The sequence below is a fragment of the Biomphalaria glabrata genome, chromosome 13 (assembly GCF_947242115.1).
Source record: "Biomphalaria glabrata chromosome 13, xgBioGlab47.1, whole genome shotgun sequence".
NCBI lineage: Eukaryota > Metazoa > Mollusca > Gastropoda > Planorbidae > Biomphalaria > Biomphalaria glabrata.
Genome location: NC_074723.1, coordinates 30,807,703 through 30,951,881, shown reverse-complemented (window position 1 = coordinate 30,951,881; position 144,179 = coordinate 30,807,703). Strand labels below are relative to the sequence as shown.

The window sequence follows — 144,179 nt, the reverse complement described above, 5'->3', positions numbered from 1 at the left end:
AGTTCAACATCTTCGTGTTCTTAAATCTCTAACTCTTTCTCGTTATAATGAGACAAATAGAGAGTTTGAAGATCTTTTTCTATTAAACACTTCGACACTGATTCTTAAGCAACAATCAAATCTAAGAGTTTCATAAATCAGTTACGGAAATACGCATATAACCTTAACTTTATATAATCCATCTCAGTTTGACGCTAAAGTCTATAGATGTAATGTCACCGGAGACACTGAAGAAGGGACGAATATTTCTTTGTATGCTAAGAAGGCAGTAGAATATGAAACAAACTCGACCGCTTTAATTGAAGAGATACGACGTTATAAGAAAAATGAGAACTTTCAATGTTCTTTGAAGAAAGATGAGAACTCTGATGTTAATCAAAGTAGGATGGAATAAATATGAAAACTGTATCTATCTATCTATCTATCTATCTATCTATCTATCTATCTATCTATCTATCTATCTATCTATCTATCTATCTATCTATCTATCTATCTATCTAACTATCTATCTATCTATCTATCTATCTATCTACTTTATAAAGTAGAAAGTATGTTTGTATGTATGTATGTATGTATGTATGTATGTATGTATGTATGTATGTGACAATTAGAAATCAAAACCGTTTGACCAATCTTGATAAAAATATACAGAAATGTTCCTTGGGTACTAACTTAGACCGTAGTGTATGTATTGTAGCCCTAAATCAGACTTAAGACACTCAAAAAAAAAAACTAAGTTGTCCGACTTTATTAATGCAATAGTATTATGGATCTAGGCTTTGTTTACAATGTTGACATGCGAAAAGATCGAAAGGATTTAGATCTAGATATAAATTTAAGAATTACACTATGCGCAGATAGTTTTTTACTTTGACACATGAAAATACAAAATATAGTCTATTGATTTCATTATATAATAAAATTAGGCTTCTAATTTGTGTTTCAAAAGCATTTTTACATAAATTCGTTTCTTATATCTACGAATTCAGAACGTCATGACTTTCTTATAATACCATTCATTAAACAAATCGGGTAAACCCGTTTTAATTGTACTTTATACCTATTCATCTATCGCTTCTTTCGTTTTTTAAACATATGAATGTATCGGCTTCGGGTAAACCCATTTTCGCATAACTACTTTTATTTTCGTAGCGAAAGAGAAAAAAAACTTGAAAGAATCATTAGCTAAGTTTAACATACATTTAAATCCGATTCAGTAAATTAGTAAACACAAACTTAGACCCGCATTGCGCGGGTAATGTCAGACTAGTATATATATATATATATATATATATATATATATATATATATATATATATATATATATATATATATATATATATTGTTATAAACCTGGTGGTGGCACAGATGGGGGTGGTGTGTGTGTGTGTAGTCAGCCAACGCCAATCGCCCCAGGCCAGCGCTAGATGAGCGGTCGAGCGTGACGAGTTACGACGGTCAGCCGAGACGAGTTTCAACATGACGGTTCGGGAAGGATCGGCGTCGTGAACACAGCTCAGGAGCGTCACGAGAATTGTAGTCATCTGACCACCCAGAATGGTTGAGCGACGTTCTGTCCGATTCGAGAAGGCCAGTAGGGACCCTATATAAAAGAGCGAAGGTATCAGAGACCAGTCAGTCACAACTTCCCGATCTACAATTCGTTACAACGGCTCAGTACAAGTCCGAGACGAGACAGAGAGACCAGTGCAAGAGTTGATACGGCGGAGAGATATTTGTACAGTCTTGTGTTACGTGCTGCCAATTGTACAGTGTTGGCTGTTATTTATTGACATTAAACTATTACGTTACTTTGAAGCCCAGAGTTGTCAAGTTCTTTAAGTTGGTGGTGTCGTTTGGTACCATTTGCAGCGAGAATGGATAGGGAGATTCGTAACAATATATATATATATAGTTATTCTTAAAAATATTTGGTATGTTATATTGTTAGGTAATCATGTTATTCTTTTTGCCAGAAGCATCTCAGTAGAGAGACATATCTATTAGTGAAACTAAATTTCTTGTTATTAAACTTTGTATATGCATTTGGTAATGTTGAGATTATAACATAAAGAAGGAATTAGAAAGTAAACTATTAAATACTTTATTTCCAGGATCAAGACTTCATTTTTACGGAAGTTCTGAAATTATTAAAGAACTAATTGAGCCTTTGACAGTAAAATGTTTATATAAGGTAATTTTTCAATATCATTATGTTTCATATTGACTTTTAAAAAGTAAACCCATTTCTGAAATTATGAATATCCTGTATTGAAACCAGCCTCCAGAAATGTTCACTTCAGTCAATTATTATCATTTTATAACATAGACACATATTCTTTTTTCATTAAATCGAAAGTAAAATGTATATATTCTATAAAAGTTAGTGGTAATGTCTGGCACTGCATCGCTACCCAGAGTTAAGTGATTACACGTATCCCCTACTACGTGTCTTCCAATGCCTTATCATATTATCTTCACCTTTTTAGAGGCCCCCGAAAGGGAAAAAGACGCTATTAGTTTTGTGTGAAATGTCTGTCCCTCTGTCCGTCCGTCCCGTTTAGATATCGTAAACTAGAAAATATATTGAAAATCCAACATCATAATATTTTAGTCCATTCAAAGTTCTGATGCAACGGCTACTTTTTTTTTTTTCTAAAAGCGAAAAATATTATTTAAAAAAATCATTAATGCAAGCAATTTTATCAAAAAAATAAACTACTTTTACAACTATTCACTATTAATAGTGATAAACACTGGAGGCTCTTTAGTAGAGAAACCATCCATTTGCTATATTTGTAACACATTTTATGATAACGGTTTTTGATGTATTTTTAAATTTGTATTGCTAAGTTAAGTCATACTAACTACAATAATTACACACAAAAATATTTACTTTTTTTGAAGGAGAAAAAAATCTATTTAGTATGCATATAAGTTGGACATAATTTAAAACAACAATTAATAAGTATTTTTTATATTATCGCGTGAACTGCAGTGCCAGTAGTGATGGGAACTAAACTAACTTTTAAAAGCTAAACTAAAACTAGTTTTCAACTTGAATAAAGTAGTTAAACTATTAGTTTATCATGAAGTTCAAAAGATAGTTAAACTAAACTAAAGAAAGTTAATTAAACTATAACAAACTTTTTTTTTTTGGGGGGGGGGGGTGGGCGGGGTTGAACTAGATCTATATAGATATAATTATCCGACTGTCGTATGCCTACGGTTCAATCTTATTCTTTTAACATCCGAGTAATATTTATCTATAATAAAATCAGTAATAAGGAATATGTTTCTTACATAAACGTCAATCCACAATACAATAAAATGTCTAAATAAATATGTGTGCTTGTATTTTTGCCTTGAATTAAAACCTTTAGAAAATAATAATACTCTTTTTTTTTTAAATATATTAACTTATTATATAAGGAAAAATCTTACTTATACCGGTAAAGTTTAAAATCTTATTTAAATAACACAGATTTAGAATTTCAAATTTAGATCTAGTAACCAAAGAAATAGGAACGGTATCGTTGGAGTTTTAAGAAACATTTGACCTGTATAACTATTTTATAGTGTAAAATACATGCTTGACTATAACCATGCCGATGTGCTATTTTCTTGTCTGACCACTAAAAATACAACTAAGACTATTGCATAACCGTTAAACGCGCAAGAGAAAAAAAACTGGGTGATCATGTTATTATGGACTGCACACTCAAAACACTATATTGACCTACACGTGTACGTCTATCTGGCCAGGTTGTTAAAATCATCGGGCACACTGTCTATTTACTTTCTGGGCAGGGAGAATGTATAACTACTTTAGTGTAAAGATATATCTACGAACATGCTTGACTTACCACGATAGTGTTATTTTCTTGTCTGATCTCTCCACATTAAACAAACATTATTGCATAACGCTTAATGCAGGGTAGTCTTACAGTATTATCGACTACACACGTACAGTCAACTAGGCCTACATGTGGTCATGTGTATGTCTAGCTGACCAGGTTGTTGAAATCAGTTGGACACAGTCTATTTACTTTATGGTCAGAGAGGGTGTGGATTAAGATTTTTTTTCTAGAGTTGGTTACCCTAATGCTTTTAGATCTATATAGGCCTAGCTGTTGATTTAGACTTAATAGATCTCAATAATAAGTTTTAAGACTATAAAAGGGTGTACTTGATGTTCCTGCAGTTACAAAAATTTTGTTTGCCGTAAATGAATTGATTAAAACCACTAAATATTGACCTAACTCACTAATCATATTCCCACTAGAAACAGAAATTAAACACCTCCACGTGGCTCACAAAACAATTCGGAACAACCTCATTCATAATACTGCATAGAAGCTTTTGGCAAAAAAATCTTTAACATTTTATAATACTGCTACTTTCAAGTGCAAATATTTACTCCCAAAACTTCTATCAGGATCTTACGTTACCCTCTTCAAATGCAGACTGTCTAAATAGACCCTCTTCAAATGCAGACTATCTAAATGCATCATTTTTTTGATAATCAAAGTTATTGATATCACATGACCAGAAAACAGGGAGTGCGTTTCAACCCTGACCACATGTCGAAAAGTTTTACAAATTTTAATTAAACTTTTTAGTTAGTAACAAAAAAAAATTAGTTAAACTACGATTTTAACTAAACTTTTTTTTCTAATTAAACAATGGCCTTAACAAATTTTTTTTAGTTAAACTAAAAGTTTCTAACTTTTTAGTTAACTTTTGCCCATCACTAAGTGCCAGTCGATAGTTATAAGACACTTAACTAAAGGAAACACATTTTTTTTTATATTTTTTTTTCTTTGGGGCATTAGAGATTGACCATTTACAAAGCAATTAGATCAATCAGATATTCATTATAAGACATCAGTTAGGCAAGGTTCAGATTTAACTTCACATTCACTTTCACCTATCCTTTGGTTTGCTGAACCACTTGGGTGCCACACTAGATCTGTCAACCTTCTTCTCCATTCTTCTCTGTCATTTGTCTTTGATAAAATTTAATTCTGATGTTCTTTCTGAAAATATTGATACCTGCCTTTTTATCTGCCTGGGTGGACCACTTCGAGGGCCGATTTTGAGTTTGTGTTTTCACACAAACTGTCTTTGTAACCTTGTTTCTATATTATATTTAGCTTTGTGCTACTTTAACAATGCTAAATGCAATAACCATGAATCATCAACCACGATAAAGAAAATATATGTTAACAACAAAGTAGGAAAACAATGTTTTATATTTTAACTATTTTTTCTCTTCATTATTAGTCAAATACATAGTTTTTTTTTTTTTGTTTTTTGTTGAAGTATTTAAAAGCAAAAGCACTCATAGAAATAATTTGTATTCTTCCACAGACTTTAATTCAAGGTCAAAATGAAATGTCTGCACTTCAATCTTTGTATATACTTCATGGTAATTTTACATTTTCAACTGTTTATGTATTTTTTGGGGCATTTACTTATTTTATCTGTGGCACTTTACGTCTCGAGAGACGATCTTTTCCCTTTGCAACTTCTTGTGTGACTAAAGAGGCCAATCCTTGATACACAGCTGCGATCGCAGATTGGGCAGATATAATTACCAGGCGCCGTTGCATTTTCATCCTTCTTTCTGTTTCTGTTGTGTATGACATCTGCAATCTGTGACCCTTTTTTTATGCTCTCTCTCCATGTGAATCTGTCCAGTGCCACCTCTTCCCAGTTGCCAGTGTCGATTTTGAAGAGCTTCATGTCGCGTTTGCATACATATAACGTAAAAGTGGGCGACCAGCGGCTCTCCTGCCTTCTATTAGATCGCCATACAGGATGTCCTGTGGAAGTCGACCTACGAACATTGCCAAGCCAGCCAAGGCGTCTGCTGGTGATAACAGAGCGGATGTCCTAGCACCCTGCTCTTTGTAGCACTTCCTCATTGATTATCTTATCTTGCCAACTTATTTTAAAGATCCGCCGTATGCATCGAAGGTGGAAGACATTCAGCTTTTTTTCCTGCCATGAGTAGGTTGACAATTTTTCACTTCCGTACAGCAAGGTGCCCAACACACAGGTCCGGTATACTAGGGCTTTAGTACTGCTAGTCAGCAATATGTTGTTCCAGACTCTTTTCTGCAACCGTGACATGGTGGCCATTGCCTTGGCTATCCTGTTGATTATGTCTTTATTGACTCTTTATCCAGTAGAGTGTTGTTGGATATGATGGAGCCAAGGTAACAAAAGTGATCAACAATTTCTAGTGGTTGGCCATTAATGCTTACTTGAAATGCAGTGTTTATGTTTTGGACAAGTATCTTAGTCTTGCTTTGACTGATGTTTAAGCCGAACTTCTGGCAAGCTGCATATAGTTTGTCAACCATGGACTTTAGCTGAATATCAGAATCAGCCACAATAGCTGCATCATCAGCATACAGGAGTTCCCTGACGAGTAGCTTCCTAACCTTGGTTTTTGCCCGTAGCCTTGATACATTAAATAGTTTTCCAGAGGATTTGGTATGGAGAAACACACCTTCGTTTCTGTCGCTGTACGCATAATGCAGTAGACAGGAGAAGAATATGCTAAACAGAGTAGGTGCGAGCACACACCCCTGCTTGACACCACTGCAAACCTCAAAAGGTGCTGATTGGGCTCCATTGAATTTGACAGTACATTTAGTTTCCTCGTGAAAACACTCAATAAACATTAGTAGTTTGGGAGGGCAACCTATTTTCCTCAGGAGTCTGGAAAGGCCATGTCAAAAGCTTTAGACAGATCAACAAAAATAATGTAAAGGGGTCTGTCTCTTTCTCTGAATTTCTCCTGCAGTAGGCGTAGAGAAGATATCATGTCTATAGTGGATCTACCACTCCTGATTTCACACTGAGACTCTGGGTAGACTCTAGAAGCTATCACTTGCAGCCTGGATAGTGCCACTCTTGCAAAGATTTTGCCCACTATACTGTGGAGAGAGATACCTCCGTAATTGTTGCAGTCACTCCGATCCCCTTTGTTCTTGTATATAGTGACTATAGTTGCGTCACGCATGTCCTGTGGGACATGACATGTTTTCCAACAAAAGTAGAGGAGAATATAGAGTTCAGGGAGCAGGAGTGATTCGTTGACCTTCACTACTTCCACTGGGATACCATCACTCCCAGGAGATTTTCTATTTTTTATGCAGTTAATTGCTTTTTTTAAGGTCACTAAGGCTCGGAAGCTCATCTAGGCATTCCAGTACTGGAAGATCTGGTAGAGATGACAGGGCGACATCGTCTACTGTATTCCGTGTGGCGTAGACTTCGAGGTAGTGTTCTGTCCAACATTCTAGCTGCTTGGTTTGAACTGTAATTTTTTCTCCTGATTTGGATAGAAGGGGATCAGGTTTAGATACTGTTGGACCCAGGGCTGCTTTAATGGCATCAGAGCTTTGCTATTTCGGTTCCCGGTCATTTCATCCCCGGTCACTTCATCCCCGGTCACTTCATACCCGGTCATTTCATCCCCGGTCACTTCATCCCCGGTCACTTCATCCCCGGTCATTTCATCCCCGGTCATTTCATCCCCGGTCACTTCATCCCCGGTCACTTCATCCCCTGGTCACTTCATCCCCTGGTCACTTCATTCCCCGGTCACTTCATCCCCGGTCATTTCATCCCCAATTAAATATTTTATATATAAATATGATTATGAAATGAAATGAAATGAAATGAAATGACCGGTCACCGCTATTTCCTGAGTAGAGACTGTCTTGGATTCTGTTGCATGTATCCCTTCAAAAAGTTGTTAACACATTGTCTGGCCATTTGTTTCGCCTCTTTATTAGCACTTTTGAAGGCCTCCAAAGATTTTGGACTAGGCTTTGTCTTGTGAGCGAGGTGTGCAGATCGCTTTTTCTCGATGCAAGGTTCCATATGTGCTAACGTATTTTATACAAATTAAATTATATGTTTAAAGTAGTAAAATTGTTTTTACTAACACCTTTTGTTTAAAAATAGAAATAATAGAAAATAATAAAGAAATTGTCTGTCCAATGGCTGTGTGAAGCGTCTAGTGTGGTAGCTTAACTTGTTGCCACCGCTGGCTAGCATCTGTGAAAGGGGAGCAATTTTGTAAGTCTCTCTTGCCAGTACATAGCCTCTCCACAGCAAGTCCTATGCAGTACCTCCTCGTGGTGGCAGATGGAAACTGAGGCTGCGAAGCTTTAGGCTAAACTGCAAGGGTCTCGGAGGAGGTTTGGCCCCAAGATGTGAGGCAGGCATGGCCCGTCGGCGTGCGGACACGCCCTGTTGCCCACAAACCAAACCCCTAGCTATAGGTCAATAGCCGCACTGCCTTGTGTGTGTGTCCCTGTAAGGTCTAAGGCTAAGGGAGTAAACCCTAACAGAAAATCCGGTCCTGGAGCCCCGTAGGCGGGGGGACAGTAGTAAGACTACTGCTCTCTGGCAAACTCCTGCAGCCACCTGTCCCCAAATTGTGATGGCTCGCCATCCCTTTGGACCCGGTCAGTATGGAAGAGAGGCGGTTTCTGACGTGTGGGCAGCCCAGCACTCGCAAATTTACCGCCCAGGCTTTCCCCCAGCAATGGAGAGGTCACTCCATCTCTGACAGTAATGTCTTTGAAAAAACACGGAGAGTGGTAGTTACCGGTGATAAGTTCCTAGCTGATTGGCGTAAGCTGGAACGCCAGGGACCACTCTTGACGGTAGGAGGGGCTTTTTAGCCTCACTGGATAGCTACTGCCTGCCTTAAGCCGAGCAGCCCTCGGACAATAAAGTGCTATCCCGCCACAGCTTGCCGCACCACTGGGTGCTTGGTGCTAAGACAAAATCAAAAAGCAAGCTGCTCACCCGCACCTGCAAATAAAATGAAAAGAAAACCCTCAACATTAATGCGTTTAGCAAGCTGGAACATACGGACAATGTGTCCTGGCTTCAATACTGACCCTGAACTCGTCACCGACATGCGACAAACAGCTATCATCGACAGAGAACTCAGCAGACTAAACATTGATGTGGCCTGCCTGCAAGAAACCAGACTGGCAGACAGTGGATCCCTTACAGAAAGCAACTATACATTCTACTGGCAAGGAAAACCAGAACAAAGCCCTAGAATACATGGCGTCGGCTTTGCAATAAGAAACAGTCTCGTCCCCTGCATTGCAATGTTTCCCATTGGCAATGAAAGAGTAGCACACATGAAATTTGCATCACCGCAAGGCAAAGTTAATATAATCTGTGCTTACTCACCAACCCTTGCTGCACCAGAAGAGGACAAAGACAGATTCTTTCAAGCTCTAGAGGACGTAATTAAAAGTATTCCAAAATCCGAGCACCTCTATATAAATGGAGACTTTAATGCCCGTGTTGGTGATGGAAATGACGCATGGCCAAAATGCCTGGGACCTCATGGTGTTGGCAAAATAAATGACAATGGCCAAAGGCTACTCGAGTTCTGTAGCTCTCATGAACTGTGTGTAACAAACACATTCTTCTCTGGCAAGGAACGCCATAAAGTCTCTTGGCAGCACCCACGCTCAAAAAGGTGGCACCAGCTTGACCTCTGCATCACCCGAAGGATGGATCTGAAAAGTGTCATCCACACCCGTTCATACCATTGTGCGGACTGCAACTCAGACCATTCACTAGTGCTAAGCAAAATCAAACTACTTCTCAAGAAGGCTTACACTTCCACTCAACCCAGAACTAGGCGAATTAACGTCAACCATGTAGGTGACCCAGAGAAGTGTGCACTCTTTGGCGAGCTCCTGAACAGTTCAATCCCCTCGTTAAGTGATGAAGAAGACATCTCTATCAGATGGGAGAAATTAAGAGACGTAATCTACAATTCGGCAATCACCGCCTTTGGGCCTCAAAAACACAAAAATGTAGACTGGTTTGAGGCGAATCTAGCACATATGGAACCTTGCATCGAGAAAAAACGATCTGCACACCTCGCTCACAAGACAAAGCCTAATCCAAAATCTTTGGAGGCCTTCAAAAGTGCTAATAAAGAGGCAAAACAAATGGCTAGAAAATGTGCTAACAATTTTTGGAGGGATACCTGCAACAGAATCCAAGACAGTCTCCACTCAGGAAATAGCAAAGCTCTATTTGATGTCATTAAAGCGGCCCTGGGTCCAGCAGTGTCTAAGCCTGCCCCCCTTCTGTCAAAATCAGGAGAAAAAATTACAGATCAAACCAAGCAGCTAGAACGATGGACAGAACACTACCTCGAAGTCTATGCCACACAGAATACAGTAGACGATGTCGCCCTGGCTTCTCTACCAGATCTTCCAGTACTGGAATGCCTAGATGAGCTTCCGAGCCTTAGTGACCTCAAAAAAGCCATTAACTGCTTAAAAAATAGAAAATCTCCTGGGAGTGATGGTATCCCAGTGGAAGTAGTGAAAGTCAACGAATCACTCCTGCTCCCTGAACTCTATATTCTCCTCTGCCGCTGTTGGGAAACAGGTCATGTCCCACAGGACATGCGTGACGCAACTATAGTCACAATATACAAGAACAAAGAAGATCGGAGTGATTGCAACAACTATAGGGGTATCTCTCTTCTCAGTATAGTGGGCAAAATCTTTGCTAGAGTGGCACTATCCAGGCTGCAAGTGATAGCTTCTAGAGTCTACCCAGAGTCTCAGTGTGGATTCAGGAGTGGTAGGTCCACTATAGACATGATATCTTCTCTACGACTACTGCAGGAGAAATTTAGAGAGAGAGACAGACCCCTTTACATTGTTTTTGTCGATCTGACTAAAGCTTTTGACATGGTCAGCAGAAGTGGCCTTTTCAAACTCCTGAGGAAAATAGGTTGCCCTCCAAAACTACTGAAGTTAATTGAGTGTTTTCACGAGGAAACTAAATGTACTGTCAAATTCAATGGAGCCCAATCAGCACCTTTTGAGGTTTGCAGTGGTGTCAAGCAGGGATGTGTGCTCGCACCTACTCTGTTTGGCATATTCTTCTCCTGTCTACTGCATTATGCGTACAGCGACAAAAACGAAGGTGTGTTTCTCCATACAAGATCCTCTGGAAAACTATTTAATGTATCAAGGCTGCGGGCAAAAACCAAGGTTAGGAAGCTACTCGTCAGGGAACTCCTGTATGCCGATGATGCAGCTATTGTGGCTGATTCTGATATTCAGCTACAGTCCATGGTTGACAAACTATCTTCTGCTTGCCAGAAGTTCGGCTTAAACATCAGTCAAAGCAAGACTAAGATACTTGTCCAAAACACAAACACTGCACCTCAAGTAAGCATTAATGGCCAACCACTAGAAATTGTTGATCACTTTTGTTACCTTGGCTCCATCATATCCAACAACACTCTACTGGATAAAGACATAAACAACAGGATAGCCAAGGCAATGGCCACCATGTCACGGTTGCAGAAAAGAGTCTGGGACAACATATTGCTGACTAGCAGGACTAAAGCCCTAGTCTACCGGACCTGTGTGTTGAGCCCCTTGCTGTACGGAAGTGAAACATGGTCAACCTACTCATGGCAGGAAAAAAAGCTGAATGTCTTCCACCTCCGATGCCTAAGGCGGATCTTTAAAATAAGGTGGCAAGATAAGATAACAAATGAGGAAGTGCTACATAGAGCAGGATGCCAGGACATCCGCTCTGTTATCAGCAGCAGACGCCTTGGCTGGCTTGGCCACGTTCGTAGAATGCCAGTAGGTCGACTTCCACAGGACATCCTGTATGGCGATCTAATTGAAGGCAGGAGAGCCGCTGGTCGCCCACTTTTACGTTATACGGATGTATGCAAACGCGACATGAAGCTCTTCAAAATCGACACTGGCAACTGGGAAGAGGTGGCACTGGACAGATCCACATGGAGAGAGAGCATAAAGGAAGGGTCACAGATTGCAGATGTCATACACAACAGAAGCAGAAAGAAGGGTGAAAATGCAATGGCGCCTGGTGATTGTATATGCCCAACCTGTGATCGCAGCTGTGTATCAAGGATTGGCCTCTTTAGTCACACAAGAAGTTGCAAAGGGAAAAGATCGTCTCGCGAGACGTAAAATGCCACATACATAATAGAAATAAGGATTTACATGTATTAAAAAAATATATGGATAGATAGATAGATGAATAGATAGATAGATAGATAGATAGATAGATAGATAGATAGATAGATAGGTGGATGGATAGATAGATAAATAGATAGATAGATAGCTAGATAGATAGATACATAGAGCTCTACAGTCACATAAACGAGAACAAGCATGACCTATATGACAAAAGGAGGGGAAAAAAAGAAATACATTTTTATATTAAAATTTGCTTTAGATACATATGTATAAATATAACAGACTCTATTTTGTGTTTGCTTTAATGATATACATTTAATTCATTTCCTTTTTTCAGAGACTAATGGTGTCATTGCATATATAAATAAACAACAACCCGCTATTACAACCATCCAAGAAAGTAATTTGAAAAATGTTGAAGGTGAAATCTTTGACAACGAATCAAAAGATTCCTATATTCAAGTCACATGGAACGATTTGAAACATTCAGAATCTGGAAAATATTTTTGTGAAGCTCATATCAATAATCCAGATGGAATATTTAAAAAGCTTAATGAAATTATTACAATAATAGTACAAAGTCCAACCCCTGATGATTTAATCAAAGTAATTAAAATACTACTAAGAAATTCTAGAGTAGACAAAGAAAGTCTCATAGGCAATAAACAGGAATTAAAGACTATTAAAGAAGATTTGGATATTAACATACGCAATATTACAAGCATTAAAAAGGATTTGAATGCTAAACAAGAAAATATTACAAGAATTAATGAAGATTTAAATACTAAGCAACAAAATATTACGTGTCTTAAAGATGATATAAAATCTACTAAACAAGATATTGTAAGCATTAAGAAAGTTTTGGATACTATGCAAGAAAATATGAAGAGCCTTAATGAGGACTTCAACACTAACATACAAAATATTGCAAGCATCAAAAAAGATATGAACACTTACAAAGAAAACATTTTAAGAATTGAAACAGATTTGGATAGTAATAAACAAAACATTTTAAGTATTAGGAGAGAAGCGGACACTAATAAACAAGACATTATAAGACTTAAAGAAGATCTGGACACTAAACAACAAAATATGTTAAGTATTAGAGAAAATGTTAATACAAATAAACACAACATGAGCATCTTTCAAGAGAATCTGACCATGATGGTAGCTAATTTATCAACAGAATTAAAAAAAGTACAAGACCAGATTCACAAAGGTACGACAATTACTCTTTAACATTGAACATTGATCGTCTTTGATAGTCTTTATAAGTCATATAGTTTAAAAAACATCATTTTATTTTGCTTTGCTGTATTTCTTTATTTATGTAAAATAGATACTAGAAAGATGGGAGAGTTGCAATAGGAAGGTGGGTGGCGGAAGATTTCGGCCAAAATATTAAGTGAGTGTTCAATGTGCAAGATGCAATAATAAACAAGCATCTTGCTGACAAACATCAAATAGACTTTGAAATATTTCGAAACGTCGATGAATGTATGTAGGACTATGTCCTAAGCCCTAAGGTGTAGCGTGAAAAGTCGGAGGAGAACCGGTTATCAAATTCACTGGTAAAATATATATTGTTGGAAGGGTCAGTATTTTAACGCGTGTCAATTCGATGCAATAGATAATAAAATTCTTAAGTTTTTTAAATAGGGCGTGAGAGCAACGAAAGTAGATAAAAAAAAACAACAAAAGTAATATCGAATCAAAAACACAGGCCAGAAATAAATGTAATTTGGAATATATATATATATATAATTACATATTGTTATGGCGCGATTGGGAAGTACTTAGTCAGAACGAAATATCAGTCGACGTAAACAGACTACTTCCAACTTCCAGGACAACGTAGAGATCACCATCATCAAACTTCATTTAAGTGAGTACTTGAGAGGCAAAAAGCCTCTCTTGCAAAATCCCTGGACAGAAACCCTGCTGTCTTGCATTGTGAATACATGCATACATAGAGATAGGTGGTATTTTTATTAATTAGACTTGTTCGACATTCAGTATCAGCGTCTAGTAACTTCTATTAATTGTTCGGCCTTTCGCCGGAGTTATGGAACTACTTTGAGTGTTACCTCCACATTTCCAAATCAGTTAGGTTGGAGACGGCGAAGTTAAGAGATTCCAAGAACGCAAAGCATTTCTTAGATCTCGTTCTATAAGAAATGCTGTGAAGGTGTAGCCATGTACTGGTTATCTAATGATGTTCTACAACGATTTTAGAGGGCGTCAGAACCGCTGCTGACAAACAGGTTAGAAGTTAGAAAAGTAGGTATAGCAACATTGGACTGAACAAACATGAGAAAAACATAATTTGTTTTTATTGCCATAACATGGGCATGTGGATAGAGATTTTTGGAGTAGGGCAGAACAGTCTGAACAAAAGATTGCGAGTTTGGAGATGATTGAGGAGATGACTGCTGTTGTTGTAATCACAAGTCAAGCATAGGTAGGTGGAAAAAGAAATGTAAACTTCATTTTGAGAGAACAAATGCATGGGTCGTGCAGATAGCCAGTCAACCATAACGCTTTACGAAGGTATCATTGACATACGTTATAAATAGACATTGGTTTAATTATTTAGATCGTTATAAATCGGCTGGTCTAGTGCGCCTGTCAGAACTGGGAACATGCTGTCTAGAGTTAGGTTTAGACAGTGGAAGCTACATGTACATGTAACTGTGGATGTAGTTAATTTTATACTTTGTTGTTTGGGGTTATAATTAGTTGGCTTAGTTGTTTATTTATTAAATTATTTATCATATATGTAACTGTATGACTGGAAAGAGCTAAATAAGGTTATGATGTATTTAAATCACGGAAAGATAGTTCCTGTAAGTAAAATTTCGCATATTTTTATGTGATCATGATCCTACATCAGTGAAGAGTTATGTCACTTTGGAACAAGTAAGTGGAAAGAGAAAATCAAATACACTTACTGATGTCCGAAAAACGATAGTGGGAGAACGATTAGTGATAAATTGTTAATTTATTGTGCTAGGTCAAATGTCTCCTCTGTCGAGTGATAGAAAACGGTGTAACATCTGGGACATAAATCGACAAAATTATAACTAGACATACCCTACTGTGTCAACGCGAAAAGACTCTGTGTACTGTTACCCGAACGCATAACATTAAACATTACAGCCTCATGACACTTGCTGTGAAAGATAAATGTGTACTGAAGAATTTGATTTTGGACACTGGAAGAGAAATTGAAGTTGAAATCCAGAAACAAAGACACAAGTTGTCTATCTTTGTTTTCCATATCTTTCGGCCCTTGCACAATGTAAGACGATAGGTAAACAATTGACTGACATTTTTTAAGTTGAAAAGGGGGGGGAGTAGTTGTTATGGAACGATTAGGAACTAATTATTTGTTTCGGAAATAGGGAAAGTTTTGACTTAGTGACAATAGCGTGGCTTGTAATAAAAATAATTGTTTTTACATACAAAACGAAAGATCAGTCGACTTAAGGAGACACTTCCAGAACTACGTAGAGATAGGTAGCATTGTATGAAAGTAGAGAGTTTCCTTATATTCGACTGTTCACCTCATTGTTATTAAACTTGATTGACATTCAGTATCAGCGTCGACTAACTTCTTTTGATTATTAGTCTTTCGTCGGTGTTATTGGATTACGTATTACGTTGAGAGAGTTACCTCCATTTGGTTTATTTGCATAAGACTGTGTATTCCTCAAGTATTTTATTATTTATTATTTAATCTACTATTTATGTCAATAAATGAAATTGCATTTCTCTTTCTTGTCTAACAGTCAACAAATTACTTCAGTTTTTACCTGAGCCACCCACGTCATGTCGTAACGTTAGCAGTCCTCAAGCCCGTGCCATTGTGACGTTATCTTCCGGGCTAGAAGTCATGTGTGATACCAAGACAGACGGTGGTAGATGGATCCTCATTCAGAGAAGAATCAACGGAAAAGTAGATTTCTATAGAGGCTGGAAGGAGTATCGTGACGGCTTTGGAGATTACAACATTGGGGAATTTTACCTGGGGAATGAACATATTTTTAATTTAACTTCTACTAGACAATATGATTTAAGAATAGATTTAGAATATAACAACAAGACATACTTTGCGCAGTACGAAAACTTTAAAGTATTGAGTGAGACAGAGAACTATAAACTACAGATAGGAAAATATTCAGGGAATGCTACTGATAGTTTATCAATTCATAACAACATGTTCTTTAGTACTTTTGATAGAGATAATGACAAGTACAGTGGGAACTGTGCAGTAATATATTTAGGTGCCTGGTGGTACAATAAGTGTCATGATTCCAATCTTAACGGGAAATGGGGTAGTACATCTTCTGGCGTTGGACTAAACTGGTATCGTCTAACTAAATATCATATTAGTGTTTCTTTTAGCGAGATGAAAATAAAAGAAAGAGAATAAAACTTATGCTTTGATAAATTCAAAGTCTTGACCTACACTCAAAAGAAAAAAAAAGTATTGCTTCATTTGTTGTGTTATTGTATTTTACTATTTATTTTTAATTAAATATTTTGATGATTTGTAACTCAACTGAGGGGCTTAGTTGTAATGATTATACTTATTTTACATTGAAAGTTTTTTGTTTTGTTTTGTTTTGTTTATTACTAAACGTAATAAATCTTTATTTGTTTAGGATGTTTGAAGTTGTACGAGTCCATTAAAGATACTTAAATAAATTATTTCATTTATTTATTTATCATTTTATAGAAGGGAAATAAATTCTAAATCTATTATTCTCTTTTCGTACGTGAGAAAAGTCACTAAATAACAAGAAACTTATTTTGTTATTCAGTCGTTGACTAGTAGCTTCAAAAAGCTAATTAAAATCGATAATATTTTTTTTTTACTTTTAAGGTTTAAAATATATTTGGAAAATTAAAACCTACAAAACCAATAAATAGTGAATGCCTTTTAAGTACAGCCAATTTTCTTCCCAACTAAGGAGTTGTGCATCGTGTTGTGTGATTTACATTATTTAACGGCCTACCAGATTCAAATTGGAAGTTAATTATCTTTAACTTTGAAGGAACATCCGAAACATGCAAAACAAGAAAATAAAACGGCAAAGGAATATTTGAAACATTATTACTTTTGACAATTAAAATAAAATCACATCTTGAAAATTCTTAGCGATTAAGCGGCTCCGACAGGGATCGGACGGGGATCGCCTCTGACTTTGTGTGATAACACAAACTTTTTTTGTAATCTGCTTCTTTATTTTCTTTATCTTACAATATTTAAATTTATTTTTAGTTTATTCGAGAATAAGTTTAAAGTTAAGGTTTTTATTTCCTACATATACCTCGTTTGGGAAATGCGGTGGCTGCGTGGCAAAGTGCTAGGCTTCCGACATGGGGGTCACGAGCTTGAATCCTAGTAAATAGTGTGTTTTTAGTTTCGGGATCTTTAGACGCCTCGTGGTAAACCCAGCTCTAATGGGTATCTGACATTTGTTGGAGAAATGTTGGATTGGTTGGTCTTTGTACTGGCCACATAATACCCTCGTTAAACGTGCGCAACAGAAACAGATGGTTTTTGCATCATCTGCCCTATAGATTGCAAGGTTAATATGGGGTAATATATACCTCGATCACGAAAATTGTAATAAAAGCTGTTTATATTGGACGTTATCACTAAAGCGTCTGACTAGGAAACAGCTGGGACTTACTGTGTGCAGTTTGCATAGCATAGTAGACTATATCTATTCCTATCATTAATTGGACTCTTTATGTTTTGCCAATTTTGATAGGATGTAATTATCGAGGTCCCACCTAAATGTTGCACCGTTCGCAAAAAAAATAAATCATTACATATAATAACATTTGTAACACTATAGAAAACATTGTCGTAGTCAAGATGAGCTGCTCGGGATAGCGATTTTATGTTGGTAAACAAATTATTTGAGTCAAAGCTTAGTTTTTTGTTTTCTATTCTATGCATTGAGCAGAACTATTTTTGGATCAAGAACACGTCGTTAAGTTGTACGTTCACTCCAACTGATTAAAATCTGTCGATTGTGTTTTACCGTGACGTAGTTCAAAATAGAATTAAACTTTCGAATGTAAAATAAACTATTTAATATGATTTTTGAAGTGAACTAAATTTCACATTTCACACCTGAGATCTATGGGACTGATGAAGTAAAGGTCTTTTGTTTCTGTGGCCCACGGTTAACACGGGTGTAATGTACCTTCACAATGACCAAACGCTTTCACTTTCTTCGACTAATGTCAGCTGGTTGGACTCAGAGGCGCACAAGGATCCCAAAATTAAAAATTCCACTTTTCACCAGGAATTGAGCCTGCACGTGTTGTTCAAAAGCCAAGCCTCAGGTAGACATATGTGCAGAAGACAAGCCTCCGGTAGACATATCTGCAGAAGACCAAGCCTCCGGTAGACATATCTGCAGAAGACCAAGCCTCCGGTAGACATATGTGCAGAAGACAAGCCTCCGGTAGACATATGTGCAGAAGACCAAGCCTCCGGTAGACATATGTGCAGAAAACCAAGCCTCCGGTAGACATATGTGCAGAAGACCAAGCCTCCGGTAGACATATGTGCAGAGGACCAAGCCTCAGGTAGACATATGTGCAGAAGACAAGCCTCCGGTAGACATATGTGCAGAAGACCAAGCCTTCGGTAGACATATGTGCAGAAGACAAGCCTCCGGTAGACATATGTGCAGAAGACCAAGCCTCCGGTAGACATATGTGCAGAAGACCAAGCCTCCGGTAGACATATGTGCAGAAGACAAGCCTCCGGTAGACATATGTGCAGAAGACCAAGCCTCCGGTAGACATATGTGCAGAAGACAAGCCTCCGGTAGACGAATATGCAGAAGACCAAGCCTCCGGTAGACATATGTGCAGAAGACCAAGCCTCCGGTAGACATATGTGCAGAAGACCAAGCCTCCGGTAGACATATGTGCAGAAGACCAAGCCTCCGGTAGACATATGTGCAGAAGACCAAGCCTCCGGTAGTTATATGTGCAGAAGACCAAGCCTCCGGTAGACATATGTGCAGAAGACCAAGCCTCCGGTAGTTATATGTGCAGAAGACCAAGCCTCCGGTAGACATATGTGCAGAAGACCAACCCTCCGGTAGACATATGTGCAGAAGACCAAGCCTCCGGTAGACATATGTGCAGAAGACCAAATAACACACACAAAACAATAGGATGTCAGATTTTCTTACATCTAGTTTTCCTTTTCAAAATAAGCCTGCATTTTCCATCATATCTCTATTTTCCTCCTCCTATTTTCAATGCTCGTGTGGAACAGTGTGCTAGTGCTCACCATGTATATCAGCGCGGGGACAGATCGTGACATTTAAAAGAGAGTAACGCCCACCTAAATACATAATCCCTATTTTCTTTCGTAAGTTCAAGTTGAGAAATGTCGTTCATATTGAGAATTGAGACTGACACATTTACTTTATTAACAGCAATATAACCCATTGACATATAATCTTAACAGTATGTCAATCCATAGCAGTTGATCTTTGTGCCAACTTTCCTTTATTACCGCCCATTAATAAAAATAATAATCTCATCTATAAAAAAGAAAAAGCTGCTACCAATATTGACATCGACGTACCACTATCTTATAATTTAAAAAAAACTGAGCTGGAAAAACAACGAAAATATGGGAACTTTGGCTTGGAGATAAAGCGTTTATGGAATTTTTCTAAAACAACAATATACCCCATTGTTATATCAACCGAGGGAATAATATCAACTAACCTCACAGATACCTTCAAGGCCCTTGGCATTTCTAGGAACATTCTCGTTGCCTGTCATCACCATAAAGTTCCTTGCTAGAAACTGATAAAGGGACTACGATGAATTTTGTTTCCCTTTAACGAAACTCGACCATTGCTTTGCCAGAGAATGAATACTCGTTCTTTTATAATAATAATAATAAGAGGAAGAATCTGTATTTACCGCAAGGAGATTTGTCTTACACTGTGTGCATTGCACCAAACAAATTGTTTCCAATTCTAGAGTGAAAGTCTCATTCTTTTCTCTAGAAAATTGTAATCTTTTGTGATTAATAGTGCACACAGATTATCATGTATCTCGTAAATTGCATAGTGTTACAAAACTTCCTTTTTCTCCGCCTCTGTATTAGAAGATTTGTAATTAGTTGGTTTAATTACTTTCACAAAGCGCAGCTTTCAATTGGTATAAATACATTAAATACTTATTTTTTTATGATGAGAGCTATCCATGGTTGAGGGCTATTATGAATATTTGAATAAAAATGCTTGTAAAAGCCTTATTATTACTCATACTTATTCATGGTCATTACTGTTTCGTTGTACAAGCTACATAATAATGTGATAAAAATGGAAAGTAGAATAGAATCACATAGAAACCCGTAGAGATTGTGTATGATTGTATTTAGGCTTCTTTTTTAAACTAAATACATTAAACAACAAGAAGAACATTAAAAAAATACTTTAAAACAGGGGCGGACTGGGTATCAAAACCGGCCCGGGCATTACCATATAAACCGGCCCACAATTGTCATGTCATATATTTTTGGTGTGTGTGTGTGGGGGGGATTTTAAACATCTCCGCAATTTATATATATATTAGTGTGTGTGTATATGTAATTAATCTTCATTACATTCTTATCTTTCATTCTTTCAAACGTTTTTTCTACCCTAGAATACTCCCTATAATTAGTGAAAGGCAGTATACACCGCCAAGGGACAGCTAGGGAGTCTGGGGGAGCGCTGTAAGCATTATTCACGTTATCTTAAGTTTTAAAAAATGCATATTTTGAGGTATCTACAGTGCAATTAGCCTGCTATTCTTCCGCTAAGAAAATCAAAAACTAAATATTCTATTTAGTGGAGTCCAGCGACTGGTAGAAAAAGGTAAAATGCTTTAGTTTTTGTATTGGAGGTGGGGGGGGGGGAACCACAAAACCCCTTTTGGCTACGCACATGAAATTTGGTGTCTGTAGTTTGCTTAAGTTGACTGCAATGGGGAAGTAAGTAAAGTTTCCCTTTCAGACAATGATATCTGAGGCCGGTGATGGTTTAAACTCCTCCCCCACTCGGCTACGCCCATGTGTTTTAACATAGGTGTAAGCCTAATTCTATTCAAAATATATAAAGTTTGATAACGCATCGAAAACTGGATGTATGCTTTCGTAGGCTTACATAATGTATTCTATTTATACATGTATGTAGTCTGAAAACTATAAACACTACAATAGCAGCCTTAATGAGTTTCAAACTTTTTGATATTAGGCCTACTTATAGATTACAGACGTTTCTTAACAAACATAAAAATGATTAGGTCCTACGCATTTCATTTGTCAATCTAGTCATGCACGTTGATCTGTGACTTAAAATATGATAAGTCATTGGTTTTCCTGGCTGACTCAGGCAACCCATTCCTTTAAAGTGGTATCATCACAAATACAATACTAGGGGTCTAGCGAGCCGTCGTCCTCCCTACATTGCTCTATGACTCAGAAACATAGATAGTGTACAGTTAACATGCAAAGAAACTGAATCACTACCACGACATGTCTGTGAAAAATACTGAATGTCAAATGGCAAGACAAAATACCAGACAATGAAGTCCTTCAAAGAGAGGGTCTGCAAAGCATCCACACAATCCTGATGCAGTCCCAGCTGCGATGGGCAGGACATGTATGCAGAATGGAAGACCACCGCATCCCTAAACGACTCTAGTATGGCCAACTAAGCGAAGAAAAGCGCTCGCAAGGTTGTCAAAGAAAGTGCTTCAGGGACACCCTCAAAGCTTCTCTGAAAGGGTTCAGCATAGACCCAGCCACCTGGGAGACAGAGGCACATGACAGAGCATCATGACGTCGCGCTGTGAAAACCGGCGCACAGGTTGCTGAGGAAAAGAAAACAAAGCTGGCAGAAGAAAAACGCCAGAGAAGAAAAGAAAGGCCAATGACACTAGCTCCAGCTGGAATAACCTGCCTAGAGTGCGGCCGAACATTCCGGGATCACATAGATCTTACCAGCCACACGAGGAGACATAAAACCCCAGTGCAAAGCCCTCAGCCCCCTGGATGACAATGTGGTCATAATCGAACTACGATGTACGAATTATATAAATTCCTTTACAAGATAAGAGAAAGCAGAACGGTTAGAGAGGTACTTCTAAATGTGAAAAGCTCTTGCTTCGTCCTAGTACATTCTCAAAAACGCGATTTGTATATGAATATATTATTTAAAATATAAATGATTCTAAATCTCCTTTCATTAAATATCGGATGTGACAGCGCTATATAAATTATTGTAATAATTTTCATCATCAATGACTTCATACTAAGCATAAGTTTGCCATTAATCATATAATTATAACGATGTAAAAATTAATTTCGATCTAGATTTATGTTTTAATTAAATAATTTTTTTTTGTAAGCCTTAAGTGTAGTATTTTTAGATCTGTGTTATTACAAATAAACAACAAGAAACTTACTTTTTTCTTTTCAAATGGCAGAAAGTAGAACTTTATACAGTTATACCCGTATTGAGCTATGAATAAGTTGAATGGTTTGCTATTTCGCGGCTGTGTGTATGTGTTTAAGTTAACTTCTATTAAGTTTTGTTAACGAGCTAATAGTCTCCCCTTTTGACGCATTATATCAATGTTTTCTAACTTAACCTCTCTCCTCTTTTTCGTTAACTTTCAATGGAACCATAAAAAAAAACGGGTGAGGGAAGGAGTAAAACAAAAATAGGAGTGCCATCAAAGGCCCATGCCGACCAGCAAAATGATCAGGCCAAACAGTCTTGAAGACATCAAAATAGTGCTGAAGGCCATGCCGCTCATGCATAGCAGAAAGTACGGTCTAACGTTTTACAAATGATAACACGTACAGTGTATAGTGTAATTCTTAAATTTTGTTCTTGTTGAATTTCAAACAAAATTAATTGTAATAATAATTAAAAACAAAAAAAAAACAAAAAACAAAAAACAAGAAGATAACGTGTTCGGGCCTTTGTGTCTTGCTGCTGTCACTTTTTTTTTAAGTTGTCTGCATTTAATTTTTTTTTCTTTGGTCGCGACCAGACCGGCCCATTTGGTACCGGCCCACCGGGCATTTGCACGTTTGCCCATATAGCCAGTCCGCCCCTGCTTTAAAACATTATTTCAAAAAAATTGTAATATGAAATTATCAATTAATTTAAATCAGGAATGTTATTACATTTGTAACAATAATGAATCTTTAAGATTAGAAATATTTTTACCAATTGTTTTGTTAAACGTAATTTTATGCTTTTAATTGTATTCATGCGCTATGATCCAATTACTTGTCTTACCAGTTAGAAGAAGGTAAGCTGGGGAGGGGGTGTTTGAAGAAAGAGATACCCCTGTGAATGTTACCGTGATCACTTTTTAAATGCATACAAATGTTGAACACATGATAGTAGAACTCAGGTCTCAAGCCTCCCCAAGGTTTCTATTTCAACTTATGCCACCACATCTGTCTAATATGATCTCTTTCCTCTATATTAGTCTATATGGTACCAAACAAAATAATTAATTACCAATAGTTGGTTAACTAATTAAAATTAAGCCTATAAGCTTAACAGGAAGCGCTAATTTGTTAATGTGATGTCTTTCAAAAATATATTGAGTTAAAATTGCGACTTAAGAATAGTATATAGTAAATTTAACCATTGCAGTTTGCATCTTGAAAATCTCCAACTATTCCTAGATCTATAAAAAGAGATGAAAGGCTAAATTTTCTTATTTTTTTGTGTACCGCATATGGAAAAATTAGTGATACGTGAGTCAGTTTAAGAATCATAACCTTTGTAAATATAATATAGATTTCTCCATAAGAATAATAAACATCAGCAAGCATCTTGTAAATAAACATATTTATACTAAACTAGATGAAACTGAGTCCTTAAAAGCAACATTACTCAATTACTTAAAAACATTAGGGGGAGGGGATGAAATGACAGGGGATAAAATAACCGGCGATAAAGTAACCAGAGATAAAATAACCGGCGATAAAGTAACCAGAAATAAAATAACCGGCGATAAAGTAACCAGAGATAAAATACCTGGCGATGAAGTGACAAGAGAAAAAATGACCGGCGATGAAGTGACTAGAGATAAAATGACCGGCAAAAAAGTAACCAGAGATAAAATAACTGGCGATGAAGTGACCAGAGAAAAACTGACCGGCGATGAAGTGACTAGAGATAAAATGACCGGCGAAAAAGAACCAGAGATAAAATGACCGGCGAAAAAGTAACCAGAGATAAAATAACTGGCGATGAAGTGACTAGAGATAAAATGACCGGCGAAAAAGTAACCAGAGATAAAATAACTGGCGATGAAGTGACAAGAGAAAAAATGACCGGCGATGAAGTGATCAGAGATAAAATGACCGGCGATGAGTTGACCAGAGATAGAATGACCGGCGATGAAGTGACCAGAGATAAAATGACCGGCGATGAAGTGACCAGAGATAAAATGACCGGCGATGAAGTGACCAGAGATAAAATGACCGGAGATGAATTGACCAGGGACGAAGTGAACGGTAATATGGGGTTCGTGTGCGTGTGTGTTTCCATGAAGATTATGAAGGAAGGAAGCGTTAATAATTATTAAAAAAAAAATAATGCAAGATAAACGTTTCTTTTATAATTTATGTTAAGAAAGAGAGATACCTCCAGTATGCAAAATGTAAGGACATGCTATTATATCGAGTTAGATTTTTTTAAAAGATATCATCTAAAGTTTATAACAAAAACTATTTTTAGTTTTGTTCACAAAATAGGTTTAATTTATTTCAAGTTCTATAATGTAAAATAACATACTCCTACACAGTGGTTTAGTAGTCTACCGACTACCGAATCAGAAACCCCATTTGTAACGAACAATGTTGAGATTATTCCCTTAGAGCACTGTGAAAGAAAGCGTGAGGTATAGGCTAAGGTCGATTCACCAGTAAAATTTCCAATCAAAGGCCCTTTAAAGAATGTTACGCAAGTGGCGGTGCCGCGCTGTCTATCGCTAAGGTCATCAGTTTATTATTACGTTAGTACCGGCTTGATTTTTAATTATTTTTTTTACTGTTTAGGGTGGGGTTACGGGACAGTGTTATCATACCCTTTTTAAGCGACTAACCCACATGACAAGATAGATAGATAGATAGATAGACATAGCTATATTTATATATAGATACATATATATAGATATAGATGTAGATAAGGAATCAGGGTGGGCACCATTTTTGTATCGAGGGAAGCATTAAAAAAAAGATTGGGGACTGGGGTAGCCGCATATATAAATATATATATATATATACATCTGTGGGTGTGTGCATATATATTTGAGGAATTACAACAAGAGCTAGCAATTTCTTGAAGTAATTTAACCAATGATTATTGTAAGTCATTTTACTACAAATGTACAGCCGTACTTAATATGAAGTATATCGGCCTAACTGTTTACTCTCGTGCATAATGTTCCAGAACCGCGAAACAAGCTTAACAGTTGTTGTTTTTTCCTGTGACTGCTGTCAAAATATTTTTAATCAGCTTCAGCCTTCATAGATTTCAAACAAAAGAAAAAAAAAGCTTGTTCACAGATAAGTATGGTTCCAAATAAGGCGAAAGTTTAGCAGCAACATTTTTAAAGTGCTAATAAACAGCTTATGGCACCCATGAAACTTACGCAAAATAACTGACTGGAACTTCTCTTTTAGATCATAAGTTGCTTGGAGTTATGTCCTCTGGAGGTATGTCCTCTGGAGCTGAATCAGCTTCTCCATTAAATGGTGACCTGAGAGTATTGAAAAGTGGTTTCAAGTTCTTGAGGTCTTAAAAATTTGTTTCAAAATCGACAATCAATGAATCCAAATAAGTCTGTACTTTTCAATTATTTCACTAGAAATAGTTTCACCTTTCAGATAAAAAAATGACAAAACATGATTTCACTTGCTGGCCTCAAGAAATGGAATAGCTTTGTTTGAAAAGATTTAAGATGCGTCAACAACACATTGCAATACTTTCGATGATAAACATGAAGTCTGTCTTTAAAAAACGCTTTAAGTCTTTCTTAGAAATATTTAAAAAAACATAACAGTCTATGTAATTCTAGGAACATAATTTCTTTCTTGAGATTTCATAATCTGCTTATGCTTGGCCAGTGGTAGTGGCATAGATAAGGTGGCATGGATAAGGTGGAGAATTTTAAAATCCCCCTGGGCCAACACTTGAAGGAAGCCCCCAAACTATGTTTTTTTACATTCAATATTAATTAAATATTACGCTAAATGCAGGGGACCCGAAAAAGGTAAAGCTTACCGGGCCACCAAATGATGGAAAATTCCTAGCTACGCCCCTGGCCAGTGGATAACCTACAACTGTTTTGCAAACATCGGAATAATTTGTTTCCAAATCGTCAAGAACTTTTCGAAACCGCCACTCGGGGCCAGTCTTAGACAATTGGAGGCCATAGGCGAAGTGAATTTGGAGGCCCAGAACAGATGGCAAAATCAGAAATTAATATAAAAGAATGAAAGTATGTAATTTATTAAAAAGCTAGTGTACTAGGTCGCTATTAGTTTGTCTACGCCTAAATCCAGTCCTATGCTTAAATGAGAACAATTACTTCATGTATTTTAATACCATATTTAATATTAAATGCAGCTCTGTGTAAACTTTCCTTTAACGTTATGAGTTTATGGTCGGAATATTTTTCTTTATTTTATTTCCTCAGTGAAATCACTGGTTCCATCAGTTGTTCCCCTTGCCATCTTGTACAAGCCAATCCAACACTTTCAACACAGTTCTCCTTAGTATTCTGGTCTGAGGTCTGAGCTTGTGTCTTTGACTCAATTTTTCCAAATATTGCCATTTAAAATAATCTTCGTTTACTATAAAGTTTTTAGAATGACGTTTAGAGACAATGTTTCTTTAGCCTCTTCATTATAAATGATAAGATTCAAAAGTCTCAATAATGTTTATAGATATTTACAAACACTTCGGCGGACGGTTTATGGCCAGCGGGCCGTTATTTGCCCACCCCTGATATAGTGTATTATACATTTTCTTTTTTCACACTCCCAATTGAGGAACAGGTTATTGTCTATAATGTACCTCTGTTCGTGTTGAAAGAATGATGTTTCTGACATTTGTTTCTCTTGGAATGTTTGAAGTGAACATGTTTCGTCGAGAAAAAGGGAAGGATGTTAATACTTAATATATGTAAGTTATTTCCCTTAGTTATTGTTGCGCCTTTTGTTGTGAACAAGTAGTTCTGCCCACGATGGCGACCAGTGATGAATGAATAAAGACTTAACTCAGCCGTCAATAGAAACTATAGTATGACTGATCGAAACTAATTGATACAATTGCTTTTAATTTAAGCTTTTTTTTTAAAGAATTGTCTATGTATTTCTTTTAAAAAATATTGTCACGCCATTTTACAAAATCATAATTAGGATCTGCTAAATATAGCCAAATGGAGATAGCTCAATTTACTTGAATTGGTTAAAGTACAGACAGAGTTATCTAAATTGCTGGGTTTTTTTTCGTATGAGCAAAGGTAAAAAGCTTGTTAGTGTACCAAGCATTTTCGTTTCATCTCACAGATTCGTTTCGTTTTCAGTTTGAGTATAATTAACAACTTCAGCGTAACTACTATACAATAACAATATAGATTTAAATATGAAAAACTTTCACACACGAAACATAAAGTTGATCACAGTACCTTATGAATTACATTTCTATGTATTTCACGATGACGACATATGACCTTGTAACACTCTGACCGAAGGTGGGATGAAGGAGTTTTTAAATCTTTCTGTTTTCGTCCTACTGGAAAGGAGATGAATACTTCGTTCAGATCTGATGTAACAGTGGTTTTATTGGTGCATGCTATCTTTAAGATTCGTGAGTGATTTGGAAAGGCATATTTAATGAAAAAGCTCTTCAAAAGATGATATCTGTGTTCGAGTGATTAACGTTGCTTTTTTAATTAGTCTATCTTGTTCATGTAATTTTGTCTCTAGCTTTATAAGTCCTACATTCACACAAAATAAAAAGATCACACAATATAAACCTAAACTTACAATGAATTTTATTCGATATAATTTTTTTTATTCAATTAAGTATAATTGTAATAGTTATAAATAATAATAATTATCCTCAGTGATATTATACTTGTATCACCCCTGCACCTTCATTGTAATAAGCTTTGTAGTTTGTATATAATTGATAATAATATATAATTGATATTTCTATAATAAATTCATAGTATTTGATTAGGCTTAGAGTTAATAATAATAAGGCTTGTCTTAGTTTTACAGATTAATGAGGAATGCAATAATTTCCATGGGCATATTATATAGTTTAATATTATGGTTAATTATATCTAATTATATACATAAATAATAGTTATTATAATAATAGTATTTATAATTTACTGCCAGTAAAATGTAATAATACCTCTGAAATGTACAAAAACAAATTTATATATATGTTTTGTAAACTTTTAAATGCCAGCAGAAATGCATAAGTTATCATTTAAACAACATTCTTAAAATGTTTAATTTACAAATCATTTTATAATTATTGACTTTAGATAGTAGAAAAACAGGCTACAATGTATTATCATACTTTAAAATTATCTTTCATCTTTGCCATTATCTGTAATACATAGAGACATGACTTTCTATCTTTAAAGAGTAAAGAAATAGCAATTGAAACATATGTCTTTCAAAACACTGTCAATATTTTTAAATTTCTAATTACTTCTTTGTTTATATCATTTTGCTCACTATTAAAATAGTTTTTTCTCACTTTCTCTTATTTTCATCTCGGTAAAAGAAACACTTTTAAACCATCCAGTTAATTGTTCCCAGTTCATTCCCTTGTAACTTGATGTACTTCCCCATTGACCATTTAGATTAGAACGATAACAATCTGCATACCACCAGGCACCTGAACTATGTTCTGCACAGTTGTAGCCACTGCTTACATCGTTATCTCTATCAAAAGTACTAAAGAACATGTTGTTATGAGGTGATAAACTATTAGTAGCATTTCCTGAATAGTTTCCTAGCTGTAGTTTATATTTCTCAGTCTCACTCAAAACTTTAAAGTCTTTGTACTGCGCAAAATATTTTTGTCGTTATATTCTAAATCTATTCTTAAATCATATTTTCCTGTAGAAGTTAACTTAAAAATATTTTCATTTCCCAGATAAAATTCTCCAATGTTGTAATCTCCAAAGCCGTCACGATACTCCTTCCATCCTCTATAGAAATCTACTTTTTCGTTGATTCTTCTCTGAAAGATGATCCATCCACCACCGTCTGTCTTGGTGTCACACATGACCTTTAACCCGGACCATAACTTTACTATTACGCGGTTGTGTGTACTGCTGATGTCACGACAAGATATTGGTGGTCCTGTTTAAAAACAATTAAATTGAACATAAAGTCTTTATAGAAATATCAATCTGCATTAAGTAAATATAAAGAGAATAAATGAAAAATGTAATTATCTTCGACCACAAAAGAGGAGCTATATAAATGTTTAGACTGCAAAAACTAGATTGGATTCTTGAACATTTTAGATCTTGAAAAGTCTGTGTTAGTTAGCTACTGTATCTCTGTTGAAAGTGAATACATTTTCTAATATACACAAATTTAAAAAAAATTCAATTAGTTAATCTCTTCACTCAAATAGTGTAATGTATTTCATAAACGTTTTTATCGAAAATAGGTTATTTAGTTTCATTTAAAGTGACAAATAATTAAAACAAAACTCCTTACACAAACAACAATATTACTACATAAATTTAAAACAAGACGATGGCTGGAAATTGAGTTGAATTCTCCATTGACTAATCCAGGTGAATGCCAACATTTCATTATTATAACAGGATGACGTGACATGATTTCTAGGAATAAATGATGTTGTGTCTTTTCATTCATAGACGCTGTCAGCATGAGATTTAACAACGGTTGTTGAATATCTTGTGCTTGCGGGGACACAGACTTATAATTTCACTTCATTCCTTTGACAAAGGAATCCATTACTATTTCCCTGCTCCCCTTTTTATTCTAATGATTATTGACTTTAAATAATTTTTGATGGCTTTGTTACACAACACAAGATAATAATTGTGTAACTGTAAAGTGTTCAAGATCTTAAAATAACCCAGCTATAACAAAAACATTTCGTATGTAATTGGACATTTCAACTATAAAACTGGAAGCGCAGTGATTGCACCATTTATAGATTCATTCGAATATATTCACACTAACGTTACCTTTTTTTAATTTATAAGAAATATAAGCCTTATGTTCCTTGTGAATCGCTAAGTGTGATGGATTAAAAAAACAACTGTATGCAGATATAGGCTATTACATTATTTCGGGAAATGCGTAACATTCAGTAGCACTAACTGGATTCTGTAAATCAAGACGTTCTGATTGCTGCTTTTATAAGAGAATATTAAACAATATTTTAAAATTTAATACTAGTTTAGTGGCATCCTTGTGGTTCTACCAGCCCATCTGACAATAGCACGAATGGCTCGTCCGTCCACATCTTTCTCGATACTCAACACTTTGTGCATCCCTAATGGACACGCTCACAATTTTAACAATCGGTAAATTTGAGAATCGGCTCAATGTGTTTTGAATATGTTTTAAAAAAAACAAATTATGTCAATTAACAAAAATATATAAAAAATCTTTACCTTTCTCAATCTTCTCATTTATTTGTGTCAAAGCCGTTGACAGATTTGTTAATTGTGTCTCTAGATTTGCTTCTAACTTGCTCAAACTTTGTTGACTGGTGTTCACATCTATATTTAAGTTTATTATGCTTTGTCTGTTAGTATTCACTTCTTGTGTAATGTTTTGTATATTCTGTTTATTTGATTTTAAGTCCTCTTTTAACTGATTTATATTTTGTTTATTAGTATTTACTTCATCTGTAATGCTTTGTAGACTTTGTTTGTTGGTTCCTAAGTCATCTTTTAGACTGTTTACAATTTGTTCGAAAGTATTCAATTCCTCATTATGGCTTGCGATGTTTTGTTTATTAGTATCTAAATCATTGGAAAAGCTATGAATACTTTCTTTGCAAATACTTAAGTCACTTTGTACATTGTTCACCATTTGTCTGAGGGTATTTATCTCATCATTATGACTTGCAATGCTTTCTTTGTTAGCATTCAAATTATCTGATATGCTTTTAATATTTTGATTGCTAGATTCTAGGTTGTCTTTAATGATGTTAATATTTTGTCTGTTAGTGTCCAATCCATCTTTTATGCTTATAATATTTTGTTGCTTAGTATTGATATCTTCTTTAATGTGATAAATATTCTGTTTATTTTCTAGTATATTTTCCTTCTCTTTGTCAACCTGTCTCAATAGTTTCGGTATTACATTGACCAAATCATCAAATGTTGGGTTGGAAACAATAATTGCTAACACCTCATTCAACCGTTCAGATCTTCCATCAGGTCCCATGACATGAGCTCCACAAAAATATTTCCCAGACTCTGAGGATTTTAAATAGCTCCAAGAAACTTCAATAAATGATGCTTTTGTTTTGGTGTCAGAAAGTACTCCTTTAGCCATGTTAAAATTACTCTCTTGTTTGGTTGTGACAACGGGCTGATCTTTATTGATGGTAGCAATGACACCATTTGTCTCTGTAAATCAATGATATTTCAAAATGTTATAAATTAATGTTGAAATTTACATAAACATAAGAATTATCTTTAAAAGTATATATTATACAAGGCTTGTCTTCGAGTCCGAAGATTAGTTAGGAATGCAGTATTTCCCAACGAATCTCATTTTTTTATGCCTCGGTAAAAAGCCACATCGAACAGATAAGTTTAACTAAGTCTTTTTTTGTGTGAGTTGTTTATTTTTTTCGTTTGTTTAGTAGTTAATGAAGGCCTCGTTACCGTATTGTTTTGTTGTTTTTAATTGGTCTGACAGGGTTACTGACATGCATGTTTATGTTTTTAGTTTATTGTGCAAGGGAAATTACAAAGAATTGATCAATTATTTAATGGATTGTCTGCCTTTAAGAATTTGATATTAATGTAGAATTTATGAATTGGATCCAAACCAATGCACTCATTTAAATTTCCAAATTAAGAAGTGGTGTTAGGAAATCAATACTAAGGACAATGTTTCAAAGTGATGTTAGGAAATCAATACTAAGGACAATGTTTCAAAGTGGTGTTAGGAAATCAATACTAAGGACAATGTTTCAAAGTTATGTTAGGAAATCAATACTAAGGACAATGTTTCAAAGTGATGTTAGGAAATCAATACTAAAGACAATGTTTCAAAGTGGTGTTAGGAAATCAATACTAAGGACAATGTTTCAAAGTGGTGTTAGGAAATCAATACTAAGGACAATGTTTCAAAGTGGTGTTAGGAAATCAATACTAAGGACAATGTTTCAAAGTCTGTTTTTCAAGAGTGTTCCGAAAAAAAAACGGGACTTATCAAACCAGTGAGGCGCAATGGCTGATTGATAAAGCGCTTTTCTCCTACGGGTTCGAATCATGGCAAAATTCGGGCGCGTCTGAGTTTACCCAACACTAACGTTGTGGAAAAGTAAAAACGTTTGGTCGTTGTGCTGGCCACATGACACCCTCGTAAACAGAGGGCCACAAAAATAGATGACCAGTACATTATCTGTCTTCCATACCACATGGTCTGAAAGGGGAACTTTTTACTTTAAAGTCAAAAAAGATAATTTTTTTAGAATCTAAATATGCTTAGCGTTGGCGTCTTGTTCAAATTTTGTGTCTTCTAAATAATTTATATTGTAGCTATAGTTTTGTCTCTAGTCAACTTGTATACTCTAAGATAGACTTTATAATGAAATTATATATAGTTATATGTTACATTACCATGAAGAATGTACATAAATTCAACTGTTGAATTACGATCCAGATCCTGTGGAAAGACATTTACATGCAAAAAAAAATATTCTTTAAATATTTTATGAAATATTTTTATGATGAAAATACAGATTAAAGTTGTGCATTTATTTAACGGAAATGAAATGATTGTTTCTAAATGTCTTTTAACAATACCTATGCTTTTATTATCATTATATTTATGAGAAACGCAAAACTGTTTTCTGCCAAAGCATCGTAGCTTCTGACTCTTATCCTACACCTTGCCACATCATGCTAACAGGCTTTAACACTGCATGTCTTCTTGTCGCTACTAAACATACGTAGGTATTGTACTACTGACCTTTTCACTATTAACATACTGTATTGTACTTTTTCTGTATGAAAATTGTCTCCTCATAAACTTGTGAGGTTATCAAACGTAACTAATGATCCAGAAAAAATGTACATAAACAATAAACAAACTAGATTATAGTAATTTCTGCTAAATAGGCTAAAGTAGGAAAGTAACTATTAATTACTGAGGTGAACCTGTACACATTTAATTTAAAAATAGTTGCTCTGATCGTCAAAGACGGATTCTGTCACGGAACTTTCTTGGCTTGTCGCTTTGAATAATAAAAATATTATCTATTGTTAGACACCCTATTTATATAGGTTAGTTATTTAGCGACGCACCATAGATGACGCATATTGAACGGGACTAGTGACGTTTGGGATATGTTGGGTTAGAGACCGGAAAATCAGTTAGCGATAGAACACTCCAGGGTAACGACGTGTTTAGTGACAGAGACTTCTACTGTGGCCTTTTATCAGAATAAATCCATGTACAATTGTTCATCAGAGTCGACTACATCTCTTCACTAGTTGAAACAGATGTTCCTGTTTTTGTCTGACTTGTTGGTCAACTACACGTAATACACCCGAACAATTACACCCAAACGATTGCAGAGTAATTGGTTGACTTCAAGACAGCCTGAACTAGCAACATCACAGTGGCGACCCCGAACCTCGAAGCCGGACCCCTGATGAAGCCGAACATCGAACCGGACCTCGAAGCAGAACGTTTACTCAGGTGAGGGTCGTGCACTCGAAGATATAAGATTTCATCGGAGTACGGCTGAACACAGCATTATCGCAGAGTGACTTTGTTCTGGATCTACAAGCAGTCGTCGCCTGTTTGATCGCACGTTCAACGAGCCGTTAACTCAGGGTGACCTTCGTCAGGACCGTAATCATCGCAACGCCTGATCTTCATATGCTGAATCGACCTACAACCAGAGAAACCGTTCATTCATAACGGGTGAGAGATCGTTAGTGAACCTGTTGGACATATTTTTTTTTCTTCGTCATAGGAGCCACATCGAGTATCAAGTTTTACCTCGTCAGTTTCGAGAAGGACAGTTTGCCCGCTGTCAGAAGTATTGTGAGTACTACAAGTTTGGTAGCTAACTAAATCGAAATCGCTCTGTCGTCTTACCCTTGGAGAGATTCTTGTGGAGCAGTTTGCTCATTGAACCGGTTGCTTGCCACTTTTATAACGGTCACTGTGTTTAACCTTTGGAAGGTTAGTAAAGTTGTATGTATCAAGTTTTACCTCGTCAGTTTCGAGAAGGACAGTTTGCCCGCTGTCAGAAGTATTGTGAGTACTACAAGTTTGGTAGCTAACTAAATCGAAATCGCTCTGTCGTCTTACCCTTGGAGAGATTCTTGTGGAGCAGTTTGCTCATTGAACCGGTTGCTTGCCACTTTTATAACGGTCACTGTGTTTAACCTTTGGAAGGTTAGTAAAGTTGTATGTATCATTACTGAACATTGATCTATTTAGTATACGTCGGTCTAGACCATACCTAGACTTGTTAGCAGTGAAGTTGTGGAAACAGCTACGTCCACTTAATTTCGTTGAAAACCGTTAATCGTCTAACGGAACGTCGTCGGAGGTGACCTTGGTTTTACCTAGTCTACATTGGACAGTTTGGTCTAGTGAAGCAGAGTACAACAGCAAACGTCGTCGTACTACCAGAGTAGCAGCAGAAGCAGTGAACTATTTTAGAGAACCGTTATTCGTCAGCCCAGATCAAGTCATCGTCAAGAAAGTCGTTATTCGTCAGCCCAGATCAAGTCATCGTCAAGAAAACCGTTATTCGTCAGCCCAGATCAAGTCATCGTCAAGAAATTCGTTATTCGTCAGTCGTCCAGATCAAGTTGCCGTCAAGAGACTGTTATTTGTCAGTAGTCGTCTACACAAGTCAAGTCGTCGCCAGAAGAACCGTTAACCTATTCGTCAGTAACTGTGTACACAAAGTCGTCGGAACTACACATACGATCATCAACAGTCGCCGAAGGAACTGAAACATTTTGCTGTGGCATATCAGGACATCTGTGGCATTACGTGGGATACTGGTAGCACCGGAGAACAGAGTCAGAACTGGAAGAGAGGCAGTGGAATTTGTTGTGATCTAGCATATTCGGGAGTCCGAACAAAGGGATCTTTCTTATCAAAAGCTAAGTGCCATTTTTCTTATTAGTATATGTTTAGATTGCCCTTAGAAATAGATTTTGTCTAAATTTGGTATGTTAGCCTGAGTAAAATTCAGGTGGTGCTGAAGCCTTAAACCCGTTCGGGGAAAAGACATAATTTAGATGAAAAGCTATATTATACGTTTAGAGTTGTAATTTGTTTTGTTTGTGTAAACGTCATATCCGTTGTTGCCTAGTTACTTCGTGACGTTATCATTGTGTGCCATATTGTGACATCCCAACCCATAGCGATAGTCTCATTTTAATTATTTCATTTGTTTATATTATTTTAAATTATTTATTTTTATTAATTTAATTAGATCTGTATTTTTTTTTCACTTAATGATAGAAAGTACGGGTAGGATTCTTTTATTGTGAATCAGACTAAAATAATTTTAGTTTGAGCGGTTAAAATCAAATACGATTTTGCCATGAGAATAATGCCGAAACTGGCTATGTAGTCAAACACTGTCGTCTGGCTAAATATAGATCTACAAATTTTGTACATCTCTTTGGTACAATTAAATCATCTAGACTCTAATTTGAGAATATTATTAATTAAAAGATGAATGAAGGTAGTACATTCTAGATATATATATCTTGTTGAAGATATATTTGACATTGTTACTGTATAAACATATTTGTTTCATATGGTTAAATAGAACCATAATCTACTCTAGATCTAGACTCTAGACAGTATTTGAATTTACTCTGGACACCTCAGTCACATCAAATTTTAAAATTGATCATAGTTATTCATACTAATAGTCATAGTGCTCTTGATAACTATAGATCTAAATAGTATTATTATATATACTATAATATACTAGATTTAAATTTGTGTGGTACTAGACCTAATATACAGATTTGAATATAACCATAATAACTCAGACTAGATTTACTCATTTACTAAATCTATAGACTATAGATAGAGACATAACATTTAAAACTTATATAAAAGTTTGTAAAAACTTAAATATAAAATAAGTTTAAAGTATAGCCATAACTAATATAGGCTAAGTAAAATATATATAAATTTGGGTGAAAATATAAAACACAATGGCTACATCATCATATGTGGACCTTAAGGAGGTTAAGGAAACAGCTATGCAGGATGGAAAGGCCATGGAGTTAAAAGGAAAGGACTTAGCAGCTTATGTACAGCAAGTTGTGAAGGAAGAAATGGAGAGACAGAAAGAAGAAAAAAGACAAGAGATAGAGAGACAGAAAGAAGAGATAGAAAGGCAAGACAAAGAGAGAGAAAAAATTAGAGAACATGAAGCTAAAATGGAGAAGATGAGATTGGATGCAGCACAAGCCAGAGCTCAAACTGAACAAGGAAATAACACAAATAACTCAAATAATTATACCACACAAAGAGACAACCCTAATTCGCAAACATGGCTAAAGAGAAAGATACAAAGTTTTGATGAACAGAAGGATGACATTGGTGATTTTCTGAAAAGATATGAGGCAAAAATGTCTACATTTAATATGCCTGAAGAGGAATGGTCTGAAATACTGATAGACTTTGTTCATGGTCAAGCTCTAACAATATGCCAAAATCATGACCATCATATTGATGATAGCTATCAGGTTTTAAAAAGAGAGTTATTGAATGCCTATGGTCATAATGCTACAACATTTAGAAAGAAATATTTTGACAATATACCATCATTAGGAATAGAACCCCAAACTACCATTAATATGGAAAAGGATTTCTTCAATAAGTGGGTAAAATTAGAAAAAGTGACAAACTCTTATGAGGGATTAAAAAATTTTATTTTAGTGGACAACTTTGTAAATAAATGTGATCCTCAATTACAATCTTTTATTAGAGAAAGAAACCCCAAAACTATAGATGAAATAACAGAGATAATGAGAGTATACAAAAATGCCTATCCAAATAAACCATTTTCTGATAGGGATAAGAGCAAAGTAGATTTAATAGGATACACCAAAGAAAATGTTGATAGAAGTAGAAATAGAAACAGATCAAATAGTGGAAATAGAAAATATAGTGAAATAACCTGTTTTAAATGTCAAGGAAAAGGTCATATAGCAGCTAACTGTAGAAGAGGGAATAGTAGGTCTGGAAGTAGAAATAGATACAATGAACAAAATAACAGTAGATATAGGAGTAGAGATAGGAATGAAAGGGGAAATTATAGAAATAGAAGTTACAGTAGGGAATACAAAAATAAAGGTACAGATAGGATATATTTCATGGAAGGAAATAGGAACAATTTTGCAGTGTACCCAGGGTTTGTAGATAGAATTCCGGTGGAATTAATCAGGGATTCAGGTTGTAACACTTTGGCAGTAAAAACTAAATTTGTCAAACCTCATTGGTATAAAGGGTTTACTAAGAAAGTAGAATTAGCAGATGGCACCGTAAAGGAATTTAAAGCTATAAGGGTGTACATTGAAACTCCATTTTTCACTGGTTATTGTGATGGCATTGCAATACCAGAAATGAGATATGATATGTTAGTAGGAAACATAAAAGGAGTTAAAGAATGTTCAAGAAAAGAATTAGAAGACTGGCAAAACAAATACAAAAACATAAGACAAAATCATGAAAACATAGAAACACAAAATATAACAAGTATGATAATAACAAGATCAATGGATAAACAAGATGAGAAACAGGAAAATACAATAAATGTAATAAGTAATGATGAAGAAAAAGAAACCAGTAATGTAATACAAATAGAAAATACAGATGTTAAGGAAAGAGAGATAGAAAATGAAACACAAAATAGTCTTGAAACACAAATATTTCAAAGTGAAAAAGAAACAACACCCACATTTGCATTAGAACAAATGAATGACAATATTATTGGGAAAATTTATTCAAGAATATCAGATAAAAACAATAATAATCCAATGGAGAAATTTTGTATAGAGAATAAAATATTATTTAGACAAACAAGTAATGATAACAAGAAAATAAAACAACTTGTCTTACCACAGAAATATTGGAAAGATGTTTTAATCATGACACATGATAATAATTTAGCAGCACATAGGGGAGTAAAGAAATGTTATAGGAATTTGTCAAAACAAGTATTTTGGCCCAAAATGAAAGCAACAATCAACAAATACATAAACTCATGTGACATATGTCAAAAGAGATCTAACAAAAGCCTAGTGAATAAAGCACCCATTCAAGAAATGGATGAACCTACAAAACCATTTCAGAAAGTATCTATTGATTTAATAGGTCCTTTAATTCAAACTGAAAATAATAACAAATACATTCTAACAGTAATAGACATGTTTAGTAGATATCCAGAGGCAATCCCATTATCAAATACAAGTGCAGAGAATATCATTAATGCCATAACTCAAAAAGTAATTACAAGACATGGTATACCTAAAATTATATTGAGTGATCAGGGATCTCAGTTTAAGTCAGAACAATTTAAGAAATGGACTAAACAATATAATATACAACACATATACTCTTCAGAGAGTAACGGGTTATGTGAACGATATGGTGGTTCATTAAAAAGATCACTAACAAAAATAATTCAGAACAATCAGAACAAGTGGGATCATTACATTAACTATGTACTATTTGCTCATAGAAACAATATCCATGAAGCAACACAATTTTCACCATATGAAATAATACATGCAAGAAAACCCAGAGATGAATTAGATGTTTTCAAAGAAAATCTAATAGAAAATGAGAATAAATTAAATAATGACAGTGAAACAACAATCACAACAGAATTGAAAGAAATATGGACTCAAGCATATAACAACAATAAGAAATACAAACAAAGTGCTCATGAGAATCTAAATAAGAAAAGACAATTGAAAACACTAGAAGTAGGAAACAATGTATTAATATTGATAATTGACCTGAAAAATAAAATTGGTAAACAATGGAAAGGTCCATTTAAGGTGATAAAACAAATTAGTGATGTGAATTATCAAATTGAAATAAATGGGAAAATTAAAACATATCACATAAATAATTTGAAACTGTATCATGATAGAGAAGATGAGTTGATACAAAACATTCAGGAGAAAATAGAAAATAAATTTTCAGAAAGAGAAGAATGCTTGATGATAATAACAAATGAAAATCATAATAAAAATGATATTAAGGAAATACCTGTAATAGAAACAAAAGAGAATCAAACTTGGCAAAAGATTAATCTTAATAATTTAACTAAGGAAAAGTCAAAAGATATAACTAAAATAATACAGGAATACAAAGAAATTTTTTCCAGCATACCAGGAAAGACTAATATTATTAAACATGACATTAAAGTAACAGACTCAAAACCTATCAAGCATAAGCCATATAGAATACCGCTACATTTACAAGACAAAGTAAAGAAAGAAATAGACAATTTACTAGAATCAGGTATAATTGAGCCATCAACATCTCCTTATGCTTCACCAATTGTGATAGCCAAAAAAAAAGAATGGAGATATAAGGTTATGTATTGATTATAGGAAACTTAACAACATCACAGAATTTGACCCATATCCAATGCCAAATATAGAGGATATTTTACATAAATTAAATGGAACAAAATTTTTTACTAAATTAGATTTAACTAAAGGTTATTGGCAAATACCTTTAACAGAAAATGCAAAACCTTACACAGCATTTGTAACACCATATGGTATTTTTCAATGGAATTATATGAGTTTTGGATTAGTAAATGCACCTGCCACAGTTAATAGAATGATGAACATGATAATTGGAAACAAAGAAAATGTTATTTGCTATTTGGATGACATATGTATTTTTAATAATAGTTGGGAGGAACATTTGGTAGATGTAAAAGAAGTGTTCAAAATAATAAAAGAAAGTGGACTTACAATTCAAGCAGAAAAAGTAGAAATAGGATTGGAGGAAATAATTTTCTTAGGACATAAAGTAAATAACAACATGATTAGCCCTATTGAAGATAACATAAAGAAAGTACTAAATATTGAAATACCTACAACAAAAAGACAAATTAAAAGCATATTAGGAATAGTAAATTATTACAGAAAGTTTATAAAGAACTTAGCAGAAATAGTGAATCCATTAAATGACTTACTTAAAAAAGGAAAACCTCAAAAAGTAGTTTGTAATGAGGAATGTGTGAAAGCTATTGACAGAATTAAAGATGTTTTTAGTCATGAATTAATATTAAGACTACCTGATAAAGACAAAATATTTTATGTCACAACTGATGCATCTGGTAATGCTATTGGTGGTTGTCTAATGCAGAACTATGATAACTTACATCCTATATTATATGTAAGTAGAAAATTGTCAGAGGCAGAAAAAAAAAATATGGTGTCATTGAAAGAGAAGCCTTAGCTGTAATATGGGTAATTACTAAGCTAGAGAGCTATTTAATAGGAAGGAAATTCATATTATTAACTGATCATAAACCTATTCAGTATATACAGCAAAAGAGCATGAAAAACAGTCGTGTTTATAGATGGTTCTTAGCACTACAGGAATATAAATTTGAAGTGAAAGCTATTAGTGGATCTGTGAATATTGTAGCTGATCTATTGTCTAGAATGACATTGAAGTGAAACAATTTTGTAAATAAACTATGATTATATTGAGTATGTAATATATATTAATATATTGACACCATTTATATGTTATGGAAAAGGGAGATAAGTAAATTTGATGTTAAGCATTTGAAAGTAAGTATGGATATTTTTTTTTGTGTGAATCATTTCATATATCATTGACGAAAGTTAGTTCTATGGAAAAGGGTGAGTATAAAAGAAAAATGGACAAAAGCGTATAAAAGGGTGGTAAGAAAAAATTTATTGAAAGTGGAAATAAAGTCTATAATTGTTTTTTGAAATATTGTATTTTATCAGATTACTGCCAGTGAAGAACATTTGTGATGTATGACGTGCCCATAAGATGCCACATTTTTCTCCATGATGAACTGTGTACTAATGAAGATGATTTTGAACTGTTATGAACATTGACATGAATATGAGGAACTGTCAAGATGAAGATGTCAAGATGAAGAGATCAAGATTTTATGTTCGTGGTCTTCCCCTTAAATTGAAAATGCCCTTGTAAGACTTGACAGTAGTGGAAAAATATTGACATATTTTTTTTTCAAGGGGGGGAGGAATCTGTTAGACACCTTATTTATATAGGTTAGTTATTTAGCGACGCACCATAGATGACGCATATTGAACGGGACTAGTGACGTTTGGGATATGTTGGGTTAGAGACCGGAAAATCAGTTAGCGATAGAACACTCCAGGGTAACGACGTGCTTAGTGACAGAGACTTCTACTGTGGCCTTTTATCAGAATAAATCCATGTACAATTGTTCATCAGAGTCGACTACATCTCTTCACTAGTTAAAACAGATGTTCCTGTTTTTGTCTGACTTGTTGGTCAACTACACGTAATACACCCGAACAATTACACCCAAACGATTGCAGAGTAATTGGTTGACTTCAAGACAGCCTGAACTAGCAACATCACACTATCTTCTCACCCGATGCGCGGCCCGAATGCCGAAGCCAAATTGATGTTCTTTAGGTTCGATAGGAAATCTAACTTTTTGCGAAAGGGTTGTCTTACGGGTTTTTTAAATAAATAATGTAAAAAAATACTCCTAACTTTTTTTTAACTTGAATTTTTCCACGGTCACCCGATGTCTATGTACAGTAGCCTATTGGAAAAAAAATACTTTTTCACTAAACTTTCTGGATTCTTATTGGCCGAAAAAACAGTAAAGCACATTAAATAAATTATTAGTAGCCAAGCGTTATAAAATGTTGTTTTTTGTTTGACATGTTTCGGATGTTTCTTCAGAGCTTAAGATAGTTTACTTCCTAGTCCAAATCTCCGGCAGGACGACGGGGGATGGTAGAGGGCAGGGTTTGAACCCGGGGCAATCGATATATTTAAAAGAAAGTCCAGCGCTCAAACCACACAAACAGACATCCATCCATTATTGTCTGCTTCAACACTGACCTGCCACATCGCAAACTGTGTAAACCAAAAGATCGTTTTCCCGTCACAGGTCGTGACGTCAGAAATTGTAGGCAAGTAAAGAATATTTTAAAAGGTGGGTAATATTTATGTAGGAGATTAAAGTGTTATGAGATGTATAGTAACTTATCTAAAAATAGTGTACGTATATAAAATTGAACACCGCGAACATTTTAATTTCGTGGGCAATCTCGGAACGTATTTTCTCGAAAGTCAAGTACACAATATATTTTTTTTATAATTATTAATAAAAAAAATCAAATTTTTCAAGTTTCATTTATGTTACAACACTATAAATGACCCATGACTCTTTCCTTTAGAAATAACTATAGCCTTGCAACTGGTTCAAGGTTGATTACTACGCGATTTCCTATTTAAATCCGATTGAATTTACGATATGTAATAGTGTTATCGGTCGGTTCCGGCTAATTCTTTTTATTGATGCCAAGTTAAACTGTTAAACAATGATAGCCTAATAGAATCGACAGGTCATAAAATGCTGTCTGAACAGTATTTGAAACCAAAAATTTTATGTGTAGAGTTTGCATGGTAATGTGTATGATGTAGCTTCCAAACTATCGATTAACAATTCCTAGTTAATAGAAAATGTTCTCGGTTACAACGCTGAAGGTGACAAGGAAAGCTACTATCAAGGCGCGCCCATTAAGAGCGGGTCTAAGTGCTTGCCCAATTTGACATCCCCTAGAGACACTACTCCAGGCTTAAAGTCTAATTGTCAGTGTAAAAAAAAAAAAGTAAAATTTTCCTTTTAAACCTTTTTATCTATGGGGCAGATGACGTTAAGGTCTTCTGTTTCTATGGCCAACGGTTAACGAGCACAGCGTTATGGGGCCAGCACAACGACCAACCCCCTTAACTTTCCCCAACTAAAGTCAGGTGCCAATTAGAGTTGGGCGGACTCATGGCGCCCTAAAAGTCGAGAAATTCAAAACCCCATTCTTCATCGAGGTTCGAACCGAGGAGACCAGGTTCGAAAACCGAGCGCTTAACCACTCAGCCATCACGCCACCTGCTTCTCTGTGTGTTTAAACCAAAATTAGCGAGACAATCTATACTGGATATACGATAGAATAATTGAATATTTAAATTCAATTCACACATATTAATTTTAGAGCATAAATAAAACTAACCTTTAAACTAAACTGTAAACAAAAATTACATTTTACCTGAAGTGAACATGTTAAGGTTAGAGGCTCAATCAGTTTTTTGATAACTTTAGAACTTCCCACAAAATGGAGTTTTGTTTCTGAAAGTGAAAAAAAGTTTTCTACTATGAAAAGCTGTTGACCCGGAAAAAGTGGTCAGATTTACTTACGTGTTACGTGAACAGTATTCTCATGTGGAAAGTTAATAGACAGATAATGATGATGATGATGATGATAAGTTTTTAAATCGAAGACTAAACAATTGTCTACTTTATACATTCTTAAACTAAATTGTGAATTGGCTTACTTTGATAGGACGCTGTCAGCTCTATTTTCTCTAAGGTACATTGATCGTTTTTCTCGACAACCTTCAAACGTCGTATCTCTTCTATTAAAGCGGTCGTATTTGTTCTATATTCTACCTCTTTCTTAGCCACTATATATGAGTTGGCTGCATTTGTTTTATCTCCTTCAACCTTACATCTGTAAACTTTGGCGTCAAACTGAGTTGGATTGTGTAAAGTTAAACTAATAGACAGATTTCCAAAACTGATTTGTGCATGATGTAGTTGGACTAGCTGTGAGAGATTTAAAGTTTTAGCTTCTAAAGTTAGAATATCAAAAAACTCTCTCAAAGTTTCATTATAACGAGAAATAGTTAGAGATCTGATAACATCCAGATGTTGAACTTGGTTGTTGGTTATAGAACAGTTGATCACAAGTTGTGCAGTTATCTCCGCTGATATGACGTTTGGTTGGACATCAATGATAAGTTCTGAAAAAAAGTGAAATTGTACCCATCAAAAGTCGTAACTGGGGCTGCATAGCAACCCTGGAAATTTGCATTCCTCATTTATCTTCAGACTCGAAGACAAGCCTTATTATTCATTAAAAATATATTTGGATTTAATACAAAAATACCAATACAAGAAAGAATGACAATAATTCGATCTCTATTGCTAAACATAAAGTGCTGTTCTAGTTATAAAACAAAGGTAAAAACCTAATTAGAAAATAAAAATCATGCACCTATTAATATTAAAACATAGATACTACTATAATACCAGGCAATAACTTTTAAAACCTAAATTATGAAGAAAATGTTGTCATTTTTTTTTTACCTTTACCTATCCCTTAGTCTGTTTGACCGTTGTGGCACCAGGCAAGATTTATCAACCGTCTTTCTCCATTCCTCCCTTTTTTTTGCCTTATTTAGAACCTTTCTCAAAGGCAGACCTGTCCATTCTTTAATGTTGTCCTCCCATCGCTTTTTCTGTCTGCTTCTTCTTTCCCTGGCACTGTTCCCTAAAGGAAGGTCTTTGCGAGACCCATAGATCTTGTAATGTGGCCAAAGGTTTTAAGCTTTCGTCTTTTCACAATAGTTAGCAGGTCATCATGGGCTCCGATCGCTACAGTAACCCTGTCTCTGATTTCTTGGTTTGTGATGCGGTCTTTGAATGTGATACCTAGGTACCTTCTGTAGTAGCTCAATTCCATTGCTAGGATCCTCCATTCAAGCTCTGCATTCAACGTCCACGACTCACAAGCATATAAAAATGTGGCCATGACCAGAGAGCGCATCAGTCTGATTTTGGTGCCGAGGGCTAAGCCCTTATCTTTCTATATTATTTTAAGTTTTGAAAGGGCTGCTGTAGACTGTGCTATTAGGGCCAATAATTCGGGTTTTGTTCTCTCATCTGAGACAATAGCTCCGAGGTATTTGAAGCTGTTAACACTAGTTAGCTTTTCACCTCCAATACTGATGCCTCTTTTAAAGCCCTGATGGCTATTGGTCATAATTTTAGTTTTTTTCTGCATTTATTTGCATGCCATATGCTGCGGAAATCTTGTCAATGCGCATCACCAGGTCAGCTAGTTCTTCTTCTGTCCCTGCTAGGCCGTCAATGTCATCTGCAAAGCGCAAGTTAGTAATTCTTCTTCCTCCAATGCTAACAGTACCTTAATAGCCCTCGAGGGCATCTTCCATCATCCTTTCAAAGAAGATATTGAAGAGTGTTGGTGACAGTAGGCAGCCTTGTCTTACTCCAACTGTGGTTTTGAACCAGTCTCCAATATTATTGTTGAAGTACACCGAACTGGTGGCATCCTTGTAGAAGTTCTGGATAACTTTGATTATGTTTTTATTAATGTTGTACTTTTCATACTGGTATTAACTTTGCACATAAATGTGAACCGTGTCATTTGATCAGAAGTCTTCGTGGACCAGAGAGAGTGTATGAGGCAGGGTATATCAGTTCAGAACAGAAAAAAAAACAAGTCTGTTAGTAAATCATGAAGACGCGAGCACGCTATTTTGCCTTAACGTGGCACTCGTGTGGAAACGATCATTAGAGAAGTTGTTAGGCTAAATGAATAGCAAAACAAAACTATCGTTGGGGTGTCCACGGGTAGGCGAGAAATTACCAATTGGGGGGGGGGGGTTGAAAGAGCGCCCTCACGGTCCTGTCGATAATCCATGCGTCGTTCCTCAAGGGACCGTTACACTAATGGCGAGTCCTCCACGGTTAGCCTGGTATAACATAGGAAAATGGCGGAGGTCCCCTGTGCACTCGACTTTCGGCCATGTAAAGCTCATGCGCCCTGTGTAACAGATGCATTGGAAATAGAAATGCTTTACAAAGACATTGACTTGGGTCTCTTCCAGAGAGAACTGTGGTTCACGCAATTTTTTTTTTATTGTTCAACGCTCAAACAGGTTGTTTTTTTTCAAGCTTAAAGCTCAAAGAGCCTTCGGATCAGCTCTTAGACGATCAAACGGTTATGAAAACTGTCCTGGTGGAGTCCTCAAGTAAAACGTACGAGTCCAGGAAGAGTTAGTGCAGTTTTGTACGGCAGTACGGCTATTTAAGGTGTACCAATTTTACTTAATTTATTGTGTTGCCAATTGTGACTTATTAGCAATTTTTTATTTACTCATTAGTAAAGAACCAGATTATTTTGATCTTTTGTTGTCAAGTTCTTGAGTTTGATGTTTTGTGTGATGAGCAGTTGTTTACAGAAAGCCTGATAAGGATCGAGATAATTTTAGCAGTATACATGTTTCAACATGTAAGCATTAGCCTTCTATCATATTAATTTATTGAGATCTCTTGCTGATTGCAAGTTAACCACAATAATTTAAGACTAAGACTAAGACTAAAACTATTTTATTGATTCATATGAGAATTTGTTGTGATCACAAGGACTCTTTTCTCATAGACAGACATCACAACAGAAACATTCACATAAATAAAACAGACACAACATAAAGAGTTCATAGAGCGATTACAAAGAGGTATATTTGTCCATTTCATGTTTCAACGACTGGCGTTGAAATAGTCTGACCGAGTAAGGTACAAACGAGTTTCTGTACCGCTGTGTTCTTGTCTTGATTGACAGTAGTCTATTAAGTCGCAACGACTTGACGTAGTTCTGATGGAGCGGGTGGCTGTTGTCTTCCAAGATGTTTCCCATTTTTGTTCTTCATTTAGACTTTTTAAAAATTCATATTTTTTTAAACATTAATACCATTAATGACAAGATTGTCCTATAGATACACTGAAGAGTTAATTATCTTTTCTTTTAAAGCAATGTCTGTAATGTATCATTTGGATGTTCAAAGACATGTGCAATGAAACATACAGTGTAAATTGAATGAAATAATTTTAAAAAGTTACACAAATGTGACGAAACAAATCTACTGACCTGAGGTGGAAAGTAAAATAGAAGAAACAAATAGAACGAAATGTTGAAGCAGAGTCATTTTGACTGTGTGAATAGCAATGAAGACAAAAGTTGTTTATATAGACAATATATTGACTCGTGGCACAAACTGCAGGGCACTTTCTTACCAGTTCAAGTTACAACAACATCTCTAAGTCAACATAACGTCCTGGTAGTTAATAGGACAAGCGTGACCAGAGAGAAATCCTTGACCAGTGTGACTTGAACAATTATCAAGAAATGGAATAGTCTGTAACGTAATGAGTTGAGATAAAGAGATAGACAGAGAAAGGATGAACTCGACTTTGAGCGCTCAAAAGATAAAAAACTAATTACTGAGCTCTCTGGTCTTTGAAACAAAACAACTCGCTAAATAATGCAACGAAACAAAAAAATGTTTTCTTTAGTTTTTTTCATGTATGTTCATTCATTTGTATTATATTGAAAGACTCTAATCCAATGTTAACAAAAAATAAAGTTTCCTTTTTAGACCTTGTGATCTATAACAAAAATAATAAAAAGGTGACCTGTATCTGTAACCAAAGGTTAATAAGGGTGTCATTGGGCCAGAACCACAACCACCCGCTTTTAATTTTCTGTAACTAATGTCAGGAACTAGAGATAGGTGGAATAAGATGCGGAAATTAAAAATTCAAATGTTTACCAGGATTTGAGCTCGGAAACTTTGGTTCAGACTTTTAACGCTTTATCAACCTGCCACTGCACCTACTTTACGTTAACTTTCTAAAAAAAAAGGAATTATTATAAAAAGGGTCAACCATCTGCCGTATAGATCACAAGGTCTGTAAGGGGCACTTTATTTTACTTTGTAATAGAGAATAATTTATTTTAGGAAATATTTAAAACAGCGGTTCTCAACCTCTTTAGTGTCGTGAACCCCAAAAGTAATTTTGTTTTCGTTCAAGGGTCTAGGTAATTGAGAAATTGCAAATGTTATAAAATCGTTATCGTAATGTCTTTGTTTATGATTTATGAACCTTTATATAATTTTAGTATTAAAACAAATTTGTTTAATAATTAAATTGCTAACAAGTTTATCTTTATGACTTACATTTATTAACTTTTCTATTGCGTATTCATTCTATTCATGTGTATATTTGTGTGACCATTTGAAAAGTATGGCAAAACATGGAAGATGATATTAAATAATTTAAACAACATAGCAACAAATTTGTAAATAAGCCAACGTTATTGGGAAGATTAGTTTCTTGTGGGAGTCTTTGAAAGAGCACAATGAATGTCATCTTCAGCATCAAGTCTACTTCTCTATTTAGACTTCATAACTAACAGGCTGGAAAACAACCAAAGGACATAAAACTACTGTTAGAAATTGATGACAATAATCAAATTAGAGAAATGTCCATTTTATTTTGTTATCATAAATTAAAAAAAATGATACTAACTAAGGTACAAGTATGCTTGTTAGAAACGATACAAAAATATTTCCTATGATAAATAGACTAAAAACCCAAAATTCAGATGGTCTTAGGCGACCCTTGGCAAATGGTCATTTGACCCCCAAAGGGATCGTGACCTAAAGGTTCAGAGCCCCTGATTTAAAACAAATAAACACAAATTGAAGATAGTTTACATTTAAGAAAATGTTTTCATAAAAAATAATGTAATGAACAGATCTTAACAAAGATTTCATTGATCTAATAGAGTGTTCCACAACCAGCATATTTAGATTTTAAGATGATCCAACATGAGATAAAGATCATATGGTTGTCCACATTGGATATTTTAACACGTATTGTTAGAAAAAAAAATACAACATTGTTTTTATAATACAGAGACTATATAAGGCAGGCTGAGAGGCCTGAAGTAAAATTTCTAAATCCGGCCTTTTTCTTTTGTTTGTTTGTATACTTTATTAATAGATATAGAAGACGTTAATGTCATCATCCACATAGATTGCAAGGTCTTAAAGGTGAACTTTACTTTTTTAAAAAATTACTTTATTAAATGCTAAAGTAAAAAGTAAAGTATCTTCTTCAGACCGTGCAATGTAAATGTAAAAATGATGATGTAAAGTTCATATGTTTTTCTAGCCCTCGCTCTACGAGGGTGTCATGTGTCCAGCACAAGGTCATACCGCATTTACATTTCACCTACTGTCACATAGATTCAGAGGCGACTTACAGATCCCGAAATTAAAAAGACCAGTCTTTAAAAGTACTCGAACCTGGGACCCTGAGTCGGAGGTCAAGTAATTTTTCACTTAGCCAACACGCCTCTATTGATATGCTAAATAATGATTTTTTCAGCCTAATTACTAGAAAAGTTACTAGTGTGAATTGCTTTAAATGTATTAGTCTTTCTTGCATTTGTGATTGTGACATGAGGAACAATAAGGGTACCTACTTTTTTAAAAATAAGAGTTAGTCCCCTTTAATACATTATTAACCTCATGTTAACTATATACAATTGCCACTTTATCTTAGAGATGGGAATCGAACCCAACTTTTAAAGTTCGGGTTCGGTTCGGTTCGGTCAGATTTAAGTTCGAGTTCGGTTCGGTTCGATGACGAGTATAGTTCGGGTTCGGTTCGGTTCGGTCAGGTCTTAAGTTCGGGTTCGGCTCGGTTCGATGTTATCAAATCATGTTATAGCAAATTAAGTTATAAAGTTTAATGCAATTTATTAGTTAAAATACTTTCATTTGAATTTTTACATAAAACAAATTAAACAAATACTTTGCAACATATAATAAGCCTATGGGCAATACTTTTTGCAAAATAATGTTGCCTACATACATTTAAAGCGTTATAAAAATTTCTTAATGGAGATAGAAATGAATATGCGGCAGGTTTTCGCTCAAGTCGGCAATTGGTTTAACTCCGGGCGTGACTCGGCGCTAAGCGTATTCTAACCTTTTTCTCTTAGTAGCCTACTTCTATAATGGGCGTGATCTTTTTCAAAAATATATTTTTACATGTAAGGACAGTATAGAGGGACTTCTTTTGGTCCGACAGTTATGCTGGGCAGGGCACATATACCGTATGGGAGACGAACGTATGCCAAAGGCAGTCTTTTTTTTTTTGGTGAGCTAAAAGGTGGTCGACGTAACAGAGGCACCCCACGGAAACGCTACAAAGACCAGCTTAGGCGTCAACTTTGCTTAGCTGACATAGAAGAGAGCACCTGATTACATGCGGCCTCAGAACGAGTCAGTTGGAGTTCACTCCCGAAGGCCGCGTGATACACATTTGAGACCAAAAGAAAATCCGCTGCCGAGGACAAACGCAGACGCGAAAAGAAAAACTAAATCGACCACCTGCGGACAGTGGTTATGCTTGTCCTGGCTGTGGCAAAATATGTAGGTCACAGCTGGGACTGCGCAGCCATGGGAAAAACTGCATTCCTCACTAATCTTCGGACTCAAAGACAAGCCTTATAATAATATTTAAACTTAATAAATTTTAAAATAAATTTCTTATGTGAACAACTCAATATAGCATGTTATTATAATATTCACATATTTAACTTGAGATAGAGATGTAATACTAATGAAATATATTGATATTTAAACAAAATCTAGGTCACCACAAAACAACGTCTTTACTCTTTCATGTCTCAAGATTGTCTGCCGTTTCACATTTGTATTACGCTAATTTCATTATCCTCAATGCATAAACACCAATTAATCACTTAACCTCTTCTTACCGCCATCAGGAAACACACACACACTCTATGACACCCCTTTTTGTCAGGAAGCTGCTTCTCCCCATCCCCCAATTCAAGGTACACGCCATCCCCACCCACGGGGGAAGACCCAAAGTTTGAGAAACGCTGCATTTAAAATACTGATGATCAATAATGCAAAACAGAATAATAGTAAAAATATTCAAGGGCGTAGCTAGGAATTTTTCATTTGGGAGCCCTTGCATTTTGCGTAATATTGAATATTTTTTGTAAAAAACACTCATTTGGGGCCCACCTCAAGTGAGGGCTCGGGGGGATTTTACATTCCCCCCCCCCCACCCTTGCTACGTCACTGATAACATTCCAATATGGAATACTCCACAATTTTGTAAAAATAAATCACTTAATAGAACATAATTAAAATTTATTTTAAACTAGAACACAAATGAATTTATTGTAGATTCATATCTACACTCTCTAATCTGCAAAAAATATTCTACTCTCAACTAACAGCCATCTCAAATAAAAGTGACTTTCTACTTACTAGGAACTAGAGTCTTGATCTAGATCTAGATCTAATTAGAGGGCGCCTATTCGACTCAAAACCAATATTGCAAACAGCCCGCGAAAATTCAAGGCCAGGAGGAAGTCGGCACGTACGGAAAAACCCGTGGGAATCGCAGCGCGCCGCTTTTTTTTTCTTTTTAAAGATTTCAAAATACACCCCCCCCCTTTTTCACAAGTTTTCAAAGTATAATGGAATCATTAGGATTTAAATAAAATATTAATTTTTTTTTTTTATTAAACCAAAAATATAAAAAAAAAGGGATGTACAAATTGCAAAACGAGTTCGGTTAAGAAAAGGAGGGTTCGTTCTGTTCGGTTCGTACCAAGCAGTTTCAAAGTTCGGGTTCGGTTCGGTTCGGTCATAAGTGAGGTTCGAGTTCGGTTCGTTCGGTTCGGGTTCGGTTCGTTTCCCATCTCTACTTTATCTTGAGTCTTTGAGCTTACCATTAGAAGCCATTCAAGAATACTGTTTTGTAAGCCATTGATTTGTTTTTGAGATGAGAAACTGTTGTGCCTCTATGGTGGCTGTTCTTTGATTATTTTGAACTGAACCTTTCCTACTATTTTGATGTTGTTTTTTTTTCATTATTTGACTTTCTTTTGTTGGCCTTTAGGTCCGTTTTCTTTGAATGATCTTTTTCTTTTGTTCCTAAACAAACTCTTTTTTATTTGTAACTGAAATCATATTACTATTACTTGTAGATCTCAGTAAATTGTATATCTAGAGGTTATAATTAATAGCCTAGGTAGTATAATTTTAAACCATTTAATACCACTCATACAGCAGAAGTCACTGGTCTTATGGCCTACTCATAATGCAAGGTCTCTTAACAACTCTTGGCCGATTGAAGCTCTTCTATACTTAAGAGAGTGGAAGAGAGAGAGAGAGAGAGAAAGAGAAAGAGAGAGAGAGGAAAAGAGAGATGGAGAGAGGAAGAGAGAGAGAGGAAGAGAGAGGAAGAGAGAGGAAGAGAGAGAAAGTGATAGAGATAGAGAGAGGAAGAGAGAGAGAGAGGAAGAGAGAGATGAAAGAGAGAGAGAGTGAGAGAGATGAAGAGAGAGGATTAAAGAAAGAGAGAGAGAGGAAGAAAGAGAGGAAGACAGAGGAATGGAGAGAAAGTGAGAGAGATAAAGAGAGGAAGAGAGAGAGATGAAGAGAGAGATGAAAGAAAGAGAGAGTAAGAGAGAGAGGGATGAAGAGAGAGAGTTAAAGAAAGAGAGAGAGAGGAATAGAGAGAGATTAAGAAAGAGAGGAAGAGAGAGATAGAAAAAGAGAGATATGAAGAGAAGAAGAGAGAGAAAGAGAGAGAGAGGAAGATAGAGATAGAGAGGAAGAGAGAGATAGAGAGGAATAGAGAGATAGAGAGGAAGAGAGAGAGGAAGAGAGAGAGAGAAAGAAAGAGAGCATAAGAAAGAAAGAGAGAAAGAGACAGAGCGAGAGAGAGGAAGAGAGAGAAAGAGAGAGAGAGGTGAAGAAAAAATAAACCTGTGTATGAAAGTGAACGACATTTCTTACACTTTTATAAGTTCATATAATAAAACTCTCTGGCTAAAGGTGATATCTCATAATTGCTTTTATGGATGTCCGCTGTTAAAAAGACATCTTGAGTAACGCTTGTCCACAAAGTAAATCAAACTAAGGCGCTCTGATAATGCTCCCTATGTACCAAAGAAATTATAATTAGGATCTTCATAATATTGTCAAAGGGAGATAGCTCAGTTAATTGGAGGTGGTTCAAGTTCAAACAGAGTTATTTATATTTTTATTTTATGTGAGCAAATGTAAAAATGTTTCATCTTACAGATTTCGTGTAATTTTCTGGCATATTGATTTAAAGAGTTTAACAAAGAAACTGGATAAATTAAAGTTTATATTGCGTATTGATTTTTGATTTTTGATTGGGCATTAATGCAATGTCACAACTCCTTTCTGCAGACCAGTAGCATCATCTTTTAATTGCGATCCTAATGAAACATAGGGCCTCAAAAGAACAACAACAAAAAATACTGCCACTCTCCACAATCTCGTCTTAGTTTTTTCAATGTTTCCAGGCTATTTCCTTCTTCCCATCTAGCGCACACGTGTCGTTACGTTGCTTTTGGTCTTCCTCTATGTCTTGTGCCATGGGAGTTCCACTCTAAGGTCTGTCTAGCTCTGTTGTTGGTATTTTTACTATAGGTGATGCCAATTTATCTCCACTTTCTCCAAAAAAAAAAACAACAACCTGCACCTCTATATATCTATCTCCAAACATCTCTCACAGTTTAGTGTTTTCTATTTTGTCATAACGTCGTTTCACTTCTGTAGTACTTTACTTCTGTTTTTGTTCTAGCACTTGCAATGTTGTTATCATTTTGTGAATCTTAAAACATACTCGGCACTAGACTAGCAGTACAGTTCTTTGACTTATACGACTGATGATGAATATAAGAGCTCTAAGCTAATTTTACCGAAAAAATATCAAAGAATGAATCAGCTGAAAGCAGTTGTGATTTTTGCAGAAGACGCCCATGTTCTTATCATGATTTTATTTTTCGGTAGCAGCATAAAGTTATTAACCAGTTCTTCTTTTGTTTGCAACCGTCACGTACGAATCACACACAAAAAAAAAACCATTCCTGCTTCATTTTCCGTCTGCTCATCACAAAAACACCGACATTTCATTTTTTCATTTCATAAAAAAAAAAATTATAAATCATCATAGTCAGAGGCGTATCCAGGTTGTTTGAAGGGCGGATAATTTGAAAACCCTTAATGGCCCCAATTTTTATATATATATATATATATTATATATTAATTAAATGCATGCCCCTCCCCCCTTAAAATGTAAAGTCCCTTAGTCCACAAATGATGACAAATGTATTGCTATGCTACTGCTCATAGTTTACTAACGTGAGTCGATATCTTGAAAACTAATATTTACTATTCAGCACGTACAATACAACAGCGAGAACCCAAATTTAATTTTATTGTTGGTGATTATCAAAAGCATTTATTATGCCACTATAGACGTTAAAAAAACTTAACACATTGTCTTGCACTGAAGCGTTGCATCTTTTCATCTTTGAATGTGCGATTGAAAATAAATTTACAAATTGTTTTTTAGAGATATTTAATGTTTTAGTTAGATTACATCTGTTTCAAAGTTTTCGTGATGACTTGTGTTCTTTCAGGTAGACGCCTAGTCTGAGTAAGCCGAGTGCTTATTAAATTATTTTTTTCCTAAAATATATATATATAAACTCACTGTATCTGTCTGTCCGTTTGATAAAAAAAAAAAAAATCTTACACGTTGTTTCTCACACTCCCATTCTTGAATCAAGTTGAAATTTGCAGAGACAACACAAAAATCAATTCAATCAAAGAAAAAACCGCTACCATTATCGACATCGCCGTACTACTGTCTCATAATTTAAGAAAAACTGAGATAAAAAAAACAAAGAAAAGGGGATCCGAACCAACCATCAAACTATCGCCCTATCACTTGTCTGTCAGTGGTGTATAAACTATTAACTTCACTTTTAAAAAGTAAAATGTATAAATTGTGTTCTGCCCATAAGCTACTAGCAGAGGAACAACAAGGTTGCATTGAAGAGTCGATGGGCTGTAAAGTAAAACTAACAATAGTTGGTATTAGATTAAGTTGAAATTTACAGATACAACACATAAGTTAATTCAATCTAAAGTCAATTAATTAAGTAATTATTTTATTCAATACCAACGCGGGAAATCAATCAGTATTTACAAATATGCCTAAATATATTGGGTTTAATACCCTTAGATAGTTAACATGTTATTTCATATGTTTACATATCAAGCTGAAACTGTGTACAACTAATACAATAATCTATCAAAACATGTATCAAATAAAAAAATATTCTACACATGCTTCTATCCTCTTAGCTGGTACTATCATATCAATTGAGAGTTGAATTCAACGATTTTTTTATTGTAGTAATATAACCTTTCTAATAATAATAATGAAAAAAATTACGAGAAGCATATCCTGAAACTCTATGTTGTGGAAATGTGGGCGAGTCGATTGAACGCTTTATGGCAGGATGTCCAGCTCTATCAGAATTAGCCTACCTAGGTCGCCATAACCAAGTTGCAATGTTAATACACCAACACTTGGCTTTAATGCACAATTTGATCGGTAAGGACACTCCTCCTAATTATAAATACTCCCCACAAGAGGTTCTCGAGTTTACTGAACATCTGCTGTATTGGGATACTCCTATTCTGACCGACAAAACGGTAGATTTCAATCGCTGGGATCTTCTGTTCTTTTATTTAAAAAAAAACGCTACCATTATCGATATCGCCGTACCACTGTCTCATAATTTAAGAAAAACTGAGATAGAAAAAAATAGAAAATATGGGAACCTTGGCTTGGAGATTAAGCGTCTATGGAAATTGTCCAAAATAACAATATACCCCATTGTTATATCAATTAACCTCACAGACACCTTCAAGGCCCTTAACATTCCTAGGAAAATACTTGTTGCCTGTCAGAGGGCGGTACTGCTGCAGACCTGCCACATCACCAGAAAATTCCTCAGTGGAAACTGTTAAAGGGACTACGATGTTTTTTTTCCCTTTAACGAAACTCGACCCTGGCAGTGCCAGAGAATAAATACTTGTTCTTTTTTAACATATTAATAATAATAATAATAATAATAATAATAATAATAATAAATTTCAATCGCCCGGATCTGCTGTTCATCGATAAAAAAGAAAAAACCGCTACCATTATCGATATCGCCGTACCACTGTCTCATAATTTAATAAAAACTGAGATAAAAAAACAAAGAAAATATGGGAACCTAGGCTTGGAGATTAAGCGTCTATGGAAATTGTCCAAAATAACAATATACCCCATTGTTATATCAACCGAGGGGATAATAACAACTGACCTCACAGACACCTTCAAGGCCCTTAACATTCCTGGAACATCTTCGTTGCCTGTCAGAGGGCGGTACTGCTGCAGACCTGACACATCATCAGAAAATTCCTCAGTGGAAACTGTTAAAGGGACTACGATGAATTTTGTTTCTCTTTAGCGAAACTCGACCCTGGCAGCGCCAGAGAATGACTACTCGTTCATTTCTAACATAATAATAATAATAAAAAAAATGATACTCGACCCTGACAGAGAATACTCTTTCTTTTTTAACTTAATAATAATAATAATTATCTTTTAAATAGTGCTTCTTTTATGCCTATAGAATGCTCACAGCTCACTTTTGGACCAGTGTACTTTAGGAGCTCAGTAAACACAACTTTGCTCGATTCGGGTGTCGGACCTCAAGCCCCCTTCATAGGTAGCCAACCCTAGCGACATTCAAGCCTACATAGCATCTCGACCACGCTTCCCACATTCATATTTTGAAAATAAAACAACTTCAGTTAATCCTATAGCTTTACTTTTTGTATAGAATGCAACAGTTCTAAAACCTTTGTCTTCAAACATTAAGGCTATAGTTACGTAATTACCTAACATATATAATTTCGTTTCCATTTAAATCAAGAATTGCGAAAGGAATTATAATTATATTAAGAGTCTAAAATTGTAAAATATCCATCTTAAAACACAGATTGTTAATTAGTTGATAGATTTAAATAATTGATTTCTTTCAATTTTTCACATAAAAAAAAAAAAATAAAAAAATCTAGCTACTAAGGGAATTAATCAATGTACAATAAGTGTAATGGCTCTTTTCCTCCACTCAAAAATGTTGGTTCCGCCCCTTAATCGAGCTAATTATTCTTGGCATAAAGAGAGTTTACCGCTCACATATTCCCAAAGTAGATCAAACTAAGTAGCACTGAGAACGTTTTTTTTAAAGGCATTGTCACGTCCTTTAAAGATTATAATTAAGATCTTTATAAAATAGTTAAAGGGAGATACCTCGGTATATTATTGGTGGTTAAAGCACAGACAGAGTTATCTATATTTTTATTTTTTTGTGTCAACAAATGTAAAAATGCTTTATCGTGCCATGCATCTTATTTTCATCTTACAGACTCCATCAACTTTTCTGAAAAAAAAAAATTAACACGTGAACAATCTATTTACTGTACGTTTTGGAAAGTTATCCGTGCGGCTCATACACCCCAACGGTTGATCAAACAAAAAGTGTAAACATTGCCAAAACTGCCAAAACTGTCAGTAACAAACTACTGAATTACTTCTCGTCGCGATGGACAAACAGGCGATGAATGCTTAACTGCAGTGTTGATATTCTTTATAATATTGCAGCTCTTGCATCATTTAGGATGTAGACAAAACAAGTTGAACAGAGCATTGGTATTGCTTGAAAAACAAAACTTTAATGAAGAAACTAACGAAAAAGTTACTCAATTTAATTTAACTCCCAAAATCCAAACATGTTTTTTTTCTCGGTGTGTCTTTCGACTACTAATTCTCGGTAGCACCAACTTAATAGCCTGTTTGCCTGCCAGCAGTCTCGCCTTCCTCAAAATGCCATCCTAGAAGTGTTCCTTAACTTGTCCAAGTTGGTATTTATGTCATTATGTAACTGCTGATGTGCTGTTAAGCGGCCACTTATGATAAGATGAACAGACTGCAACATCACAAAAATTGATTCATGAAAAGATAAATAACTGACAATTGAACGACATATCAGAAACACACGAGAAGTAGGCACAGATTACACATCTGCAGTTTGTCAGGTTTCACTTACAGCCGTTATTTTAAAATACGCCAAACAGTCAAAGATCTTCTCAAAGTTGTGACTTAAAGCGCGAATGAATTCGTATTTCACAGTCCATTGTGTCTCATTAAAAAGAGATAAATTTAGCATCAACGCTCTCTTTTGAAACTGTTATGGAAGAAATAGATAATCTTCTGGATAACACCAAAAGAATTGAGTATATCTGAAATGATATTCAGTTGAATAATAACAAATTTATGTCTGTGGGACTCGCAATGGAAAATGTTTGCTTTAGGATATTTTTCACGAATCTTTGCAAAAACACAGTTATAAATACTACCCATCACGTGACAGTCATCGCCCGAGTAGTTTGTCCATGTAAAAAATGTACGTAATGTATTCGCTGACAATGAAGTTGGTCACAGGCAGTGCGTCTCTCTAAACAACAGTGACAAAACCAATGAATTCTTATCGAGTTCAATCACCGTAGCAGACGCAGTGGCTGAGCGGTAAAGAGCTTGGCTTCCATACAGGAGACCGGGGTTCGAATCCTGGTAAAGACTGGTATTTTTAATTTCTGTATCTTCAGGGACCTCTGAGTCCACCCAGCTCTATTGTTTACCTGTGCATATTAGGTCAGATCCGACCATATTAAACAACGAAATAAACAAAAAAGCTAGCTGTGACATTTATACTCTCCTGCCTTAACTATTGTAACGCCGTGCTAGCAGGTATATCTGATGACAAAATAGACAAGCTGCAACGTATTCTGCTACTACGCTCTTGCGCACGCATCATTGGCTTCCCATGAAAGCAAAAATCTACTACAAGGTGGCCACACTTTTCATATCAGTGATTATATAACAATGAAAGGGCATTGTACCTTAGCGAACTGAGCAATCCATATGCTCTGAGAGCCATCCGCTCAACGCTTATTGTGGTGTCACGTTTCTCCATCTAAAATCTAAAGCTACGGTCTGCGGGCTTTTTCAGTGCATGCAGATTTTGGAACTCACTCCTCCTATTACAGCTACACTAGCTTCAAGAAGTACATTAATACCTCACTTTTTAAAACTTATTTACATTAGTTTGTCGTGTTAGCTCTCATGTTTCTGTGTGTAATGTTATCACAACGCCTTGAGCCCACATTTTGTTTATAACAGAGCTTTTAAAATTAAATTATTATTATAATTTTTACCTTGTACTTCCCTCCCCATTTCCGAACTAGTCAGGACAGACGATAGTATCCTAGCGCATTGAGAAAGCAAAAAGATAAACAAATCAATTGGTAGAAATATTTCTAATCAAAAAGATTTATTTTATCTAATCCGTCAATATAAATAAAAGTACGACTGGTCGGAACTAATTGATACTTTTGCACTTAATATAAGATTTTTTTTTTTTAAATAATTTTTTACGTTATTTATTTAATGTATTATCAGGTGAGCGAGCCTCGCTCGGATGAATAATTTGTTAAAGAAGGATATATACCCGAAGTCATTTTGGGAATATTGTTGTAATTACGAAAATGAACAATCGGGTAATGACTATCAATCCAAAGAGTAGCTTTTTCGTTCTGTCAGTTCTCAATGTAATTCTACATGCCGATTAGAATAGAACGTCCCCACAACAGTAGGCCTATAGAAAACCACAGCTCACGTCTTAACGTTTTACATTGCTTCTTTCGCGTAAAACTATTGGGCTATTATAGGCTTGGAAGAAAGTTTTTGCAGTGTAACTTCTAAAATGGTTACTTTCTGACATTTAATATTGCAATTAATATATTCATTATGGCTATGAGACATGGATACTTTACAGAAAACAACTAAGACTTCTTGAGTGCCAAAGATGCTTGCGCTCTATCATGGACATCCGATGGCAGGACCGCACTACAAATAGCGATGTCCTTGCCTACTCCGGTATGGACAGTATAGAAGGATTTCTTATGGTCCGACAGTTGCACTTTGTAGGGCACGTATCTCGTATGGGAGTCGAACGTATGCCAAAGGCAGTATTTTTTTTTTGTTGAGCTAAAAGGTGGTCGACATAACAGAGGCATCCCACGGAAAAGCTTCAAAGACCAGCTTAGGTGTCAACTTTACTTGGCTGACATAGAAGAGAGCACCTGGTTGCATGCGGCCTCAGAACGAGACAGCTGGAGGTCACTCACGAAGGCCGAGGGATACACATTTGAGACCAAAAGAAAATCTGCTGCCGAGGACAAACGCAGACGGCGAAAAGAAATCTAAATCGACCACCTGCGGACAATGGTTATGCTTTTCCTGGATGTGGCAAAATATGTAGATCACAGCTGGGGCTGCGCAGCCACGGGAAATACTGCATTCCTCACTAATCTTCGGTCTCGAAGACAAGCCTTATTATTATGGCTTTAGTAAGAATCATCAAGTGATGCAAAATCTCTACGTTATAGTGTACCCAGTAACAAAGTAAAATCGCGCATTTTTTTCTAAGAGACTTAAAACATCGCGTTAGTGTTCTAAAGAAGCGTTATTGTGAGGCATCTCTGTTACTCCGACAACCTTTCAGCTTACTAAAAAAAAAAGATTGCCGAAAATATGTTCGTCCCCCATACTGAATAAGTGTTCTGCAAAGCGTGACTGTCGGATTATAAGAAGTTCATACCGTTTTGCAAGAATATCGCTGTTTGTATTGCGGCCTTTGGTGAAGTCGTTCAAGAAGTCTTTCTATAAAGTACTCATGTCTCAGATTTACATAGGGGGGTTGAGAGAATCACTGGTTAACACTGATTTTTGTAGACAGGTGGAGCGATTTATTTCGACACACTCGCGCTTGGAGGCGTCCAAAAGCACGACTATCCCTGATCACATATCAACCTCTCTTCAATGCAATGCATCATTTGATACTATGCTTCCCAGATAATGTGAAGTTATTTACCACTTTAAGGGATGTCTATGTGCGGTGATCTTTGGGGTGAGTAGGTTTTATTGGGTGACTTCTGGAACATGACTTCTGTTTTACCGAGGTTTATAGGTTAACCAAAAAAAGCAGCAGCGTGATAAAAACTCGTTGACCGCGAGCTGGATATCATCAGGGTCAGCCTTAGGTCTATGCTGCCGCAGTGGACCCCGAAGGTTCAAAAAGCCCCGCGCTAATTCTAGGTGTAAATTACTAAATTAAACCATTATAATTTATAATAAGGTTTCCGTGGTCTCATTGTTTTCAAGAAGCTCCTGGAAAACTGAATCTCATTAAAAAAATGTCCTTAAAATTGTCATTTTGGGGTGTCAATCAATATGGTAAACGCCAGTCTTACGAGTGATATAAAAAAACGGCATCGTCAGCTTTCATTTAATAAAAATGTAATGCAAATACGAATTTATTTTCTAATACAAAATCTTTTTTTTTTACTTATTATCCTTATCCCTACCCTACTAGTCCGCGCGCAATCCATTTCACATAGAGCCCCGCTAATGTTAGGGCCGGCCCTGGTTGTGCAAGTAAGGCATATATAAGCTGTGTTATGACCATTTCCTATTCGAAACTTAAACACATTGCAATAATTCACCAGCAAAATAATAACAAAGTAAAAGGTACCTACGGATGTACGCAATTAAAGTGTAAACAATTTATAAAGCCTTTAAAACACAATAACTAATTATACATAAAGATATTTAATTCCAGTATTTTTCTTCCATAGTTTCATAATGGATCAATGTACAATAAGATGGTGCGCAAATGTTTAATTACGCCAATTGAATCATTAAAACTTTTATTGTTTTAGAAATGTCTTAGTGTACTGCCGTGAGCCTAGTGACGTAAGCGGTGTCAAGTTTTTTTCCCATTGACGTCATATAGAAAATTTCATTTATAAAACATTCTAGCCAAAATTAATTTTTCCATAATGAGCCATTTTCGAATCGATATAACGGCCGTACCTCGAGTTTTCGCGATGCGGCCAATGAGTTGAGAATTTTTTTTCTCACTATTATGCACATACCGTAAAATTAAAAAAAATCGTTAGAGCCGTTTTCGAAATAAAATTTATAAATATATACAAGAATTGCTCGCGTAAGAGTATAGGATACTCACGCATTAAAAAACAACAACTTATAATTAGGATCTTCAAAAATATATTGAAAGGGAGATAGTTCAATATATGAAGTAGTTTTGGTTTAGACAGAGTTATCTAATTTATTTTTTCATGTAAGCAAATGTACAAATGCTTTGGTGTACCACAAGCATGGGCGTAGCCAGGATTTTTTTTTCGGGGAGGGTTTGGGGGGGGATTCCCCTCGACCCCCCCCCCCCGCTGAATAAAATTTATATATATATATGTATGTGTGTGTGTGTGTGTGTGATTGTGTGTGTACATAATTAATCTTTATTACATTCTGACCCTTTCGGAAGACGTTTGTTGTTCATTGTAGACTCCCCGCCCTTGCTAGCAAGGGTGTCTGGGGGAGTTCGAAGCCCCGCCGCCGAACACTATTTCTGGTATTGAAAGCCAACAAAATGCATATTCTGAGGTATCTACAGTGCATTATCTTGCTATTAAAAAGTTTTATTTCAAAAACCTAATGTCCTATTCTTACTGACTTAGACCCTCTCGCGCCGTTCAGCGCATTTTCCGGCAAGCTGTTTCCGCAACTCTTATTTTGCGTAATTCATTTTGTGTGAGAACATGTCCCGCAAAACCTCTGTCACAACCTTACTAAGGATTCGACTCCCAGTTCGGCATATGATTTCTTTGATTTAGACCCGATCTCTATGACTGACTCCTAAAATCTGTCTTAGCCATCTTTGTTGAGACACATTTAATGATTTTCAATTTCGGCAGAAGACTATTCACACTTAATTAATGGAGCCCAAGCCACTGGTAGAAATTTGTAACCTTTCTTGACTACGCTCTTGGAATTACATGCCTGTATTTCGCTTTAGATTTTATATCGAAAAGGAAAGTTTTTTCGTCAAATCATCTGTTGAGGGGTTTTAAACTAAGAAATCTCTGGAGTTTTTTTGTTTTTAATTCAAAACCCCATTTAGCTACGGTCATAGAATTTGGTGACTGTAGACTGTAGTTTGCTTTAAAATAATATTGAAGACAGAGGTTTTCAACTCTAAACGCTCTGTAGGGGAATTTTAAACTCAAAACCATCTAGAGGGGTTTTAAACTTTAAAGAAAAAGCCATCTGGAGGAGGGGAATTTAAACTCAAAACCCCTTTGGCTATGCTCATAGATTTTATAGTGTGTAATTTGCTTTTTTTTACATTGAAGAGGTACTTTTTAGCTTCAAACCCCAACTGGATGGGGTGGGGGTTAAACTCAAAACCCCTTTGGCTATATACGCTCATAGAATTTGAGTGTGTAATTTGCTTTTTTATATTAAAGATGGGGTTTATCGTAAATTTTGGAGGGGGGGGGGGTTAAATCAAAATCTTCCTCAACTGTGCTGTTGGAATTTGGGAATTGTTGTTTGCATTTTTTTGTTTTGTTTTATAGAAGAGGGGGATTTAACTGCAAAAATCTGAAAATCCTCTGGTAGGGGGTTTAAAATTCAAAACCCCCTGTAGGGAGGTTTTAAACTCAAAGCCCCCTGGTAGAGGGATTTGTATCTCAAAACCCCCTGATAGGGTTTTTTTAAATCTCAAAACCCCCTTGTAGGGGGATTTAAACTCAAAACCCGCTGGTAGAGGGTTTTTAACTCAAAACTGCCTCGGCTGTGCTGTGGTAAGTGATGATTTAGTATTAAAATCTCACCTAAAATAAACAAAATGAAAGCAAAAATCAGTCTCTTAATTCCGTTCCCCCCCCAGGGGGGGATTTCATTTCGGGGGGGTTTGAACCCCAAGAACCCCCCCCCCTGGCTACGCCCATGACCACAAGTCTTTGTTTAATCTTACAGATGTCATCTAATTTTTTGGAAGATTTAAAAAGTTCAATAAAAAATATGATCACTTAAAGTTTATATTGGGTATTCATTTTTAAATGGGTATATTGCGTTAAGGCAATATCACAACTCCATTCTGCAAACAGTATCATTGTGGTGATTATGTTTTGTATATAATATTGTAAACGGTACGTCATAGAACCTTGGTTGTAAGACTGAAAGAATTCTATGTTTATTTATTAAATTTATTATTATTTCATTGGTCCATTTGTTGGGACAGAGTGACAGCGCTTGAAGCTTTGTTATTGTTGACAGAATACAGGAGTTTTGTGATAGAGTAGGAGCCATTATAAGGCAGTTCTGATAGTTAATGTATATTTAGGAAATCAGCTTTGTTGGCGTTGTCTACAGTTATAATTTATTCCTATTGCTTGATTAAATATTTCTTTTTTTCTAATGCATCCCTGGTGTTTCTTGAAGTATTGCATACGTAATGTATACATGTCAAAGTCATAGGCTAGGAGTTCACAACAATCACAACAATGGTGGAGCAGCAAGTGTGTCAACAAGTTGACAGGTGAACTCTTTCATCCTTATATTTGTTATCTATTATCGTCTGGTCAGCAGTAAGCTCTACTGACTTGAAATAAAGAGCTGGAAAATCAATAAACTCAGGGACTAAAAGGCTTCTCCTAAAGTATAAGAACAAACCTACGTCCATAAAATGGCCAAAAAAGTATACGGTGACCTACTGAAACTTTACGAAACGGGAAAGAGTCTTGGCTACCAGAGAGAAGAATAGGACGAGTGGGTTGCTAAAATCATAAGACATAATGAGGAGAGAGATGCTAGAATGGAAGAGAGGAAAGAAAAGGCGAAAGTAGAAGAGGAAGAAAGGAAACAAAGGACGATAGTAGAAGAACGAAAGATGTCGATGCAGGAAGAAGAGATGAGATTTAAATGGAAACACGCCCCAAACAAAAAGAGACAAAAATTCGTGGAAGGCACGGATAAGATGGATGCATCTATCAACAGATTTGAAATGCTGATAAAACTTGAAAAGGAACCACAACACGAATGGGCCATACAACTTCTCTGTTTGGTCGGAGGAAAGGCCCTCGACGCATTACAAGTCCTAAGCGATGACGAGGTAGCAAACTATGCCATCCTCAAGAAAACATTACTCGATTTCTATCAATACAGAGAGGACGACTACCGACAGAAGTTTCATGAGCTAAAACCACCATCAGACGGCAACATGAAGCAATTTGTTTCTGATGTGAAAATAACGTTCGAAAAATGGGTTCAAGAGAGAGAGGAAGAGAGAGGAAGAGAGAGAGAGGAAGAGAGAGAGAGAGAGGAAAAAAGAGAGAGAGGAAGAGGGAGAGAGGAAGAGAGAGAGACAAGAAAAGAGAGATGGAGAGAGTGAGAGATGATGAGATACAGAGAGGAAGAGATAGAGTGGAAGAGATAGAGAGAAAGAGAGCGAGAGGAAGAAAGAGAGAAATGAAACGAGGGAGAGAGCAAGGAAAAGAGAGAGAGAAGAAGAGAGAGAGGAAGAGAGAGGAAGAGAGAGAGAAAAAGAGAGAAAGAGAGGAAGAGAGAGACAAACTCCTTGCTCTGCTACTGCTAACGTGAGTCGAGATCTTGAAAAATAATATTTACTATTCAACACGTACAAGACAACAGTGAGAACCAAAATTTCATTGGTTGATTGTAGCTATCGTTGAGGTATGTCCTCTGGAGGTATGTCCTCTGGAGGTATGTCCTCTGGAGATGAATCAGCTTCTGCATTAAATGGTGAACTGAGATTATTGAAAACTAGTTTCAAGTTCTTATGGTCTTAAAAATTGTTTTCAAAATCCACAATCTAGGAAGTAAGTCTATACTTTTCAACCATTTCACTAGAAACAGTTTCACCTTTCAGCTAAGAAAAATTAGAAAAACCTGATTTCACTTGCTGGCCTCAAGAAATGGAATAGCTTTGTTTGAAAAGATTTAAGATGCACATACATTTCATGAGCAAACAACACATTGCAAGGCTTTCGATGATAAACATGAAGTCTGTCTTTAAAAGACGCTTTAACTAATCATTGGAAATTTTAAAAAAATCATAGTCTATATCCTTCTACTAACATAATTTCTTCCTTGTGATTTCATAATCTTCTAATGTTTGGCCAGTGGCAGTGGCATAGCTTTGGTGGGAAAGGAGGGGGGAGAATTTGAAAATCCCCATGGGCCCCCACTTAAAGAAAGCCCGCAAACTATGTTTTTTTTTTTACATTCAATATTAATTAAATATTACGCTAAATGTAGGGGCCCCGAAAGAGGTAAAGCCTACCGGGCTCCCAAATAATGGAAAAGTCCTAGCTACGTCCCTGGCCAGTGTATAACCTACAACAGTTTTGCAAACATCGGAATGTTTTGTTTCCAAATCGTCAAGTACTTTTCGAAACCGCCAGTCATGGAAAGCCTTAGATAATTGGAGGCCATAGACGAAGTGAATTTGGTGGCCCAAAATAAAAAATAGAAAAAGAAAAATTAATATAAAAAATGAAATTATGTAATTTATTAAAAACCTAGTGTACTTCAACAATAACATTGAGGACAAGTTTCACTATTTATTCTTTAAGATATTAAAACATGTATCCTGCGCGAGCCCCCAACAATCGTAGGCCCTAGGCAGCTATATAGTTTGTCTATACCTAAAGCCGGCCCTATGCTTAAATGAGAACAATTACTTAATGTATTCTAATACCATATTAAATATTAAATGCAGCTCTGTGTAAACTTTCCTTTACCGTTATGAGATTTAGGTCGAGATATTTTTCTTTATTTTATTTCCTCAGTCAAATCACTGGTTCCATCAGTTGTTCCCCTTGCCATCTTGTACAAGCCAACCCAACACTTTCAACACAGTTCTTCTTAGTATTCTGGCCTAAGCTTGTGTCTTTGACTAAAGTTTTCAAAATATTGCCTTTTAAAATAATCTTCTTTACTTTAAACTTTTTAGAATGACGTTTAGAGACAATGTTTCTTTAGCCTCTTCATTATAAGAAAGTAAAAATGTTTTTTATTGCACAAATTTATTTTATCTCAGACATCAATAGAAACTATAGTATGACTGATCGAAACTAATTGATACAATTGCTCATAATTTTAAGCATTTTTTTTTAAATAATTTTCTATGTTTTTCTTTTAAAAATATTGTCACGCCCTTTTACAAAATCATAATTAGGATCTTCTAAATATAGCCAAAGAATTGGTTAATGTACAGCCAGAGTTATCTAAATATTGTGTTTTTTTTTCGTGTGAGCAAAGGTAAAAACTATTTAGTGTTCCATGCATTTTCGTTTCATCTCACAGATTCGTTTCGTTTTTTTTTAGTATAATTGACAACTTCAGCGTAACTACTATACAATAACAATATAGATTCGAATATGCACAACATTCACTCACAAAACACATACACATCCATAAATAGAGAGTTATGAATTAGACTTCTGTGTATTTCGCGATGACGACAAATGACCTTCTAACACTCTGACCGAAAGTGGGATGAAGGTGTTTTTAAATCTTTCTGTTTTCGTCCTACTGAAAAGGAGATGAATACTTTGTTCAGATCTGATGTAACAGTGGTTTTATTGGTGCATGTTATCTTTAAGAATTGTGAGTTATTTGGAAAGGCATATTTAACAAAAAAGCATTTCAAAAGATGATATTTGTGTTCGAGTGATTAACGATCCTTTTTTTAATTAGTCTATTTAGTTTATTTAATTTAGTCTCTAACTTTATAAGTTCTACATTCACACAACATAAAAAGATCACACATATAAACTTCAACTTACAATGAATTTTATTCGATATAAAAAATAATATTCAAATACATACCTTTGTACAGTTATAAATAATAATAATAATCCTCAGTGATATTATACTTGTATCATCCCTGCATTTTAATTGTAATAAGCTTGGTAGTTTGTATATAATTGATAATATAATATAATTGATATTTCTATGATAAATTCATTGTATTTGATAAGGATAAGGGTTAATAATAATAAGGCTTTTCTTAGTTTTGAAGACTAAAATGAGGAATGCAATAATTTCCGTGGGAATATTATAAAGTTTAATATTATGGTTAATTATATCTAATTATATACATAAATAATATTTATTATTATAATAGTGTTTATAATTTACTGCCAGTAAAAGGTAATAATATCTGTGAAATGTACAAAATTAATTTATATATATATATGTTTTGTAGACTTTAAAATGGAGGCAGAAATGCATAATATAAACATTTAAACAGCATTCTTAATAGGTTTAATTTACAAATTACTTTATAATTAACCACTTTAGATAGTAGATAAACAGGCTACAATTTATTATCATACATTCTTTACATTGTTTTACCTTTTTGCCATTATATGTAATACATAGAGACGACTTTCTATCTTTAAAGAAGATAAAAAAAATTTTGTTTTTTAACAGTAAAAAATAGCAATTGAAACATATGTCTTTTAAAACACTGTCAATATTTTTAAATTTCTAATAACTTCTTTGTTTATACCTTTTTCATCTTTATTAAAATAGTTTATTCTCACTTTCTCTTATTTTCATCTCGGTAAAAGAAACACTGTTATAGAGTCCAGTTAACTCACCCCAGTTTATTCCATTATGTGATGTACGTCCCCATTGACCGTTTAGATTAGAATGATGACAACTTACATACCACCAGGCACCTGATCTTTCTTCTGCACAGTTTGTGTAACTGTGTATATCGTTATCTCTATCAAAAGTACTAAAGTACATGTTTTTATGATGTGATAAACTATCACCAGCATTTCCTGAATAGTTTCCTATCTTCAGTTTATATTTCTCAGTCTCATTCAAAACTTTAAAGTCTTTATACTGCGCAAAATATTTTTTGTTGTTATATTCTAAATCTATTCTTAAATCATATTTTCCAGTAGAAGTAAGATTAAAAATATTCTTATTTCCCAGATAAAATTCCCCAATGTTGTAATCTCCAAAGCCTTCACGATACTCCTGCCAGCCTCTATAGAAATTTACTATTCCATAGATTCTTCTCTGAAAGATGATCCATCCACCACCGTCTGTGTTGGTGTCACACATGACCTTTAACCCGGAACTTAGCCTTACAATATCGCGGTCTAGGGTGCTGTTGATGTCACGACAAGATTTTGGTTGAACTGTTTAAAAACAATCACATAAAACATAAAATCATTATGTAAAAATCTTTCAGCTTGAAATAAAAATATAGATGATTTTATGCTACCGCTAATTTCTTATATTCCTAATCTGCACAGAAAAAGACAAAACAAAATATTTTTAAAAAAATGTTTCTAGCGACCCAAAAAACAATTAAATACAATATAATCCTCATTTAAAAGGCGAAGTAACAAAATTGTAAAAAAAAATAAAACAAAAAAAAAAAAACTATAGTGACCACGAAATGAGATCTGCTATTATATTTGTATGGCCTGTATGACTATACATCAGCCCTTAAATTATAATAAGACTGCAAAAACTAGATGATTAGATTTTGTAATATTTTAGATATTTAAAAGTTAGTGTAAGTTAGATACTTCTAATCTGTTGAAATTGAATCGATTTTTAAATATACACAAATAAATTTAAAAAATCAATGATTTAATCTCTTCTCTAAAATATGTATTTCATAAACCTCTCCATCCACAATATGTTATTTAGTTTGACTAAAAATTGCACCCAAAAAACAACACCTTACACAAACATCGATATTACTTTAAGAAATCCAAAACAAGACAATGAATGAAAATTGATTTTGATTCTCCATTGGCTAGTCCGGTTAAAAGCTACCGTTAAATTTTTTAAACTGTATAACATGGCTTGAATTCTAGGAATACATGACGTTGTTCCTGTTCATTCATAGACTCTTTCAGCATGAGATTTAACAACGGTTGTTGAATATTATTTATTATTCCACTTCATTTCTCTGACAAAAGATTCCTGCACTATTTTTACTACTTTCTTAACTTTTTTTTTCTGCTCCTCTTTTTGCTTCTTTTCTTTAATCCAATGATAATTTTTTTTTGATGACTTTGTTACACAGTTGAAGATAATTTGTAACTTTGAAGATTACAAAATCATGCAATAACTCAGCCATACCAATATAATTCGTATGTAATTGGACATTACAAATATAACACTGGAAGAAATGCGATTTCTTCACATAGGGACTCATCCGAATATATTCACACCAACGTTATTTGTATACTTTTATAAAAAATATAATCCTTATGTTGCTTATTAATTGCTGTGCGTCTAAGCCTATAGAAAAAAATATAGTATATGTATGCTATTACATTTTTTCGTAAAATGCGTTAGGTTAGAAGAACTAATTAGATTCTGTAAAGACGCTCCGAGTGCTTTTTTTTATAAAAGGATATTATATCATATTTTACAATACAAGTTTAGCGGCATCAATGTGGCACTACCGGCCCACCGGGTAATAGCCTGAATTTCCATATGGCTCTTCCGTCCCTGTACCCATTTTGTTAGTCAACACATTGTGCCCATCTAATGGACACGCTCACCATTTAGGGAATCGGTTAATCAGTTTGTGACTCAATATGTTTTTATTCAATTAAGTCAATTTTTGAAAATAATAATAATAATAATAATAATAATAATAATAACCCTTTACCTTTCTCAATCGTTTCCTTTATTTGTATCAGAGCAGTTGACAGATTTGTTAATTGTCTCTCTAGATCCGCTTCTAACTTGTTTAAACTTTGTTGACTGGTGTTCACATCTTTATTTAAGTTTATTATGTTTTGTCTGTTAGTATTCACTTCTTGTGTAATGTTTTGTATATTCTGTTTGTTTGATTTCAAGTCCTCTTTTAACTGATTTATATTTTCATTATTAGTATTTACTTCATTTGTAATGCTCTGTAGACTTTGTTTGTTGGTTCTTAAGTCATCGTTTAGACTGTTTACTAATTGTCCGAAAGTATTCAATTCATCATTATGGTTTGCGATGCTTTGTTTGTTGGTATCTAAATCATTGGAAAAGTTATGAATACTTTCTTTGCAAATACTTAAGTCACTTTGTACATTGTTCACCATTTGTCTGAGGGTATTTATCTCATCATTATGGCTTGCAATGCTTTCTTTGTTAACATTCAGATCATCTGTAATGCTTGTAATTTTGTGTCTGTTGGTGTTCAATCCATCTTTTATGCTTATAATATTTTGTTGTTTAGTATTGATATCTTCTTTAATGTGATAAATATTCTGTTTATTTTCTAGTATATTTTTCTTCTCTTTGTCAGCCTGTCTCAATAGCTTCGGTATCACTTTGACCAAATCATCAAAAGTTGGATTGGAAACAATAATTGCTAACATCTTATTCAACCGTTCAGATCTTCCATCTGGTTCCATGACATGAGCTCCACAAAAATAGTTTCCAGACTCTGATGATTTTAAATAGCTCCAAGAAACTTCAATAAATGATGCTTTTGTTTTGGTGTCAGAAAGTGTTCCTTTAGCCATGTTAAAATTACTTTCTTGTTTGGTTGTGACAACTGGCTGATCTTTATTTATGGTAGCAATGACACCATTTGTCTCTGTAAATCAATGATATTTCAAAATGTTATAAATTAATGTTGAAATTTACATAAACATAAGAATTATCTTTAAAAGTATATATTATACAAGGCTTGTCTTCGAGTCCGAAGATTAGTTAGGAATGCAGTATTTCCCAACGAATCTCATTTTTGTCTGCCTCGGTAAAAAGCAACATCGAACAGATAAGTTTAACTTAGTCTTTTTTTGTGTGAGTTGCTTTTTTTTTTCGATTGTTTTGTAGCTAAAGAAGGTCTCGTGGCCAAGTTGTACATTGTTTTTAATTGGTCTGACATGCATGTTTATGTTTTTTTTAGGTTACTGTGTAAGGGAAATTACAAAGAGTTGATCAATTATTTAATGGATTGTCTGCCTTTAAGAATTTAATATTAATGTAGAATTTATGGATTGGATCCAAACCAATGCACTCATTTAAATTTCCAAATTAAGAAGTGGTGTTAGGAAATCAATACTAAGGACAATGTTTCAAAGTGGTGTTAGGAAATCAATACTAAGGACAATTTTTCAAAGTGGTGTTAGGAAATCAATACTAAGGACAATGTTTCAAAGTGGTGTTAGGAAATCAATACTAAGGACAATGTTTCAAAGTGGTGTTAGGAAATCAATACTAAGGACAATGTTTCAAAGTGGTGTTAGGAAATCAATACTAAGGACAATGTTTCAAAGTGGTGTTAGGAAATCAATACTAAGGACAATGTTTCAAAGTGGTGTTAGGAAATCAATACTAAGGACAATGTTTCAAAGTGGTGTTAGGAAATCAATACTAAGGACAATGTTTCAAAGTGGTGTTAGGAAATCAATACTTAGGACAATGTTTCAAAGTGGTGTTAGGAAATCAATACCAAGGACAATGTTTCAAAGTGGTGTTAGGAAATCAATACTAAGGACAATATTTCAAAGTCTGTTTTTCACGTGTGTTCCATAAAAATAAACGGGACTTATCAAACCAGTGAGGCGCGATGGCTGATCGATAAAGCGCTTTGCTCCTACGGGTTCGAATCATGGCGAAATTCGGGCGCGTCTGAGTTTACCCAACACTAACTTTGGGGAAAAGTAAAAGCGTTTGGTCGTTGTGCTGGCCACATGACACTTTTGTAAACCGAGGGCTACAAATATAGATGACCATTATATTATCTGCCTTACATACCACATGGTCTGAAAGGGGAACTTTTTATTTAATGTCAAACCAGAGAAATTTTTTAGAATCAACATATACTTAGCGTTGGCGTCTTGTTCAAATTTTGTGTCTTCTAAATGATTTCTATTGTAGATATAGTTTTGTCTCTAGTCAACTTGTATACTGTAAGATGGACTTTATAATGAAATTATATATAATTATATGCTATATTACCATGAAGAATGTACATAAATTGAACTGTTGAATTACGATCCAGATCCTGTGGAAAGATTACAAACAAAAAATATTCTTTAAATATTTTTAAAAATATTTTTAGAATGAAAATACAAATTAAAGTTGTACATTTTTTTAACGAAAAACAAAGTTCGTTTACAAAAGTGTATTTACAATTTATTTTATTTTATGATCATTATATTTATGAGCAACTCGATACTAACCACTTATAACGTTTAATAATGATTCGGAAATAATCTCTCTCGTATAATCGATAACATATATGTAAAAATGTATTTAAATATGAGACATAAAGAATAATTGTTTTTGAAAATTTTTATCAATTTCGGACTGAAACGTGATAACATGTTTGTTTTTCAACTTCTAATACATTATATAAAGTAGGCATAGTGGCTGAGTGATAAAGCGTTTGGCTTCAGAACCGGGTTCGAATCCTGGTAAACATTGAGATTATTACTTTATCTATAGGGCGCCTCTAAGTCCACCCAGCTCTTATTGGTCAATTTGGGGAAAAAATTAAGTCGGTTGGTCGTTGTGCAGGCCATATGAAATCCTCGTTAACTGTCGGCTACAGACTGGGGACTATCTTTATATCTATCAAAAGCTGGGGTGTGTAGGGTGTGAGATTGTGTGTATGTTTGTTAATTTTATTAGTTGCTTTGTGAATTGTTTTTATCACAGTATTTTCAAGAGGGGGGGGGGACAATAAGGTTTTCTAGCGGTCAGTCTAGCAGTTGTAGAGCTGACCTGGTCTGAGTAGGGTGCTTATGTTTATTTACCAGTATTATGCCTAGCGTAAGGAGATGTTATAACTTATATTATTATTCTTGCTATGTGTGTGAATGGACTATTTTGGGGTAGGTAATATTATGTGTGGCAATCATAGCCTTTTGAAAAAAAAAAACAAGTCTAAGCGCCTGTAGTATTAATTCGGGCACATTTATAATTTCAGTTATTGATTGTGATGCATTCAATATTATATGTGTAACTTGCAGTTGGCTGTAAACAAATATTAATTTTATACTCCTTCGTTGAGTGGTACTTTGTAATATTTATACATGTAAAGGTCTGCATGTGAGAATCATACTCTAGAATATCGAGCTATATGTCTGTAGTAAAGGTCTGCATGTGAGAATCATACCCTAGAATATCGAGCTATATGTCTGTAGTAAAGGTCTGCATGTGAGAATCATACCCTAGACTATCGAGCTATATGTCTGTAGTAAAGGTCTGCATGTGAGAATCATACCCTAGAATATCGAGCTATATGTCTGTAGTAAAGGTCTGCATGTGAGAATCATACCCTAGACTATCGAGCTATATGTCTGTAGTAAAGGTCTGCATGTGAGAATCATACCCTAGACTATCGAGCTATATGTCTGTAGTAAAGGTCTGCAGGTGAGAATCATACCCTAGACTATCGAGCTATATGTCTGTAGTAAAGAACTCATCCCCCAGTCCTTTACTTTTGGAGACTATGAATAATCCTGGAGTTCCTTACAACATCATCTGCCCCATAGATAAAAACGTCTGAAAGGGGAACTTATTTTTGTTTCTGCTTGTGAGAATGTATACATTACTAACATACTGTATTGTAATTGTTCTGCATGAAAGATACCGTATTTTAAAAGATTAATAAACGTAACTAATAATTCAGAAACATTCTACAAAAACGTAACTAATAATTCAGAAACATTCTACACAAAACAATAAGCTAACTAAAATGAATAATTTTGTGCTAAGTACGCTAAAGTTGGATGAGAACCAGAACACTTGCTAGAACCAAATCGTTGCTCAGATCTTCACAGTCGGATTCAGTCACGGAAATTTCCGGGCTTGTCGTTTTGCACTAATAATAATATTATGTATTATAATACTATTATTTTTTTTATTATTATTATAGCTTTTATATAGCTCTACTTTCATGCTTATAGTGGACCAGTGGAGGGGAGGGGAATCTTTATGTATCTTTTCTCCCGATTGTGACAAGTCAAAAACTCGCTGTCAGAGTCACTCTAAATTATCACAGCATTAATTATTATTTTTCATTATTTATTTATTTTATTTTAATTATTTGTCCATCCTACCCCTAAATCATTCACCCGCGCCACCTTTTCCTCTCCAGGCTAGACTTAGTTGACCACCTTGGAGATAGCTAAGGCGCGTCCTTTCATTTATCTGCCCTTGATCGGGGAAAGGTAGACACACAATCTCTTTTGTCTTGCCCGCCGGATGTCTGAAGGACGGTCGCGGTTGACCCCACCTTGGTTTGAATGCAAGCTAATCCTTCTCCCCCCCCCATCTCTCACGTCCCTCTTTGATCTAAGAGATTACCCTGGTCAACGCACCGCGTGATATTCCAAGGTGCGACTCCCACCCCGAGTCAAATCCACCCACGTGTAAGCTAATTCTTAGCCTAGGACATTTCCGGTGTCCGCCCACATTTCCCAGGCATATATAAGTAGATTCAAATCAAGCCAGACCCTTTTCACTCCTCTACCGCTGTCGATCGAGTCTGGACTATATCATTTATTCTCCCTCCTAGAGGAATACCTGGTGGTAAGCCGAACTTAATCACAAGTTCCATCTTAATTACTCTGTGTATATTTCCATTGGATTTTATCATGTGTATTTTGCCTAGTTCATTTATATTTAATTAGTGCATTGTGTATTTCTCACTGGCGTAAGTAGAAAACATAAACATGTCCTATGTATTTATTTATGTATTGCATTAATCTATTAATGCTACGTTGCTCAATTGATCGTTGATGCAACCATGTATATATTTGTACATCTTATTTTATTTCCTTTATCTCGGCTGGTCGCCTTGATAATTTTACTAGCGCACTGATACTGCGTCTAGTGAAGAGATATGAATTATCCCCCCCCCCCCTTTGTGTGTAAGGATTGGTCTCCCCTGTAGTCATTTCACTCTCACGAGAGTTGCGCCCTCTCCATTCAAGTGCGTTCCATTGTTCTCGATCGACGGTCATATGTAAACATACCGTCAGGATCGCTGACCACCGCCCAATTCAACCCCCCCCCTTCTTTCTCTATCCACCTGTGTTGTTTATTTGAGACTATTATTTCCCCTTCTATGTACATTCTTATATTATTATTTCCCCTTTTATGTACATGTCTATATTGCCACTATCTGCCATCTATTTTCCAAATCCCAATTGTCATCATCTCCCCTTTATGCTCTATAGCAATTTTACCAATCTGACGAATGCACCTCAGTCGAGGGCATCGATAAGATGCATGAGAGACATGTCCTAACTTGTCTTTATTTATCCGCAGCCTCCCTCAGGTGTCTGCCTATTTATTGGCTATTTGCTGTTCAGTGTCTATTCGACGCCACTCAACTATTGCCTATTTATGTGCTGAGTGCTATCCAGCACTGCACTGTCCTACTGAGACCTGCCTATTTGCCTACTGGCCTATCTATGTGCTTAGTGCTAATCAGCGCTGCACTTGCCTAGTTGCTATCAAGAATCACCTATTGCCTATTTAGGTGCTTAGTGCTATTCAGCGTTGCACTTGCCTATTTATTTATTGGATCAACGATCTATTTACCTGCATTTGTGCTTAGTGCTATTCAGCACTACACTTTCCTACTGAGATCTGCCTATTTGCTGTTGCTGTTCAGTGTCTACACGACACTACTCAACTCTACTACTTGGCGCTATCGGCATTGCCCGCCTATTCGACAGCCCACCTGTCATCTTATTAGGTGCGACGTCCCTATGGACTCAGGTCTGTGCGAGACGTCATAGCTACGCCAACCCTCTGCAACTCACTGGACATATCCTGTCAACTACGCTGCCCACGGCAGATCAGCTCTGCCCGCAGTAACCTTGTGCCCACGGTAGCCGGCCACCCGCCCTACTGTGCCCACTACAGATATTAGATTTTGGGGATTGAGACTCCACAAGAACTATATCACCGGCGTCCCTCTATCCGCTAGAGCGCCACCTCCAGCTGCAGAACCTCAAGCCAGGACACAGCCAGCTGCGACATCAACAGGAATACCAGCTAAGTCAGAGGACAAAGTGACATACTCTCTTATTAGGTGCAAGAGTGATGATTAAACATAGAATATACTAGAGATAGATGCGAACCCTCCCCCTTTTTATTCTTATATGTATATTTATGCAAATAAATATTCTTCATTTTAACTTTTGTATCTATCTTTCATTGCTTGTCTCGTTGCGTGTCTGCTCCCGATTCATATACTGATAAGTGGGGGTGTGATAGCTTTAAAAATAATCATCCCCTAGACATAAAACGCGCCAAACACACGTCACATTCCCCACCTGTCACACCGATGCGAGGTCCGAATGCGGAAGCCAAATTAAGGTTCTTTGAGAACAAGTAGTGCGATGGGAGCTACAGTTGTGCCTTCACGTTCGCAGATCCAGCTTTTCTGGAGTTGTTGCCCAGGTTTTTTTAAATAAATAATGAAAATAATATTCCCATGTTCTTTTATGTTGTTTCTTTTTAACAAGGTTTTCCATTGGCCATCCGATATGTATATATATACAGTAGCCTATTGGGAAACAAAAGAATACGACATCGCCAAAGTTTCTGCATGCTGAATGGCCGACATTTTAGTATAGTACACTAACTAATTTAGTCCATACCAATCGTTATAGGATGCATTAACACTGACCTGTTGCGTCGCAACCTGTGTAGAACAAAAGTTTGTTGCCCCAACATATGCCTTGACCTCATATGCAGTTGGCATGTAAAGGTTATTAATACAATTGGAAATAGCTATTACGGAGATTAATGTTTTAGGGGATGTCGTGTGATACTGTTCACAACCAAAAAATAGTCTACGTATATGACATTAAAGATCCACTAGAGCCGCTACTGGCCTCAAGGATTAAGACTTTTTCTACTTGCAGGTGTGTTTGAACCAAAACTAGATAGACAAACTATACTTAATATACTATATAATAAATAGAGTCAGGCTTATTCATTTTCATGCAAAAATTAAATTAATCTTTAAAAAATAGTACGCTTTACCTGAAGTGAACATGTTAAGGTTAAAGACTCAATCAGTTCTTTGATAACTTTTGAGCTTCCCACAAAATGGAGTTTTGTTCCTGAATAAAAATTGTTTCTCATTTTAAAGTATCATTAAAATTAAATATACTAAGCTATTATGCTATTACAACATATATCTAAACCTTAATTTAACCCAAAAAAATAACTTAGTACTTTAATAGTAAAGTTCTTTATTTCCCAAAACAAAATATTAAAAAAATGTCCCTTAAGCTAAGCCTAAGTTAAAATATGAACTTATGGGCCTACTAACTCTACTGAAGTTTGGTTAAAATATGAACTTATGGGCCTACTAACTCTACTGAAGTTTGGTTAAAATATGAACCTATGGACCTACTAACTCTACTGAAGTTTGGTTAAAATATGAACTTATGGGCCTACTAACTCTACTGAAGTTTGGTTAAAATATGAACCTATGGACCTACTAACTCTACTGAAGTTTGGTTAAAATATGAACTTATGGGCCTACTAACTCTACTGAAGTTTGGTTAAAATATGAACTTATGGGCCTACTAACTCTACTGAAGTTTGGTTAAAATATGAACTTATGGGCCTACTAACTCTACTGAAGTTTGGTTAAAATATGAACCTATGGACCTACTAACTCTACTGAAGTTTGGTTAAAATATGAACTTATGGGCCTACTAACTCTACTGAAGTTTGGTTAAAATATGAACTTATGGGCCTACTAACTCTACTGAAGTTTGGTTAAAATATGAACTTATGGGCCTACTAACTCTACTGAAGTTTGGTTAAAATATGAACCTATGGACCTACTAACTCTACTGAAGTTTGGTTAAAATATGAACTTATGGGCCTACTAACTCTACTGAAGTTTGGTTAAAATATGAACTTATGGGCCTACTAACTCTACTGAAGTTTGGTTAAAATATGAACTTATGGGCCTACTAACTCTACTGAAGTTTGGTTAAAATATGAACCTATGGACCTACTAACTCTACTGAAGTTTGGTTAAAATATGAACTTATGGGCCTACTAACTCTACTGAAGTTTGGTTAAAATATGAACTTATGGGCCTACTAACTCTACTGAAGTTTGGTTAAAATATGAACTTATGGGCCTACTAACTCTACTGAAGTTTGGTTAAAATATGAACCTATGGACCTACTAACTCTACTGAAGTTTGGTTAAAATATGAACTTATGGGCCTACTAACTCTACTGAAGTTTGGTATAACACACTGAAGAGCCCATATATGTTGAACATTGCAGGTATAACTCGCAGAAATCCCCCAGAGTCGTGCAACGAGAAAAGACACTATATAAGAGAAGCTTCTAAGTATTAAATTTAAACTGCTTAAGTAGACGATCAAAGCAACTCACTTTATTTTTTATATCTATTGTCAGTTAATAATCTGTTATAAAATAAAGTCATAGTCACTGTTAAGAATCACTACCAAAAAATTAAAAAAATCAACATTTACGTTCCAAATCTAAAATTATCTCTTTCATATAAAAGTCAGAAGCGAGTGTAGAAGTCCATAAAAAAGACTTATGAAGCCTTACGTGGAAAGTTGAGCGAATCCTGTATAGAACTAGCAAGATACCAAGGAGAGTGGCGTGTTTTTACTGAGATCCTATGTTCCACAAGGAACGCAAAGAAAAGTTGATGATGATAATGATAGAATTCAAACTACCTCTATGACCAGAACAACATTTAATAAACATTAAAGCTTTTCCCCACTAAGTTCTCTACTAAGAACAGCTGTTGACCGGACAAAAGTGGTGTATTGTGCTTACACGAACTGTCACCTCAAGTGTCAATGGACAGATAATAATGATAATAATAAATTATCAAATCCTCGAATTCTTTCTAAATAAAAATGTGAATTGACTTACTTTGTTGGGACGCTGTCAGCTCTTTTTTCTCTAAGCTACATTGATCGTTTTTTTCGACTATCTTTAAACGTCGTATCTCTTCTATTAAAGCGGTCGTATTTGTTCTATATTCTACCTCTTTCTTAGCCACTATAGATGAGTTGACAGCATTTGTTTTATCTCCTTCAACCTTACATCTGTAAACTTTGGCATCAAACTGAGTTGGATTGTGTAAAGTTAAACTAATAGACAGATTTCCAAAACTGATTTGTGCATGATGTAGTTGGACTAGCTGTGAGAGATTTAAAGTTTTAGCTTCTAAAGTTATAAGATCAAAAAACTCTTTCAAGGTTTCATTATAACGAGAAAGTGTTAGAGATCTGATAACATCCAGATGTTGAACTTGGTTGTTGGTTATAGAACAGTTGATCACAAGTTGTGCAGTTATCTCCGCTGATATGACGTTTGGTTGGACATCAATGACAAGTTCTGAAAAAAAGTGAAATTGTAATCATCAAAAGTTGCGGATGGAGCTGCATAGTTACCAGGGTAAACTTTATTCCTCATTAACTCTTAGACTTGAAGACAAACCTTATCATACATCAAAAAGGAATTTTGATTAAATAAAAATAAAGCTCATACAATAACCAATAAGGAATTGCTACGAAAACCGGGTGGCATGATATCCACTTTTTTATCAGCATCAGACAAATTGGTTGACTTGGCCACGTTCTTAGATTACAAGTTGGTCGACTTCCATGGGGGTGGCCGAGGGGGGTTGGGGTTGAAAAATAATCCTGGCACTTCCATGCGACTTTCACAAGACATTTTGTATGGCGATCTAACAGAAGGCAGGAAAGCCGTTGGTAGCCATTTTATTGTATACGGATTATGCAAACGCGAAATGAAGCTCTTCGGTAGCAGCTTGAAAAAAATAGCACTTGATAGATCCACTTGGAGATCGAGCATAAAAAAAAAGTGTCTCGGATTGAAGATTCCTGACATAACAAAAGCAGAAAAAAAGGGTTAAAATACAAGGCGTCTGTTGGTTTAATATCTATAACTGCAGCTGTTTTTGAAAAATTAACCTATTTTGTCAATGCAATAAGTTGCAAAAGTAAGATAAGCTCTTGAGAAGTAATATGTTAAAGAATCTTAATACAAGAAAGAATGACAATTATTCTATCTCTATTGCTTAACACAAAAATAAAGGCACATTCCTCGTCCCATTTCCTAGGACAAATTTGTACAAATACTTTTTCTTCACTAGTGCTATTAAAGCATGGAATGGGTTGCCTGAGCTAGCCAGGAAAACCAGTGACTTGGCAGAATTTAGGTCATTGGTTAATATGCATCACTAGGTGCATGACGAGAAGGACGTGATCATCTTCTTTGTTGAAGTAACGTCTGTATTATATAAGATAAGATAACAGGAATTAGTGTTCTTGTTATAATATAACATAATTTGATAAACAATTAAACGTATAATTATGTTAACCTATCTAAGCCAGGCACTTATTTTTTGAAACTATTCATAGCTGCCACCTTGCCTTCGCCAGAGAATGAATACTTTTTTGTTTCTAACTTAATAATAATAATAATAATAATAATAATAATAATAATAATGTGGGCGAATCAATTGAACAGATAATGACAGGATGTTCAGCCCTAAAGGAATCTGCCTACCAAGATCGCCATACCCAATATGCAAAGCTAATACACCAGCACTTGGCTTTGGCACATAATTGGATCGGTAAGAATACTCCTCCCTATTAAAAATACTCACCACAAGAGGTTCTCGAGTCTACTGATCATTTGCTATACAGGGATAGACCTATCTTGACCGACAAAACGGTAGATTTTTATTCTCCTTCTTATCGAAAAAAAAGAAAACGCCGATACTATTATTAATATCGCCTTTCCACTGTCTCATAATTTAAGGAAAACTGAGAAAGAAAAACAAAGAAAATATGGGAACCTAGGCTTGGAGATAAAGCGTCTATGGAAGTTAGTGAAAACAATAATATACCCCATTGCTATATCAACCGATGTGATAATAACAGCCGACCCCAAAGGTACTTTCAAGTCCCTAGGATCATTCTCGTTGTCTGTCAGAGGGCGGTACTACTGCAGACCTGCCACACCACCAGAAAATTCCTCGGTGGAAACTGATAAAGGGACCACAAAGAATTGTGTTTCCCTTTAACAAAACTCGACCCTGGCTGCGCCTGAGAATGAATATACATTCCATTCTAACATAATAACTATAAACACATTTTAATATATATATATATATATATATATATATATATATATATATTTATATATATATATATAATACATGTATATACATGGGCGTAGCCAGGGGGGGGTTTGGGGGAAAAGAGTTTAGTGACTGATTTTTTGCTTTGATTTTGTTTATTTTAGGTGAGATTTTAATACTAAACCATCACTTACCCCAACACAACCAAAGGGGCTTTGAGTTTAAAACCCCTCCCCATGGGGTTTTGAGTTTAAAACCCCCTACCAGGGGTTTTGAGTTTTTAACACCCTACCTGGGGATTTTGCTGTTAACTCCCCCTCTTCTATAAAACAAAACAAAAAATGCAAACGAAAATTCCAAAAGCATAGTTAAGGAAGATTTTGATTTTAAAACCCCCTCTAAAATTTACGATAAACCCCCTCTTCAATATAAAAAAAAGTTATAAGCGTATCTAAATGGGTTTTGACTCAGTTTTGAGTTTAAACCCCACTTCAGCGGGGTTTGAATCTAATAAGTACCTCTTCAATATAAATAAAAGCAAATTACTCACTCTAAAATCTATGAGCTTAGGGTCTGAAGGTAATAAATACCTCTTTAATAATAAAAACAAAGCAAATTATACACTCAAAATGTTATGAATGTAATCAAAGGTGTTTTGAGTTTAAACTCCCCTCCAGTGGAGTTTGAATATAATAAGTACCTCTTCAATATAAATAAAAGCAAATTACTCACTCTAAAATCTATGAGCTTAGGCAAAGGGGTTTTGAGTTTAAACCCCCATTCAGAAGAGTTTAATGCTAAAAATACCTCTTCAATATAAAAAAAAAAGCAAATTACACACTAAAATTATTTGAGCGTAGCCAATCCAATCGGGGGTTTTGAGTTTAAACCCCTCTTTTATAGATGGCTTTTTTTTAAGTTTAAAACCCCTCCAGATGGTTTTGAGTTTAAGATCCCCCTATAGAGCATTTTGAGGTGGAAAACTTCCAACATATGATTTTGACGATAAAACTTCTCTTTTCGATATAAATTCCAAAGCAAACTACAGTCACTTAATTCCAAGAGTGTATTCGAGAGAGTTTACACATTTTTACCAGTGGCAGGGCTCCATTAATAAGCTGCATTGAATAGTCATCTGCCGAAATTGAAAAACACTAAATGTGGCTCAACAAAGAGGGCTAAGACAGATTTTAGGAGTCAGTTATAGAGATCGGGTCTAAATCAAGGAAATCCTATGCCGAAATGGGAGTCGACCCCTTAGTAAGATTGTGAGAGAGCGACGCATGAGCTTAGCGTGACATGTTCTCCGACAAAATGAATTACGCATAAGAAGAGTTGTAATGATATCCTAGTACAAATTGACGCCACTCATTCATTGAGGTCCTCATGGCAGGTGGGAAGAGGCTTTAGACATTACCATTGACAGATTTTTATGGAAACAGCTTGACGTCAAATGCTCCGAACGGCGCGGTAGGGTCTAAGTCAGTAAGAATAGCACATTAGGTTTTTGAAATAAAACTTTTTAATAGCAGGAAAAGCAGAGTGGATAACTCAGAATATGCATTTTGTTGGCTTTCAATACCAGAAATAGTGCTTGACGGCGGGGCTTCGCCCCGTGCTTGGGGAGCGCTAGTAATGGCGGGAAATCTACAATTATTCCACAAACTCATGGAAAAACCTTTTCTAGGGCACAATAAAAGTCTTCCGAAAGAATAAAGGGTCAGAATGTAATAAAGATTATGTACACACACACATACACATAAATACATATAATTTTTTTTCGCGGTGGGGGGGGGGGGTTCCGGGGGGGGGGAGTTAAATATTCAACCCGTATAGCTCCTGACATTTTCATGTGGCTCAGATATTGAATCTGGCGGAATTGTTTTCACTTGCAGGAGAAGGGGTAAAGGCGAGTAACTGGCGCCTATAAAAGTATGTTTCGGGTAGGAAGGGCTTTTTAGCGCTAGCCATTACTGGCTACCCAACAAAGAGAAGGGAAACTCTGAATTCAAAAAATATTTTGCCAAGTTCAAGCGACCACATTTCAACATCATGCTAATTAAAATGTTACCATTACAGTTAATCACAATAATTAATTCTTTATTCTCACTAAAAAAAATAATATTCACATAGATGCATCTAAGACAAAATCTCTTTAAAAACAATGTCTGTAATTTATAATTTGGATGTTCAAAGACATGTGCAATAATGTAACATACAGAAATGAGAAAAAGTTACACAAATGTCAAGAACAAATCTACTGACCTGAGGTGGAAAATACAATTAAACAGGCAAATAGAACAAAGTGTTGAAGCAGAGTCATTTTGACTGCATGATCAGCAATAAAGACAAAAGTTGTTTATATAGACAATATATAGACTCGTGGCACAAACTACAGGGCACTTTCTTATCATTTCAAGTGACAACAACATCTCTAAGTCAACATAACGCCCTTGTATTTAATAGGACAAGCGTGACCAGAGAGACATCCTTGACCAGTTTGACTTGAACACTTATCAAGAAATGGAATAGTCTCTAACGTCATGAGTTGAGATAAAGAGATAGACAAAGAAAGGATGAACTCGGCTTTGAGCGCTGAAAAGATAAAAAAAACTAATTACTGAGCTCTCTGGTCTTTGAAACAAAACAACTCGCTAAATAATGCAACGAAACAAAACATGTTTTCTTTAGTTTTTTTTTCATTTAAGTACATTCATTCGTATTATATTGGAAGACTCTAATACAATGTTAACAAAAAATAAAGTTTCCCTTTCAGACTTTGTGATCTATAAGAAAAATAATAAAAAGGTGACCTGTATCTGTAACCAACGGTTAATAATGGTGTCATGTGGCCAGAGCCACAACCACACGCATTTAATTTTCCGTAACTAAAGTCAGGAACTAGAGATAGGTGGACTCAGATGCTGAAATTAAAAATGCAAATGTCTCACCAGGATTTGAGCTCGGAAACTTCGGTTCAGACGTTTAACGCTTTACCAACCTGCCACTGCACCTACTTCACGAAATTATTATAAAAAGGGTCAACCATCTGCTGTATAGATCACAAGGTCTGAAAAGGGGAACTTTATTTTACTTTGCAATAGAGAACAATTTATTTTAGGAAATATTAAAAACAGCGGTTCTCAACCTTTTTAGTGTCGCGAACCCCACAAGTAATTTTGTTTTCGTTCATGGGCCTAGGTAATTGAGAAATTGCAAATGTTAAAATCATTATCGTAATGTCTCTGTTTATGATTTATGAGCCTTTATGTAATTTTAATTTTAAAATAAATTTGTTTAATTATTAAATTGCTAACTAGTTTATGTTTATGACTTTTCTATTGCGTTTTCATTATATTCATGTGTATATTTGTGTGACCATTAAAAAAGTATGGCGAACTATGGAAGATGATATTAAATAAGGTAAACTATATTGCCAAATATTTGCAAATAAGCCAACGTTATTGAGAAGGTTAGATTCATTTGGGAGTCTTTGTAAGATCACAAGAAATGTCATCTTCAGCATCAAGTCTACTTCTTTATTTAGACTTGATAACTAACAGGCTGGAAAACCAACCAAATGACGTAAAACTACTATTAGAAATCGATGGCAATAATCAATCACAGTAATGTCTATTTGTTTTGTTATTATAAATGAAAAAGATGGTCTTAGGCGACCCTTGGCAAAAGGTCATTTGACACCGAAAAAGATCGTGACCTTCAGGTTGAGAACCCCTAATTTAAACAAATAAGCACAATTTGAAGATATTTTTACATAAAAAATAAAGTTTTCATGAGAATAATGTAATGAACAGATTCTGCCACAGATTTCATTGATCTAAAACAGCGGTTCTCAACCCCCTAATACAATTTTTTACTAGGAGGCGACCCACAACCATATTTATTTTGTCATAGGTCTAGGTAAATGTAGAGGCGCGGTGGCTGAGCGGTAAAGCGCTTGGCTTTTGAACAGGAAGTCCCGGGTTCAAAACCTGGTGAAGACTGGGATTTTCAGTTTCGGGATCTTTGGGCTCCTTTGAATCCACCCAGTTCTAATGGGTACCTGACATTGGTTTGGGAAAAGTAAAGTAAAGTGGTTCATCGTTTTGTTGCCTGGCCACATAACATCCTTGTAAAACCCTCAGAAACTGTTGACCTTTACATCATCTGCCCTATAGACCACATCAACATGTAGAAAACTAATATACATGATGTTAACTGAATTGTTAGAAACGTATCATATTTATTTAGTGTGAATAAATGCGTGCTTTAATTTTCTCTAAAAAGTAGACTTTATGATTTTTTATTTATTTACTTTTTCATTGCGTGTTTATAATACGGTAAATAAATATTTTACAACTTAGAAAGTATTACTTTTCATGGAAAACGTGGCGACAGTATTTTCAAACACGCCAAAGTTTGTGCCAAGGTCGAGATTGTTTTTATTTCACTAGATTATGAATTCACATCGAGTTTATTTCTGTGTTAAAACTTGATAACTGACAGGCAGAAACAAAAAACATGTTTTACAAAGATACGGTGTTGGAAATGGATGAGGACGTCTAGAAAATATTTCATAGAACAGAATTACTGCAAACAGTGGATCCAGATTTGTGTCACTAACATTGAAGAGAAATATTTAGATGCATTGCTATTGACGTTGCTAACATATATATATATATATCGATTAATCAATTCTACAATGACTTACAATGGACTTTAATGGTGACTTATTCTGTACCAAACATTGACATCGAGACCGACATTAAAGCATACTTAGAGCACCATCTGTGCAGACACTACAGATATTTTTTCCAAGAAGTCTTTTACTTTTCCAAATGTAACCAACTTTGTCAGTTACATTACTCACTGTAGAGGCAGTTTATAGATGTTTGCATAGGAACTAATCTTTAAAATCGCCTTTATGTATATATTGTAAGTATACCGGAACTAGTAATTGTGAACAATCTACAAAAACTGGGGATTCGTCAAGCTTGTAAAAGAAGCAAATATCATTCCCTTAGTATCAGGAGACATGTCAACTAATCTCTTGTGAATAGTGTCATTAGGTATGCAAATTGCACACAATTTATTTACAAAATTTGCTCAAATCGTAGCGAGCAATGTCTTTGGCCGCTGACAATAACTCTTTGGTAATGGTGTGAGGTTTCAGAACTCTGGCGATTCCGAGAACCACCGAAAAAGCCTCATAGGCTGATATATTTTAATTATGGTATTTTCCATCTGTGTCAAGTCTGAGTTTAATCAGGATTCAAAACTAAACTACTGGATGTCGTTATCCGCAAAGCTCGGACGTATGTTCGGCCTTAATACATACGGCAGTAAGAACTTCATTACAAATGTTGCATCAGGTTCTCTGAATTCCTGCTTGAACTATTGAAGTAAAACTGTACCGCAAGATGATCGTCATTCTCTTTTCTTTCATTAACTTTGTTTTGTTCAAAGTCCATGTTCAGGAGTTGTTCCATAATGAATTTATTTCCATTGACGATGGCGTATTATTGACGTTATTAGATCTTCATCAAAGAAATGTTTGATCCCGCAATAGTGTTTCGACACATTGATAGACAGTAAATTAATTTCTTGGAAAATTGTATCTGCAACAACAGAGATATGGTCTGCAGCAACTAGTTTTGAACAACCATTATTAAAACAAACAACAACAAAGAAGAATCAATTTAAAAAAACAAACAAAGAAGATACATTGACTCAAAGTGCCTCTCTCTCTGTATCCTCTGGCAGTAGGCCATTGTTTACAGTCGTCACCCACACATTAATTTTTTTTTTTCATTGAAGATTAAAATTGACGATCGTTTTCATAATTTCTTTGGTCATAATGTAATTTGAGTTGGCTGTACTTTGATTATTTTGAACTGAACCTGTCCAACTATTTAATTTTTTTCTCATTATTTGACTTTCTTTTATTGGCCTTTAGTTCCGTTTTCTTTAAATGATCTTTTTCTTTTGTTCCTAAATAAACCCTTCATTAGTTGTAACTTAAATCCCATTGTTATGACTTGTTTGTCTCAGTAAGTTATATATCTAGAGGTTCTAATTAATAGCCTAGGTATTGTAATTTGGGACCACTGATTACCACTGAACTAACTTCCCATACAGCAGAAGTCACAGTCTTATGGGCTAATCCTAATGCAAGGTCACAGTGATCGTCATTAGAGTTGTGGGTAGTTCTCTTTACAACTCTAGGCCGATTGAAGCTCTTCTATACTTAAGAGAGTGGAAGAGAGAGAGAGAGAGAGAGACAGAGAGGAAGAGAGAGACAAAGAGTAAGAGAAGAGAGACAGTGGAAGAGAAAGAGAGGAAGAGAGAGTGAGAGGAAGAGAGAGAGGAAAAGAAAGAAAGGGGAAGAGAGATAGAAAGAGAGTGAGAGGAAGAAAGAGAGAGGAAGAGAGAGAGAGGAAGAGAAGAGAGAGAGAAAGAGAGAGAAAGAGAGAGAGAAAGAGAGTGAGAGAGAGGAAGAGAGAGAGAAAAAGAGAGAGATGAAGAGAACGAGAGGAAGAGAGAGAGAGGAAGAGAGAGAGAGAGAGAGGAAGAGAAAGAGAGAGGAAAAAAAAGAGAGTGGAAGAGAGAGGGGAAGAGAGAAAATGGAAGAGAGAGAAAAAGGAAGAGAGAGAGAGAGGGGAAGAGAAAGAGGAAGAAAGAGAGAGAGAGAAAGAGAGAGAGAGGTAGAGAGAGAGGAAGAGAAATAATTAAAGAGAGAGAGAGAGGAAGAGAGACAGAGAGGAAGAGAGGGATAGAAAGAGAGAAAGAGAGGAGAAGAGAGAGAGGAAGAGAGAGAGAGGAAGAGAGACAGAGAGAGGAAGAGAGAGATAGAAAGAGAGAGAGAGGAGGAGAGAGAGGAAGAGAGACAGAGAGAGGAAGAGAGAGATAGAAAGAGAGAGAGAGGAGGATAGAGAGAGGAAGAGAGAGAGGAAGAGAGACAGAGAGAGGAAGAGAGAGATAGAAAGAGAGAGAGAGAGGAAGAGAAAGAGAGAGAAAAAGAGAGAGAGGAAGAGAGAGAGAGAGAGAGGAAGATAAAGAGGGGAGAAAAAATAGAGAGAGGAAGAGAGAGGGGAAGAAAGAAAGAGACAGAGAGGAAGATAGAGATAGAAAGAAAGATAGGAGAAGAGAGAAAGGGGAAGAGAGAGAGAAAGAGGAAGAGAGAGGAAGAGAGAGAGAGAGAGGAAGAGAGATAGAGAGGAAGAAAGAGAAAGAGGAAGAGAGTGAGAGTGGAAGAGAGAGATAGAGAAGGAGAGGTGAAGAAAAGATATACCTTTGTTTGAAAGTGAAAGATATTTTTTTTTTACAATTTTAAGGGGTTTAATATAATAAAACTCTCTGGCTAGAGGCGATATCTGCAGTCGAGACCCACGGTAAAACCATCTCATAATTACTTTTATGGATTCCCGCTGGTAAAGAAAAGAGTAACGCTATCAAACTAAGGCACTCTGAGAATGCTCCTTGTTTATCAAAGAAATTATAATTAGGATCTTCATAATATATTTAAAGGGAGATAGCTCAGTTAATTGGAGTTAGTTAAGACAGAGTTATCTTTCTTTTTTTTTTCATGTTAGCAAATGTAAAAATGTTTTGGTGTACAATACGTCTTTGTTTCATCTTACAGATTTCGAGTAATTTTCTAGCATATTGATTTTTAAAAGTTTAACAAAGAAATTGGATAAATTAAAGTTTATATCGGGTATTGATTTTTGATTGGGTATTGGGTATTAATGCAGTGTCACAACTCCATTCTTCAGACCAGTATCGTCATCATCATCTTTTAATTGCATTCCTCATGGAACATTGGGCCTCAAAAGAACAATCATGCCACTCCACAATCTCTTCTTAGGTTTTTAAATAGTACCTGGATGACCGATCCTAGCTCGGTTAAATAATTTCCTAAGTCATTTTGGGAATATTTTTGTAATTACGAAAATGAACGATCATATAAATAGTACTAATCTGAAGAGTTACATTTAGTGTTCTGTTAGTTCTAAATGTAATTATACATGGCGATTAAATATAAAGTCTCTTAAGTCATTCTATAGTCTAGACAAACCACAGCTCACATCCGTCTTATAGTTTTACAATCCATTTTTTGTGTAACACAATTGTAGGTCTACTATTACTGGCTTAGAAGAAAGTCTTTGCAGTGTTACTTCTTAGATGGTTGCGTTCAAACAGTTAATTATGGAATTAGTATACATTCATTATGTCTTTAGTACGAAACATCAAGTGACGCAAATCTCTACGTTATAGGGTAAAACAGGCACTTTGTGGCAAAGTAAAATGGCGCATTTTTTCTTAATAGACTTAAATCATTGCATTATTTTTCTAAAGAAACGTTTCCATGGGACACCTCTGTTACGCCAAACAATATGCTCGTTACCCATACGGGATATGTGCCCTGCCCAGCCTGACTGTTGGACTATAAGAAGTTCATACCATCCATCCATCCCAGTGGTGCTACAGCCCGTGGAGGGATATGGCCTGCTTATACACATCCCTCCATTCAGATCTCAACTGGGCCTTCCATCTCCAAGCCCTAACCCCAAGCTTTTTACCGAGGTTTATAGTTAAATAAAAAGAGGCTGCAGCGTACGCAAACTCGTTGGCCGCTGGCTAGATATCATGTTCAGTGTGAGCACGTAAGGCGTAGAGAAGCTTTGTTATGACCATTTCCTTTGTTTTGGTACGGAACAGTAGACACAAAGCACGAACTTATGGTAATAATTCAACAGCAAAAAAAAAATAATAATAAGGCTTGTCTTCGATTCCTAAGATTAATGAGGATTGCAGTATTTCCCGTGGCTACGCAGCCCCTGCTGTGACCTACAAATTTTGCCACATCCAGGGCAAGCATAACCATTGTCAAACAGTGGTCGATTAAGATTTTCTTTTCGCGTCTGCCTCTGTTCTCGGCAGCAGATTTTCTTTGGTCTCAAATGTGTATCCGGGGCTTTGAATAGAGGTAATTCTTTAAGTCCGTCAGTTACGCTGGACAGAGCGGTATCCTGTATGGAAGACGAATCTCAGACGAACGCATGCCAAAGGCAGTCTTTTTTTGGTGAGCTAAAAAAGTGGACGACGTAATACCGAAACGCTTAAAAGACCAGTTTAGGCGCCAACTTGCTTTAACTGAAATAGAACAGCTGAAGGTCACCAGCAAAATAAACAACAAAGTACAAGGTATCTACACCGCTCTAGGCAATTCAAGTGTTATCAATTTATAAAGCCTTCAAAACACAATAACTAATCGTACATTGGCACATTTAATTTCATTACTTCTCTTTCATAGTTCTATAATAAATCAATCTACAGTAAGATGGTGTGCAAATGTTTAATTAGGTCTATTGATCCTTGAGAACTCGTTCTTGTTTGCAAAGAAATATTTTAGTGTACTGCGGTAAGCCTAGTGACGTAGGCAGCGTTTTTCCCGTTCACGTCACGGAAAATTTTCATTCATAAAACATTCTAGCCAAAATTAATTTTTCGATAATGAGGCATTTTCAAACCGATATAACGGTCGACCTCGAGTTTTCCCGATGTGGCCAATGAGTTGAGAATTTTTTTCTCACTATTATGCACATACCGTGAACTTTTAAAGAAAATCGTTAGAGCCGTTTTCGAAATAAAATTTATATATATATAAATATATATACATACATACATACATACAAGAATTGCTCGCTTAAGAGTATAGGATTTCCAGGCTATTCCCTTCTTCCCATCCAGCACACTGTGTCGTTACGTTGCTTTTGGTCTTCCTCTACGTCTTGTGCCATGGGAGTTCCACTCTATGGTCTGTCTAGCTCTGTTGTTGGTAATGTTTCTAATGGTGAGACCAATTTATCTCCACTTTCTCTCCAAAAAAGCTGCACCTCTCGTCAGATCTCACACAGTTAGATGTTTTCTATTTTGTCATACTAGTGTATTTTAAAGATATTTCTCAGACATCTGTTGATAAAGGTTTGTACTTTCTTTGTTGCTTCAGTTGTCAATGTTTCAGAAACGTAAAGTAGGACCGCCTTGACATAGATGTCCAGTCTTGTTTAAGGTAAATGTCCTACGCACTAGATTTATACGACGTTTAATGTTTTTATCTATCCACCTGACACACTGACTTTAACCCCAAGGTATTAATAACTAACTTCTTGGTTTATGGTCTGTCTCCATTTTATTATTAGATTAATTGAAGTACTTTTAACTATTGTTTTATTTTGAGGCCTACTCTTTTTTCTACTTCACTTAAAACAGAACAGAATGAACTGCATGAAAAGTTCAAGCTCGGATATACCTTTACGCCTTTACTTATTGAGCGTAAAACAAACACATTTTAGAATATGTTTCTCTTAAGTTAAATACCTTCATACTTCATTCAATTACACATGTTATCCAGATATACACAATTCACATTAAGTACATACTGCTTGAAGAAATGTTTAACAAATGATATTATTGTAAAATAAACAATATTAAAAAGAGAGTTTGAGTTATTACACAAGCCTACACACGACCCTCCACTGACGATAAATAAGAAATATATCTTAGAAAAATAAGTTTTCTATTTTTTTCGATGTTTACTTTTTATTTGTTTATTTTGTTTGCCAACCAATTCACATCGCGTAGGGCTAGAGTCATTAGACACGTATACGCCCCAAAGAGGATAAATAGGAGGGCAACGCTAAATAATGGAGGACAAAAAGACTCGTAAAGCGGACATATTTAAATAACCATACATTGTGAGCTGTATTGCATCTACATTGCATATCACGTTTCTCAGAAGAAAAGACTTTTCACAGTAGTTCATTATTCGTGCTCTGTTGAACTCAATGCAGGGCATTTACTTTAATATCAACACACTAACAGAAATCTTTCAGAGCCGCCAAACTTATATAATAAATAGAAAAGTTTTGAACACATTAGCATCAAAGCTTCAGCCTCTACTGGCACAAGATTAGATATATGTTGCTTACAATAGGGAAGAATGTAAGCAGGACGCCAACAAACAACTTCTTAATCTCAGTTTTTATCTTTGAAAACACATACATTTTACTTATTTGCTGCTAATGCCTCCAAAGTTCACTTTCATTGTTTCCTCACTTAACTGCTAACACAAAAAAATTGGAAAACAAACTATTTCTCAATTGGTTTTTTAAGTTATGTCGATATGTTTTCATAAGTTTCATTTTCAGTATTTCCTACGCCAATAATCCTGTCTGTGTTAAACTAGTTTTACAATCAGAGCACTAAACTATGTCCTCGAGATAGTTTCTCTGCACCATGGTTACTGGCATCTGAAGCGACTCTCAAACATCTAATGTCACTTCTCTTCTGTAGTACTTTACTTCTGTTTTTGTTCTAGCACTTGCAATGTGGTTATCATTTTCTGAATCTTAAAACATACTCGGCACTAGACTAGCAGTACAGTTCTTTCTCTTATTAGACTGATGATATATAACAGGGCTATAAGCTAATGTCACAGAATAAATATCAAAGAGTGTATGAGTTGAAAACAGTTGTGACTGAGCCGACGTACTAAAACAGAGCCGGATGATTCATCCTTCTGAGTGTCAGTCCTACGACCACCAGAAGACAACCCACGGGCTAGCAGCTAAGAATATAAGTAATCAGGCATAGGAACAATCTTCCATTCACGCCTAAAGTAGCAATCCATGATGATCAATTAAGTTCGATATTGACACCTTTCATTCTTGATTATATTATTTTTATCATTTATCTATGTATCTATTGTAAATTTTAGACCATGAAATCATTCTATTTTATGCATTTCATCCACTGGTCTGTTTTTAATGTTAATTGCGGTGTGCCTGTTCAAAATCTTATATATGTGAGCGAGATAAATTAATAAAATATCCCCTAGACTTAAATAAACCAGCCAAAAATTAACTAATTAAACATCTCGTCAGACTCCCACATATTCGAAAAGTAGATCAAACTAAGTAGCTCTAAGAACTGTTTTTTTTTTTAAAGTCATTGTCTCGCACTTTAAAAAGCATAATTAGGAGATACCTCAGTATATTGCAGGTGGTTAAAGCACAGACAGAGTTATCTATATTTTTCTTTTTTTGTGTCAGCAAATGTAAAAATGCTTTATTGTGACATGCATCTTTTTTTTTTCATCTTACAGACTCCATCAACACAAAAATAAAAAAAAAAATATAAAAAAAAACACGTGAACAAGCTATTTACTGTACGTTTTGGAAAGTTATCCGTGCGGCTCATACACCCCAACGGTTGATCAAACTAAAGATGTAAACATTGCCAAAACTGCCAAAACTGTCAGTAAGGATTACCGAATTACTTCTCGTCGCGATGGACAAGCAGGCGATGAATGCTTAACTGCAGTGTTGATATTCTTCATAATATTAGAGCTCTTGCATCATTTTGGGATGTAGACAAAACAAGTTGAACTAAGCATTATTAGTACTTGAAAAGCGAAACTTTAATGAAGAACCTAACGAAAAAGTTACGTAATTTAATTTAACTCCCGAAATCCACACATGTTTTATTTTCTCGGTGTGTCTGTCGACTACAAATTATCGGTAGCACCAACTTAATAGCCCGTTTGCCCGCCAGAAGTCTCGCCTTCCTCAAAATGTCATCCTTGAAGTGTTCCTCAACATTGCCAAGTTGGTATTTATGTCATTATGTTACTGCTGATGTGCTGTTAAGCGTCACTTAGATAAGATGAACAGACTGCAACATCACGAAAATTGGTTCATGAAAAGATGGATAACTGACAATTAAACGACATATCAGAAACACACGAGAAGAAGGCACAGATTACACATATGCAGTTTGTCAGGTTTCACTTAAAGCCTTTATTTTAAAATACGCCAGTCAAAGATCTTCTGAAAGTTGTGACTTAAAGCGCGAATGAATATGTATTTCACAGTCCATTGTGTCTCATTCAAAAGAGATAAATTTAGCATCAACGCTTTCTTTTGAAACTGTTATGGAAGAAAAAGATAATCTTCTGGATAACACTAATAGAATTACATATATCTGAAATGACATTCAGGTCAATAATAACAAATGTATGTCTGTGAGACTCGCAATGGAAAATGTCTGCTTTAGCATATTTTTTAACGAATCTTTGCCTAAACACAGCTTTAAATACTACCCATCACGTGACAGTCATGGTAGCCTTGCCCGAGTAGTTTGTCCATGTAAAAAATGTACATAATGTATTCGCTGACAATGAAGTTGGTCACAGGCAGTGCGTCTCTCTAAACAACAGTGACAAAACCAAGGAATTCTTATCGAGTACAATCACAATAGGAGGGCGGTGGCTGAGCGGTAAAGCGCTTGGCTTCCGAACCGTAGACAGGGGTTCGAATCCTGGAGAAGACTGGGATTTTAATGTTGGTATCTTCGGACACCTATGAGTCAACCCAGCTCTAATGGGTACCTAACATTAGTTCGGGAAAAGTAAAGGCGGTTGGTTGTTGTGCTGGCCACATTACACACTTGTTAACCGTAGGCCACAGAAACAGATGGTCTTTACAACATCCGCCGTATAGACCAGAAGGTCTGAAAGGGGAACAACCACCATCAACAAATCCAACGCTCAAACACATATGTTGAATGCCTGAGATATCTGAAAACCAAGAAAACGCAGTTAATTCATACTCCTGCTGGTGTACATTTTGATTTCTTGCTGCTGGAATTGCTCGGTCGATAAAAATCAATGTTTTGACTCGGGTGATATGGGAAGAGCTTTTGTATATCTCTTCTATAGCAAACTGGTGTTAATCTGCTATTTTATTTCATTAAGCGCTAACACTGACCGCAACTCTGCAAAACGTAAATATATTTACAAAGATGATTACACTAACCAATATTGTTCAAAGAAACTTTCACATATATCTAATAAAAAAGACAGCTGGCAAGGTTTTTTACTCCAAGAAAAAACATACTTTTATAATATTCTAAGTCTTTACTAAATATAATGATAACTATTAATTATCTTTGTCTAAACACAGTTTTAAATACTACCCATCACGGGACAGCCATCGTAGCCTTGCACGAGTAGTTTGTCCATGTGAAAAATGTACTTAATGTATACAGATTAGCTTCTTACAGTTTACTACAGCAATATCTTATCCTTATTAACTTTCTTTTAATGGAAGCACCACATGTTAAGTTGTTTATTAGCAGCAGTTAATTGATGTGAAGGTTTAAAAAACTGGCTACAATTTGACTACCAGAATTCAGATTAGTGCTCTTAAATGGTCCGCCATATGCCTGATAAGCCTAGGCTAGTCTACTTTAACTGTACACCAGGCACCAGTGAAATCATTATTTTTTTTAATTAATCTGATAGTGCAAAAAAGTGGCTAGAATTTAGCTACTCAGAATCCAGAGGGGTGCAAGTGCACCCTTTGCACCTCCCCATGCGGCGACCATACCTAAAAATGTAAATTGTAAAATAATGATGTAAAGGTCATCTGTTTCTCTAGACCTTTGTTAGCGATGGTGTCATGTTGCCAGCACAATGACTAACCGCATTTACAATTCCACAACTAGTGTCAGGTAGACCTAAAGATCCCGAAATGAAAAAAATAACCTTTACCAGTATTCGAACCTAACGTTTCTTTGTCGGGAGGCAAGGACGTGACCTCTCAGCAAACGAGCCTCCTATTGAATCTTAAGTAATGATTTATTTTCAGCCTATATAGTAGAACAGTGGCCATTGTGGATGGCTTAAAATGTATGAGTATTTTATGAACATAAAGAGAGTTTACATCTTACACATACACAAACTAGTTAGGACTATTACACTCTGAAAACAATCTTTTTGTACAAAGCTTATATCAACTCCCTCTTTCTGTAAGATAAAAAGTTTACAAACATTATTTCTCCCACACCCACTCTCGGATCAAGCTGAAATTTTGCACAACTATTTCTTTCCTGACAATACACAAATAAAAACAAGGTTAGAAAGACAGTTTGTGTGGAAACACAAACTCAAAATCGGCCTCCGAAGTGGTCCACCCAGGCAGACTTCAATATTTTCAAAAAAAAAACACCGGAATGAAATTATATAAAAGACAAATGAGAGATAAGAATGTAGAAAGAAGGTTGACAGATCTTGTGTAGTGCCCCAACGGTCCAGCAGATAGGTGCAAATGAACTAGTTAAATGTGAACCTCACCTAACTAGTTCCCCTTTTAGACCTTGCGGTCTATAGGGCAGATGATGTAAAGTTCATCTGTTTGTGTGGCCTATGATTAACAAGGGTGTCATGTAGGCAACACAGTGACCAACCGCCTTACTTTTCCCCAACTAATGTCAGGTACCCTTTAGAGCTGGGTGGACTCAGAGGCGCCCAAGGATTCCGAAGTTTAAAATCCAAGTCTTCACCAGTATTCGAACCCGGGACCCCAGGTTCGTAAGCCTAGAGCTTTACCGCTCAGCTACCGCGCCTTTCCTGGCCTAATTGAAGTCTTTTAATTGATGTAATTGTTTTGAAAATGCTCAATCTTTTATTCTAATCCTCATAATGTGGAAAAATCTGTCGGCAGTATAAATGATAAATAAAATGCACTTTACAAGATTACTATTAATTTTAAATAAGGTCTAACTTATAATGCATACTAACAACCTTTTTCTTTTAAAAAAACTGCCTGCATTACAGATTTCAAAAATTAGATTTATCGCTTTCAGAAAAAAAAAAAAAAGTAGCCGTTGCATCAGAACTTTAAATAGTCTAAAATATTGTGTTGTCGGATTTTCACTATGTTTTCTAGTTTAAGAGAGCTAAAAAGGACGGACGGACGGACGGACATACATTTCACACAAAACTAATACCGTAATTTCCCCTTTCGGGGACCGCTAAAAATAAATTGGTATTTAATTATTTTGTTTGGTATTATGAACATGAGAAAGGAATCGTACTTGGCATATGCGGTTTGTAAAATTTAAAGTTGTCACCACCTCAAAGTTGGTGCCATAGAGTAGAAACCCTAATTCTGTATTGTGTATGTTAATTCCATATTGTGAATCTTATTCACAACCCATGTTGCACTAAGGTGAACACTTTTGACCTTAGGTGAACCAGGGAGTTAAAGGCAGTCAGTCCACATAGAGATCTTGTAGCAAGCACTTGTATTGAGTCACTTAAGATATAAGCAGTAGAGTTAGATGTTTAAAGTAGTTGGTTATAGAATAAGTACTAAGTTGTGATATTCGTATATTACTGTTGGATTAATACTGACCATTCCTGGGTCGAGTTGTATGGTGTATTCACTATGTGGTGTTATATTAAACTTATTGTGTCTGCTACACCCAGCGTCATTTCATTATTCTGTGATTTGTAACAAGAACCCAATGTCACCACCACGCCTACATTGATAACCACAGCCACATTCATAACATATAAAACAATACAGTGACATCTATGGTGTCAGAAGTGGTGTCAGAAAACGACATTTATGGTGTCAGAAGTGTCAGAAAATGACATCTTTGGTGTCAGAATAGTGTCAGAAGTGTCAGCAAACGATATTTTATGATATCAGATCTACTAACTTAAAGGATTTATGAGCACCAGAGGAACAAGTCAAGAATTTTTTTCTATTGCTGTCAGAAGTATTTTAATACTACAGTTACTTACAGTAACATTTATACGGATATTTTTGAAGTTGGCAAGTGAACTATTTAGTTAACACATGAAAAAGTAACTCTAAAAAAATATTTGTTTACACATGACGCCACTCAACGAGCAAGAAAGCTAAAACCTGATTATTATAGACTCTACTATTTTTCTCATTTGGTCGTTCAGCGACACATTCAACATTATAGAGATGACCTAGATCTACATTTATTGAGACCAGCACACAATTTTTCAAGTGAGATTCACGTGATCCAAGAGTGACATTATTATTTTCTTCAGCTAGTCTAACACTACTAACAAAAAACAGAGCTGAAATTGAAAGTTAACTGTGCCTACTATTTTAACTTGTACTTCAAGATTGAACTTTACATGAATTGCAACTAATCCAGAATTTATTAAATTTTTTGACTACACACTTGGTATCTAGATCTACTACTACATGTCATGTTGACCTGCCATGACACAGTTACCATTAGCAAGCTATTTTTTTCATCTGTGATGAAATGAACAATTTGAACTGTTCCTGTGTGAGCTGTATTTTCAACTTTTCCAGTTGACTACTGTCCTAAGTGTCATTTATCTGGAAGCCTGATTTATGTGGTTGTACTTTTACACCAGTTGAGATAGCTTTAGGAGCACAGCATTGTTCAAAGTTACTTTAACATCCTAAGCAAAAGAGATTAAACATGATATGCGGAGACAACCTGGATACTACAGCCTGTGTGGGTGAAACTAGACAACCGTGATACTACAACCGGTGTGGGTGAAAATCTAGTACTACAAGTCATTCAAGTCATCGTTCGAAGACAGCTGATATATGGTCAGTCGAAGTAGCTGACATATTCAAGAATCATCTACATCGAGTGCTCGTCATAATTCTAATGACACACTCATATTGTCGCTGTCTAACAGCACATTTAATAAGAGAGCGCCCTCACTCTTAGACCTCTCCTGTCGTCACTACTTATGGTCATTTTTAGTTATTTATATTTGTTTAAGCAACTGTACGAAACAGTGGATGACCTATCAAGCACATGAATTATTTATTGGATTACTATTGTTCAAGGACTTGAGTACCGTATCATTTAACATTGTACTGTGGATTTAACAAGTGGATTACTTATGAACTGTACCATTGTGCTGTGGATTACTTATGAACTGTACCGTTGTGCTGCGGATTTAGCAAGTGGATTACTTACGAACTGTACTGTGGACATATTTTATGTGGAGCATCACCGGAACTTTATGTACAATTCAAGCATCAAGTGAATATTTAAGGGAAGTAACTTTAATTACCCTTTAGTATTATCAGTATTGGTTAGTTCTCTTGAACTACACCACTATTTTTTTTCATTGTTTACATTTGTATTTATATATACATTTGACTTTAGGGACTAAATTTAATTATCTATTGAGTCTGAGCATTTATATTTTTTTTTCAAGTAAGCATCCAGGTATTGGTAGGGACTCTTTAGATAAAGTAAATACTTGATCGTATAGCTGTACTAGTCAAGTTTGTATTTCGTGAAGTATCTATCATATTGCTAAACTCTTGTATTGTCTTGTTTACATTTGTTGAATTTTCTTTTGTGTCATAATTATTTCTCATTGTAATTCTTTTGTCTACTATTTCTACTATCTTGTAATGTCTCTTTAAAGCAGACTGTTTAGTATCTATAGTGTATTTATGTTTGTCTAATTACTTATTAATATATATATTTATTTTACTTCTTATTTCAACCTATTTTTTATTATTATCAACACTACACTACACACTTGATACACTATGGGATATATTTTGATTTGAGATTGACAAGATTTATATTGTATATACTCTTCAAACACATTCAACTATTTTGATACTATTGATACATTGATCACTATTTATCAGACTAATAAGGCTCACATGATTGTGAAGTATATATTACAAGTGGAGATACTAAAAATACATAATCACATAATTGATCAGTAAAGTATTACATTACGAACTAGACAAAGTACCAAGAATAACTTAAGATACCTCATAACCTCAATTGTTTCGCACAAAATATATATCTACTATTACCTGCAATTACTATTTGAGCTATAATAATTATTTATCGTACAATATTCATTTACAACTACCTAGTGTACACATATCTATTAATTAACTATATTACTAATTTGAATCTTTGAAAATGGCTGAGTATGAAAAACTAATAGAGATAGTGGATAAACTAAAGTTAAAAGAAGATGATAGAGCTGCATTCATTAAAATTGAAATAGATAGAATTAGAGTAGAAAAAGACAAGCAACGGGAAGAAAGGCTACATGAAAGAAGACTGAGAGAGAAAGAACAAGAAAACTTAGAGAAAGAAAAAGAACGCCAACATGAAATAAAATTAAAAGAACATGAAGAAAAAATGGCCAAGCTAGCGAAGGAAAACAAAGACAATTCAGCAAGTCAAACTTCATCTCATCATCAGTATCATAGCAAATTTAGGAACTTTGACCCAAAAGAAGACACATTAGAAAATTTCATAATACAATTTGAATACATCTGTCAAACAGCAAATATGAATAGTGCACAAATGGCTCAACAACTTCTAGCTAACCTACGAGGTGAACCATTAAACATCATCGACACACTAACTATGGAGCAAAGAAAAGACTACAACACAGTAAAACAAAGACTTATTGAACATTTTGGCAAAACGGAGGAACACTATCGAAAACTTTTTAGGGAAATAAAACTAGCCAAGAATACAGATTTAGAAAGAACAATACATGACATGCGCCAGAACATGACAAAGTGGCTACAACTCGCAAACTGCAACTTAGATGACCCCAAACAGAACTTAGATTTCTTTCTCATTGAGAATGTGTTAATAAATGTTACGGATGCAGCATTCTCATTCCTGAAGGAGAGAAAAATAAAAAATGAAGCTGAATTGATATCAAACTTAACAACATACAAAGACTCACACCCAAACATCACCATTGACAAAAGGGAATTGTACAATGTAGCTGCAACAGTGACAGAAAACCATCCAAGAACTACAAATAAATTTAAATATGCCAAGAGCATACAATGTTTTTTCTGTGGCATATTGGGTCACACCAAAGCAGAGTGCAGAAAGAGAATGGCATCAGAAAAACAGCAATATGTAAATAGAAACCATAAATATGGAAGAGATAACAGAACTTTCCAGAGCTTCAGTCCTAACTATAATAGATCCTATCAACAACAATATAACAGAAGAACATGGCAAAGCTACAGTCCAACTAACAGTAGATCACATCAAACAAACAGAAGATGGCAAAACAACAGAATGTCTAGAAGAGATCAATTTCAAGATAGACAACATACTTACCACAATAACAATCATACCAGACAAAACATGGCAGCTGTAGCAACTAAAAGACCAATAGAATATGAAACAGTAGCATATATACAGACAAAGGTAGCCAAATTAAAAGTGTATCCTGCCTATGTGGATGGCATTAAGGTATATGCATTACGTGACAGCGGCTGCACCTCAATCATTGTAAAGAAATCACTAGTAAAACCTGAACAAATACTTGAAGAAAAGGTCACACTGACTTATGCGAATAAAGACTTATGGGAAGAATGTGAAACAGCATTAGTTTTCATTGAATCACCATGGTTCACTGGTCAATACAAAGCCATAGTAATGAACAACCCAGCTGAAGAACTAATTATAGGGAACATAGAGAATATAGTTGAACTGTCAGAAGAAGCCTTAGTAAAATGGGCTAATAGTGTAAATCAAGAAAATATAGAAGTAGCTGCAGTAACAACAATTAGATAAGGAAAGCAGACACTGACACAAGTGAAGTGACCAGTGAAAGAAATAAAGGCAAACAGTATATTTCAAACAAAGATACTGTACATATAGAGTGTCAAACGGAGAACACATCAAAAATAAAAAATGACAAGAAAGACAAATCTTTTATGGCCATAATTCCAAACATGAATGTCAACAAAGATGAATTAATTGAGATGCAGCAAAATGATCCAACAATTTCGAACATATGCAAGAATTTATGCAACAGAACTGAAGGACCATACAGCAAAATAAATGGAGTAGCTATAAAGCATAAGAAAATAAGAAATGGAAATGAAGTGCTACAAATAGTAATACCTCAGCAATTGAGAAAAAGCATCATTGAAACATGTCATGACAGTCCCTTGGCTGGACATATGGCTTACACAAGAACACTAGAAAAAATAAGACACAACTGTTTCTGGCCTAAGATGGAGCAAGAAGTGAAGGCATATACTAAGAGTTGTGTACAGTGCATAAGAAGAAATCCAATCACAGGGAAACACAAAGCACCTCTACAAGAAACAGATACAGTAGAGACACCATTCGAAAAACTAGCCATGGATATAGCTGAACTTCCAACTGTAACAGCTAAAGGAAATTGATACATATTATCATTCATGGATTTTGCCACACGCTGGCCTGAAGCTTTCCCATTAAAACACATTGATGCAAGTACGATATGTCAGACGTTATTACTATTATTTACCATGATAGGCTTTCCTAGAACCATTGTCAGTGATAACGGAACTCAGTTTAAAGCGGCCCTAACAGCTGCATTCACAAAGTTAACAGAAGTCAATCAAGTCTTTAGTACAGTTTACCATGCACAAGCGAACAGTATTGTAGAACGTTGGAATAAATCTATGAAGATTATGTTGGACAAAGTATGTATGGAAAACCCAAACAACTGGGATGAGATGCTACCATATATATTGTTTGCGTACCGTGAAGCCAAGAACGAATCAACAGGTTTCTCTCCATATGAATTAGTACATAACAGAAAAATGAGAGGACCATTACATTTATGGAAACAAAACATGCTTGAGATTAAAGAAGAAGATTTCCCACTTATAGTGAAGAACAAAAATCAGTTAACATATGCGGTCAAAACTGCACAAGAGAATATTAAAAGAAGCACAAAGAAACACAGAGACATTAAAAACAAAAATAGAGTGTTAAGAGAATTTGAAGAAGGAGATACAGTTTACGTAAAAATGCGAGATGAGGAAGAATTTTATGATGGTCCATATACTATTGAAAAGAAAGTAGGAAACGTAACATATGAAGTTGAGATGAATGGAATAGTGAGGAAATTGCATGTCAACAAACTGAAAGGTAGCCCCAGAAGAGAACATGCTATGGTAGTACAAGGCAATGATGCGGAAGAATGTGAGATATTTGAAGATGAGACAGATAGCGAACTAAATTTTTTTCTGCATGCCTGTGCTGTATCACAACATTTTGAAACACCAGCAGCAAATGAAGAGCAAGTAGAAAATGTATTGAGAGAGTACAAGGATGTGATTACAAATCAACTAGGGAGGACAAGCATAATTCAGCATAAAATCAGATTGAAAGACTATTCTGCAATAAAGAAAAAAAACTATACAATACCAACAGCATACTGTGACAAAGTTAAAGAAGAATTAAATAAGTTAATGAAGGATGGAACAATCAGAAGGGTAGATGAACAAAGTGAATATGTGTCCCCAATAGTAATAGTCAAAAAGAAAGATAACACTCTACGTGTGTGCTGTGATTTTAGAGAATTGAATAGCAAAACAGTGATTGATGCAGAACCACTACCTCTACCAGAACAGTTGATAGAAAAAATAGGAAGCTCAGAAATATTTACCACTTGTGATTTGAACCGTGGGTTCTGGCAAATAGAGATGGAGGAGAGATCCAAAAAGTTTGCCGCGTTCAGCTGCAATTTGCCAGGTCTAGTAGGAGTGTACCAATGGAATGTGATGCCATTTGGCTTAGTGAACAGTACAGCAACATTCCAAAAATGTATGGCCAAGTTGCTGCAGGGAATAGAAGATGTAGTTTTCTACGTGGATGATATCTGCATATTTTCAAAAACTTGGGAAAATCACATTAAAACTCTCAAACAAGTATTAAATAGGCTGAGGTAGAACAAGTTGACTATAGCCCCTGATAAACTACATATAGGGAAAACTAAAATAGAATTTTTAGGCTATGAAATAGGAAACAAACAAATAAGGCCTACTAGAAGCAACCTAAATAAAATAATGCAAGTTAAACCACCAGAGACTAAAAAAGACATTCAAGCCATTATAGGATTATTTAATTTTTACAAGAAATTTATTAGTAACTATACACAATTAATATCTCCTCTTTATGACTTATTAAAAGTAAAGAACAGCAACAAGGACACATATAAGAAAATAATTGCAGCTTCTAAAGAATGTAGAGAAGCAGTAGATAAACTCAAAGAAATATTTAATGATGATAAGAGATTACATATACCCAGTAAAGATAAAGTATTTGAATTATACACAGACGCATCTGACACTGCCATAGGAGCATGTCTTATGCAGAGAGATGATAATAATCTGGTCCCCATTGAATATCTTAGTAGAAGATTATCCAGGGCAGAAATAAGATACAGTACCATAGAAAAAGAATATTTAGCCATAGTGTAGTGTACACTGCGACTAAAAAGACATCTGTTAGGCAGATTTTTCCTAATATTTACAGATCATAAACCATTAACCACTCTAAATGTTAAAGCAAATACTAATAGTAGAATTACAAGATGGACCATGATCCTAGCTGATTTCCATTTTGAAATAAAACAAATAAAAGGGAAAGATAATGTTATTGCTGATTTTATGTCCAGATATATTCAAGATAATCAGAATGACTTAGATAATAATCTATGTCATGTTAGTCAAAACTTGTATTGCTAAATGTCAAAGATTTAAGATTCACACCTTAAAGTAAACACAATTATTTTTACAACCAACTATGAGCATTATTTTGTAAACATTGAGTACTATTTTTAAACATTAAACTAGAACTTATTTTTTCAAACTCTATTTGTAAACAAACTTTGGAATCTGATTACTACATTGTAACCAACATTTTTTTCACATTCTTTTGTCAACAAGAATAACATTTTTGTACTCAACAATGTAAACAAACATTGAATTTTTTCCCAACTTATTCAGTACCTAGCTTAATTTTTTCCATACAATGTAAACATTATTTTTTCTCATTGTATTGAGAACAACTTGGACAAAATTTTTTTCTACAGCTATTGTAAACAAGATTGGAATTTTTTTACTATGTCATTTATCACAATTATATAACTTAGTCACATTTTTCAATACTATTGAAAAAGGAGATTGATTCATAATGTAACTTATTTATTTAATGTCAATAAGTGTAATTAAATATTGACATACACTTCTATTTTTTTGAAAACATTTTTGTCAAACTATTCTTATGGACTATATTTTTTGTAACAATCATTGATGTAAACAAGAAGATTGTTGTACAAACTTTTTGATATTTCAAGTACTGAAAGAGACACTTGATATTATTCTTTTAAATTGGACTTACACATTTTTTCACAACAGATTAAAATGAATACAACTAAACTAGTAGGATGTTATGCTTGTATATATATGCTTGAACAAATTAATGTAAACTCAAAGATTGTATCACAACTGACACATTTTCTCAGTTGAAGTTTTTCGACAAAGATTTTTTTGAACTTTGTACACAATAATTATTTGATAAACAATGTAACATTAAACTTTTGCCATTACTAGCTACAAATTATTTGAACTGTCATATGGAGAAATACTTAATTGAAACATAAGGTGCATGCAACAAGCACTATGAAAGATATTTATTTTGATTTGATGTTCATACTTTTGAGCAAATATTTTGATACTTGAATTATACATATTTACTTGTGTACTATTAATGCACAACAATTTTTTATGGAGATATCAAACCTCATATTGAAGTAAACAGATACATTGAATTTGTAACAATGATCATTAAACAATTTGATGTTGAATTTTGACACATATTTAAAATTTTTCTATACTTATCACTTACATATTGAGACTTACTTGTAACATTTTCTACATGATTTGTAAATATTGTATTATTGGTGTCAAAAAACCAGACTTCTAACATGTCTATAGTGCAAAAGATTTTTTTTATAAATAGATATTGTGAATAAAAACTTGTATTAATTTTTCACATTGTGACATAGGAGATTGTCATTGAAATTTTCGTCACACTTTGCACATATTATTATGAAAAAGACTTGTAAATATTAAGCACATTTGAATATTGATGAATATATTAGAACTACATATAAAGAATTATTTGGGATGTTAAGTATTTGACTCAGAGAATTATTTGAATTGCCTTACAAGAATATGATGAATTAGAGAATTTTGCCCTTGTATGAATTTTTTTGATTCAGCAAATATTTTGTGTAACACTGTCATATTATATATTTTATTGCAAGTTTGTAGTTCTATTTGAACTCTGCAATTGTACATTTCATAGACCCCAAGAATTCCAATTGATCCTACTTATGATAATTATGTCGTCAAGCTAAAAAAAATTTCTTCAAATTTTTTTTCAAAAGGGGGGTGATAGGTAATGTCACCACCTCAAAGTTGGTGCCATAGAGTAGAAACCCTAATTCTGTATTGTGTATGTTAATTCCATATTGTGAATCTTATTCACAACCCATGTTGCACTAAGGTGAACACTTTTGACCTTAGGTGAACCAGGGAGTTAAAGGCAGTCAGTCCACATAGAGATCTTGTAGCAAGCACTTGTATTGAGTCACTTAAGATATAAGCAGTAGAGTTAGATGTTTAAAGTAGTTGGTTATAGAATAAGTACTAAGTTGTGATATTCGTATATTACTGTTGGATTAATACTGACCATTCCTGGGTCGAGTTGTATGGTGTATTCACTATGTGGTGTTATATTAAACTTATTGTGTCTGCTACACCCAGCGTCATTTCATTATTCTGTGATTTGTAACAAGAACCCAATGTCACCACCACGCCTACATTGATAACCACAGCCACATTCATAACATATAAAACAATAACAGTGACAAAAGTATTTCCCTTAAGGACTCTTGAACGATTAAATAATTGTTTATAGCATTAAAAAAAGAAAAGATCATGTAAATATTCACCAATATACAAAGATTATCTCTTTATCACTGCCAGGTTCCTTATGTCCTTGTAGTGTGGAATCTTGTAGTTTTCTTAGACTCAACACTATCTTTAGACCAAAAATATAATTCAGCTCTGCAAAAGTCTTTATCTGAAGCTGCACAGATTAGGTCAGATCCGACCTTATTAAACAACGGAGTAAACAAAAAAGCTAGCTGTGACATTTATACTCTCTCGCCTTAACTATTGTAACGCCGTGCTAGCAGGTATACCTGATGACAAAATAGCTCCATTCTTTTAAAAAAGCTCCATTCATCAGAACGACGCCGCACGAATAGTCCTTAGAAAAATAAGACGAGATTCTGCTACTACGCTCTTGCGCACGCTTTCCATGAAAGCAAAAATCTACTACAAGGTGGCCACACTTTTCTAATCCGTGTATATATAACAATGAAATGGCCGTGTACCTTAGCGAACTGAACACTCCATATGCTCTGAGAGCCATTCGCTCAATGGACTCAACGCTTCTAGTGGTGGCACGTTTCTCCATTAAAAGCTACGTCTGCATACTTTTCAGTGAATGGACTAAAGGTTTGGAACTTTTCGCCATTGACCTCACAAAACATGCTACACTTCCTACCTGCTTAAATATTTTTTAGATTAGTTTGTTATGTTAGCTCTCGTGTTTGTAATCTTATCACAACGCTTTGAGCCTACATTTCGTTTATAACAGAGCTTTTAAAATAAAAATTATTTTTATTTTTTTTACCTTCGTCTTCCCTCCCCATTTCCGAACTAGTCAGGACAAACGATAGTATCCTAGCGCATTGAGAAAGCAAAAAGATAAACAAATTAATTGGTAGAAATATTTCTAATCGAAAAGATTTATTTTATCTTAACCGTCAATATAAATAAAAATACGACTGGTCAGAACTAATTGATACTATTGCACTTAATATAAGCTTTTTTTTTTTAAAAAAGTATTTTTTAGATGATTTTATTTCAATGTATTGTCACGCGTTAAAAAAAACAACTTAAAATTAAAATCATTGAAATATTTTCAAAGGGAGATAGTTCAATTTATATGAAGTAGTTTTTTGTTCAGAAAGATTTATCTATATTTGTTTAATTTTTTCCTGTGAGCAAATGTACAAATGCTTTGGTGTACCACAAGTCTTTGTTTAATCTTACAGATTTCTTCTAATTTCTGGCAGATTGATTTTAAAAGTTTAATAAAAAACAATTAAATCACTTAAAGTTTATATTGGGTATTCATTGTTAATTGGGTATTATGTATCACAACTCTATTCTACAAAGCAGTATCATCATCATAATATTTCCATTGCGTTCCTCATTAAACATAGGGTCTCAAAATAAAAACAATCACACCACTCTCCACGATCTCTTCTAATTTTTTTAATGTTTTCCCAGCTCTTTTCTGACTTTTCATCTAGTACACTGAGTTGTAACGTTAATTTTCGTCTTCCTCATCGTCTGGCGCCGAGGTTGTTCCACTGTCTAGCTCTGTTGTTGGTATTTTATCTAATGGTGTGACTAGTTTATTTCTACATTCTTTCTAGTATCTGCACCTTTAAATTTCTCTGTCCACACATCTCCAACAGTTTGGTGTTTTCTAGTTTGTCTACCAGTGTAGTTTTAAGATATTTTTCAGACATCTCTTAATGAAGGTTTGTATTTGTTTTGTCAATTTAGTTGTTCTCAGTGTTGTTGTTATTTTTGCCTTGACATTACAGTTAAAGATAGTTATTTTTTATTTCCAATATGGTTATAGGTGTGAAATTTCCGACGCACTAGGTTTATACGATGTTTAATGTATTTATGTGTTCCACCTGATACACTAACTAAGAACAAACTACTCTGTTTATGGTCTGTCTCCATTTTGTTACTTGATTAATTGAACTACTTTATTGTTATTTTGAGGCATTACTTTCCCACTATAACAATTAATTTTGTGGCTATTGAATTTAATTATAATTAACAGTCAAGTAATTTTGTGGCTATTGAATTTAATTATAATTAACAGTCAAGTAATTTTGTGGCTATTGAATTTAATTATAATTAACAGTCAAGTAATTTTGTGGCTATTGAATTTAATTATAATTAACAGTCAAGTAATTTTGTGGCTATTGAATTTAATTATAATTAACAGTCAAGTAATTTTGTGGCTATTGAATTTAATTATAATTAACAGTCAAGTAATTTTGTGGCTATTGAATTTAATTATAATTAACAGTCAAGTAATTTTGTGGCTATTGAATTTAATTATAATTAACAGTCAAGTAATTTTGTGGCTATTGAATTTAATTATAATTAACAGTCAAGTAATTGTGTGGCTATTGAATTTAATTATAATTAACAGTCAAGTAATTTTGTGGCTATTGAATTTAATTATAATTAACAGTCAAGTAATTTTGTGGCTATTGAATTTAATTATAATTAACAGTCAAGTAATTTTGTGGCTATTGAATTTAATTATAATTAACAGTCAAGTAATTTTGTGGCTATTGAATTTAATTATAATTAACAGTCAAGTAATTTTGTGGCTATTGAATTTAATTATAATTAACAGTCAAGTAATTTTGTGGCTATTGAATTTAATTATAATTAACAGTCAAGTAATTTTGTGGCTATTGAATTTAATTATAATTAACAGTCAAGTAATTTTGTGGCTATTGAATTTAATTATAATTAACAGTCAAGTAATTTTGTGGCTATTGAATTTAATTATAATTAACAGTCAAGTAATTTTGTGGCTATTGAATTTAATTATAATTAACAGTCAAGTAATTTTGTGGCTATTGAATTTAATTATAATTAACAGTCAAGTAATTTTGTGGCTATTGAATTTAATTATAATTAACAGTCAAGTAATTTTGTGGCTATTGAATTTAATTATAATTAACAGTCAAGTAATTTTGTGGCTATTGAATTTAATTATAATTAACAGTCAAGTAATTTTGTGGCTATTGAATTTAATTATAATTAACAGTCAAGTAATTTTGTGGCTATTGAATTTAATTATAATTAACAGTCAAGTAATTTTGTGGCTATTGAATTTAATTATAATTAACAGTCAAGTAATTTTGTGGCTATTGAATTTAATTATAATTAACAGTCAAGTAATTTTGTGGCTATTGAATTTAATTATAATTAACAGTCAAGTAATTTTGTGGCTATTGAATTTAATTATAATTAACAGTCAAGTAATTTTGTGGCTATTGAATTTAATTATAATTAACAGTCAAGTAATTTTGTGGCTATTGAATTTAATTATAATTAACAGTCAAGTAATTTTGTGGCTATTGAATTTAATTATAATTAGCAGTCAAGTAATTTTGTGGCTATTGAATTTAATTATAATTAACAGTCAAGTAATTTTGTGGCTATTGAATTTAATTATAATTAACAGTCAAGTAATTTTGTGGCTATTGAATTTAATTATAATTAGCAGTCAAGTAATTTTGTGGCTATTGAATTTAATTATAATTAGCAGTCAAGTAATTTTGTGGCTATTGAATTTAATTATAATTAGCAGTCAAGTAATTTTGTGGCTATTGAATTTAATTATAATTAGCAGTCAAGTAATTTTGTGGCTATTGAATTTAATTATAATTAGCAGTCAAGTGATTTTGTGGCTATTGAATTTAATTATAATTAGCAGTCAAGTAATTTTGTGGCTATTGAATTTAATTATAATTAGCAGTCAAGTAATTTTGTGGCTATTGAATTTAATTATAATTAGCAGGCAAGTAATTTTGTGAATATTGAATTTAATTATAATTAGCAGGCAAGTAATTTTGTCTTAAACTTTATAAGTCGTACACAACACAAACTTCAACATACAATGAATTTTATTTGACATAAATAATAACATTTAATTTAGAGACTGTGGTAATAGTTATAAAACATATAGATAATTGATAATATTATATGATTAATATATGTATAAAAAATTTATTGTATTAAATTAGGGTAAGGGTTAATAATAATAAGTCTTGACTTAGAGTGAGAAGATTAGTGAGGAAGGCAGTATGTCCCGTGGTATTTTTTATATCATCATATTATGGTTTATTATATATTTTATTAAATACATGTATACTTTTTTTATTAAACTGTTAAGAATTTACTGCCAGTAAAATGTATTAATATCTGTGATGTGTTCAAAATAACATTTAGATATATGTTTTTGAGACTCTAAATTGCAAAACGCAAAGGCTTAAGTTTAAAATTAATACAATATTTCTTAAAGATTTAATCAACAATCTTTTGTATCATTATCCACTTAAGATAGTAGAAAATTTACAATTTATTATCATATATTTAAAATTACTTTGCTTCTATACCACTATATGTATTGTCTGACCTCCTATCTTTAAAAGAGAAAAAAAATCTTTCTTTTTAAATAGTTAGGAAATAGGAAATGAAACACGCGCCATTTAAAACACTATCAATATGTTGATGTTTTTTTTTTTTTAAATATCTAACCACTTTTTTGTTTATATGCTTCGCTCCTCTTAATGAAAATAGTTTTTCTCTCTTTCTCTTATTTTCATCTCACTAAAAGAAACACTGTTAGTGTGTCTTGTTAATTGATTCCAGTCCATTCCCCTGTGATCTGATTTACGTCCCCATTGACCATTTAGATTAGATTCATGACACCTTCTATACCACCAGGCACCTGAACAACGTTCTGCACAGTTTACGGTACTGTCATTGTCGTTATCTCTATCAAAAGTACTAAAGAACATGTTGTTATGACCTGATAAACTATCTCCAGCATTTCCTGAATAGTTTCCTATCTGTAGTTTATATTTCTCAGTCTCACTTAATACTTTAAAATTTTCGTATTGCGCAAAATATTGTTTGTTGTTAAATTCTAAATCTATTCTTAAATCATATTCTTCAGTTGAAGTTAGCTTAAAAATATTTTCATTTCCCAGATGAAATTCCCCAATGTTGTAATCTCCAAAGCCGTCACGATACTCCTTCCAGTCTCTATAGAAATCTACTTTTCCGTTGATTCTTCTCTGAAAGATGATCCATCCACCGCCGTCTGTCTTGGTGTCACACATGACCTTTAACCCGGATATTAACTTTACAATTACGTGGTTGTGGGTGCTGATGATTTCACGACAAGATACTGAGGGTACTGTTTAAAGACAATAAAATACAACATGAAGAATTAAAGAAAAATAAATTAACATAAGGTAAATAAAAAGAAATTTTATGATACAGTTGAAGTCTTTTTAACAATATGTACATGAAAAGGCAAAGTATTAAAATATTTTTTTTTTAAAAGTGCTTTGACTAGCCCAAAAGGAGTGCAGCTTTAAATATATCAGGTCTGTATGACCTCACTCCCCATCGATCTCAGACAGACAACATGCTACACCACTTTTAAGAAGAACATTAAGACCTACTTATTTAAAACTTTTTTGTCATATTAGTATTTGAAATATAAATACAGGGCCTTGAGCCTACATTTTGTTTGTTAACAGTGCTTTCGAAATAAAAAAATATTATTAAAATCATTATTAATCTATAGTTAGACTGCAAAAACTTGAAAGATTTTTAAAATACAATATTAAAATATTTTAGTTCATAAAACTCTGACATTTTAGTTCATAAAACTCTGACATTTTAGTTCATTCAACTCTGACATTTTAGTTCATAAAACTCTGACATTTTAGTTTATAAAACTCTGACATTTTAGTTTATAAAACTCTGACATTTTAGTTCATAAAACTCTGACACGTTAGCTACATTAAATCTTTTGAAATTGAATTGATTTTTAAATAATCCAAAATCAATAAAAACAAAGATAGAAATTAATTTAATTTCTTTGTATTTACAACTTTAATTTCAGCAATCTCTGTTATTGTTTATTGTCATAATTAATATCATATTAAAATTGAAAACCATTTACACCCTGAAATTACATAAACAATTTCACTCTTTTGCACCCTTCTCGTTAGTCAGCACATTGTAAACCCCTCCCTCCCCTATGAGCACGCTTTCCACTTTGAGAATCGGTTTACCAGTTTGGGACTGAAAATGTTTTCAAAGACATTTGCTAAAAAAATTGAAAAAAAAAACTTAACTCAATTTTTGGAAATTAAAAAAAAAAAAAAATTTACCTTTGTCAATCTTTTCCTTTACTGTCGTCAAAACTTTTGAAAAATTTGTTAATTGTGTCTCATATGTTCAGTCTGTTAGTATCAAATTTATCTTTAATAATTTTTAAATTTTCTTTTTTAGTATTGGAATAATTTTGTAAGCGATAGATACTTTGTTTATTAGTATTTAGTTCATATATATAATAGGAGGCGCGGTGGCTGAGCGGCAAAGCGCTCGACTCCCACACCGAAGGTCCCGGGTTCGAATCTCGGTTAAGACTGGGATTTTCATTTCAGGATCTTTGGGCGCCTCTGAGTCCATCCAGCTCTAAATGGGTACCTGACATTAGTTGGGGAAAAGTAAAGGCGTTGTGCTGGCCACATGACACCCTCGTTAAATGCCAGAGAAACAGATGACCTTTACATCATCTGCCCTATAGATCACAATGTCTAAAAGGGGAACTTTACTACTTTACTACACATATATAATGCTTTGTAAACTATTTTTGTTATTATATGTTATCTTTTATGCTGTTAACAATGTGTCTGAGAGTATTTAATTCTTCATTATGGCTTCAAATGCTTTGTTTGTTAGCATTCAAATCATATGTAAGGCTTTTAATATTTTGCCTGCTATTTTCTAGATCGTCTTTAATGGTGTTAATATTTTGTCTGTTAGTGTCAAATCCATTATTTTAAAACATCTGTAATTGTTACAAATGAGATTTAATAGAAATTTAGATGTGAGACAATGTAGACCTCTCCAGAGATTAACAATGGAACACTTTAGTGCCCTCACCTTTGTCAGTAGATTCCCCATCCCCAATGGCGCGCTCACGCTTTTGTTTCTAACAAAAGAATAATAATAATGAAAATAATAATAATAAAAATTTTGTTTCCCTTTCACGAAACTCGACCCTTGAAGCACCAGAGAATGTATACTTGTTCGTTTCTAGCATACTACTAATAATAATACTAAACACTTTACCTGTCTCAATCTCTTTCTGTATTGATGTCAAAGTAGTTGAGAGATTTGTTAATTGTTTCTCTAGATCTGTTTTTAACTTGCTCATACTTTGTTGACTGGTGTTCAAACCGTTATTTATGTTCATTATAATTTGTCTGTTACTACTGACGTCTTCTGTAATGTTTTGTATTTTCTGTTTGTTTGATTTCAAGTCCTCTTTCAACTGATTTATATTTTCTTTATTAGTATTTACTTCCTCTGTAATGCTTTGTAGACTTTGTTTGTTGGTTCTTAAGTCATTTTTTAGACTGTCTTCTATTTGTCTGAAATTATTCAATTCTTCATTATGGCTTGCAATGCTTTGTTTGTTAACATTCAAATCATCTGTAATGCTTTCAATGTTTCGCCTGCTAGTTTCTAGGTCGTCTTTAATGGTGTTAATATTTTGACTGTTAGTGTCCAATCCATCTTTTATGCTTTTAATATTTTGACTGTTAATGTCCAATCCATATTTTATGCTTTTAATATTTTGTTGTTTAGTATTGATATCTTCTTTTATGTGATATATATTATTTTTATTATCTAGTACATTTTTCTTCTCTATGTCAGCCTGTCTTAAAAGTTTTGGTATTACTTTGACCAAATCATCAAATGTTGGATTTGAAACAATAATTGCTAACATCTCATTCAACCGTTCAGATCTTCCATCAGGTCCCATGACATGAGCTCCACAAAAATATTTTCCAGACTCTGAGCTCTTTATATAGCTCCAAGAAACTTCAATAAATGATGCTTGCAATTCGGTATCAGAAAGTTTCCCATTAGCCATGTTAAAATTACTCTCTTGTTTGGTTGTGACAACTGGTTGATCTTTATTGATGGTAGCAATGATATCATTTGGCTCTGTGAAACAATGATATTTCAAAATGTACAATGCTATTTCAAAATGTTGTAAATTAGTGTTTAAATTAACATAACAATTATCTATAGTAGTAAATGTTATAATAACAAATGAATTATAAAGCAAAAAAAAAAAAAAAACGAAAAGCAATTACTTTGTTATTCTAAATTAGCTTTGACTTTGCTAGTGTTTCTATAGACTACAAATCTGACCAGTTATTTATATATGAAACGATATTACTGAGAAGGTTGAACTATGAAAATCCCACCTCTGTATTTTACGTCTGGCCCAGATTTTCAGATTAAAACTTTGACTCATGTATGTAACAAAATGTTTTATATTTCTGCAAAAAAATTGAATGTTTTATGCTGTGAAAGTAGTGAACTCATTAAAAAGTTGAGTATTTTTTTATTTTTTTTCTATTTAAACCATTGAAGGGCTGCATGGTCGGGCTGTTTGTGCGCTGGACATTCGTTCAAACATATAGATGGTCCCAGATTCAAACGCTGCCCTCTGCCTTCCCTCTTCGTTCTGCAGGAGATTTTCACTAGGAAGTAAATTATCTTTAACTCTGAAGGAACGTTCGAAACATATAGAACTTGTTGTTTTTTTTTACATCAAACCACGGACCAACTAAAACCAAAAGAAGTTTGGGTCTCGAGTGTGTCTTGTGGCCAGCAAAATGACATAGGAACTAAGACTCTTTCCTATTCCCTTTTCATAGACATCACCGCCTTTGCCAATTACCTGCGCTGCTGTAGGAAAGTATCTTATTTCATTTCTGACTCCATATAACACAACATCGGACAGATAAGTTAGATTAAGTCTATTGTTTGTTTTTGTTTGTTTTTGTTTGATTTGTACCTAATGAAGGTCTTGTGGCCAAAATGATTACCTATATGCATATTTAGTTTTTTTTTTCTTAAGGGTATTATCTTAGGGAAGTTACACAAAGTTTATTAATTATTTTATGAATTGTCTGCCTTCATGAATTTAATGTTAATGTACAATTAATGGATTAGATCCTAACAAATTCACTCATTTAAATATTTACATTTCCAAATAAAGAACGAGTCCTATGAAATCAAAACTGAGCAAACCGCGATCTCCGGTTCGAATCCTGGTAAAGAGAGATTTTTTTCGAAATCTTCGTATGCCTCGGAGTTTATCTTACTCTAATACAGATTAAAGTTGGGGAAAGTAAAGTTGGTTATTGAGCTGGCCACATAAAAGCCTCGTAAACCATGGGCAACAGAAACAGATGACATTAACATCTTCTGCCCTATTAACCACAAAAGCTGAAAGGGGAACTTTTTTATGTCAAACCTGAGAATATATTCATAATCTTGTCTTGTTTAATATTTGGCGTCTTCTAAATCTAATAATGAAATTATATATAATTATATTGTTATGTTACTTTACCATGAAGAATATACATAAATTGAACTGTGGAATTATGATCCAGATTCTGTGGAAACACATTCAATTTTATTTTCAAAAAGTGTGAATATATTTTTACAATGAAAATAAAGATTAAAGTTGTGCATTTACTTAAAGAAAAACAAATATGTGTTGACAAAAGTGTATTTACAGTACATATGATTTTATGATCATTTTAATTATGAGCAACGCGTTGCTAACCACTTATAACTTTTAATAACGATTCGATTAAAATCATTCTCGAATAATCGACAACAAACTTATAATTATGTATTTAAACTTAAGACGTAAAGAATATTTTTTTTTAAATTGACGTCAATAATTTTTCTTATATAAGTATTTTGTTTACTTAGATTCTGGACTGAAACGCGATTACATTACATTGTGAAGTCGCTGTGACCTGGTGAAGACTTGAATGTTTACTTCATCTTTAGGACGCATCTGAGTCCACCCAGCTTTAATGGGCACCTGACATTTTTTTGGAAAAAAGATTATTCGGTTGGTCGTTTTTATTGTCACTTGATACCCTTGTTAACCTTGGTATTAAGATATGGATAACCTTTACATTATTCGCTCCATAGATGACGAGGTCTAAAAGAGGAACTTTACTTTTTTCTTTTTTTTTTTACTTGTGTGAATCTAAGGTAATTAGCTTCATCTTCATGCCGGTTTATCTTATCTTATATAATACAGAAACTTGCCCAATAAGACAACCCCTAGAGCTGCTACAACTGACTTGAAGGATTAAAAGTTTCTCTACTTGTAGGTTTCATAGGTTTGTAGATGCTGTTCAGAACCAAGCCATAAGACTAATCTGTGGAACCTTTAGGACAACGCCAATTGCCGCTGGCGAGATTATGGCAAACATCCCACCGTTGAAATTGCGCAGAGAACGAGCCGTCATACTAGCTCACGAGAGATATATGTGGCTGGAAGATGGATGCCCACTCAGAAGTCTGATCGACAACTGGGAGGGTAGTAGACGCCTCAAAAACCGGCCTTGCTTCATGCATATGGCGCATGGGTTGGTCAGAGAGGCGAATCTGCGGGTGGAGCGGGCTGCCCTTTCCCCGTCCGGTTTTATCTTCCCGATGGAGGCTCTCGGCATGCCGACGATACGGAAGAGACTTCTTGACCCAGAGACTAGGCAGAGTCAACCCACACGGCTACTACAAGCAGCTAGAGAGACTATCGCATCATATCCAGCAGGAGTAACCACCATTTGGGGTTCTGTGCAGACGCTCGAAGGAACTGTGAAAGCTGGGTACGGAGCGGTAGTCCGACTCTCTGGCAATCCCGAAAGTGACGAGCTCAGGGGATCCTGTCAGCAGAAAAGTAGCCTCGTGGCTGAACTCGAAGCAATGTTCCAGGCACTGGACTGGGTGGCAACGAAGGTACGTAACGAGGCTGCGTCAGCCAACGACATAGTCCTTTTCACGGATTCGATGTCCACACTAGAGGCCTTAGAGGGGCTTAATGAAGGTGTTAGAAGGGTATGGGACGTCCTAACAGACGGAGGGCGTCTCCTACGATTCTGAGTGAACGTTACTTTGCAATGGGTGTCCGCCCATTGTGGGGTGGCCAGCCACGACTTGGCTGACCACCTCGTGAAAATCGCTGTCACAACGGCGCTTGAACATAATGAACCGTGCACTTATCAAAGTGTACGGGCCCTAGTCGACAAACGCATGTTGACACTTTGGCACGATGGCTGGGATTCTTCGGACAAGGGACGTGAGCTTTACCGGGCATTGAGTAGACCCGACAAAAGAGATGCATGGTGGCAACTGAATCGTGCGGAACAGGCGGTCCTAGCCCAGTTCCGGGTCGGACACTGTCCAATTGGTGCTTACCTCGGACGATGGAAGGAGAACTACGACACACGGTGTCGCCATTGCATGGAGGACTATGAAACAATAGACCACATTCTTTATGAATGCAGAGTTCTGCACGAAGGACGATTGGGACAAGGCTTAGATAGAGAGATAACTGGTTCATGGACGACACAAAGGCTGTCCTTGTACGGGGACAAGGCAACCTTAAGACTTACTGCTCGCTTCCTCTCACGTGCTCTAAGGGAGTAATTCACAGCATGTTTTTCGCTGTCAATGGGGTTTCTGAATCGGTTTCATAAAAAAAAAAACTAGCAAGACAATCTATATTGAATAAATGATGTAATAATTGAAAGACGGAAATCTTTTATACCTATTGTTTGAGTGCATAAATGAAATGAAATTAACCTTTAAACTAAAGTGTAGACAAATATTAAGTTTTTACCTGAAGTGAACATGTTAAGGTTAGAGGTTCGATCATTTCTTTGATAACTTTAGAACTTCCCACAAAATGGAGCTTGGTTTCTGTTTAAGAATGTAAATTCTTTCTTCTTTAATTTCTTATTAAAATAACAGATTATAAGCTATTAAAACATACAACTTAACATTAGTTTATCCAAAAAAATAAATAAATTACTAGTAAATTATTTCTTTCGAAATGAGCTACAAAGCAAACTAAAAAAAAGACAAACAATAAGCACAAAGACTTTGTATAACTTTGTCCCACAGGGTTTCATTTATGAATGTTTATTGTATCCTTAAAGCTAATTCTAGGTTAAAATATACACCTATTGGTCTACTAACTCTTTTTAAGCTAGTTTGGTAATCAAAACACAATAAAGAGCCAGTATATGTTAAACAGTTCAGATGAAATTTACAGACATTTAATTAAAAATAAAAATAGGAACGCCCACAGTCGTTACGCTACAAGAAAAACACTATATTAGATTAAAAAAAAACGTATATAAAATAATCAAAGGCGAGAAGAAGACTTGTGCATGAATAGCCCAACTAAACCTGTAACATACTAGCAAAAGACGTGGAGAGTGACGTGTTTGTACAGAGGTTCTAGGTTCCTTAAAAAACGCAAAGGAAAGCTGATGATGATGATGAAAATGATAGAATTCAAACCTTCTATACGATCAGAACAACATTTAAAAAAATATCTTGTATTCCCCACTAAGAATAGCTCTCGACCGGAAAAAGTGCTGAGATTTGCTTATGCGAACTATCACCCTTACGACGAATTCAAGGGACAGATAATGATGATGATGATAAGTTTTTCAATACCCGAATAAACAAATGTCTACTTTATACATTTTTAACTTAAATTGTGAATTTGCTTACTTTGATAGGACGCTGTCAGCTCTATTTTCTCTAAGGTACATTGATGGTTTTTCTCGACAACCTTCAAACGTCGTATCTCTTCTATTAAAGCAGTCGTATTTGTTCTATATTCTACCTCTTTCTTAGCCACTATTGATGAGTTGGCTGCATTTTTTTTATCTCCCTCAGCCATACATCTGTAAACTTTGGCATCAAACTGAGTTGGATTGTGTAAAGTTAAACTAATATACAGATTTCCAAAACTGATTTGTGCATGATGTAGTTGGACTAGCTGTGAGAGATTTAAAGTTTTAGCTTCTAAAGTTAGAAGATCCAAAAACTCTTTCAAAGTTTCATTATAACGAGAAAGAGTTAGAGATCTGATCACATCCAGATGTTGAACTTGGTTGCTGGTTACAGAACAGTTGATCACAAGTTGTGCAGTTATCTCCGCAGATATGACGTTTGGTTGGACATCAATGATAAGTTCTGAAAAAAAGTTAAATTGTATTCATCAAAAGTCACAGCTGGGGCTTAGTAGCCACCAGGGAATACTGCATTCCTCATTAATCTTTAGACTCGAAGTTTTATTATTCATTAAAATATACTGCTTTAACATTAGCCACAGAACATTACAAAAAAGATATACTTAATAACAACATTCAGTTCTATAAAATGAGACTTTATTAACCACTGGGAAATCCATCCAGTCTTTCTAAAACGTCGCTATATCTAACAACTGTTCAACTACTATTCAAAACAACCTACTTCTAACATAACGCCATATTGGTCTCTTGTTCGCCTAAGTCTACTACGTCATTAGTCTGTCTTACTACGTCACTACTTTTACCGTCGCTAAAACTATGCACAATATATTTAACTAACAAAACTAACCTACTCTCTAAACTAGTACATTACACTATCATACCAGGCAATTAAGTTTTAAAACCTAAATTATGAAGAAAATGATGTCATTTAAAAAAAACAAACAATTGTTTTGTTGTAACCCTAATGGCGACGTGATAGTGTTCACTGTTTCTGATCAGCTGACACGTGTGACACAGGCTAATAATACAGTTTAGGTTTTTTGTCGATTGACAAGGGACAGTACTGGTATAAACTTTGCACATAAATATTACCAGTGTTATGGTTATTAGATCATAAGTCTTCGTGGACCAGAGAGTGTGTAAGGCAGAGTATATCAGTTTAGAACAGAAAGGAGACCAAGACTGTTAGTAAGTCATTAAGACCGCGAGCACGCTATTCTGCCTTAACGTGGCACTCGTGTGGAAACCATCATTTGAGATGCTTCGGGAATAGCAATGCTTTACATAGGCGATGACAGAACGGTGGTTCACACAGGTTTTTTTTTTTTACTATTCGACGCTCAATTTTTTTCGGCTTAACTCTTAGAGGATCAAACGGTCATGAAGGCGGTCCTGGTGGAGTCCACAAGTAAAACGTATTGTGTTGCCAATTGTGTCTTATTGACATGTTTTTATTTACTCATTATTAAAGGACCATATTATTTTGTTCATTTGTTGTCAAGTTCTTGAGTTGCATGTGTTGTGTGATGAGCAGATGTTTACAGAAATCCTGATAAAGATCGAGATAATTTTAGCAGTATACATGTTTCAACATGTAAGCATTATTCTTTAAAATATTTACCTAAATCTTCTATTTAAAAAAAATAAAAAATATTGATACCTTTACATCTAGTTCATACCTTCGATCAAATTAATTTCTTGAGATCTCTTGCTGATTGCACATTTTACCATTACAGTTAACCACAATAATCTAAGACTAAGACTAAAACTGTTTTATTGATTCATATGGAAATTTGTTGTGATCACAAGGACTCTTTTCTCATAGACAGACATCACAACAGAAACATACACATAAACAAAACACACAACATTTTTCTACGGCTGGCGTTGAAATAGTCTGACCCAGTAAGGTACGATTAATTTATATGTACCACTGTGTTCTTGTCTTGATTGACAGTCGTCTATTAAGTCGCAACGACTTACGTAGTTATGGTGGAGCGGGTGGCTGTTGTCTTCCAAGTTGTTTCCCATTTTTTTTTCTTTATTTTTTTTAAATTCATATTTTTTAAACATTAATACCATTGATGACAAGATTGTCATATAGATACACTTAAGAGTTAATTATCTTCTACTTTAAAACAATATCTGTAATGTATCATTTGGATCTTCAGTGTAAATTGTAAGAAAGTTACATAAATGTGACGAAACAAATCTACTGACCTGAGGTGGAAAATAAAATAGAAGAAACAAATATAACAAAATGTTGAAGCAGAGTCATTTTGACTGTGTGAATAGCAATGAAGACAAAAGTTGTTTATATAGACGAGATATTGACTCGTGGCACAAACTACAGGGCACTTTCTTATCATTTCAAGTTACAACAACATCTCTAGGTCTACAGAACATCCTGGTATTTAATATGACAAGTTTTAGATCCGTGACGAGTGTCACTTAATCAATTATCAAGAGATGGAATAGTCTGTAACGTAATGAGTTGACATAAAGAGATAGACAGAGAGAGGATGAACTCGTCTGTGTGCGCTCAAAAGATAAAAAAAACTAATTACTGAGCTCTTTAGTGGTTGAAACACAAACAACTCGCTAAATAATGCAACGAAACAAAAACATGTTTTCTTTAGTTTTTTTTTTTTCTTCATTTATTTACTTTTCCTCCATATTACAGTAGAAGACTCCAATCCAATACAGTTCCCATTTTTATACCTTTTTATTTATAAGAAAACTAATGAAAAGGAAACCTGTATATGTGGCCTAAGGTGTCTCATGTGGCCATAGCCAAGACCACCCGCCTTTAATTCCCCCAACTAATGTCAGGAACTAGAGATGGGTGGACTCAGATGCCGACATAAAAAAAAAATATTCTTCAGCAGGATCGAGTCCAAAACCCCGGTTCAGACCTTAAGCGCTTTACCACTCAACCACCGCATCTACTTCACGTTAACTTAGTAATAAAAGAAATGACTTATAAAAAGGGGTCGATTCTCTACCCAATGGATCACAGGGTCTGAAAGGGGAACTTTACATTATTTCCTAATAGAGAACAATTCTTTTTAGGAAAGATTTAAAACAGCGGTTCTCAACGTTTTTTTGCCGCGACCACCTCATACCCCCACTTGGCAGCTACTTGCAAACGTAATTTTGTTTTCGTTCATGGGCTTAGTTAAATGAAAATTTACTAATATTATAAAATCTTTATCGTAATGTCTATATGTATGATTTATGAACCTTTAGTTTATTTTTATTAACTTTTCTATTGCGTGTTCACCATATTCATGTGCATTCTCGTGTGACCATTTAAAAAGTCTGGAGGAACATGGAAAATGATATTAAATAATATAAACGACATTGCTACAAATGTGTATATACGCCAACGTTATTGGGAAGGTTAGATTCACATGGGAGTCTTTGTTAGAGCACAATGCATATCATCTTCAGCATCAAGTCTACTTCTTTATTTAGACTTGATAACTAACAGGCTGGAAAACAACCAAATGACGTAAAACTACTGTTAGAAATTGATGGCAATAATCAATCAGAGTAATGTCTATTTTATTTTGTTATTATAAATAAAAAAATGATACCAACTATGGTACAAGTAAGCTTGTCACAAACGATACAAAAATATTTCCTATGATAAATACACTAAAAACCTAAAATTCAGATGGTCCTAGGCGACCCTTGGCAAATGGTGATTTGACCCCCAAAAGGGATCGTGACCTCTAGGTTAAGAACCCCTGATTTAAAACAAATAAACACAATCTGAATATAAAAAAATGAAGTTTTTAAAAGAATAATGTAATGAACATATCTTGTCACAGATTTAATTGATCTAATAGAGTGTTCCACAAGCAGCATATTTACATTTTAAGATGATCCAACATGAGATAAAGATTAAATGGTTGTTCACATTGGATATTTTTACACGCATTGTTAGAAAAAAAAAATACAACATAGTTTTTATAATACAGAGACTATATAAGGCAGGCTGAGAGGCCTGGAGTAAAATTTCTAAATCCGGCCTTTTTCTTTTGTTTGTTTGTAAACTTTATTGATAGATATAGAAGACGTTAATGTCATCATCCACATAGATCGCAAGGTCTGAAAGGGGAAATTTACTTTCGAAAAAAATACTTTATTAAATGCTAAAGTAAAATGTAAAGTATCTTCTTCAGACCGTGCAATGTAGATGTAAACATGATGATGTAAAGGTCATCTGTTTTTCTAGCCTTAGCTCTACGAGGGTATCATGTGGCCAGTACAGGGACATACCGCAATTACGTTTCCCCAACTACTGTCAGATTAGATTCAGCTGTGACATGAGATCCCGAAATTAAAAATATCAATCTTTAACAGCACTTTATCACTTAGCCAACACGCCTCTATTGATATGCTAAGTAATGATTTTTTTTTCCAATAATTAGTAGAAAAGCTACTAAAGAGAATAGCTTTAAATGTATTAGTCTTTCTTAAATTTGTGATTGTGATTGTGATTGTGGGTGTCTACTTTTTTTCAATAAGAAACTTCCACCTCCGATGTCTAAGGCGGATCTTTAAAGTAAGTTGGCAAGATAAGATAACCAATGCGGAAGTGCTACAAAGAACAGGATACTAGGACATCCGCTCTGTTATCAGTAGTGATGGTAACTAAACTAAATTTTTTTAGTTAAACTAAAACTAACTTTGAACTAAAAAAAAAGTAATTAAACTTTTAGTTAACCACAAATTGAAAAAATTAGTTAAACTAAACTAAAAAAAATTTAGTTAAACTTTTACTAACTATTTTGACCTTTTTTAAAGACGGAACAGCCAAACATGAAAATATAAAGTATAAAGCACAACCAATCTCTATAGCAAAATGTTTGTGCACATGAAAAAATAGTTAAATGTCTTTATGGGATAAATGTAGATCTTAATAGAATCACTAGAATGATACTATTATAGAAAGAAATTAGAAGTAATTGTCGAAGTTCTAATATAAGTATTATAAGTTACCTTTTAGAAGTAATGATAAAACTGCATGTTGACTATCTAACTTACTCTAGATTCTAGAATATTCTGGATATAATATCTTTTACAAACGAAATGATCAGAAATATAATCTGGATCTAGAATTAGATCTAGCTACTAGACCTAGGACCTAGGCCTAGACCTAGATCAAATAATTAATATTTTAATCTAAAAAAAATCTAAGAAATACTAGTTACTACTACTACTAGATCTAAAATCTAGATAGAGTCTAGTCTTATTGATATCTTAGTAACTCTAGATCTAGAGATTTTAGATTATTATAATTATGATTATAACTAGGTATGGGTATTTAGATCTATATACTCTAGTAGATAATACTAGATCTAGATCTAATAGATCTAGATAGTAGATATAAGTATAATTATAATAGAAGTAGATCATAGATGTAGATATAGAATCTAGTCTAGATTTAGTTAATTTAGTATTAGATCTAGTATAGTGACGGCTATATTATTAGTATTAGAGATCTATCATCTATGCATCTTAGGTCTTAGTATAATAAGTAATCTAGATAGATCTATATCAAGTCAAAATCTAATCTAGACTCTAATTCTAGAATAGTTACATATTATAGTTATAGACAAGAATCTCTAAACTAATGGATCTAGTCTAACTAAAAAAGTAAAGTAATATAGATTTCAATTACTAGATCTATATTATTGACTTATAATTTTAAATTTACATCTAGATCGAAGACTAAGACTAGTAAGAGTTAGACTCTACTTAAGACTAAAATAATTAAATATATAGACTATTATGACTATTGATCTAATAGTAGTATAAGTATTCAGTAGTAATAGACTAAAGTAATAATACTAATAGACTTAGACGTCACTTGACTCTAACTCTAGATTCTAGATCTATTAAAAAGTTTTTAAATAAAAAGAGTCGACATTTCTTTTAGATCTATAGTAAAGCAAAATTCTTTGCCTGCAGCTATACAGGAACACACTGGTGTTTAATAAAAAGCAGCAAAATGTAGATCTATAGAATCAGGATTTATCAAGCAGTGAAACTTGCTAGAAATATAATGAACACGTGTATTTTTTTGAAACGGCGGGAATAGCGACCATTATAGGGTAAAGGTCAGAAGGATTTCTAGTGACCTGTGCACCCTCTTGTTTATTCTCCTCTCTATTATTCATTACATATATTCTCCAAATTACATAGGTCTAAATATTTATTGGTATGTATGTTAAAAAAGTTTGTAAAATTTATAATTAAACTTTTTAGTTTGTAACTAAAAAAAAATAATTAAACTAGGATTTTAACTAAACTTTTATTTTTTTTATTAAACTTTGGCCTTAGCTAATTTTTTTTAGTTAAACTAAAAGTTAGCAACTTTTTAGTTAACATTTGCCCATCACTAGTTATCAGTAGCAGACGCCTTGCCTGGCTTGGCCACGTTCGTAGAATGCCAGTAGGTCGACTTCCACAAGACATTCTGTATGGCGATCTAATAGAAGGCAGGAGATCCACTGGTCGACCACTTTTACGTTATACGAATGTTTGCAAACGCGACATGAAGCTCTTCAAAATCGACACTAGCAACTGGGAAAAAGTAGCACCTGATAGATCTACATGGAGAGAGAGCATAAAGGAAGGGTCTCGGATTGCAGATGCCATACACAACAGAAGCAGAAAGAAGGATGATAATACAACGGCACCTGGTGATCACATAAGCCCAACCTGCGATTGCAGCTTTGTAAGGATTCGCGGCTATAGTTGCAAAGGGAGAAGATCGTCTCTCGAAAAGTAAAGTGCTACAGAGTATCATGTAAAAAAACATATCATAACCCCCTAACTTTCATTACCCAGATGAGAATCAAAGGATCATGAGATGGAGCTTGACTCTCCAACCTTTTTTTTTAAATGTTGTACATGTAAAAGGGAAAGATAATGTAGTTGCTGACGCTCTGTGAAGAGTGTAAATAATATAGTACTATAGAACACTACCAGTCTACTGATACTTTTGTATTGTAAATATTACAAACTTTTTTTCCTTTCTATTGGGTTATGACACTTTTATATACAAAGGGAGACAATATAAAGATGATGCAAAATTTTGTTATTGAAGATGTTTTCTTTGTAAACAAGTAAACTAATCAAATAATTTCCCCACAAGAGCATTTTTAAGGGGGGATATGTGACAAGAGGGACAGTAAGGGTAGCTACTTTTTTCTTATAGAGTTTTTCCCTTTAATACATTATTTATGTTAACTGTATACAATTGCCACTTTCTCTTGAGTCTTTAGCTGACCATTGTACATTTTGAAGACCGAAATCATTATAATGTTTATATAATAGTCTTGTTGTTGTGCTCGGATTGTGTTACTGAAGAGAAGTGTGCCATTTTATGGCTATTTAGACTTTATAAGTAGCTAAGTAGACTTTATTTATTTGTTGTTAATAAGTTGGTTTATGTAAATATTATATGTATACTTAGTCTCTTATCCATTCCTGTATATGTTTTTTGTCTAATAAAGACCAGATTTGGGTCGTATAGTATGTAAAAGACAAACTTTTGTCTTGATTTGATGACGGTTATTTGATTGTTAAGACCTGTATTATATTATTGTAAGCCATCGATTTCTTTTTGAGATGAGAAACTATTGTGCCTCTGTGATGGCTGTTCTTTGATTATTTTGAACTGAACCTGTCCTACTATTTTGATGTTTTTTTTCATTATTTGACTTTCTTTTGTTGGCCTTTGTGATGTTGCTAGTTCAGGCTGTCTTAAAGTCAACCAATTACTCTGCAATCGTTTGGGTGTAATTGTTCGGGTGTATTACGTGTAGTTGAACAACAATACAAACAAGAACTGGCACATCGATTGTAACTAGTGAAGAGATGTAGTCAACACTGATGAACAAGTTCACATGGATTTATTCTGATAAAAGGCCACAGTAGAAGTCTCTGTCACTAAACACGTCGTTACCCTGGAATATTCTATCGCTAACTGATTTTCCGGTCTCTAACCCAACATATCCCAAACGTCACTAGTCCCGTTCAATATGCGTCTTCTATGGTGCGTCGCTAAATAACTAACCTATATAAATAAGGTGTCTAACACCTTTAGTTCCGTTTTCTTTGAATTATCTTTTTCTTTTGTTCCTAAACAAACTCTTTATTAGTTGTAACTGAAATCTCATTGTTATGACTTGTACGTATCAGTAAGTTATAGATCTGAAGATTCTAATCAATAGCCTAGGTAGTGTAATTTGGGACCACTGAATACCACTGGACTAATTTCGAGTACAGCAGAAGTCACTGGTCTTATGGCCTAATCGTAATGCAAGGTCACAGTGATCGTCATTAGAGTTGTGAGTAATTTTCTTTACAACTCTTGGCAGATTGAAGCTCTTCTACACTTAAGAGAGTGGAAGAAGAAGAAGAAGAAGAAGAGAGAGAGAGAGAGAGAGAGAGAAGAAAGAGAGGAATGTAGTGAAAGATATATATAGAGAGAGAGGAAGAAAGAGAAAGGAAGAGAGAGAGAAAGAGAGAGAGAGAGAAGAAAGAGAGAAGGAGAGAAGAACTGAGAGAGAGGGAAAGAGAGAGAGACAGAAAGAGAGAGAAAAAAAAGAGAGACAGAGAGGAAGAGAGAGCGAGAAATAGAAAGAGAGAGAGAGAAAAAGGATGCGCTATGGTTTAATCATTTGTGGACCAGTCTGAGGAGAGGGAAGAAGAGAAGAGAGAGGAAGAGAGAGAGCAAGAGAGGAACAGAGAGAGAGGAAAAGAGAGAGACAAAAAGAAAGCGAGAGAGAGGAAGAGAGAGAGGGAAAGAGAGAGAGAAAGAGAGAGCGAGGAATAGAGAGAGAGAGAAAGAGAGAGCAAGGAATAGAGAGAGAAAGAAAGAGGAAGTGAGAGAGAGGAAAAGAGAGAGACATAAAGAGAGAGAGAGAGAGGAAGAGAGAGAGGGAAATAAAGAGAGAGAAAGAGAGAGGAAGAGAGAAGTAGGAAGAAAGAGAAAGGAAAAGAGAGAGACATATATAAAGAGAGAGGAAGAGAGATACAGAGGTAAAGAGAGAGAGGATGATATAGAGATAGGGAGAGAGAAAGAGAGAGGAAGAGAGAGAGGGAAAGAGAGAGAGAAAGAGAGAGCGAGGAATAGAGAGAGAAAGAAAGAGGAAGTGATAGAGAAGAAAAGAGAGAGACATAAAGAGAGAGAGAGGAAAAGAGAGAGGGAAAGAGAGAGAGGAAGAGAGAGAGGGAAAGAGAGAGGAAGAGAGAGAGGGAAAGAGAGAGAGGAAGAGAGAGAGAGCGAGGAATAGAGAGAGACAGAAAGAGAATGGGCTATGGTTCAATCTCATTTGTGGACCAGTCTGTGGAGAAGGAAGGTTTTCCGTGCTGCCTTTAGGTGCTCAGTAAACACAACTCTGCTCGAGTCGGGTGTCCAACCTCGAGCCCCCGTCAAGCCAAGCTAAGTTCAAGCATACTTAGTATCTCGACTACGTTTCCTACATCCATTTTAGTAAGTCTATCACCTCTGCACCTTAATTGTAAAAGCATCGCAGTTACTGATAATTGATAATATTATATAATTGTTATCTCTATAATACATGTATTGTATTACATTAGGGTCAGGGTTAATAATAATAAGGCTTGACTTGGAGTGAGAAGGTTAGTGAGGAAGGCATTATTTCCCGTAGTATTTTTTATACCATCATATTATGGTTCATTATATATATTTTATTATATACATATATACTTTTTTTATTTAATTGTTAAGAATTTACTGCCAGAAAAATGTATTAATATTCTAGCATACTATTACTAATACTAAACACTTGACCTTTCTCCATCTCTTTCTGTATTGATGTCAAAGTGGTTGAGAGATTTGTTAATTGTTTCTCTAGATCCGTTTTTAACTTGCTCATACTTTGTTGACTGGTGTTCAAATCTTTATTTATGTTCATTATGTTTTGTCTGTTAGTACTGACGTCTTCTGTAATATTTTGTATATTCTGTTTGTTTGATTGGAAGTCCTCTTTCAACTGATTTATATTTTCTTTATTAGTATTTACTTCATCTGTAATGCTTTGTAGACTTTGTTTGTTAGTTCTTAAGTCATCTTGTAAACTGTTTACTTTTTGTCAGAGACTATTTGTCAATCAAATGCATTAATTTATGTATTTACAAACAAATGTTGGACACCCACTTGGGGGACCCCTAGGTGGGGGCCCGGGGTGATCTTAAAATTCTCCCCCTCCCCCCTTAGGTACGCCACTGGGTTGCAGCTTTTGCTAGTTTGTACTTCACAGTTTCTTATAAATTTAAAAACATGTGTTTTTGCCTACTCTAGCGGATCACTTCCGAGGGCCGATTTTGAGTTTGTATCTAGGCTTAAAGTTGTCTTTGTAAATTTTTTTTTTCTTTTATTATAGAGGATGAAAATTAATTGCTATTTCGTAATTTGAATATAAAACCAAACTTTAGTACAATATACCAGTATTCTCCCCCTTGTTTTCACTAGTACACCAACGGCCTTCTTTCTACGTCTGGCTCTGTGGACGTCTTTTGTTTTTATTTTCTCATTATTGAATGAGGTAGTAGAAGAATAGAGAAGAAAGAAAATGTGTTGATATTTGTTCTTGTTTTTTTAGTATAAGAACTTTAAACTTCCATTTTCACTATTAAGTAATTAAAACTAAAGACATGTACGCCCACTTTTTTGTCATTACTCAGCTTTTTTTGTTTTTTACCAACTAGGACGTTTTCTGTATGTCACCATCCTGTCTCCTACTTTGTAATCATTTTACTGGATGGGACTATAACAGTGGTCTTCAACAGGGTGCTATCGCCCCCTTGGGGGCGTTTTTGAGATTTTGGGGGGCGCTGGGAGCCGAAGGGGCTGTAGGGGGGGCGCTGGACACAATAGGGGGCGGTAAGGAGGCGCTGGGCATAAAGGAGGAAAGAAGAAACTCAAGATGCATTAAAACAAAACAAAACAAAAAAAACTTCAACATTAAACTCTGGCAAACTACATATAGACAAGTTGTTTGTAAAATGTTTGACATGTTTCGGATGTTCCTTCAGAGTTGAAGATAGTTTACTTCCTAATCCAAACCTCCCGCATGACGACGGGGGATGGGAGCGGGCAGGGTTTGAACACGGGATCATCGATAAATGCAAACGACAGTCCAGCGCGCAAACCGCAAAACCAGACAACTATCCTAGTTCTAGTTAGCTTGTTTCTAATTTAAGAACAGAAACAACTTTAGAAATTGAGTTTGAGAATCCCATTTTCTATTTTTAAATTCTTACTCTTTTGATAGAGTATCTAGTGTCCTTAGATCTTGCGCGCATAAGTGTTTATGATTTGATAAACAAACTAGTTAATACGCCTTTTAGGTTATAGTTTATTTTATCTACATATGTTAATATATTGATATTTAAATGTTAATTGAAAACAAAGGCTGCCTGGGTGGACTACTTCGGGGGTCGATTTTTCTGTTTATGTTTCCACACAAACTGTCTTTGTAACCTTGTTCTTTTATCAATATATTAAATGAATTACTGCTTAAGGACATCGATCTTTATAGCGCTTACGGGGGCACCTCTGTAACTCCTCCTCTAAGCTCGTCAAAAAGGATCTCCTTTAGCATGTAGTCGTCTCCCATGCGGGATAAGTGTTATTGGCAGCATACTAATTAAGAAATAAATCATATTTTGTTCAACTTTACCTTCTCACGCTTTTTAGAAGAGAATTGGGGGGGGGGGGGGGGCTGGCGGATTTTTTAAAAGAAAAAATACGAAAAGGGGGCGGTAGGCCAAAACAGGTTGAAGACCACTGGACTGTAACGTGTCAGTGTTTACGGCCGCGTCAATCTTTGTTTTGTCTCACTCTTTCTCTCATTATCTCAACTCATTACGTTACAGACTATTACATTTCTTGATAATTGTTCAAGTCATACTGGTCAAGGATGTCTCTCTGGTCACGCTTGTCCTATTAGATACCAGGACGTTATGTTGACTTAAGAGATGTTGTTGTATTTTGAACTAATAAGAAAGTTTCTTGCAGACTAAGACATGAGCTTATCACTTGTCTTTGAACTATATAAACCAGTATTCTCTCCCTTGTTTGTCACTAGTACCACAATGGCCTTCTTTCTACGACTGGCACTTTGGGTGTCCCTAATTTTCATGTCATCTTCAGGTCAGTTCATTTTGTGTGTGTGTGTGTGTGTAAGGGTCGTGGTGGCTTAGAGACTTGGAGTTAAAACCAAGGGGGATTAGGTTTAAATAACGGTAAAATTTGTAATTTTGAGTTTCTTTTTTCTAAGATGCCACACAACTCTAATGGGTAACTGGCTTAATTATGTGAAAGTATCAAGATTGACAGACTTGAATAGAACAAAAAGAGTCATAGGCCAGATGGGTTAAACTGATGAATGGCAAATGTGGTTTGACTTACGAAAGTCAAAGTGACATGGCGGAGTGATGAGAAATAAGTCTGGATACACACTTTTTCGTGGCGATTAATATGACCAAAAACAAACAAACAAACAAACATATGTGTGTAATTTAATGAGGTCAATTGTTTCTACATAGCGGACGGATCGTCACAAACATCTTCCATTATACTCTAGCAGCGGAGTCAGTATCGAGGGTGCGATGGGTAAAGGCCGCACCGAATGACCCATCCCCTATTAAAAGGTGACACCTAGGCTGAAAAAATGCAGTTTTATAAAAGCATAGAACTAAAACACGTGACTGTAACTAAATTCACCAATATTATTATTACTTATGTTTTTTTTTTATTTCCGGGAGCTTGGGCGCCTCTATGTCCACCTAGCTCTAATCGGTACCTGACATTAGTTAGAAAAATGCGATTGGTCTTTGTGCTGGCCACATGACACCCTCATAAAAACCGTGGGCCATAGAAAACATCACATCATCTGCCCTATAGATCGTAAGGTCTGAAAAGAGAATTTTCTGATATAACTATTTTGATTACGTCCGATGACTTCCATATTTTCTTAGTTTTTCCATTTCAATTTTTGTTTATGTTATAATTCAGTGGTACGGCAATGTCAATAATGATAGCGGTTTTTTTTTCGTTTTTTTTTTATCAATAAAAGCAGATCAAGACAATAAATATTATTATTATTAATATTATGACGTCGTAGAATACTAAAGCAATCTGACTTCACGTTCTCTTTGTTATATTGTTAATGGTTAGATGTGAACCTTTTTCGATGTTAACAGCCATTGTTGTTCATTCTATTGATATCCTGAATCCTACATAAGTGAAGTGGCGTAAAGATGTAGTCTATCAAAAAAATCAAAGAGAAATCATATTCTCTTTCTTTATTATGTAGTTATTAACCAAGGAGATTAGAAAAGTCTACTACAATTATGTTTTTTTTTTTTTTTTAAATTCCTTGACTTAATTCTATAAAGTTTACCGCACGTAGGGTCTCGACCCACTTGGGGGTCGATGGAGGATTTTCCAGGGGTCTCCTAAGACCATCAAAAATATGGATCGCTATTGTCTACTCTTCTATTGCTGTATGTGTGTGTGTGGGGGGGGGGAGGGGTCGCGACAGAGAGGGAATTGTAAAAAGGGGTCGCCGATCTTAAAAGGTTAAGAACCGCTGTTCTAATTTAAAGAGGATTTACTTTGTAATAGAAAAACTTATCAAACTATTTAATATTTAGTTATATTTTTTTCACTTTGGTAATTTAAACTACACTTATTTAGAAAATGTTATATTTCAGAAATACAATTGTACTTTTTTTTCAGAACTTGTCATTGATGTCCAACCAAGCGTTATTTCACCAGAAATAACACCACAACTTGTGATCAACTGTTCTATAACCAACAACAAAGTTCAACATATTAAAGTTATCAAATCTCTAACTCTTTCTCGTTATAATGAAACTATCAGAGAATTTGAAGATCTATTTACATTAAACTCTTCGACACTTAATCTCAAAAAACTTCATCAATTAAAATTTTCACAAATCAGTTTTGGAAACCTATATATAACTTTAATTCTACAAAATCCAACTCAGTTTGATGCATTAGTATATAGATGTAATGTCACTGGAGACAATGCAGATGGGACGAATATTTCTTTGTTTGATAAGATGGCAGTAGAATATGAGAATAACTCGACCGCTTTAATTGAAGAGATACGTCGTTATAAGAAAAATGAGAGCTTTCAATGTTCTTTAAAGAAACATGAGCCCTCTGAGGTCAATCAAAGTAAGTTTGTTTTTTTTATAGTTCGTCCATCGTGGTTTGATGATGACCACTTTTGTCATCCAAGGGGCTCAGTGCTTTGCATTGGGATTTTGTGCCTCCCTAAGTGGCTGGTGAGACTCATGTGCGCCTGGAGTGTTCTGTTTCAAACTTGGCCGGAGGAACTCCAGCTACCCGTTGCCTCAGCGTGGCCCTCTGTTGGAAACGTCTAGGGGTGGACCTAGATAGTCTAAGTACGAGTAGCGAATCAGGTCCTTGCGGGTCCCCCTGGGTGACCTTTTTTTTTTTTTATCTTACTCGGGGTAAGGATGGAACAAGTAGCCCGCACACCAGTTCAAAAAGTCCGCCACGCCGTTCCACATGGGGGCCGTCATCAGTATCCCGTTAGCTGGAGTGGCGGTCCTTGCGCGGAATAGTGCGTGGCCTCCGTTTATGTCGAAGGCGCCGAATAATGGCGGTTTGCAGTATAGGAATATGAGACAAGCTCCCCGCAGTTAGCTCTGTTCTCGGCCACTTATAGCGAGTGGGGCTCAGGAACGGGGACGGAGCGCTGTGTACACGGCACGGCCCGGTCTGGACTAATCAACCGATATGACCGTCTACCGCTGGAAGCCCTCAGACAGGACAGGGGTGAAGAGCCCCATGTCCAGGCCTGGTAATTGGATAAAAGCCTTTCTAACCACCAAGGGGATAATGGCGCATATGGCGCCGACGCCCTAATGGACTTCACTGAAGGTGAACACAGTGCAGTTTATTCCAGCTGGAGCTAGTGTCATTGCCCTTTTTTTTTATCTAAAGCGTTTTTCTTCTGCCAGCGTTGTTTTCTATTCCTATATAAAACTACATGTGTTGGCAAGTGATTCAAATTCATTTAAAGTTTCATTAAGCTTAATTATTTGATCAACTTATGTGCGCCACTTTTCACAGTGCGACGCCAAAAATATAAAACGATATATATTGGTTATTGATTCAAATTCATCTAAAGTTTTATTAAAATTTAATTATTTGATCAACTTGTGCATAGTTTTTAATTATCTTTTATTCATAGATTTCATGGTTTACGAATCTTTATTATGTGTAGCAGCTAAATGTTGTTTTTTTATGCATGGTAGTGAAAAGCTATAGCGTCTACTCTTCTATTGCTTTGTGTGTATGCGGGGAAGGGGGGGGGGGGTCGCGGCAGACTGGAAGATTGTAAAAAGGGGTCGCCGAGAACAAAAGGTTGAGAACCGCTGTCTTAAATCATTTTGATAGAAACATTTTATTTAAGTTATACTTCGGGCAAAAAAAGCAGATGATATTTACATCAGTTGACCTACAGACTGCAAGATCAAATAAAGCTACTTAATTTCAAAAGAAAAAAGGTATATTCTAGTATGGCCCACTGTAATTTAATATAAAAAGTACCATACAATGCAATCCTTAGATTTGACTCTCAATTAAATTCACCGAGGGCTAAGTGTATTCACCACGAGTCTCCGAAGGTTTATGGTTTAATATGTTAGTTTTAACGTTTTATTTTCAGTAAGCGACAAAGAAATACTATATGAATATTAGAAATTGAGGTTTAAATTCTTACATTATTTCCAGAATCAAGATTTCAATTTTACGGAAGTTCTGACATTATTCAAGAACTAATTGAGCCTTTGACATTAAAGTGTTCATATAAGGTAATTGTTCAATAACTTTTTTTTCTATCTTGTTTGTATAATAAGCAAGTTAAACCATTTGTAAAATATGAAAATCATTGATTGAAATCAGCCTCCTGGCATGTTAAGTACAATATATTTTTAGCCCATTGTCATTTCAAAACACAGATATAAAATCCAAAGTGTATATTATTTTTTGGTTAGTTTTTTGTTGTTTCTATTTTTTATGAAATAAAAGTAAAACTTATTTAATAATGTATAAGTAAGTGGTCATATCTGACCTAGCATCGCTACCCAGGGTCAAGTGTTTACATGTACCTTTGAAGCAATGTCTTTGTCATGTTTTTTTTTATTTTCTTAACATTTTTTCAATCATTTTTTAAGATATAGAGAAAAATTAGCAACTTAACAATATAATATGATATGTAAAAATAAACAATATTCAATATGTAAAAGTGTTTATTCACAGCAAACAATTATTGTTTCAAAAGCTAAGTTGATATTTTGTCTATTTTTCGTCGACATTTTTGTGTAAAGTACATATTTGTTTCCATTGAGTATTGAAAAACTAAATCCCATTTTTAAATGATTTTTATTCTTCTACAGACTTTAAGCCAAGGTCATAAGGAAACTTCTACTATTCAATCTCTGTTTATACTTCATGGTAGTTTCACAATTTTAAATTCACTAGGCTAATATTTATGTCTTACTAATCATAAAGTTTAAAAATTGTGTACCAGCAATATTTTTTAACCTGATAGTCTTGGGGGTGCTACCCTGCCGCATAGTTGCTCCCGGGTGGAAAAGATCGTACGAATTAATGACTAGGCTAAAGGGTAACAAAACAAGATTCCGGTGGGGGTGCCTAAGGGGGTGTGAGAGCATCCTCATTGCACTGTACGGAGTTGTAAAAAAACTCCCACAACCTTGTCACAATCCAGGCGTTTTCCTGTTACATAAAAGCCGTGTGCTGCACGGTTAGCCTGTTATAGAAAAGTAAAATGATTGGGTCCCGGTGTACTCAGCCTCTAGCCGCGAGTCTAACCCCCCCTCCCCCGCCAGACAGAACAGTGTACACTGTTTTCATTCAGGCCGTTGAGGGCGAGCTCTTGTTCACTTTTGCTGGCCTAGAGTTCCTAGTGACAAAGTCTCAACCCTACCTGACAGTTTGAAAAAGAACTAGAAAGTTCATAAAACTATGAATTTATATGTATTTAAAATTATAGATGGATCAAAACATACAGACAGATAGACAGATAGATAGATAGATAAATAGATAAATAGATAAATAGATAAATAGATAAATAGATAAATAGATAAATAGATAAATAGATAGATAGATAGAAAGATAGATAGATAAATAGATAGATAGATAAATAGATAGATAAATAGATAGATAGATAGATAGATAGATAGATAGATAGATAGATAGATAGATAGATAGATAGATAGATGATAGATAGAAAGAAAGATAGATAAATAGATAGATAGATAGATAGATAGATAGATAGATAGATAGATAGATAGATAGATAGATAGATAGATAGATAGATAGATTAATTATGTAAGTATTAGAGCCACTGATTTGTAATAAATTTGTTTCATATCAATTTCATTTTTTTTTTTATCTTTTCGGTCATGTGACACGAGTATCAAAAATTAAAACGGCCCGCAGGAGACCAATACAATGATAGGCCTATAGCAATATATTGTCATATTGAATTTAAGTATAGACACATATTCGTCAATATAAAAAGTGAATTCCTCAGTAGACTCTATTTGTCATTTGCTTTAATGATATTTACTTAAAAGTATTTACATTTTTTACAGAGACTAATGGTGTCATTGCATATATAAATAAACATCAACCCGTTGTTACAACCATTCAAGGAGATAATTTAAAAAATGTTGAAGGTGAAATCTTTGACAACGAATCAAAAGATTCCTATCTTCAAGTCACATGGCACTATTTGAAACATTCAGAATCTGGAAACTATTTTTGTGAAACTCATGTCAGTCATTCAGATGGAAGATTTGATAAGATGAATGAAATGTTAACAATTACAGTACAAAGTCCAACACTTGATGATTTGGTGAAAGTAATACAGAAAGTACAAAGACAGGCTGAAGTAGACAAAGAAAGTGTACGAGAGAATCAACGCAAACTAAAGACAATTAAAGAAGATTTGGATACTAAGCAACAAGATATTATCAGTCTTAAAGAGGATATGAATACTACAAAACAATATGTTAAAAACAATAATAAAGATTTGGATGCTAAGCAACAAGATATTATCAGTCTTAAAGAGGACATGAATAATACAAAACAAGATATTATGAGCATTAAAGAAGATTTGGACGCTAAACACCAAAATAGTGAAAGCATTCGTGAAAATATTGATATAAATAAACACAACATGACTATCTTCCAAGAGAATCTGACCATGACGGTAGCTAATTTCTCAGCAGCATTAAAAGAAGTAGAAATCCAGATTCATGAAGGTAAAGTTTTTATTCTTTAAATAAACAATATTCTACAATAGAAACAGCGCGGTAACGCCTAACACTATTCCCCCCCCCTCTCTGTCTATCTGTCTCTGTCTCTGTCTCTCTCTCTCTGTCTCTGTTTCTCTCTCTCTGTCTCTTTGTAAAAAAATCGTGATCTTATGTATAATTATAATAACAATAATAATCTTTATTCTCCGTTAAAAAAATTGTTTTAAAACTGCGCATTACAAACAAAAAAGTACTTTATTAGATTAAACAAAATACGATAGCATATACAATATACAAGAAACATAAATACACAGGTTTCTCATAAGCAAAACATGTAAAATGTACAATTGTTAGTTACGTTTTATTCATCAATTTTATTAACAATGGAATAAAAAAGTTCAAAATTGTTGTGCAGTAACAAAGCCTTAAGCTTACAATTTGTTAGTTAAAAATTATTTTAAACATAACTTAAGATAATTTTGTTTGCATCTTTTTATGTCTATTTTTGTAATATCTTCATGAAATCAAATTTCTTGTTTTTCTTTAAACGCCAAATTTAATTTTTTTGTTGCAATCTGACAACTTTTTTTTTTTTGACAATGTAATGTTTAGGCCACGTGAAGTATAGGTGAGAGTAATATTTTTCTGTAACTGAAAATGATAATTTCACCTGAAATGTATGGCGTGTTGGAAAGCAACAGCCTAATCTCACCTAGTATAGTTAATAATAGTCATTTAATATTTATTTGTTCATTTTGTTAACAAAGGGAAAACTATTTTAGTCGTTCTTCATACATTTTCATGTTTTTAGTTTTAATTTTTCAAATATTAAACAAATTTTGAGTGTTTTCTAAAACAACGACATGAAAAAACTCATGGCGACAAAACGCCTACATGGCATCAACGGCGTCACCAATACGTTGTCGCCAAAATGTTGCAAATCGAAACTTTTACTTTAACTTTTGTTATGTAAAGTTTCCATATTTACTGTATTAATTGTGTATTCCAAATTTTTCTTAAAGATTTCCTAATAGCAATGTACATTTCTTTTATCATTAGTGTATATATAACAATGACATGCCCTTGTACCTTAGCGAACTGATTACTCCATATGTCTCCCATAGAGCCCTGCGCTCAATGGACTCAACGGTTTTAGCATTGCCACGTTTCTCCCTCAAAAGCTGCGGGCTTTTTCAGTTCACGGACCAAAGGTTTGGAACTCAATCCCTATTGATCTCAGACAGACAACATGCTACGTCACTTTTAAGAAGAACATTAAGACCTATCTGTTTAAACCTTTTTTAGATTAACTGTCATTTTAGCTGTCGTGTCTGTGTTTGTAATGTTATTACAGCGCCTTGAGACTACATTTTGTTTGTTAACAGCGCTTTATAAATAAAATTATTATTAAATTATTATTAATATTAAATATTTATCAAAAAGAGATCACAAAATGAGCCGGTGTTACTCACATTTAAGCAGAGAAATAAAGGTTTTGTCTGACTCGTAAAAAAATTAATTATAATTATCAAATAACCTGTTAATTAAGTATCAAATCCATAGGTTGGGCATCATTGGTCTACACCAGTGGTCTTCAACCTTTTTTGGCTTACCGCCCCCTTTTCGAATTTTTTGTTTTAAAAAATCCGCCAGCGCCCCCCTGTAAGAAAAACACTTATAAACAAGCGTGAGAAGGCAAATTTGAACAAAAGGTCATTTATTTCTTAATTTTTATGCTGTCAATAACACTTATCCCGCATGGGAGACGACCGCATGCCAAAGGCGATCTTCTTTGGCGAGCTTAGAGTAGGACGAAGTTGCAGAGGTGCCCTTCCCCTCCCCCCGTAAGCGCTATAAAGATGCCCTCACTGGCTTAGAGGAAAGTAACTGGCAGCATTCACTGGCAGCAACTGGCCTCTGAGAGAGACAATTGGAGAGCTCTCATAAAAGCTGCGGGCCAAACATTTGAGACTCAAAGAAAAGCCATTATTCAAGACAGGCGCTAAATACGGAAAGAAAACTTAAATAGATCGCCAGCAGACAACGGCTATGTCTGCATAAAATTCGGGAAAATATGCAGGTTGCAACTGGGTTTGCGTAGTTATGTGAAACACTGCACTCAGCCGCAATCTTCGGAATCGAAGGCATTGGAAATATTATCATTATACAAAAATTATGTGAAATAATTTGCAGTGACTACACACAAAAATTAATACGATTGTCATGAATTTCTTTCAAATCCTAAGAATTTTGGAATATTAGGGCCCAGTGGTTTCAGGTTTAATTGTAAATTTATTTTTATTTTTAATATAAACATTATTATTGTTGAATTCACTACAAAATCAATTTGTATTTTATTTTTGTATTTTATTTACAATTTTATAATTAGGTTCGAATAGAAATGAAATTTTTATTTAGATGTTGCCTGTGTATCAATACTGACAAGGTGAATGGTGGATAGATCTGTTCTTTATTCTACATTACTTATGAAGCCACTGTAGAACCACTGATGGTTCCCTACATGTCGTCATAAGCTACATAACTAGACAATTTTGAAATAATATTCCATGTCTAACAGAAAAAAGTCTTTTGTGTAACATATGTTGTTGTTTTTTTTAATTAGTATTAATCAATTTTCAAACAATATCATAAGATTTAAAAAATAAAGCTATGCATTTTTCTAAGAGGCCACTAAAACAAATCCTGTTTTGCCGTTTTTTAGCGGCTCCCGAAAGGGGAAAAGACGCTATTAGTTTTGTGCGAAATGTCTGTCCGTCTGTCCGTCCCGTTTAGATCTCGTAAACTAGATAAGATATTGAAAATCCGACATCACAATATTTTAGACCATTCAAAGTTCTGATGCAACGGATACTTTTTTTTTTCTGAAAGCGAAAAATCTCATTTTTAAAATTAGTTATGCAAGCAGTTTTTTAAAGAGGAAACGCTAATTAGTATGCATTATAAGTTAGACCTAATTTAAAATGAATAGTGATCTTATAAACTTCATTTTAAAAAATGTTTGCTGTAATGGAAATTAGTAATTAATATTTACATATCAATATATTAGCATATGTAGATAAAATAAACTATAACCTAAATAGCTTATCACCTAGTTTGTTTATTAAATCATAAACGTTAATGCGCGCAAGATCTAAGGACACTATACTTCACAGTTACAATAACAGAGTAAGCATTTAAACTAGAAAATGGGATTCCCGAACTCCATTTCTAACGTTGTTTCTGTTCTTCAATTAGAAGCCAGCTAACTAGAACTTGTCTACATGTAGTTTGCCAGCTTTAATGCTGAAGATTTTATTTTGTTTTGTTTCAGTGCACCATTAGTTTCTTCTTTACCCCTTTATGCCCAGCGCCCCCTTACCGCCCCCCATTGTGCCCAGCGCCCCCCTACCGCCCCTTTGGCTCGTAGCGCCCCCCAAAATCTCGAAAACGCCCCCTTGGGGGCGATATCGCCCCCGTTGAAGACCACTGGCCTACACAGTGTGGTTAAAGATCAAATTTTGTCTTAATCGTTGAGAATGACAAAAACAAAATATTGATTAATGAATATACCCATATATAAGAAACTACACATTTTTAATGCGTTTATTTCAGAGAACGTTATTTGTTTTTATTATTTAAACTATTATTTATGTATTAATAAATAAATTACATTTTCTATTTATTATTTTACAGTTAATAGACTACTTCTGTATAACTTTGTGCCACCTACATCTTGTCGTAGCGTTACCAGTACTAAAGCCCGTGTCTTTGTGACTTTAGCTTCCGGGTTAAAGGTCATGTGTGACACCAAGACAGACGGCGGTGGATGGATCATCTTTCAGAGAAGAATCAACGGGAAAGTAGATTTCTATAGAGACTGGAAGGAGTATCGTGACGGCTTTGGAGATTACAATATTGGTGAATTTTATCTGGGAAATGAAAATATTTTTAATTTAACTTCTACTGGACAATATGATTTAAGAATAGATTTAAAATATATCAACAAGTTATACTTTGCGCAGTACGAAAACTTTAAAGTATTGAGTGAGACTGAGAAATATCAACTACAGATTGGAAAATATTCAGGAAATGCACCTGATGGCTTATTAGATCATAAAAACATGTACTTTAGTACTTTTGATAGAGATAACGACAAGTTAGGTATAAACTGTGCACAACTCTATTCAGGTGCTTGGTGGTACAATGATTGTCGTCCTAACACTCTTAACGGGAAATGGGGAAGTAAATCAGCAGGCAATGGATTACACTGGTATGGTCTAACTGGATCTGACAGTGTTACCTTTAGTGAGATGAAACTGAGAGAAAGAAAGTAAAACTCACATTTTGATGAATGTCAAAGTCTTGATACGTGAGAGTAAAAATAAAGCATCTAAACAAATATTATTCTTAAATACTGAGATTGTTTCACTGAAAACTAGATTATCTTGATAATAGCTAATACGTGTCGAAATATTTACATTTAATATAGTTTGTTTGGAAATATTAAAGAATACAACATTTTTTTTATTGTACTATATTTTTGTTTTTAAATTTCTCTTTTTTAAATGTTGATGATTTAAACAAGATAGTTTTAAGAAATTATTAAAGTAAACAACTTTCTTTTTACAACTTTGTATCAACACATTCTGTCTGTGTGGTAAAATAAATGTACACGTTATTTCTCACCCACACTTAAAATAGTGTTACGACTTTGGAGAAAGTTAACTCACCGATCGTCAGGTCGCCGATATCCTACTAATTGCAGAATCACAATCCACTATGAACAGTCAATACTCCAAGTAATAGAAATAATTTTACAGTTCTCCTAATCAAATGTACTTACAACTATTTACAAAACCCGATTCAAAAAAGACAATCCTCCGTCCAAAAATAAGCGATCAGACATACCGTTACTTCAAACACTAACACACTCGCTCAGGTCAGCTTCGTCTCCAAGCAGAAATAAAACTCAAAAAGTTCTCGTGGAAACAATGGTCTGTCGGGGGGAGGAACAAGTTGACAACAATAGAATCAAGTTTAAATTTTGCA

The 144,179-nt window shown here is 34.8% G+C and overlaps 3 protein-coding genes and 1 pseudogene across 5 annotated transcripts in view; 2 read left to right on the top strand and 2 right to left on the bottom strand.

The window, feature by feature from the left end:
- Positions 1-16,754, top strand: part of LOC106051223 (fibrinogen gamma chain-like) — an 18,559-nt gene extending 1,805 nt beyond the window's left edge. The window contains exons 2-6 of the mRNA XM_056007979.1: positions 1-380; positions 2,115-2,194; positions 5,374-5,431; positions 12,382-13,263; positions 15,836-16,754. The exon at positions 1-380 is cut by the window's left edge and continues 85 nt beyond it. Coding sequence (XP_055863954.1) covers positions 5,398-5,431; positions 12,382-13,263; positions 15,836-16,479 — 1,560 coding nt within the window. The 5' untranslated portion in view covers positions 1-380; positions 2,115-2,194; positions 5,374-5,397 and the 3' untranslated portion in view covers positions 16,480-16,754. The remainder of the gene's footprint in view (positions 381-2,114; positions 2,195-5,373; positions 5,432-12,381; positions 13,264-15,835) is intronic.
- Positions 16,755-28,217: 11,463 nt separating this feature from the next.
- On the bottom strand, positions 28,218-47,556 carry LOC106068100 (angiopoietin-related protein 2-like; annotated as a pseudogene).
- A 20,827-nt stretch (positions 47,557-68,383) lies between these two features.
- LOC106079565 (angiopoietin-1-like) lies at positions 68,384-123,110 on the bottom strand. 3 transcript variants are annotated; one of them, XM_056008056.1, is made up of 6 exons: positions 84,671-84,767; positions 80,164-80,631; positions 78,266-78,345; positions 73,214-73,259; positions 70,920-71,843; positions 68,384-69,423 (listed from the first exon to the last, which is right to left on the bottom strand). In XM_056008056.1, exons 1-6 carry the CDS (start codon positions 84,726-84,728, stop codon positions 68,795-68,797), a joined length of 2,205 nt encoding a protein of 734 aa, XP_055864031.1. In that variant the 5' UTR covers positions 84,729-84,767; the 3' UTR covers positions 68,384-68,794. The 3 variants fall into 3 exon arrangements, with proteins under 3 accessions (XP_055864031.1, XP_055864032.1, XP_055864033.1); XM_056008057.1 differs by lacking the exon at positions 84,671-84,767 and adding an exon at positions 122,952-123,110 and having other exon boundaries at positions 68,388-69,423; XM_056008058.1 differs by lacking the exons at positions 68,384-69,423; positions 70,920-71,843; positions 73,214-73,259; ... (1 more) ...; positions 80,164-80,631; positions 84,671-84,767 and adding exons at positions 111,936-113,251; positions 115,207-116,088; positions 117,509-117,554; ... (1 more) ...; positions 120,706-121,173; positions 122,952-123,102.
- Positions 123,111-132,814: 9,704 nt separating this feature from the next.
- Positions 132,815-143,667, top strand: LOC129922516 (angiopoietin-2-like). The gene is made up of 6 exons (XM_056009049.1): positions 132,815-132,933; positions 134,524-134,988; positions 136,576-136,655; positions 137,241-137,298; positions 138,465-139,136; positions 142,824-143,667. The coding sequence occupies exons 1-6, from the start codon at positions 132,876-132,878 to the stop codon at positions 143,462-143,464; spliced, it is 1,974 nt and encodes a 657-aa protein (XP_055865024.1). The 5' UTR covers positions 132,815-132,875; the 3' UTR covers positions 143,465-143,667.
- Positions 143,668-144,179: the final 512 nt, after the last annotated feature.

Bases quoted from the DNA above. Each gene is read 5' to 3' on its own strand.
- LOC106079565 (XM_056008057.1), bottom strand. From the start codon at position 123,009: ATGACTCTGCTTCAACATTTTGTTATATTTGTTTCTTCTATTTTATTT. The intron at 80,632-122,951 runs GTCAGTAGATTT...ACTTTTTTTCAG, and splicing joins TATTTTATTTTCCACCTCAG to AACTTGTCATTGATGTCCAA. The intron at 78,346-80,163 runs GTAAGTCAATTC...ATTTTTATTCAG, and splicing joins GCTGACAGCGTCCCAACAAA to GAACAAAACTCCATTTTGTG.
- LOC129922516 (XM_056009049.1), top strand. From the start codon at position 132,876: ATGGCCTTCTTTCTACGACTGGCACTTTGGGTGTCCCTAATTTTCATG. The intron at 136,656-137,240 runs GTAATTGTTCAA...ATTCTTCTACAG, and splicing joins CATTAAAGTGTTCATATAAG to ACTTTAAGCCAAGGTCATAA. The intron at 137,299-138,464 runs GTAGTTTCACAA...CATTTTTTACAG, and splicing joins ATCTCTGTTTATACTTCATG to AGACTAATGGTGTCATTGCA.